This window comes from Cryptomeria japonica, chromosome 10 (assembly GCF_030272615.1).
Source record: "Cryptomeria japonica chromosome 10, Sugi_1.0, whole genome shotgun sequence".
Taxonomy (NCBI): domain Eukaryota; kingdom Viridiplantae; phylum Streptophyta; class Pinopsida; order Cupressales; family Cupressaceae; genus Cryptomeria; species Cryptomeria japonica.
This window is the reverse complement of record NC_081414.1, coordinates 35,204,484-35,330,574: the sequence shown is the minus strand read 5'-3', so window position 1 is coordinate 35,330,574 and position 126,091 is coordinate 35,204,484. Positions and strand designations below refer to the sequence as shown.

The 126,091-nt window shown below is 36.9% G+C and overlaps 1 protein-coding gene across 1 annotated transcript; it reads left to right on the top strand.

Moving 5' to 3' along the window:
- The first annotated feature begins 4,704 nt into the window (after window positions 1-4,704).
- Window positions 4,705-92,742, top strand: LOC131038232 (annexin Gh1). Its single transcript, XM_057970603.2, has 6 exons — window positions 4,705-4,871; window positions 33,962-34,107; window positions 34,302-34,520; window positions 35,869-36,081; window positions 91,998-92,087; window positions 92,351-92,742. Exons 1-6 carry the CDS (start codon window positions 4,796-4,798, stop codon window positions 92,555-92,557), a joined length of 951 nt encoding a protein of 316 aa, XP_057826586.1. The 5' UTR covers window positions 4,705-4,795; the 3' UTR covers window positions 92,558-92,742.
- Window positions 92,743-126,091: the final 33,349 nt, after the last annotated feature.

Below are 126,091 nucleotides of genomic sequence, written 5' to 3'. Positions count from 1 at the left end.
GCGTTATAGGGTCGAGGTTACTAGTAATTCTAATCCCCGTCACCTGACTAACCTCCCTAGCTCTAGAAATTGATCTACCCAAGGATTCAACCATAATGATAAAGATAAAAGGGGATAGGGAATCTCCCTGCCTCAAACCCCTAGAGGAGCTAAAAAATCCTTCATGGGTACCATTAATCAGAACAAAGAATTTAGGCATGGAGATACATTCAAAAATGAAATTGATCCATGAAGCGGGGAAACCAAAAGCTTCTAAGCATCTACATAGAAATCTCCAATTCACCTTGTCATATGCTTTCCTAATATCAAGCTTTAAGAGCATACTAGGGTTACCATTTTTCTGGATAGAGTGGATAGTCTCCTGATCTATAATGACCCCATCGTAAATATATCTTCTAGGGACAAAACCTGTCTGTTTCTCACTAATCAGCAGGGGAAGGAGTTTCTGAAGCCGATTAGCTAGATTTTTAGAGAACAATTTATAAATAGTGTTGCACAGGGCTATAGGTCAGAACTCATCATAATGCTCCGATTTATCCTTTTTGGGAATAAGGGCTAGAAAAGTGTTATTGATTTCTTTAAGGATGTTGCCTGAGTTTCTCATTCCTTCTAAAGCTGTCGTAACTTCCTCACCTAGGAAGGACCAACATTTTTGGAAGAAGTTGGTCGGAAAGCCATCCGACCCAGGGGATTCATCTAGGCTCATCTGCTTAAGAGCTGCTTCTACTTCTGCTAAAGAAAATTTAGCAGTTAGAGTATCAGAATGCTCCTTATTCAGAAGCTTAGGGATGCCCTTGATAAACATGTCCTGGACAGAGCTGTGAGGGCTCCAATCAGAGTTTAGGATAGGAGAAAATAAATCTACAACCTCTTTCGCAATGGTTTTAGGGTTAGCCACCTTCGAGCCATCACTTAGTTTAATTTTGGAAATATGGTTTCTAACTCTTCTCATCCTAACACTATCCTGGAATAATTTGGTATTCTTATCACCCTCCTCCAACCAAGTCTCTCTAGATTTTTGTTTCCAGAAGACTTCTTCTTTGGCAAGGATAGATTCCTAATCTGCCAGGAGTTTCTTTTCTTTGAGAAACAGAGTCTCATCCATCCCATGTCTCATTACTTTCTCATTGAATTCAACCAGCTCAGCTTCCACTTGAGCTTTATTGTTAAAGATATTGCCAAAGTGCTCCTTATTCCATTGTATGAGATTCTGCTTAATAATCTTAAGTTTATTAACAACCTTAAAGATCCCAGATCCAAAGACCTTGGCCCCATTCCACCATTCTTTTGGAAGCACCAGGATGTGATCATCCTTTAGTCACAAATTCTCGAATTTAAAAGGACATCTCTTTGGGCCTACTTCACCCTGAATGTCAAGTAGAATGGGAAAGTGATCCGATCCTGAAAAAGGTAGAATTGAGGCTTCTGGGGTAAAGGGAAAGTTGACGAGACTTCCCAATACAAAGAATCTATCCAGTTTCTCTGCAATGTTGCTAAATCCTAACCTATGGTTATCGTCCTTAACCATATTAATCTCCAACATACCACTCTGATGGATCCAATTTGCGAAGTCTAGAGAAGCACGAGAATTTATACCTAAGCCTCCTCGCTTCTCATGTTGATGCAGAATTGCGTTAAAGTCCCCACCTAAAAAACACAACTGATTGAGGGTGCTCGTGAAATTCTCAATTTTCTCCCAAACTCTTTTTTTATCCCTATTCAGGATTGGACCATACACATTAATAATGACAAAATCTAGTTTGTTTTTGAGACAACTTACCCTCCCACTCATCCAATTATGGTTAGATACCAAAGGAGAAAAGAGGATACTTCGAGGGTCCCAGATAATAGCTAGTCCTCCAGAGGCCCCATTGGCTGGGGCCCCTGCAATCTGTCTAAAGCCTAGTCGCTTGTCGAAGGAAGCTAAGTCTACATCTCCTAATTTAGTCTCTTGAAGAAAAACTAATTCTAGGCTAAAAGAGGATATACAACGTTTGACTAGCCTCTGCTTGTTAGGGGCATTTAAACCCCTAACATTCCATGAAATGAATTTCATGATGCCTTGGGAAGGACCTTCCCCTTCCCTGCATAAAACATGTCTGTGAGTTTCACCTGACCTTCTGGAGAGCCGTCATTAACTCGTAGCTTTGATAGGGATTTCCTGCCTCTCTTTTTGCAGGACTTGGCACAATCCGGGTTGGATTTATCAGCTACCCAAATTTCAATGCCTAAGGTTTCATTTTCCTTATTATCTAAATCTAGAAAAAGGTCCTCCATGTCCGAGATCACAGGGGGAGGGGGGAAAGCCAAATTTTTTTTCTTAGTAGTTTTTTCTGAAGATCAAGTTCTTCCTTGTCAATTATTTCATCCAGTAGTTTATCCATGATTTCCTCAGTAACTGAGTCACAAAGATAGTTGATAATATAGTTAACCTCTTCCTCTTTGCAGGCTAGATCCTCCTCTTGATCTGCCCTTTCCTCATTAATAGAGCCTACCATCCAATGGGGAGAGCCTTTGGAGTTGCTTTGATCCTCCAATCTGGTGGCCTGATCAGAGGAAAGAGGAAGAGCATCCATTTCCCCATCCTTCCCATCAATAGAAGCAGGGGGAGTTTATCCTTCGTGACAAGAGGAGTCTCCAAATTAGCAACCTCACGGAGGCTTGGAGAGGAGGGGATCAACTGATCTTCCCTACTCTCGTCCTTGATAAATTCCCCTTCTTCTATTTCGACAATTTGAGTAGTCGGCAAAGGGACTTCCCTAATCACAAACCCTCCTTTCTCCAAATTGAAACTAATGTCAACCCCAGGAGTCCTACTGGATCTCAATTGAGAAGGGGGCTGTATTGGGATTGATACAGGGTCTAGATCAAGAATTCCTTTGTAGAATTCAGGATAGATAAGGAAAGACGACACCCCTGACTTAATTTCAATAGGTTTTAAGGTTTTAACATTAATATCCATATTAATTATCATAACACAGTTCACATATTTCCTATACTTATCACTAATCTTTGCGAATTTGCCAATGTGATTACCTATTTTCCTGATAATCTCGATTTCCATTAATTCTACTGGAAGGTTAGGTATCAAAACTGGTCTATCTATCTTTAGAGATTGCAATTTGTTAGGGTTAAAATCTGGAGGCCAATCTAAAAAACTAAAATCAAAACCTTTGAAAGTCGGAGATTTACCTGTTAAGAATTCCTCCAGGTTGTGTCTTGAATTTCCGCAATCAATATACAAAAAAACCTCAGACAAGATAACTATACTTACTATCCAATTGAAGGATGCCATAAACCGATCTGCAATAGCCTCCAATGAAATTCCAAGTCCCTACCATCTCACGAAAACCCCGAAGGCCTTGCAAGATTGTTGAATCCTCTTAACTAGATTCTCATTAATCTCTAGAATGTTAGCCAGGTTTGAGTTAGAGTCCCTAATTGAACCTGGTTCTGCCATTGAGGGTTTAGGAGGCATCGAAGCTATCTTGCCCTTGCCTATAGAAGCCCTAGGTCTGGATTGAGTTCCAGACAACCTTCTGTGATTGTTAATTCTACTTCTTCTTTCATTTTCAGAGTATAGGCTAGCCCGAGGATCTGGTTTTATGAAACCTTCCTCAAGATTCTGCAACTGATTAAACCTATTGGAGATAGCCGACTTAGAATTACCTTGGCAACATTCCTTGCCACTCACAACCCTTGGAGGGTTTTTCATGGCTGCCCTGCGAGACCTCCTAGGTTTCACCACTTGCCATTTCGACTGCTCTTGAGGCAGGGGAACCCTAATCCCTCGGTTACAAGTCCTGAGTGCATATTTAGTCTGCTCGAAAAACCATTTTTTATGGAAAAGGTCCAACGATTTTCTCTGAGGAATTCGGGATGAAAAAATCGCTCGATGCCTTCGCTGTCGATTTTCGCACATTTTCGCTAATTTCTCTTTTATTTTCAATTTTTCCTACAAACTTTATTTTTTAAGAATATTACTAATAATTTCACTTACAAAAATGATTTAAGAGCATTGCATAAAATTAAACAGTTATTTTACTTTCCATGGGGCCACCTGCTCCACAAATCACTCAAAAAGTTGAGCAGTTGCTCCTAGCCAAAATAAGCTAAGCAGCAGCATGAGGACATGCCCTCAGTTTTATTATAATTGAAAGCATATTTATTGTATAATTATATATATAACTAATATAAATATCTTGATTACATTTATCTTTCAAAATATTAAAAAACATAGATTTTAACTATATTTATTATTGATAAATATTTTATTTTATTTATATTAGAATTATTAATTTTAAAAATATTTTAAAATTTTAAATTCTAAAATTATATTTTAATATTATATATATAAAGTCAAGAATACCTCTTGATTGATTTTTCAGAATTCAAAACAAATGCTACTACCTATTACAATATTTTAAAGACTAGACTCCACCTGTTCATTAATAAATCCAAACATTAAAATGAAAAAATAAAACTGATCATTAATTATTGAAAAATATTTATTAATTATAGTTAACGGCCTCAAACGCGACAATCACTCGTGACATACGGATGGCCCCGCACCATATTCTTTGAATTAGTATGATTGCCACGTGTAAAATATTTCCACATCGTTCTCATCCCGCCAACGACTCTCTCTGTCTTCTAGTCTTAGCGGGAATTACTAAACATGTTTCTCGCTTTCTATATAAACTAAGGTACCAACAAGAAGAAAGGAAATACAACCGCTCCTACAAATTTCCCTCAACAATACAAATCGCACAGCATTATCAGTTATCCAGATATCATGTCAACGATAACAGTGCCAGTGCCAACACCATCCCCAACCGAGGACTCTGAACAGCTCAGAAAAGCAGTCGAAGGTATTCATAACTTTCTTAGTGCCATTTTCCACAGATCTTCTTATCCCTCATGAACGGCAATATTTATGATCTGCATTTTATTTCAAATTTGTCTTCGTTCTTGATAACATTCATCAGGCCCAAATGGTATGTAGGATGTATCAAAATGTATAATAGAATAGAAGTTTCTTAAGGTCCATACGGTCGAAGACAGTATAAGTGATAGCAGACTCAAACATTTTATCTTTCTGCATGGTTGATATTCTGCTACTTATTTTGAGAATCCTTTTTGAACAGATCCTTTTAAGAAACTGCTGCTAAAGCACCACATAATTGGTCTGAATGCCATTTAAAGTTTCGTATTCTAAAATAAAGTGTTTCTCAGTATTCTGTTTTAGTTGTACAAAAGAAATATGCGCACTCTTTCCATTCCTGTTTTAGTCTTTTTTATTTATCTGTTTCACACATAAGATGATGTTAGTTAATCTTCAATCAGACCATGGACGTCTTTGCTTTCTAAGTGATATTTATCCTTATATAGGCATTTTGGTGAATGACTATATGTTGACTTAAATTCATCAAGATCTCTTCTTTCTTTATAACACTTTACAACACTTTTTCTTATATGGACATGTTATCCACAATAGATCTCTTCATTTCTTTGTTATTATCTAGACATGCACACAATTTGATGATTCATTTGTTAATCCATTTGATATTTTGTTTCAATCAAGTCTTCTCTTTCTCATTGAAAACTTCTTTGGTGACAACCCTAGGCTATCTATTTGCCTCCATCTCATCAGTTTTTTCAGGCGTTTTAAAAGATGAACCGTAGCAATTGCATCAATCATGAAGGAACCTGCATATTGTTGTTTTGATAATTAAAACTTGATCTACAAGTTTTCTTTGTTTGTCTTGATCTAGAACTTCGTGTACTAAGTCGTCGGTTATAAGATTGTATGTATCAATATGGGTGAACAGAGTCGGCCATGGTTATCCATTTTGTGGAGACGTAGGTTACCTTGAGTGGCATTTATATGGTTTAAATCTAGGTCACTGGAGATGTGGATTATTTTGAGAAGCGTTCATTTGATTTATATATAGGTCCCTAGAGATGTTGGTTGCCTTTATAAGCATTCATATGGGGTGCCTTATCTAATCTAGAATCCCTTGAATGTATTCATTGCCTGCCTTACGGGTCACTATGAGAGATAGGAAAAGGAGCTGCATATGCCATATGAAAGCAGACTACAAGAGCATGCTTAAGGGCACTTCTATATTACTTTTAAAAATAATCTTGGAGATGTTGTACAGAGATGGTGCCCTGGTCCCTGAAGTTGAGTTTTTTGGTGAGATGAGGTTGCCTTGTTTTTCTCATTAAAAAGGCTTTTAAGAAACAGCAAGTACTATCTATGGTGATGTGTGAAGGAAATTTTTGATGAGCAGTATTAAGCTAATATGGTATTCTTGGTACAATTAAGGATGAAGGAGTTATGTGTAAACCTGAAGAAATGCACTTTCATGCAAAAGGAGTTGATTTATTTGGGGTTTCTAATGACTCAAGATAGATTGAGAGTGGAACTTGAGAGACCTTAAGCAATTTTTGAGTGGCCAATACCACAGTGCTACAAAGGTCCAAAGTTTAAATGGGTTGGTAAGTTTCTATAGGAAGTTCATCATAAACTTTAGTGGAATATGTGCACCTTTGACACGTTGCAGGAGGAAAGGAAGGTTTGATTGGATGATTAATGCCGATAACAAAAGAGTCAATGTTGGCACTTCCAGATTTTCAATAGATTATTTCAGGTTTTTTTTGATGCAAGAAGTAAAGCCATTGGTGTTGTGTTGAGTCAAAAATGTAAACATATTGCTTAATTTAGTGAAAAGTTGAATGAAGCCAAGCAAAGTATTTAGTCTATTATCAAGAGTTTTATGCAATTGTTCAAGCTTTGCACAAGTGGAGGCAATATTTGTTGCCAAAGGAATTTGTGCTATATACTAATCATCAAGCATTGTGGAGGCATTATTTGTTGCCAAAGGAATTTGTGCTATATACTAATCATCAAGCATTGTGGCTCATTAATAGCGAGGCAAAGTTGAATCAAAGGCACATGAGATGGGTGGAGTATCCACAAAATTATTCTTTTGTTCTTAAACATAGAGCTAGCACAACAAACAAAGTAGTGGATTCCTTAGAGTAGAAGGCAAGCCTTATTGTCTACCACGATCATGGAATTGATAGGAATGTATATGATGAAGGAACTATATGTTGTAGATTTGGATTTTGCAAATGCATGAAACCTTGGATTGGACATAAGGATTCATTCGAGGATTATTTTGTCCAGGAAAAGATAGTTGTGTATATTGTAGAGGTCAATGAGAAAAAATCTCATCAAGGAACTACATGGTGAAGGATTGGGAGTACACTTGTTGTGGATAAGAGATTGGCTATGTTGGAGGAAAGGTATTACTAGCCATGGTGTCATGTCCCTATAAGATTATTGTCATTGCTGTCAAAGAGATTTTTGTGGCCGAGATGTCATTGAGCAAGGAGAAGGTAAACTGCAGATTTAATGTTAAGTTAAAAATTGCAAAATAATTTTTTTATTGATGTGGCTGACCCCCTTCTTGGAGCCGATCCATTCTTGGGTTGCAATTAAAAATAAAATAAAAATATTTTTTGCTTGCCTGACCTCCCTTGGTTTGGGAACCCACTTTGGGCTTGCAAATAAAAATTAAATAATATATTTAAATACTGCCTTAGCGGACCAGCATGGAGAGTTGCATCCATTGGGTGAAGGGGTGGATTTACTTGTATAAAAGGAAGATCATTTGGAGTTTATTCTATCAGACATTCATTGAATATTATTGCCACTTAGAGTAGATCTAAGGTGAATGTATGAGCAGACTTTGAAGGTGACTTATTGCAGACCTATGGGCAGAAACTAGTGAAGATTATAAGCAGTTTTTAATGTGAATCATTGCAGACCTAAGAGCAGAAAATTATTGAAGATTATAAGCAGATTTCAAGAGGCATTTTGAGCAGATTTGTGGAGGAGGATTAGATCTGATTCAAGAAGAAGATATAGCAGTTATCACTTTATTCTTTTGGAGTTTGGTGCCTCGTATTCAAAGAGATTGGTGTCTCTTGTTGAGTTGGTGCTCAATTGTGGGAATTGGTGTCTCTAGTGGGTTGGTGCCTACGAAGATTGTAAGAAGTTTCTAATATAAGCAATATTTTGCTGTGGTTTTCTCCTGCAAGGATTTCCATGTAAATCATGTGTTCTTGTTCTTAATTGCTTGATCTTGCATTTGTGTTACCGCTATGGATGATTAAGTTTTGAAGTATTGCAGTTGTGATTCATTAAGTTTTGAAAAGTAAAAGTTTGTTGTTATACTAATTCACCCTCCCTCTCAGTATAATTGAGTGCTCTTTAGTCCCCTTTTTTGGATTAAAATAATTAATAATATTTTAAAGTTGGGCCTGACAATTTTTAATTAAAGGGTCAACATAAATAATATTTTTAAAATAAAAAGTGTTTTTAAACACATTAAAATAAAAAGCATTTTTTAAATACTAAATATAAAATAAAACATTTAATCAAGGGCCCAAATTGGGAAGTATAAAAAGCGGGCACCTAGTGTCATTCAGGAGGAAGATTTCATTTGACATTTTTTCATTGTGAGCTTTGCTTTGAGTTTGGCATCCAAGGACAAAAATACTTGGTTTGTTTGGGTTTTGAGAGGACAAAAGGTTGAAAAGTGTATTGGATTCCACAATTGGGATAAAGGAGTCGAGGACGAAAATTCTTGTTTTTGTGTTTGAAGACATTATTTTAGTTTGCATGTTGCTGTTACAATGTCGCTACAGTGATTTGTTGAAGATTTTATCCTTCAGAAGATTATATGCTATAGTTAGAGTGTTGCTACGGTGTTGTCTTTCATATTTGAGGGTCTCAACATTGGTTTCAGGACTTTGTAGAGTTACTGTGTATCAAAAGTGTTGGATCTGAATTTTTTATGATATTTCCATCAACCCTAGCTGAGCACTAAAATCAGTAAATCACAGACCTGAGATTAGTTAAAAATTTACTGGTTTACATCATTTACAGCCACCAACAATCATCCTCAGTGTTACATTAGTCATATAAGGTGCCGTTCCAGCATTTTGGAAGGTTCCATCCATCATATAAGGTGTTGTACAGTGTACTAGTCATCAGAAGGTTATACCAGTCATATAAGGTGTTGTTCCAGTATTTGGAAGGTTACATCAGTCATATAAGGTACTGTACTAGTCATCAGAAAATCATACCAATCATATAAGGCGCTGTTCCAGCATTTTGGAAGGTTACATCAGTCATACAAGGTGCTGTTCCAGCATTCCGAAAAGTTACATCAGTCATATAAGGCGCTGTTCCAGCATTCCGAAAAGTTACATCAGTCATATAAGGCGCTGGCCCAATTAACAAAAGGTTATATCAGACATTAGTAGTGTTGTACCTGGTTTTGAGAGCATTAGTGAATTATGTGGAGTGCCTTATCAGTGGCCATATTGCACAACATCCATCATTGTTCACTTGTGAGTTGGTTTGGGAAAGTGATAATTCTGAAAATTCATTTTCCAGCTTGCATATCAGTGTTGTTCATCATTTTTCCTATCTTGCAATTAAATAAGATCAATGTTGTTGTTGCTGTCATATTGATTTCTTATCAGATCTGAGTGTGATTTAAAGTTATTTAATGACTTCTTGTGAAGTTCCCACCTTCATAGTTGCAATCAGTATTTGTATTACAAGTTTTAGTTGCTGTTCCAGTGGTGTCTGTTCAATAAAAATATAGAAAAAACAGAAAATAACAAAAATTATAAAAAAGGGCACATTACACATGTTTGCATCGAGATATCAAGAAATTTCAGATTTGTGAAGAGATGCAAATTTTTTCAAGTGGCTAAAGGTGTTGCCGAAAACACAAGATTGTATAGGCCATTGCCAATACCAAAGAAGCCTTGAGATGAGCTTTCCATGGATTTTGTTCTTTGACTATTGCAAACTCAAATAGGTAATGATTCTATCTTTGTAATTGTAGATAGAATTTAAAAAATGTTGCACTTTGTTCCTTGTCAAAAGTCAAATGATGCATCTGAGATTGTAGATTTGTTCTTTAAAGAAGTGGTCAAGTTACATGGGTTGCTGTCGAGTATCACCTCAGACAGGGATACCATGTTCTTAAGTCATTTTTGGCATACATTATGGAAGAATCTGGGTACACAGTTATATCACAGTTTTGCATACCATCCATAGACAAATGGTCAATCTGAAATTGTCAATAGGAGTTCTTATAATCTGATGCGGACACTAAGCTGATCCCCAAACACACATTCAACACACAGGAAATAATGATAGGAAGTTCAGGAAAGTAACCAGTGTCTATAGGCTTCCTGTCAGAACTGTGACAGGAATAGAATAGAGAGTAACTGAATTCTATAACAGAAATATATTGGAAAAAGAAACTATACTGAACTGATCAAATAGCACTATGTTTGCATAAAGCCCAGGAGACAACATTATCAATCAACAATACAGATATTGAACACCAAAGCTTGAACTTTATTATCACACATCTTATGATGATGATTACATTCAATAATAGATGTCTCCATTCAAACATTTGGCCATACACTTGTTCGGTCGACTTCCTCTATGCATTCTACTATGCCTCTACAACTCACCGACAATTTGTACTTCTTTTATGTCTCTACACACCTCCTCTTCTACTCTTCACTCTTACGGCTCTGACTGCTATCTTTTTACCAGCGTATTTACTTCTTACATTGCATGTCATTTTTCTACCTTTTATGAGCCTGAGTATTCTCTTTTATTCCCATCAATACACCCCTCTGCGTTTATCCTTCTCCTTGCTTATCGTTGGCTCATGGCTAGCCTGTATTTGCCCACCGACTTCCTCTTTTCCATACGGCCTACCACCTTTCTATTCCCCTCGAACTTGGCTTCCTTCTCTTTCCTTCAACTTCTTCCCATTCAGCCCATCCTGGCCTCTTCCGTCCTCTCGGAGTATCCTCCTAACTGTGCCTTTTGCTTTTGGTTTTTCCCCTCTATCCCACAATTCGTTCTCCTTCCAAACCGCTCGACCACTCCTGACCGTTTCATTACCATTCGTAACTAATTCTTGAAAAATGCTCATTAATCGTCCATCTCCATTTTGCCAAAGGCAACTAACTCATTTTTTCCAACTTCTTGCCGTCGTGGCAACAAGATTTGTGACTACCTAAACTGAATCTTGGCTACACAAAGCCAACCAAGCATAATGATGCAAGTTGAATTTGTGTTCAATAACTCAGTAAATAGATCTATAGATAAGACTATTGTTTGTAACTAGGAAAGGGGGTTCAGATTGCCTAAGGCAACATCTGAGCCCCTAAAGGGCTGGGCCTCCCCTTTCCCAAGGTTAACATGTAGGGCTGGACCCTTCACGCCAAAGAGGGTAGCGTGCCCCTAAACAGGGCCAGCCCTATAATGACTCGCCACACCAAAACCCATTTTGGCACGAAACTTAATTATCTAATTAAGGCCGACTTGAAGGTTTTCTGCCCATATAAATAAAGATCATTTGCCAAGATCAAACCAACTATTCATTCATGCAATCAGCGAAATTCTTTTGCTCCTTGGTGTGCGAAATTAAGAAGTGAACTGGGCGAACTTATTCAAGGAAGACAAAGCTATTTTGGTGTTCCTAATTTCTGTTAGAGAGTCCATTAAAGAGCAGACTTGGTGAATTTAGAAGTGCAGATCTGATATAACAATAAGGGCAGATCTGATAAGAGGTTGAAGATTCCAGCTAAGTATTGTATTGTTACAATTCAAGATTGAATACATAATCTGACCTGTGGGTCTTTAGTGCTGGGTTTTACCTCCTTGGAGGTTTTCCCAGGGTAATTGTGTTGGTCTCTTGTGCACTTGCTTTCTCTCTTTCATTTACTTGTTTATGATTTACTTAATGTTAACAAATAATTAAATACTGAAAGTCTTATTGCTGGTCTGAGTCGCAAAATTAACATGGTATTAGAGCTAAGGTTTTACTAACTTCAGATTTTAGTAAATTATTTGTTGCATCTAGTTGCTATTTGTTTTCAGATTAAAATGTTAGGTTTGAGGATTGAAGATAGACTTGATGGAGCCCTTGACTTTGCTGCTTGGAAAGTCCGTATTTTATTGATTCTTGAAGAGAATGAATTGCTTAAATTTGTAGAAGAAGAAAGGCTGTCCCCTCCTAAAGATGCTGAAGAACTGAAGCAGTTCAAGAAAGACTCTCTCAAGGCTAGGAAGATCATAATTGAATTAGTCAAGAATCACCTTCTCACCATCATATCAAAATTTGCTTCTGTCAGGGAAATGATCAAACACTTGGAAGGGATGTATGAAGTCAACAACCTCAGCAGGGCTCTTGCTCTAAGGCAGCAACTACTTCACATCAAAATGAAAGAAGAAAAATCAATCATGGCCTACTTCATGAAGATCAATGAACTGAAGGACAAGCTAAGTACTCTTGATTGCCAAATTTCAGATAAAGATCTTGTCATGATTACATTAAATGGTCTACCTGATGAATGGGAACCATTCATTTGTAGCATTGGTGGAAGAGCTGAACGTCCCAACTTTGAGCGTCTTCAATCTGATTGCATTGAAGAGGAATATCGAATTGAGGTAAGAGGAAAAATCAAGAACTCTCACAAAGATGATAATCATGTTCTCACAGCTAAGTCTAAGAAAGGTGGGCATTGGAAGAAAGAAAAGAGAAGCAAAGATTTTAGATCCTCTTCCTACGATCCAAGGAAGAAGTCAAGAGATTCCTCCCATATTCGTTGTTTCAGATGTGATAAGTATGGTCACTATGCTAGAGATTGTCAGAATGATCCTAAGGAAAGGGAAGCCAATTTAAATGAAGTCGCTGAACAAAATGAGGACTATCTTCTTATCTCTGTTCTATCAAGCAACGTTCCTACGGATAGTGATACTTGGATAATTAACAATGGAGCCTCTAGACACATCTCAGGTTACCGTGAGTATCTTTCAGATCTAATAGAAAAGGATACCAACCTTCATGTGGTAATCGGTGATGATGCTCGATACTCAGTAAAAGGTTTTGGTACTACCTCCGTAAAATTAGATTCTAGTATTCTTTTTGTACCTGGAATTAAAAGAAATCTTATTTCCATTTTTGCTTTAGAAGATAAGGGTTTGCAAATAGCATTTTCTGAAGGGAAAGTACTTGCTTGGTCTAAGAAATCTAGTTTCAAATCTGCTCGTGTTATTGGAAATAGATGTGATAGTTTGTATAAGCTTGCAACTAACCCAATTCAAGCTCTCATTCATGAGGCTCCTGAATCATGCGAGCTATGACATAGAAGACTTGGACATCTTCATTTTCAAGCTCTTCCCACTCTTGGTAAAATGGTTAAAGGTATGCCTAAACTTAGTTTATCTCATGATGATGCTTGTAAAGGTTGTGCAATGGGTAAGAATGTGAAGAGCCCATTTCATAAAAGTGATAGTAGGGCTAAAGAAAATGAAAGGAAATACAAGAGCAAGGAAAGAATAACAAAATCTACGTAAGTTTATTGATGAAGTAAATGTTACCAAGAGAAATGCACAAACCTTGGAGCAATCACCCAAATGTGAAGGAGGCACAATAACTTTTGAAAGGGGAAAAGCAAAGAAAAACCCCTTGTGATATTATGAATGAGGCAATGCCTAAAATGAGAGAGAGAGAGCAAGAAGCTCTTTACAATAATATCATTAAGAAGAAATGATAGAAAAGACATCTCTTAAATAGAGATGAGGAGAGGAGTTACAAAGTAACTCCCAAATCTATGAATGCCACCATTCATAAAATGTGTGTGCCATGTGTCCACATCCTCTTATGGAGGAAATCTAATATTCCTTAATAAAGGAAAATAAAAGAAATGACTTGTCCTCACACATGTACTAGAGGACAAATTACATGTAGGAATTCCAAAGGAATATCCTAAACTAAATACAAATAAACTTAAGCCAAGTAAAGATTAAATATTCTAACACCCCCCCTTAAGCTTTACTTGGATTTGGGGAGTTTACATCAAACCCTTCAATGGGTTGCAATCCAAGATTTATACAATGAAATTGGAACTTTTCTTTACAAAGTTTCTTGGTCAAAATATCTGCAACTTGGTCTTCCCCCTTGCAATAGAGGAGTGAAACTTGCTTGGAGAGAAATGTGTTTTGTCCTTGTATGAAAAACTGGATTTTTAGCCAAGGCAATGGCACTTTGGTTGTCACAATACAATTGAGTTGGTTTGTGTTGAGGTAGACCCAAATCTTCAAGTAGTCTTCTAAGCCACAAGGCTTCTTTGGAAGCATTAGTGCATCCTTTGTACTCAGCTTCAGTGGATCTAAGAGAGGTAGATTGTTGCTTTTTACTATTCCAAGAAATTGCTCCTGAACCAACAAAAAAACAATAACCACAAGTAGATTTCCCATCATTGGGATCTCCACTTAGATCGGAATCAGTAAAACCGTTTAAAGTAAAATCAGAATTTGCATCATAAAACAAACCTACATTAATAGTTCCTTTAATATATCTTAAATTTTTTTTAACAACTTTAAAGTGTGTTTGTTGAGGTTTAGACATGAATCTTGAAACCAAACCAACATTATAAGCAATATCCAGCCTATTAAGAGTTAAATAATTCAAACTTCCAACTAATTGTCTATACAAAGTACGATCAACAAGAGGAGTTTGCATATCAAGCATTAACTTAGTGCCTAATTCAATAGGAATTGAAACATGGTGAGCATCATTCATTTTAAACTTATCTATGAGATCTTGAGCATATTTACTTTGAGATAAGAAAATTCCTTTAGAGGTTTGCCAAATTTGCATTCCTAAGAAATAATGTAAAAGACTTAAATCAGTCATTTGAAATTTTTGATTAAGTTGAAACTTAATATCAGAAATCAAAGTATTGGAACTTGAAGTAAGAATCAAATCATCTACATACAAGATAATAATGATAATATCATCTTCACTATGTTTAATAAACAAGTTAGGATCATTTTTACTTCTAATAAAGCCTTGAGAAAGAAAGAATGCATTAATCTTTGAATACCACTCCCTAGGAGATTGCTTTAATCCATAAACTGATTTCTTTAATTTACAAACTAAGTGTGCATTACCTTCTTTAATAAAACCAGGAGGTTGAGACATATAAATTTCCTCATGTAAATCACCTTTAAGAAAAACACTTTTAACATCCATTTGGTGAATAGGCCAATTCATTCTAGAAGCTAAAGCAAGCACAAGTTTAATTGTAGGCATTTTAGCAACAGGAGCAAAAGTTTTAGTATAATCTAAGCCTTCAATTTGAGAAAAACCTCTAGCAACTAATCTAGCTTTAAATTTACTAACTTGATTATTAGCATTCAATTTAGTTTTATAAAGCCACTTGCAAGAAACAAGATTTTTACCGTGAGGCAAGGGAACTAAATCCCAAGTTTGGTTAGAAATTAAAGTATCATATTCTTCCTTCATTGCTTTTTGCCAATGTGGTTGATTTTTAGCTTGATCAAATGTTTTAGGATCATTAGAATTCATAATAGTAGTCATTAAAGCATAATTACAATAATTAACTCTTCTAGCTTGAATTCTGTCCATTCTAGCTAAGTATTCATCACTATCTTGAATTAAATATTTAAACCATTTAGGTCTTCTTTTAGAAGTAATGGATTCATCACTAGAAGAAGAGTCATGAGGAGTAGAGTTATTATTATCATCATCACTATCACTAGAAGGAATAGAAAGAGATGCATTAGGAGTAAGGTTAAGAGAAGGAGGTCGGTCCTCCACAAGCACAACTTTGCTTTGAGCAAGTTCATCATCCTCCACTTTAGAACAATCATGAATGCCTTTTTCTGCAATACAAACATCTCTTGCAACTTTTACCTTGTTAGTAATAGGATTGTAAACTCTATAACCTTTAGTATTTTCATCATAACCAACAAAAATAAAAGGAGAAGATTTAGCATCTAATTTTTTTCTTTTCTCCTTAGGTTTGTGAAGCTGTGGAACCAAAAATTCTTAAATTCTGCACATTGGGCTTTCTACCAGACCAAGCTTCTTCAGGAGTTTTATCCTTTAAGGCTTTGGTAGGTGTTCTATTAATTAAATAAGTTGCACAAGCCATAGCTTCAGCCCAAAACTTGTAATCCATATTTTTTGCATGTAATAAACATCTAGCCATTTCAACAATGGTCCCATGTTTCCGTTCTGCCACACCATTTTGTTGTGGTGTATAAGGAATGGTAAGCTCATGTTTAATTCCAAAAGATTTCAAATAAGCATCAAATGCATTATTGACATATTCTTTTCCATTGTCAGTACGAAGAATCTTAATTTTAGAACCAGATTGTCTTTCTACAAACATATGAAATTCAGTAAACACATCAAGCACTTGATCCTTACAATTAAGGAAATATATCCATGTTCTCCTTGAAAAATCATCAACAAAGGTAAGAGCATACCTTGAACCTTGGATGGAGGGATTCTCCATGGGACCCAAGAGATCACTATGAACTAGATGCAATTTAGTATATGCCCTCCAAGATTAACCATGAGGAAAGGGTTCCCTATGCATCTTGCCACTCATGCAACCATGGCAAACAATTTGAGAAGGAACAATAGTAGGCAACCCATCAACCATATTTGCTTTTTGCATCAATGAAATATAATCAGAATTGATATGGCCAAGTCTTTCATGCCATATAGTAAAATCAACAGTAGTAAGCAAAGAATACTTTGTAGGAGCAAATTCATAGAACTTGAATAAGTTATCAGTATCCATTTTAGCGGTAGCAATAACATGATTAGTTTTTGGATCAATAATACAACACATGCCCCTATAAAAGTTACTCTTATAATCTTGACAAAGTTTAGGAACTGAAATCAAAGTTGATTTTAATTCAGGAACATAAAGAACATCATGTAATTTCCCATTAGGAACATTCACATCACCAAAAGCTTCAACTTTGCAACTATGATTATTAGCTAATTGAACAAGAATATTGGAAGTATTAGGATGCAAAGATTCAAAACATTCTTTATGAGAAGTAACATGCTGAGATGCACCAGAATCAATAATCCACTCAAGTGGTTGAGAAACATTATAAGTACATGTAAATGCATGACGAGATGAATTACCATTTTTATTACCTTTCTTATAATGAGGTTTATGTTGTTGATTATTTTGATTATTTTGGTTCATGGGCTTTTTACCATTTTGCTTCTTAAAACAATTATTAGTAATATGTCCATCTTTCCCACAATATGTGCAATGGGGTCTTGTTTGAGAATTATTCCTTTGATTATTGTACGTATTATTATGATTATTATTATGAGAATTGTTATGATAGGATTTAGAATGAGATTGATAATTAGAAGATTTGTGATTATTATTATGATTATGATTATTATGATTGGATCTAAAATTATTATTATGATTTTAGTTTTTAGACATAAAAGCATGTTCACTACTTTTAAGAGTACCAAATTGAATTAATTTAGCTTCCTCTTGACGTAATAAATTAAAATAAATTACGAAAAATATCATAAGTTAATTGAGTAGCTAAACTAGGAATAGCAAGTTGAGCATGAATATTCGTAATAAATTACTGAAATTGACGAGGAAGACATTTTTAAGAATAAGATGAATTAAACGTAAATCAGCTAGCGTAACTCCTAAACCAGTTAATTGACTATTAACAGAATCAAACTTTAATAAGAATTCATCCATGGTTTTAAAATCTGTATACCTGAGATCTTCAAGTTGATCTTGAAGCTGAATTTTTCGGGATTCATTTGAGCTATCATAAGTTGTTTTTAAAATTTCCCAAGCTTCATGCGCTTTTGTACAATTTCCAACTAGAACATACAAATCAGGAACCATTGAAATACCAATTAAACCAAGTGCTTCCTCATTTTGAGCCTTCCATCTGTCTTGGTCGGCTTGAGGAGTAGTTGAAGCGGGCGACATCCAAAAGGAGGAAAATAAAGGAAATATGTGTTTTCCAGGAATGATAATTAGTGCTATTTAATTTAATTTCAAGAATTAAAGTAGACATATTTACAAAATAATCTTAAACAATAATAGTTAGTATTTAAAAAATAAAAATAAAAATTGTACCCCTTTTGGATTAAAAGACGAAAAATAAATAACCTCCTTGATTAAAAAATGAATCAAATTTCAATCTTTTTTTTTTTAAATAAAAAATATTTATCAAAAAATATTATTTTCCAATTTTTAATAACAAATTTAAGTTTAAAATTTAGTTAAACAAGCTTTATATTAAAGAAAAACTTTAAATATTTATTAATAGAATAAAACAATTTATATGTAAACTTTTTTTTAAAAAAGCTATATCTTTAAACACTTTATTTTAAAAAAATGCATAAACTTTTAAAACTTTAAAACTTTTTAAATTCTTAATATAAACTTTTTGTTTAATATATTAATATCTTTATAAAATCTTTAACTTTTTAACTTTATAAGCTTTATACGTGAAAGATTCTTGAAATAAACTAAAGGAAATTTACTTATTTACTTTTAAAATATACGTGAACTCCCCTCGAGTTATAGAGTAGGGCTAAAATTAGAATTCTATGTGTCGATGATATATGTTAGAAAAAGTAAGAAATAAAAAATAAGGAATGAAGGAATAAAACGTGACCTATCTAGCAATCAATGTAAATCAAAATAAAGCTTAAGCAATGAAATTATGTTGATACGTGGTGTGTGAAATGCTAATAATTTTAAAACCGTCAAACCTAAAATTAGAGATGCAGAAATGTATTATGAACCGCAAAAGAAATGTATTATAATTACCTTGCACACAAACAAATCAGTACAAGAGACAAAGCATACAATGATATTTTTTTTTAGCCAAACAAGATATGTAATGAATGAAGTTGGAGAAAACTGCAGATGTTACCAATAAATTATCACCCAAACAACGATAAAGCTCTTGCAACCGCAACAAGCAAACGTACATACAGTGATAAAAAAACAGTCTTCACTACGGGAGCAGCAACAAGTAGTAAGAAAAAGAGTATGAACACTTAAACAGAAAAAGAGTAGGTTGATATTAATTTGAAATTAATATAGATTAATGAAAAACAAATATAGTTAGAATTTGTAAATGAGACCAGAAAACTTGTTAAGAAAATCCTGTAGTAATAATAAGAATTTTTTTTTATCAAAAATACTTGCAAATAAATGAAATAATAGAACCTGCAAGTGAATCAGAGATGCAACTTAATAATGAACCAGTTTTGGCGGCAAGCCTTCCAAAACGAAAATAAATCAAAGAATGCAGGAAAAGAGGTTAGAAATGGAGTTTTGGTGGCAAGCCTTCCAAAACCACAAGTTTAAACTATAAAGAAGAAACTTTGGCGGCAAGCCTTCCAAAGCCACAACTTAAAACCATAAATAAGATTAAACATGCATGAAAAAAAAAATTAAAAATCTGAAATAAAAACCTGCACAGTAGAAAATTTTAGAGAAAGAACTTCTTCTCCTCTCAAGAATGCCTCCAAGAAGGTGAACTCCACAAAATGGTAACCTTCATCAATCTCAACTTGAAACAAGGATTAGAACCTTCTCCGATACCATGAAAGGAAATACAAGAGCAAGGAAAGAATGACAAAATCCAAGTAAGTTTATTGATGAAGTAAATGTTACCAAGAGAAATGCAGAAACCTTGGAGCGATCACCCAAATGTGAAGGAGGCACAAGAACTTTTGAAAGGGGAAAAGCAATGAAAAACCCCTTGTGATATTATGAATGAGGCAATGCCTAAAATGAGAGAGAGAGAGAGAGCAAGAAGCTCTTTACAATAATATCATTAAGAAGAAATGAGAGAGGAGACATCTCTTAAATAGAGATGCGGAGAGGAGTTACAAAGTAATTCCCAAATCTATGAATGCCACCATTCATTAAATGTGTGTGCCATGTGGCCACATCCTCTTATGGAGGAAATCTAATATTCCTTAATAAAGAAAAATAAAAGAAATGACTTGTCCTCACACATGTACTAGAGGACAAATTACATGTAGGAATTCCAAAGGAATATCCTAAACTAAATACAAATAAACCTAAGCCAAGTAAAGATTAAATATTCTAACAGAAAAGTTAGAGTTTATTCATTCAGATTTATGTGGTCCTATGTCTGTAGCATCTCCTAGCGGTTTCCTTTATTATGTTATCTTCATAGATGATTTTTCTAGGAAAACATGGATTTACTTTCTTAAATCTAAAGAGTCTGAAGAAGTCTTAAATAGATTTAAAGAATTCAAAGCCTTGGTTGAAAATACTATTCGAAAACGAATTAAATGTTTAAGGTCTGATAATGGAGGTGAGTACACCTCAGGTAGTTTTCATGGTGTATTGAGACATGAATTAAGAGGGAGTTCTGTGTTCCCTACAATCCTCAGCAAAATGGAGTTGCTGAAAGAAAGAATAGGACCACTGTTGAAGTTGCAAGAGCCATGATTCATGATCAAGACCTGCAACCCTTCCTATGGGCGGAGGCATCCAAAACAACAACTTACATTTAGAACAGATGTCCTCATCGTGCTCTAAAGAATGTAACCCTTGAAGAAGCCTTTACAGGAATCAAACCTGACATCAGTCACTTAAGGATCTTCGGGAGCCCTGTGTATGTTCATGTGCCTAAAGATAAACGAACCAAGTTGGATCCCTCTGGAAAGAAAGGCATCTTAGTAGGATACAATGAATCTTCCAAAGCCTTCAGGATCTACATTTCCAGTCAAAGGTATGTCGAGGTAAGTAGAGATGTAACTTTTGAAGAAGATATTGCATTCAAAAGATCTAAAGGTTTATTATTTGATAATGATGATATTGTGATTGAAAATCAAGAATCAAAATGTTGATACTAACCCTAAGATACAGAAGGAGTTCATTGACCTCCCGGATTAGGAAGTTCGGGATGATCCAACAGAACCCATGGACTCTACAAATATACCTAAGGATATTGTGGTCAGCAAGAAGAGGCCACTTTGGGTTAGAAACACCATTCAAGATGCTGAAGGATTTGCTGCTCCCAGAGGAACCTTCAGAGATAGCAAGAGACCTCAAAATCATGCCAACTACATTTCTGTAATGTGTAACATCATTGAGTCTGAACCTCACGATGTCGAAGAAGCTATGACTCATCATGCTTGGAAATTAACCATGGATGAAGAGTATGAGTCTATCATCAAGAATGATGTTTGGGACATTGTACCCAGACCCAAAGGTAAGTCTGTTGTTTCTTCTAAATGGTTATTTAAAATTAAGCATAATGCTGATGGTAGTATTGAAAAATATAAAGCTAGATTTGTAGCTCGTGGTTTTTCTCAAAAGGAAGGAATAGATTATGAGGAAACATTCGCTCCTGTTGCTAGATATACTTCTATTAGATCTATAATAGCTATTGCTGCAACTAAAGGTTGGGAGCTGCATCAAATGGACGTTAAGACAACCTTCCTCAATGGTGTTATTGAGGAAGAAGTCTATATTGAGCAACCAAAAGGTTATGTAATCCATAAAAGAGATTGTCATGTTTGCAGGTTGAAGAAAGCCTTATATGGGCTCAAACATGCTCCTCGTGCTTGGTATGAAAGAATTGATAAGTACTTACTAAGCTTAGGATTTCGTAAGAATGATGTTGATGCTAACCTTTACTTGAAGATATGTAATGATGATATGCTAATTCTGGTTTTGTATGTGGATGATTTATTTCTCACTGGTGAAAATAAACTGATCATGAGATGTAAGAAAGAATTAGCCTTAGAATTTGAAATGAAGGATTTAGGTCTAATGCATTACTTCCTAGGGTTAGGAGTATGGCAAAAATCTTATGAAATTTTTCTAAGTCAAGGAAAGTACACTATTGATATTCTGAAAAGATTTAGAATGATGGACTGTAAACCCATGTCTACTCCTATGGAATCTAACTTAAAGAAGTTGAGTGTTTCTGCAGCTAACTCTAATTTTGCAGATCCATCTGAGTACAGGCAGTTGATTGGATCCTTGATGTATCTAGTCAATACTAGACCAGATATCTGTTATGCTGTGAATGCCTTTAGTCAATTCATGAGCTTGCCTAAACTTGTTCACTTGGTTGCAGCCAAGCACATTCTGAGATACCTGCGAGGCACTATTGGTTATGGGCTGAAGTATTCACTTAATACCTCAATCTTCTTGGAAGGCTATTCAGATTCAGATTGGGCAAGAGGTGTCAAGGACAGGAAAAGTACTTCAGGTATCTACTTCAACTTGGGTTTTGCAGTAATCTCTTGGGCATTGTTGACGTGTATTTTGTACACTGCCTAACACAGAATAAAATACCCAAGGGTAACTTATCCTCTCTTGAATAAAGCCTCTGATTGCTGAAGATATCGCGAAAAAGGATCAATCAGGATGACTCCAAGGTTCTTTGATGTAGGGTCTCTACGTGTGGATAAGCTCGCCGTGGTATGATGTGATTTGCTGGAATCACAAGGGGACTTACATTTAATGATTGAACTTCCGATCTGCTTTGCTGGAACACAGGCTCTGACTAACTTGGATTTGAAAAAATGGAAAAAGGATAAGGGCGAAGAGAGGATCTAATCTTAATACTAAGAATGTAGGAGCAATGATTGATCTTTGACAAAACTCTAACTAGGTCTTGTTTTGACATCAATGGAACATCTACACAAGACTAGTGCGATCTTCTAAGGGGAGCTTTATGATGTTCAAATTATCACCGCAGGCATAGACACCATCCAAGTTGATGCATATCAATGAAGAAGCGACAAATTGAAATTGAGCTTAAGCTAAATGATTCCAGTTGACTACACAAGGCAAGTCTGCAATCAACAAATTGCTAGTAGTATGGATATACAAATTCCACTATCAATCAATAACATTTCCTCCATTCATCTAATCATCTACCATCTAAGATTGAAGACTCAACAAGAAACCATGCAAATTGCAAGAAAACGACATATTTCACCATTACTTCAATGAAAATGGAGTTTGTTTACAATCAATGGCAACAATTTCTTGCCTTGTCCTCCTATTCTACTCTAATTACTATTCTATCAACTATATTATTAACTCTTCCAACTATTTACATGCTATCTCTAACTTATTGCTAATTAGCCTTTACAAAATGAAATGCCAGGGCTTATATAGTGCCCATAATACAATTCGATGGCTTAGATCAATTCAAGATCAATGGCCAAGATTCAACAATGAAAACCCTAATTAGGGTTTGTTACAACCATTACATAACATTTAATGCTTGACCAATGATAAAATTGTATTGCTTGGACACATGTCCCTTCTAGAAAAATCGACCAATGGATAGCCGGGGTAGGTACATCGGAGTTTGTGCCACCTTCCATGAGTTAAGTACATTGAATCTGGACATGCTGAGATGGACCTCATTGATTGGAGACGTGATGACTAGGATGCCACCTCATCTGACACTTGTAACTTTGGTAAATATTCAACTTGATGTTGATGAGAAGCTTGCTTTAATTAATTCATCTGGAATTATTTGCTTCTTCAACGAGCCCTTGTTCTAACTCCTTGTGTCCTTGATGTGCAGGATGATGATGTACCTCGCCCTGGAACGCTGGATTGAAAGAGGTCGCCCTTGTCCTGGCTTGATCGTCCTGGCGAAGACCGTCCTGGCGAAGACCGTCCTTGATCCGGCTTGATTTTCCTTGAAGAGATCTCCATTTGATGCCTTACTTGAGAGCTAACTCTAGAATGCAAAACAAGGAATTTGCCTAGGCAAAATTTGAAATAAGATGGTCTTCAACGTGATCTCCCTTCAAAATAGCAATTTCGCCACCTTTCAAGTTTTGACGTGATCTTCAATGTCCTTGGCAAGTTCGCTCAAGTGGAAACTCGAACTCCTTTGAATATAATTCACACCTCTTTGTCTTCCTTAAATCGCACTTGAGATGATAAAATAACAATGTGAAAATAATGATCTTCACCACCCTCCTTTATAAGTGCTTACCTCTCATCATTATTTAGGCCGACTTTTGTAAAAATAAAGCAATTATAAACGATTTTTTAATAAATAAGAAAGGCCGACCTTCATAAAACAATAAAATACCAAGCGCTCTATAATAATTAATTAATTTGCCATCATTTTTAATTAATAAACTTCGATTTTTTTTACAAGGCAAAAATTAATTAATATTTAAATGCAATATTTAAATGCAATATTTAAATGCTATTTTTAATTAAATTTTCAATCTTATCGAATTTTCTAGCATTTAAATAAATTCAAAAAATGTGTTTGAGCGCCAAAATATTTTGAAGATGGAAAGATACGTACCTCATCGCCCTGGTCCCTGACTGAGGGACAGGAGCGATCTACCTTCTTGGTCTTGATATCAACTTCTCTTTTATTACCTTTCAAACAACGCTTTGAACCCTTTGCAAGTTTGTTTTGTCATGATCTTCGAAGGAAAATGAGTGCTTTGGCAAATATCGCCCTGGTCTCTTCCTGAGGGACAGGAGCGATCTTAGTGTCCTGGCTCAAATTTGCAAACTTTTGATCTTCGTTCTTCGTTCATTGCCTTCCAAAGGACGTCCTTGACCTTGGCTATCCTTGCCTTGTCTTGGTTTTGAAGGAGCATGAGTGTTTTAATAAAAATCGCTTTGGTCCTTGTCCAAAGGACAGGAGCGATATAGACTCCTTGGCTCAATTGATAACATTTTGACGTTCAAAACTCTTGCATATCATCTTCAAATGACACCTTATACCTTGTGTGACCCCGAAAAACCCTGACTTGGCATGAACTTGAAGGAAAATGAAGAATCCCATACAAATCGCCCTGGTCCCTTGGAGAGGGACAGGAGCGATATAGCCTCTGTGTTCAATTTAAGGATTTTTAACGTTTGAAGTCTTTGTATATCACCTTCTAATCATGCCTTGGACCTCATACGACCTTGCAAAACCTTGACCTTACGTGATTTTTGAGGGATTTGGCTAATATAATAAACATCGCTCTGGTCCCTTGGAGAGGGACAGGAGCGAACTTCAAGTCTTTGGGTTCATGCTTGCGTTCTCCAACTTGCAATTGTCCTCATCGTGTAAAACATAGTCTTTTTGATCCCCTTGGTCGCTTGACACTTGCTTAACTTTTGAAATCTATGCCTTTATGGAAATATCGCTCTGGTCCCTTCTTGAGGGACAGGAGCGAATTAGATGTCTTGGTGCAAATCCTTCATCTTTGGCAATTTTTGATGCTTTGCGCTTGATGGAGATGTCTTAAAACATCTTCACCACCTTGTTCTTCGTCTTGGAGTGCCTTGAATTTGGAGGAACGACAATATAACCATTATATCGCCCTGGTCCCTTGGAGAGGGACAGGAGCGATCCTGCTCTTGTGGGCTTCATTTTACTTTATCACCTTCAAAATTTATCTTCAATGGTCTCGCCATACTTCATTTCATTCATTCATGCCTTGAGATCGGTTGTAACTTGGCAAGAAAATCATCTATAACAAAAATCGCTCTGGTCCCTTCCTGAGGGATAGGAGCGAACTAAGCATTTTGGTCCTTTGATGGCATTTGGTAATCTTCAATTTATCTTCAATGAGTTCATTTCACCTCCTTCCTTGCCTTCAAACATAAACTTGACTTGATCTTTGCCCAGATCGTACCTTATGAAGAATTTCGCTCTGGTCCTTCAGTGAGGGACAGGAGCGAATTTGACCCTCTAGGCAAAAACTTCATCATTTCATTGTTTTTGATCAAGTCAGGATGCTCTATCATGCTTATTTCGTCCTTCACCATGCCTTTGATGTCTCGATTCGTCCAAACAAGATTAGGAATGGCTCAACTAAGCATTTTCACTCTGGACCCTTGGTGAGGGACACGAGCGATTCGCCTTGGTCCCTTGGAGAGGGACAGGAGCGCTTTTCGCTCTGGACCCTTGGAGAAGGACACGAGCGAAATTTGACTTTTCGAACTCTCTATCAGGATAAATTTCCTTCTATGTTTCTTCTTTCTTATACTTTAAGTTATATTCCATATATACTTTCAGGATGTTTGAGAGTGGTTTCAGACCTCCAAGAGTTATATTGCAAAATCTAGTTTTTGGAGGTTTTTCAGTTTCCAGACTTAGTCAAATTCAGGATCAGGACATTCCAGACTTAGCCAAATTTCAGGATCAGGACCTTACTCAAGCCGGACTTGCTATCCTATGTGATCACCCCGACAGCACTCAAAATGCAAAGGCTAGCTAACAAAACCCTAAAAGACCTAGAAAACAAACCCTAAAAATCAAAAAACATGGGTCCCCATTTGCAATGGGGCGATGTGTGAAAACGTCACAACAGGCATGTAGAAAGTAATCTTCGGTAGCATTGAGTATTGCAGAAGCTGAGTACATTGCAGCATCTGTTGCATCTAGAGAAGCAGTGTGGCTTCACAAACTTCTTGTTGGATTATTTGGTCAACCTAGTGGTCCTACCACTATTCATTGTGATAATCAAAGCTGTATAAAGATGTCGGTAAATCCTGTGTTCCATGACAGGTCCAAACATGTGGAAACTCATTATCATTTCATTCGAGATATGGTGCAAAGAGACACCATTCAATTGAAGTATATTAGCACAGATGAACAGGTTGTAGATATTCTTACCAAACCCTTATCCAGAGTGAAGTTTGAATACTTCAGAGACAAACTTGGTATTGTGGAAAATGAAACCCTGGTTGAGAGGGAGTTTCAATCTCAGTAATTCTCTTCTGCGAAGTTTTGGTCCATTCTTCGCTTGTGTGCAAGAATGAAAGGATCCATTCTATGCTTGTGTGCTAGATGGAAAATTGTAATTATGTAAAGACCCACTTGTGTATTACACTTTCTATGCTTGTGTGCTAGAACCATCCTATGCTCGTGTGCTAGGTGGAAGATGTAATTCGATGCTTGTGTGCTAGATGGAACTTTAAAGGTTCAGATTATGTATTCTCTTCTTCCGTAGTTAAGAGGGAGTATTGTTTGTAACTAGGAAAGGGGGTTCGTATTGCCTAAGGCAACATCCGACCCCCTAAAGGGCTGGGCCTCCCCTTTCCCAAGGTTAACGTGTAGGGCTGGACCCTTCACGCCAAAGAGGGTAGCATGCCCCTAAACAGGGCCATCCCTATAATGACACGCCACACCAAAACCCATTTTGGCGCCAAACTCAATTATCTAATTAAGGCCGACTTGAAGGTTACATGCCCATATAAATAAAGATCATTTGCCAAGATCAAATCAACTATTCATTCATGCAATCAGCGAAATTCTTCTGCTCCTTGGTGTGCGAAATTAAGAAGTGAACTGGGCGAACTTATTCAAGGAAGACAAAGCTATTTTGGTGTTCCTAATTTTTGTTAGAGAGTGCATTAAAGAGCAGACTTGGTGAATTTAGAAGTGCAGATCTGATATGACAATAAAGGCAGATCTGATAAGAGGTTGAAGATTCCAGTTAAGTATTGTATTGTTACAATTAAAGATTGAATACATAATTTGACTTGTAGGTCTTTAGTGCTGGGTTTTTCCTCCTTGGAGGTTTTCCTAGGGTAGTTGTGTTGGTCTCTTGTGCACTTGCTTTCTCTCTTTCATTTACTTGTTTATAATTTACTTAATGTTAACAAATAATTAAATACTGAAAGTCTGATTGCTGGTCTGAGTCACAAAATTAACAAAGACACCATTCTAGATTGTTTATGGAATGCCATTAAGGATGTCATAGATTTGTTGAAGGTAGTTGATGGTAAGTGTTAGCAGAGAAGTAGAAGATTTTGTGCAACATTGAAGTGCAAACATAGGTCAGGACATGGTTGCAAATGAACAACATTGAATATAAGGCTAGTGTAGATAAGCATAGAAGGGAGAAGACATACTTAGAGAGGGGAAGTTAGTCATGGCATATTTGAGAAAGGAAATAAATTAAATAATCCCCAGAGGAGCTTATACTAAGTTGAAGCCCAAGAAGGTTGGTTCTTGGCAAAATTTCGCCCTATGAAATCGAGTTGTTTAAACACTTTAACGCTCTGGATATCTCACTAATATTCAATGTTGCTGATTTATCTTTTATGGTAGAGTTGAAGATGTTTCTATCAACACACCATTATTGTAATAGGTTGATTGGAGGCAACAAGTGCTTGAGAAGTAGTAAGAGGAAATGTTGCATATTTTGGATATGCATCTAGGGAAAAGAACCAGAAGAAAAGAGCACAAAGAATATCTAGTCAAATGGAAAAGGAAAGGACTTGAAGAAGTGTTGACGTGTATTTTGTACACTATCAAACACAGAATAAAATACCCAAGGGTACCTTATCCTCTCTTGAATAAAGCCTCCGAATGCTGAAGATGTCGCGAAAAGGATCAATCGGGATGACTTCAAGGTTCTTGTATGTAGGGTCTCTACGTGTGGATAAGCTCTCTGTGGTATGATGTGATTTGCTGGAATCACAAGGGGACTTACATTTGATGATTGAATGTCTGATCTACCTTGAATATTGCTGGAACACAGGCTCTTACTAGCTTTGATTTGAAAAAAAGGAAAAAAGATGAGGGCGAGGAAAGGATCTAATCCTAACACTAAGAATGTAAGAGCAATGAATGATCTTTGATGAAATTCTAACTAAGTCTTGTTTTGACATCACAGGAACATCTCCACAAGGTTAGTGCGATCTTCGAAGAAAAGCTTTATGATGTTCAAATCATCACTGCAGGCATAGACACCATCAGGCTGATGCATATCAATGAAGAAGCGATAATTGAAGTTAAGCTTAAGCTGAATGATTCCAGTTGACTACACAAGGCAAGTCTGCAATCAACAAACTGCTAGTAGTATGGATATACGAATTCCACCATCAATCAAGCACATTTCTTCCACTCATCTAATAACATGAAATCAAATATGAGAAGTATAAAGACCATGCAAATTGTCGAATCGACCCATAAATTTCACCATTTCTTCAATGAAGTTACAAGTCTTTTACAACAACATCTTGGCAACAATCTTTGCCTTCTCTCTCTACTCTACTTTAATTGCTATTCTATCAACTAGCTTCTAACTGCTTCCAACTATTCCTAACTAACTATTGCCTTTACAAAATGAAATGCCTGGGCTTATATAGTGCCCTCAATACAATTTGATGGCTTAGATCAATTCGAGATCAATGGCCAAGATTCAACAATGAAAACCCTAATTAGGGTTTGTTACAACTATTACATAACATTTAATGCTTGACCAATGATAAAATTGTATTGCTTGGACACATGTCCTCTCTAGAAAATTCCACCAATGGATAGCTGGGGTAGGTACATCGGAGTTTGTGCCACCTTCCATGAGTTAGGTACATTGAATCTGGAAATGCTGAGGTGGACCACACTGATTGGAGAAGTGATGACTAGGATGCCACCTCGTCTGACACTTGTAACTTGGTAGATATTCAACTTGATGTTGTTGAGAAGCTATCTTTAATTAACTCTTCTGAAATTATCTGCTTCTTCAACGAACCCTTTGCTCTGACTTCCTGTGTCCTTGATTTGCAGGATGATGATGTACCTCGCCTTGGAATGCTGGATTGGAAGAGGTCGCCCTTGATGACGTTAGTCCAAAGAAGGCCGTCCTTGTTGATGCTAGGCTGGAGGAGGTCGCCCTTTTCCTTGCTTGATCGTCCTTGGAGGAGACCGTCCTTGATCTGGCTTGATTTTCCAACTCCGGGATCTCCATTTGATGCCTACAAAACATTTCAAAATTAGTAATATATCTTGAAATCTAAAAATTAAACTTTAAAAGGAAGATTCAAGATTTTAATTAGGAAATTTCATGATAAATCTTGAGTTATCATTTCCTAATTTAGGATTTTCAAAGCAAAATTTAAATCTTCAAAAAATGGTGCCAAGGTGATTACGCCATACCTCCACTTGGGAATTAATTCTAAAAAAAATGATGCAAAAATAGGAGAATTTTGCTAGGCAAAGTGTAGATCAAAGCTCTCCCTTGGATAAAATGCACCTCCTTTAGCTTGGAAAAGAACTCCACCTTCCTCTTCAAAAATCTGGAAATTATCCTCCAAACTAGCAAGAAATACGCCTCTCCAATAGCCTTCAAGATGAATTTCGCCCTCCACTAGCTTCTCCACACTTAGTAGAAATTCGCTCCACACAAGCTAGATTTCACACCTCCTTCCTTGCTTCTCCAAATCGCACTTGAAACAATGAGTGAATGATTTGAATAATGAAAACATGCCCCAAATATATAGAGCGCTCACCATTTCACCTCCCCATAGGCCGACTTGATTAAAATAGGCCAAAAAAATAAATAAAATTAACAAGGAAAAGGCCGACTTAATAAAATAATAAAAATGATACCTCAAGCGCTCTTCTTTTTAAATTTTAATTTAATAAAAAAGTTAATTTTAAATGCCTTTATAATTGAAAATTTCGATTTTTTAAGGCTTCAATAATTAATTATTGAATGATATGCGCTTTTATTAAATGTCAATTTGATTTTAAAATATCTTGGAGTTTTAGCGAAATTGGCATTTAATGTGTCCTAGAGGACATTGGCGCCTAGGCATGGTAAAATATTGATTTGTAAGAACCTCGCCTTGGTCCCTGGGAGAGGGACAGGAGCGCCCCTTCATTTTTGGCCTTGTATTTCTTGCTTTTCACGTTCAAAGTCTCTTCCTGGACGTCCAAAATAGCATTTTTATTGGGAACCTTGAGTTTAATTCATTCCTTCTTTGCAAGGAGTGTGCCTTAAAGCACTTTCGCCCTGGTCCCTTGGTGAGGGACAAGAGCGATCTTACCTTTTGTCCTTGGTCCTTGTCTTCCAAATCGCCAATTCATGTTTGGGGGTAAACAATGATCTTCATTTGTCCCTTCAATGCACGTTTCACTCGCTTTCTTAAGGCAAAATTGACCCTCTCAAGATTTTCGCCCTGGTCCTCCAGTGAAGGACAGGAGCGATTTTTACATTTGAGCCTAGGATCGTTGATTTTTAGGGTCAATTCTTTGTCCATCATCTTTCGAAGGACATTTCCCATCTTGTATCACCTTGTCTTGGCGTGGCTTTTGGAGGAAAATGGTGGATTCTATAGAAATCGCCCTGGTCCCTTGGTGAGGGACAGGAGCGCCTTGGCCATCATGAGCTCACTTGTGTTTTGCAATCTTTCAAAATTATCTTCAATGGAGTGATTATGCCTTCCTTTACTCATCTCAAATGAAAAACTTGCTTTTCCTTGGCCAGAAACTTGTCTTGAGGGAAAATCGCTCTGGTCCCTTGGAGAGGGACAGGAGCTTCCTTTGAAAATAGCTCTGGTCCCTGGGTGAGGGACAGGAGCGCCTATTGCAATTCGAGTTGATTTTCTCCATTGTGACTCATTCAAGTTATATTCAACGGGCAAAACATACTACCCTTGTCCTCCTCAAATCGCGAAATCACTTAAATCTTGTGAGGATAATGCAAATTTGGAGTTCAAGCTTCGGTCCTTCAGTGAGGGACAGGACCGATTTTGTCTTCTAGGCCAAAATGCCTCACTTTTCACCATGAAATGTCTTGGCTAAGGAAGATATCATCTTGCTTCATGCTGTGAATAAAAGTTAATGTCCAAAAAAGATCTAAAATTGTGCATATAAAGAAAAGCGCTCTGGTCCTTCAGTGAGGGACAGGAGCGAAGTTGACCTTCTAGGCAAAAAACTTCATCATTTCATTGTCAAGTCTGGATGCTCTATCATGCTCATTTCGTCCTTCACCATGCCTTTGATGTTCCAATTTGACCAAACAAGGTCAGGAATGACTCAAATAAGCCTTTTCGCCTTGGACCCTTGGTGAGGGACAGGAGCGCTTTGCCTTGGTCCCTTGGAGAGGGATAGGAGCGAAATTCGCTCTGGATCCTCAATGAAGGACAGGAGCGAAATTTGACTTTTCGAACTCTCTATCAGGATAATTTTTATGGAATATAACATTTAAGTATAAGAAAGAAGAACTTATACTTTAAGTTATATTCCATATATACTTTCAGGATGTTTGAGAGTGGTTTCAGACCTCCAGGAGTTATATTGCAAAATCTAGTTTTTTGAGGTTTTTCAGTTTTTTAGACTTAGTCAAATTTCAGGATCAGGACATTCCAGACTTAGCCAAATTTCAGGATCAGGACTTCACTCCAGCAGGACCTGCTATCCTATTGATTTCCCCAACAGCACTCAAAATGCAAAGGCTAACTAACAAAACCCTAAAAGACCTAAAAAAACAAACCCTAAAAAGCAAAAAACATGGGTCCCCATTTGCAAATGGGGCGATGTGTGAAAACGTCACAACAAGAAGATACATAGATCATTGAAAAAGAAACAGGTCGATTTGGTTGGCCAAAACAGTCTTAAATTGATCACTCAATTCAAAATATTGTTACTTGTGGCATTTGATGTAGAAGCATCTTAGGAGTCTTGCAATTTTGCATTAACCAAAAATATTTTTCGTCTTTTTCAAATTTTATTCCTTGTTGTAGGTGTTTTATTGTAAAGGTAGATCCATTTTCTTATTACAAACCTCTAGGTACTCACATAGAGCTACGAGCAATAATGACCTTATGCAGTACTACATATCAAACTTGAAGCGTCTAGATTGAAATCAAACTATTGTAAATGGACCTTGAACATGTCTCCGTGTCCAAAATTGTATCTTATAAGCTATGGTATGTTTTATAAAAGGGGGACTTGTTTAGATTGTGTACTAATGTATATAAATTTTGAACTAATTTGTATAATTGGTCCCGGGGAGGATCATTTGGTTGGCTTTATCCTGTCACATAAAGAAGCCCTATAAAAGAATAATTCATTTCATAAAAACTAGCAAGGAGGATGGATAGAACAAATCGAGGAGTAGACATCCAAAAAAAGTGTGAATATTGCACATATTTTTGAACATTCTATTGTACACAGATCTGTTGTGATTATGGTCAGATGAAATTTATACACATGATATCTTGTGTCAAATCTTCTAAGTTTAACTTCTATTATGTTCCATTGAGTTTTCAATTTCTGTGGTTGTACTGCATGAATAGATTGTCTTTCATCAGACCCTCTATCCGTGACTGCATTATCAGTATAGTTGGAAACTGCCACCAAATGCTCTGCTCTTGATATTATAAATTCAACTACCAAGACCATATGTGAAACAATGCGACATTATGTGCATCTCCAAAAGAGTGTCATACAGCCCATAAAATAGGGGACAGTTATACTGCAGGTCTGAAAGCTGTTGAGTGGTGTAGAGGAGTGTTAATATCTGCAATTAGGAATGATGTACAATCTACATCTAACCTAGTAAAAGTATGATTCCTAATTTAGTTGTATGTTTTGTGGACAATGAGGAGTTGACTATTTTGGTTCCTAGCATAAAATCACTTTGTAATGTTTTGTTAGTTGTGGAGCTGACTATTTTGTTTGTTATTTTGTTGGCTGTCAGTTAGTTGTAGGGGTTCCCAATGGCTTTGTTCTAACTGAAAACTGTTGACTCCCTTTTTATTGAATAATCATAGACAAGAAAAGTGTTTGATTTTGGGTCGGGCTTCCTTGATCTATATGCATGCATGCAAACTCTATTGAATAAATTTCCTATTGTGTTATATTCTGTTACTCCTATTTGCTACACGCTGTTTGTTTCTATTATTGTATGCAATTGATAACTTAACCAGATGAGCACTGGCCACCGCCTACACTATGGTCATGGTTCTACGAGGAAAATGTATAATCACCAAAGATATGATAATATAATAACTTTTAGAAACAGACTAATGTATGTGTCTTGCTGGGAATAGAGCAATGGAATGCACACGTTTTCTATAGGGAATCTACCTATAATAGAGTTGAATTAACAAGAAGAGTGATGTTATTATTCAGATACTCACTTCTGTAGTGATTTTTTTTAATGATTATATTGTTCATCACATTTGAAAGGATTGATGGTAATAATGATGCTGTCTGTTTTCATAGGGTGGGGCACAAATGAGGACTTAATTATACAAATATTAGGTCATAGAACTGCAGCACAACGAAATCTAATAAGACAAACATATTTTCAATTGTATGGAGAGGACCTCCTGAAACGATTAGAATCAGAGCTTTCAAGTGACTTTGAGGTATGCACAATCAGCTATATATGTCTGGTTTCCTATTAAATGATATACATATACAGTTGTTCTTGGTAATGAGACATTTTCTCTCTGATGATTCCACTTGACTGACTTTCTATTAGCCTTTTAGATGAAGGAAATCATGTTCAGAATCTGTGGATGTGAATTGTCTTGTAACCTTGAAATTGTGTGTGGAAAAGAGAGCTGTGTTCCTTTGGACTCTTGATCCAGCTGATCGTGATGCTGTCTTAGCCCATGAGGCAATAAGGAGGTGGAACCCAAAGAATAAATCACTCCTAGAAATTTCCTGTGCTCGAACTTCAGCTGAGCTGTTGATGGTAAGACAAGCTTATCATATACGATACAAGAAGTCTCTCGAAGAAGACATTGCTGCACATACAACAGGAGACTTTCGAAAGGTGAATATTCTCAATTGATTTTCTTTTTCTTTGATTTTCAATGGCTCAATAAGCAGTCTATGTTGAGCATCCACGCCGCAAATATCATTTATAGGAAAAATGGAGAACACAAAGTTGGTGAAAATTGAATGTGGGTAATACTCTACTTTTTTCTTGCATCGGTTCAATAAAAAAAGAGTTGGTGAAAAAAAAAGCTACAAAGACTATAATCATTTATCTAAATAAAATATTGTCATCCCTTTTGTAAACATGAGCACTGTCTTTAAATTTTTTTGTTATTTTTAATCCTTAAAAATGTAACTACAGTAGAAGATTTTTGGACAACTTTAATCACTCAAACTTGTTCTTCTGTTGTAAATGCACTTGTATATCCCTTTTCTTTTTTGCTTCAACTTATGTTCCTCTTTAATGTCAACATTGTTTTCTTACCACAATCATTGGTCTATCATGTATCAGACTCTAGCAGAATCATCTTGATTCTTTTATCTTAAGATCAGTGCACACACACACACGTGTGTGTGTATGTTTTGATTCAGTTGATGATTTTGTGAATTAAGTGTGTAATGAAATTTAAACTCTGTATGGATGCCTCTCTTGACATGCTGTCAGTCTTATAGCTGATTCTCTTTCACTTGTATATCATCTGCTTGCCATTTGACCAACTCATTTTCTTTTTATCTTCATCTTGTACAGAATAATGTTTTTATCCACTTACTTTTGATCCTTATCTTGCACATAAACATGGTTCTATATTTCTGATTTTTCTCCGATGGTTTGAGATGGTTCCAAAATAGGAAGGTCATCTTCTGCTCACTCAAATTGAGAGACCCTTTAGGTAGAGACGTAGAAATGGTTTTGAAGACAAATATATGGACATTACAAACATATTTTTTGTGGAATTGTAACCTTGTTGATATTTATAATATTGGAAGAGTTTATGACCTTTTGAATAACTACTCTACAAGACAACAATATTCAGGGGGTCTCACTAGTTTAATTAGCAATCAATCAACAAAGCAATTTGAAGAATATTTTTCTTTGAAGTCTCTGTACAGGTTTTAAAAAATGCCTTGGAACCTACTCCAATTTTAGCGTTATAGATGATATATCTTGCAAAATATTTTTCTTTGATACTTAAACATGAATCTGTAGGAATTATGGCAAGTAAAAAGTGACTGAAAGGGAGATTGTCAAGAAAAGTAACATGTGATTATAAAAGTAACATGTGATTATAATATAATATGTACGTGTATATTTATTCAATAATTTTTATCACCAGTCTTGGAAATGATTATATGGAATAAATATATATGCTGCTGATTTCTATTTATTTATGTTCTTCTACCAGCTCTTGGTAGCACTTGTAAGTTCATATCGATATGAAGGTCCAGAAGTGGATATGCATCTAGCAAGAGCTGAAGCAAAGCAGCTACATGAAGCTATAACAGAAAAGGCAGTCAATCATGAAGAAGTAATTCGAATCATAAGTACAAGGAGCAAACCCCATCTGAATGCTACATTCAATCACTATAGAGATGAATATGGTCATCATATCAACAAGGTTTGATCTTGCAAACTAAGTTATAATTATTCTTGTACTATTGGTTTCTTTCCTTTTACCTATTTATTTTGTCACTCTATGGTAAATTACTGAATTTATAATAGATATTCAAGACGACTTTATTTGCTTTTGTTGGAATTGGTTTGAAAACATCAGTTCATACTTCGTTACACTCTGCTTGGTGAAATGTATGCTTCTCAAGCACACAATAATGGCATTTAGCATTGCATGTGTTCTTGAATATATTGATTTCATTATTTTTTCAACATTGTATGTTTTTAAACATGTCTCTTTTTCCCAAATTTCCTTATTCAATATAGTTATTTGTTGCACATTGTTTGGAAGAATCGAGAGGTTACCAACATTTAAGTTGCTTCTCTCTGTATGTTGAATTTTTATTTTTTTCTTGTTTAAATTATCACTTTGATGACTGCTATGCCAGAGGGGATAACATTGAATTGTTGATTATTATTTTCTTTCATTTGCAGGAGTCTTTCCTTATTTTGTTACGCATCTGATGGTTCATCCATTAGAAAAACAATACTGTATAAACTATAATTCTTCTTTTATAAACTGAAATCAATGTCATCCTTTCCAAATATAAAAATCAAGGCTACTGTGAACCATTGAACCATAGCATAGCATCCATGTGCACCTCATCTCACTGGAAGAGGAAGTTCTAGAGAGTTATACATGGATTAGTTGAAGGCAAACATGAAAGAAATGGAGAATGATAAGTCACCGGGTCTGGATTATCTAGCAGAATTCTTCAAAAGAATTGTGGAATGAGATTAGACAGTGTTATTAAAAAATGTTTCAGAAAGTTCTCAAATCTGAGAGAATAAACTGAAAACAATCTTATCTATTTCAAATATAAAATCAAACCTATTGTGCTTTATTAGACCACAATATCCACATGCACTTATCCTATGTCATTGGAAGGGGAAGTCTTAGAGAGTCATACTTGGATTAATGGGAATCAAATATGAAGGAAATGAAAAATGAGTAAGTTGTGATGGCTGGATTAACTAGTGGAATTCTATTAAAATTGTCAATCAAGTTTGTATTTTTTCAGAGATAAACCAGAGCCACTTGAAACAAAAAACAATGGAAAATTTGGTTGAAGCAGACCAAATTGAATCCATTCTTGTTTCCTGAATGGTCAAAAGAGAGCTTTTCACCTTTCAAAAAGGCATATCTGTTCTTGATAATCTTATCATTACATGGGAGACCTTTTCACCTTTCAAAAGGTATGAGCATTATTGAGTATAAACTTCGGTATGGCTTACTAGGGAATTGAATGAGGATTCATTATGAATATGTTGGATTGGCTTGGCTGAGTTTCCTCCTTTTACACGTTGTAAGGAATCTCTTCATATATTCTTCCACAAGGGTTTGTGGGAACACAATCACTTGCAGAGATCTATCCAACTGTTGCCTGCCATAATTGCAAAAATATGAATGATGGCACAATGCTAAGAAGATGGGACAAAGAGCACAAGAAAATGATGCCATAATTGCAAAAATATGAATGATGGCACAATGCTAAGAAGACGGGACAAAGAGCACAAGAAAATGATTAAGTCAAGGCCTTTTCTTACATGGTAAAGGAATATTGTGTGATGGATGGGCCCTAAGGAAAAAAAGTCAAGGAAAACAACTAGAAAACAATGAACATTAATTGAGGTACATTTCAGAGTTCACAAGGTTTTAATAGATGTAGGGTTTCAACTAATCAAGCATTTGCAATGAGTCAATCTAATGTAGGAACAATAACATAGCTAATATTTCCTTTCTTACAAAAGTAAAAATAGGAGGGTTAGAGTATGAATCTTTTCATGCTTTATTATTCCCAATTGATCACACAATGAATATAGGTTGAGAATTTGAAAGAAATCGTCAATGTAATCTAATAGTAGACACAATGAATGATCAAACCTTCAATAGTGTATCTCAAATTTTATAAGGTTTAATAGATGTAGGGTTTCAACCAATCAAGCATTTGCGATGAGTCAATCTAATGTAGAAACAATAGCATAGCTAATATTTCCTTTTTTACAAAAATAAAAATAGGAGGGTTAGAGTATGAATGCTTTATGATTCCCAACTAATCACACAATGAATGTAGACTGAGAATTTGAAAGAAATCGTCGATGTAATCTAATAGTAGACACAATGAATGATCAAACCTCCAATAGTGTATCTCAAAGTTTATAAGGTTTTAATAGATGTAGGTTTTCAACCAATCAAGCATTTGCAATGAGGCAATCTAATGTAGAAACAATAAAATAGCTAATATTTCCTTTTTTACAAAAATAAAAATAGGAGGGTTAGAGTATGAATCTTTTCGTACTTTATGATTCCCAACTGATCACACAATGAATGTAGATTGAGAATTTAAAATAAATTCTCGATGTAATCTAATAGTAGACACAATGAATGAACAAAACTCCAATAGTGTAACATTATGACAATAAAGTAAGATTTGCAATATGCTAAGCATTGAGAACCTTCAATAAGTTCCAATGGGGTAATCACCACCTCTAATTTGAATCTTGGAGTATGAAGGTCATGTCATGGTGTGAGGTTAAGGTGCCAATGATTTTATGGAAGGATGACTTGCTACTCCTTGATCGAACCTTAACTTTTGTAGCCAAGTGGATAGACATAGGACACTAGGAAATAATGACCAAAAGGAAAGAGGCATTAGCTAAATGCATCTCTTGTACCTCATAGATAAGATTGTTGAAAGCGTGAGCAATGAGAGTAATCTTGTTATTTGAAAATAAATAAAAAATTATTTTATGATGATAATTATGTATTATCATTAATGATCTAGTAATATTGAATCATCAATGATATGATCAAAATAAAAAAAAATGATCATATTATAATTACAATTCTATTTCATAATTATCAAATATGAAGTAGTTCAATATATATATTTAACAAACTTATGCTCAACATCTTCTAGTTCTAGTTTCGTAGCTTGTGATAATAACAAAGATCAGTTACTTCATGTTGTATCAGGGCCAATTTGTTAGCATAATTGGAAGCACTACCAAAAAGATGAAAGAATTTAAATACTTCCTTACATAAGAGTCTAGAATCTAGGTAGTGGGTTGAGACACATGAAGAGCAATGTAGAATCATCACTTGGTGCTTTAGCCCATAGTTACAAGACTTGGACTCGGCAAGCTTATTTTTGACTCGGACTCGGACTTGGCGCCCAGACTCAGCAAAAACTCAGCAAATTGAAAAACCCATGAAATTCAAATATTTTTAACGATTTTAAACTTGTTTCATGTATTAGGCTCGACGTCCCTTTTCTCCTATCTCTACTTTCCCTTGCTCTTTTTAGGTTGTCAGATTTCATCCCACCTGCATGCTCTCTCCCAAACCTTGCTCTTTCCCCTTGCTTTGTTAGAGATTCAAACTCGTCCCTATTGGCATGCCTCTTGCCTAAAATTCAATTCCCAACAAGTAATAAGAGTTATGAGGTATCTCCAACCCTTGAGCTTTGACATTCCCGCTTTTTATCATTCCTACCTACATCTTACGTGACTAAGAGAGCCATTAGTGGCCAATTTGATGCCACAACTACCACTAAAAGGATTTTACCACTCAGAAACAATTCAACTCTCAATGGTGTAGATTTACATGCAATTTCAAGTGAGAGATGATAAGGCAAATGTAAATCTCATGCAAGAAAAATAAGAGTTGCTTTTCTTGCACACCTCAACCGGTCACCTACTCCTTGGGCATAATTAATGTGGGGGTTGCAATTGTGGCCACCCATGGTCTTGGCATAGGTCTTGCTCATTTTGACGCAACCACATATCAGTGGTGGATCTCTTCCCCAAGTCATTCAAATGCATTGAAGGATATATTTTGCCAAATTTTTATTATGGAGATTATGAATGATTATTCTACACAAAAGACCCTAGCAGATATAGATTTGAGGTCAAAAGCCCTTCGATTTGTAGGGAACTAGAGGACAAAAACCTTGTAGCTTCATTAGTTAGAGGATGAAAAACCCTTTGACTTAGAGATCGATCTCATATAGACGTCGTAATAGTGCTCTTGTGGTTGTGTATTGCAATCGTACCCAATACACATCATATCTAGCTGGTTAAGGATTCAGGATTCAAAAAGTTTCATCTTAGGTTGGTCTTGTTATTTTAGGTATTATTTGGTAAATGTAAGAAAATTACTTTCTCTATGCTTAGATCTAGAAGCAAGAAGGAGAAAGGATTGTCGTGATTTTCCTTAATCAGTATTTTGTACCAATGTTCCATGGGGACCCCCCCCCTTTTGGCCGCGTCTCGAAGACAGGGACGTCTCCGGGACGGGGGGACGGGGACGCGACATCCCCCGCCACTGCCACCTAAGAGCCGCTGGAGACGGGGAGACGTGGAGACGTCTCCGCGTCTCCTTGGGTGACGCTTGGACATCTCCTGTCACCCCTGGTGCAAAGGCACCTAAGCACACAAGCATAGCAGGAGGTCAAAAGTCATTATATGAACAATTTATTGTATTTGAGTCATTCATAACATATTAAGGTTATTTGAGTCAATTGAATCATAATATGTAAGGCTAAATGAGCCATTTTGTCCAAAGATATCATATTTGGTCCATATTGAAGTTTTAAAAGTATCCATGTAAGAGTTAGAGTCATTTATGTCAAAAATTGTAAAAATTGCAAAGTTGCAATATTGCCAAAAGTGCAACAAAAGTGTAAAAATGAAATCCATTGGTTATGAGGTGGTTGGAGAAGTTAGAAAAGAGTTGGAAATGGTTTATAAAACCATGTTTGGTCGAAATCAAGAAGGGAGATCAGTTTGGAGGGGATTTGACAAAGATTATCCATCAAACCCTCAAACTGTCATGAGGTTTTAAGGAATCTATGGCTGTCATAGATCCATGGAGGATCACATTTGATGTAATTTTTATATGTATATGTTATTTAATGATAGATTGATGAAATATCTTTCAGATGAATCCTTTCTTGTGCATTTTTGTGGAGTATTTGGCAAGATATGTTTGTTTTTTCAATGATTGTCAAAACCCTGCCAAGGGTTACCCAGTTTTGGGAAAATGATCATATCTTTTTATTTAACCGTTGGATCTGGCTGAAATTTTGAGAGAACTTGTTTAACTCAGTGATATAAAGTCTGACCGAAGCGATTGTCTTTATAAGAAATATGTAAAATGTTATTGATGACTGTTTGTTACAGTTCACGGTGAAAAGCAGATTGGTGAAGGCAGCAACAACCCGGTTGTAGCATTTGGTGTGGTCACATGAGGGATAATATTGAAGAAAGGATATATGTGTTGGAAAGGTCTCTGAATCTTCTTTCCAATGCTTTTGGTCTTACTTTATTTGGTTAAGAATTGAATATTTTGTGATTATTTTGGTGAAAACAGTTGTTAAGGGATGAAACCCTAAAGTAGGGTATTCCATGGCAATAAAGAATTTGTTCTCTCATGTTATGGTGAATTTTATGATCTGAAATATTGAATGAAGGGTTTTAAGGATGTAATATAACCTTTGAAATTGTTTTGAAGTTGAGAAGAGTGATTTATCTTTTTATATGTCTCTTGATTCAAGTTTAAAGTTTACCCTTGAATGAAGGTTTTATGGATTTTCATGATGCTCTGCATCAACCCCCACGTATATGCAATGTTTAAAATTAATTTTTTTTTAAAAAGTGACTTTTTTGGGGGTTAAGAGGTAACCCTAATTGTATTTAGCAATTAGCAATTAGCATTGAAGAAATCTTGGTATTTAGATTTAGTATTTCAAATTTCCTATAGTTTCATTTGAAATGTAATTCTTATATTATTATACTGTCATACATCTTTTCAAAACTAGTTTTTCAAGTACTATGTGTATATGTATAACTATATCAGCACCACCAACCCGCCACCCTGTTGATGTGTATTTTGTACACAACCAAACACAGAATAAAATACCCAAAGGTATCTTACCCTCTCTTGAATAAAGCCTCCGAATGCTGAAGATGTCGCGAAAAGGATCAATCGGGATGACTTCAAGGTTCTTCGTTGCAGGATCTCTACGTGTGGATAAGCACCAGTGGTCGTTGTATATGCTGTTTCTTCAAGGGGCCTTACGTACTTTCAGAGAAAGCTTGTCCGTGTTACTCTTTTTTTGACTGCAGGAACAGGATTTTCCTAACACTAACAGATTTTCAAAAAAATGTCAAAAGGATAAGGGTTTCAAGGAAGGAATGCCAATCTAATCCTAAGAATGACTCAATGAAGGCTAGACTTGGTAAGATTCTACCAATTTCAGTATCGCCAAGAAATTACAACTCTACTGGAATTGATGCGATCTTCTAAGGTGATTCAGTAACTTTCAAATCATCAAGGATATAGATACTATCATAGAGATACATATCAACTCTTCCAAAAATGATTGAATTTTTAAGCAATCTCAATATTTCTAGTTGACCACACAAGGCGTCCTTACAATTAGTAAGAAGCTAGTGGTTTGGAACGTGAATCTTACCAAAGATCAAGCACAACACTTAGTCCTTCAAACTTAAACTTAAATACTACTTCAACTGAGAGTGATTCAAGAAAGTAAACAATCATGAAGATAGCCACAAGTATTGCAATAAAACACCATAACTTCAATATTTTATTGATCTCAAAGCCAAATAGACAACAATTGTTCAAAATTCTTTCTTCACTACTCAAGCTTGCTACTCAATTACTTTTTCTCTCTAAGCTCTCTCTCCTTTTTTCTAACTTCTAACTCCCTAAATAAAAATGAGTGAGGGTATATATAACATCCTCAAATACAATGAATGGCCCAAATCGAAAGAAGATCAACGACTGAGATTTTGACACCTAAACCCTAATTAGGGTTTGTTACAAAAAGGTCCCCATTTAGATAAACATCATTAAATGCATAGCCAATAATTAATTGGCACAAATATTGAGGAAACATAGACCAATAGGAATTAAGCTGCCACATCATCCTATAACAACTTTTCATCTAGAATTTTGTTCCCTTTCCTATGCTCTTTCGTAGCATATTCAATGAATCTGGACACAGCTCTCTCGATCTCAGCAATGGGAATCTCAGGAAGATTCTTCATTCGTTCTTCCAAGTGAAGGACTTGATCAAAAGCAGTGAGAAGAGCTGTCTCCCATCCCGGTTCAAGTTCTTTGGTCTTCTCAATCAGGAACATAGTAGTGTACATCTGATCTCGTTGCTTATCTGTGATGATATTCTCCTCCTTGCAAAAGATAACCTTGACTCTCTCCTCCAACTCTTGGATGTCCACATCTGTCTCAATCTCGATCCGCCTGCCAAGAATGGTACATAACACCTCAAACACCTTATCTTGAATTGGATGAATGATACCTTCAACTTGACTACATCTGGTGTTGATGTCCTCAAAAATGACCTCTTTCATCTGGAGCAGAGCTGACCACTGTAGGAGATTATGGGTTCCTCCATCCATTATCTTTTCTTGTGCTAGAATCCGTCTTGGTGTTTGTCTTATCACTTGTAAGACAGGAATGATAACATCTCTAGTGTGAGTGAATGCAGCTACAGTTATCATTAGATTATGAATAATCTCAAGGACCTGGATAGCTCGATGAACCGTCTTCATCATTCTCGTTGCAAATTCAACGGCTACCGTGTGGGATTTATCAATCCAAGAGCTCATAAGCTGAACCAAGCTCTTTACCCTTTCTGCCTCGCCTACTGATTCAAGAGGGAGTGCCTGTAAAGGGGATACTGTTGGATCTTGACGTCTCAAGGGCTGATTGAGATGACTAAAATAGCTTCTCCAAGCACTGACCTCTCTCTCAAGCGTCTTATTTTTTTCCATTTCTTCTTTAAGTTTGTCTTTAAGTGCTTCAAATGAATCGGTTGCTTCTTCCATTGCTTGTTCGGAGGTAAGTGGACCAAGCTCAAATGTTTCTAAGTCATACTCATCTGCAAGAATCTCACCCTCATATTTGTCCACTATTGGTGTAGCTACTTGCAATTTCCTGGATCCTGTCTCATCTCTAATTATCTTGGACATCCTTGTGGCCTTCTTCTTTTCCATTACCTCTTGAGAGTTTCCTATAAGGCTTTCCAAATCAAATACATCTTCTTCCTCTTCAATCACAACTACCCTTGTCAGTCTCTCTTTTAACCAATCTGGAATGGCGGATCTTGTTTCCCTTACTTGTATTTCTTTAAGCAGTGGTCTATCCTCTCGGAAAGGAGATGTCGCTTCATCATCATTCTTCTCTTCATGTAGCTCATTAGCATCAACTTGGGGAGATTGGCTCGTCGACTGCTGAGGTGTCTGTCCCTTTTCTTGCTTGTCATTTTGTACCATGGATTTCATAGATTCATCAATTTCATATACCATCTTCCCCTGATCTTCTCCTTGATTTGCCTTCTTTTCATGTCGAGAAGATGTGCTTGGTGGGTGATCAGGGTTTGTTTTCTGCTTCTTCCTGGTGGATTCCCTTTTCTCAGGTCTTTCTTTCCTCTTTGAGCCTTTGGAATGAGAAGTATTCTCACTCACGCTTGCTTCTCCTTCCTCTGGTCTTGCCTCCAAAGTGAATGTCATTGATACATTCTGCTCTTTCAACTTCTGATGCTGTACATCCACCCATCTGCGAGTGCATGATAAAACGGGGGCCATCAAGGCTCTCAAGTCTAAAACCTTAGGCTCATTCCAATCTATTTTTACTTCCTTGTCCTCTTTCTCATAGGATGACTAGAGGTATCTACCATTGTCTTGGGCCTAATCGACTACTCTATAAACTTTGCATTTCTTGATGAGATCTAAGGGTAGCCGTGAATGCATTTTTCTTTTAACCTCTAAATCACCTGGGAGATTCATCCAAAAGTCCTCCACCTGAAACTCATGCTTGTACTTCCTGCCGACTGTCTCTTCCATATAACCATGAGGATCAAAATTCTCCCGCGAGGCAAAGAATGAGAATGAGTATAAAGATAATTCCTTCTCTGCATCCTCCAAGGCTTGAGTGTTAGGAGACACCTCAATTGAATTCTCTAATATGATGGGCATGGGAATTCCATTTCCATGCTTGTGTCTGGATGCCTTCGCATAAGCTGCCAACTGTCTGGTCACCTCAAGTAGTATTATTCTGTCTGCTGGATATCTTGGCAACATGTAAGGTGGTGAAGGACGCCCATGAACTCTGATATATGTGAACTTTTGAAACTGGATGAACCATGCACCATATTTCTTTACAAGTTCCTGCGCATCCGGAGATAGCCGATTGTGAATCCCACCTTGCAATATCTTGGTAATGTTCATCGTGAAGGTGTCATTGACTAACTTGTAGTCACTTCTAGGCAGATGATGCAGATGAACATAAGAATCACAAACCCTCATTTCTCTGGGTCCTCTTCCGATCACTCCTCTGTGAGGTAGCCCTGCATACTCGAAACTCCTGATTAAGGCATATATAACATATGAGCTCATGTGGAATGATTTGGTGGGTCTTAGCCTTCTTAACTGCACGTCCAGACAATTGCTAATAATTTTGGCCCAATGAAGCATTCCTTTTCCTTGGACTATCATTTGAATGAAGAAGAACATCCATTTTTCGAAGAAGAAGGCTTGAGGAGCCCCTGTAACTCGATTGAGCAAAGTTATCAGATCCGTGTATTCCTCCTGGAAGTCGATCCTATGTGGTGTATTGGGAATCTTGTTCAGGCGAGGCCGACTCTTGAGCAACCAATTCTTATTGATGAGATTCAGACAAGTCTCAGGATCATCTTCATAGATCGACCTGGCTCCTTCTAAGCTTTTGTAAATCATATCCTTATGGTCTGGAAGTGTTGACGTGTATTTTGTACACAATCATACACAGAATAAAATACCCAAAGGCATCTTATCCTCTCTTGAATAAAGTCGCTAACTGCTGAAGATTTCACAAGAAGGATCAGTTAGGATGACTCCAATGTTCTTTTTAGTAGGGTCTCTACGTGTGGATAAGCACCAGTGGTCGTTGTGATTGCTGTGTCATCAAGGGGCCTTACGTTGCCGAAAATTTTGCTAAACTAAACAAGCTTTTCAAAAAAAATATCAAAAGGATAGGGTTTGCAAGAGGTCTAATCTAGTTTAACCCTAAGAATGACTCAATGTGGACAAGACTTGGTGAGATTCTACCAATTTCAATATTGCCATAAATTAACAACTCAATTGAAATTAATGCGATCTTCTAAGGTAACAAATGATTTTTCAATACATCAAAGACCAAGGACACTACCACGAAGGTACATATCCAAGATACAACAATGATTGAAGGTTTAAGCGATTCAAATATCTCCAGTCGACCATGCAAGGCGTTCCTACAATCAGCAAGAAGCTAGTGGTTTGGAAAACGAATACTACCAAAGATCAAGTCCAACACTTTGTCCTTCGAATTAACACACTACTTCGATTGAGAATGATTCAAGGAAAATGAACAACCATGAAGATAACCAAAAGAATTGCAACAAAACACCATAACTTCAATATTTCATTGATCTCAAAGCCATCATGTACAACAATTGCTTGAATTCCTTTCTCAAAACTCAATCTTGCTACAAAAGTAAATTGCTTCTAAACTCTAATCTCTCAATAATTTCTAACTTCTCTCTAACTTCTAGTTTTCCTTCTTTTTCTAATAAAATGACAAAATGAAATGAAATGAGGGTATAAATAGCATCCTCAATTACAATGAACGGTCCAGATCAAAAAGCAGATCAATGGCCAAGATTATGACACCTAAACCCTAATTAGGGTTTTATTACAAAAGTTCCCCTTTTATTGCACAACATTAAATGCATAGCCAATTATTAAATTTGGCACGAAAATCTAGGAGACATAAACCAATGACAACTAAGGTGCCATGTCATCTATAATAACCTCTCATCTAGAATCTTATTCCCTTTCCAATGCTCCTTTTTAGCATATGCAATGAATCTAGACATGATTCCTTCGATTTCAGCAATTGGAATCTCGAGAAGATTCTTCATTCTTTCTTCCAAGTGGATGACCTGATCAAATGCCTCGAGAAGAGTAGCGTTCCATTCAGGTTCAAGTTCCTTAGTTTTCTCAATCAGGAGCATGGTAGCAAACATCTGGTCCTGTTGCTCATCTATGATATTAGTGTCCTTGCAAAAGATAACCTTGATTCTATCCTCCAATTCCTGCAAATCCACATCTGTCTCAACTTCGATCCTCCTGCCAAGAATAGTACGTAGTACCTCAAATATTCTGTCCTGGATCGGGTTGATAACCTCCTCAACATGGCTACATCTAGTACTGATGTCCTCGAAGAGAACTTCCTTCATCTGGAGTAAGGTTGACCACTGAAGTAAACTGTGAGGTCCTCCATCCATGATCTTTTCCTGTGCTAAGACCTTCCTCGATGTTTGTCTGATTACTCGCAAGACAGGAATGATAACCTCTTTGGTATGAGCAAAAGCAGCTACTGTTATCATCAAGTTGTGGATAATCTCAAGAACCTGGATAGCCCTATGAATAGTCTTCATCATCCTTGTTGTAAATTCTACGACAACTGTATGAGATTTGTCCATCCAAGTACTCATACGCTGGACCATACTCCTGAATCTCTCTGCCTCACCAATTGATTGAAGGGGAAGTGCCTGTATGGGTGATCTTGCTGGATCCTGACGTCCTAAAGGTTGATTGATATGACTGAAATATGTTCTCCATGCACCAACCTCTCTCTCAAGCTTCCTATTCTTCTCCATTTCTTCCCTAAGCTTGTCTTTCAAGGCCTCAAATGAATCGGTGGCATCATCAAGTGTCTGCTCGGCTGTGGATGGACCTAGCTCAAATGTCTCTATATCATATTCCTCTGCTAAGATCTCACCTTCATACGTGTCCACTGCCGACGTAGCTATCTGCAACTTTCTGGATCCAGTTTCATCTCTAATCATCTTGGACATCTTGGTAGCCTTCCTCTTTTCTGTCACTTCCTAGGAATGTCCGACAAGGCTCTCCAAATCAATTACATTGTCTTCGTCCTCAATCACGATCACCCAAGTTAATCTTTCCTTCAACCAATCTGGGATGGCAGATCTTGTCTCTTTAACCTGTATTTCCTTGAGCAATTCTTCTTCTCTGGGAGGAGATGTTACTTCATTATCTTCCCCATCTTCATGCAACTCATTGTCTTGAAGAGATCCACCTGGTGCCTGTCCTTCTTTATCATTCTGTACCATTGACTCCATAGAATCTTCCACTTCAAGTGTCCTCTTCTCTTGTCGAGAAGATGTGCCGGATGAACGATCTCGGTTGGCCCCTTGCTTCTTCTTGGAAGATTCTTTCTTCTCAGGTCTCTCTTTTCTCTTCGAGCCTCTTGGATGGAGATCGCCTTCACTTGCACTTCGAAGGTTGCCTTTATTTGCATTTCTGGGATTAGGATTACCTTCGCTTACACTAGCTCCACCTTCGGCTGGTTTCTCTTCCAAAGTGAAAGTCATAGCTATGCCTTGCTCTCTCAACTTCTGATGCTGCACATCAACCCATCTGCGAGTACAAGACAAGACTGGAGCCATCAAAGCATCTAGATCCACGACCTCGGGCTCATTCCAATCTAACCTTACTGATTTGCTTTCTCGGTCATAGGATGACTGGAGATGTCTGCCATTGTCTTGAGCTTGGTCGGCCACTCTGTAAATCTTGCATTTCTTGATGAAATCCAAAGGTAATCTAGAATGCATCTTTCTTTTCACTTCAAGATCGTCTAGGAGATTCATCATAAAATCTTCTATCTGAAATTCATGCTTAAACTTCCTACCGACTGTCTCCTCTATATATCCATGTGGATCAAAGCTTTCTCTCAAAGCAAAGAATGAAAAAGAATACAAAGCTAACTCCTTCTCTGCGTCATCCATGGCTAAAGCATTAGGACATATCTCAACTGAATTGCCTAAGATGATAGGTACAGGAACTCCATTTCCATGTTTGTGTCTGAATGCCTTCGCATAAGCTGCCAACTGTCTTGTTACTTCAAGTAACACTATTCTGTCTGTCGGATATCTCGGCAACATGTATGGAGGTGAAGGACATCCATGAACTCTGATATAAGTAAACTTCGGAAATTGGATAAACCAAGCACCATACCTCTTTACTAGTTCCTGTGCATCCTGAGATAATCTGTTGTGAATCCCGCCTTGCAATGTCCTTGTAATGTTCATTGTGAAGGTATCATTAACTAACTTGTAGTTACTTCCTAGCGGATGATGCAAATGGACATAGGAATCACAAACTCTGACCTCGCCGGGTCCTCTTCCAATCACTCCTCTGTGAGGTAGTCCTGCGTACTCAAAGCTCCTGATTAAGGCATATATGACGTATGAACTCATGTGGAAGGATTTGGTAGCCTTGAGCCGCCTTAATGATGCCACTTTCGATTATCCTCCTGGCGACAGGTGATGGCTTGCCAATGTAAGGGACCTCTCGAAACTTCTTCGTACTGAAGTTACCCAAGTTGGTATCTCCAATGTTGCTCCACTTAGACACGATCTTGGTCTCCACTTCTTCGGTCTTTTGATCTTCCTTCATGAGAGTTGGACGACTGGTGGATGCTCCCGCCTTCGGGGTCGCCATACCTACACAACATTTCATAATAAGAAACTAGATTTTGCGATGTATAACATAGATTAGATTAATTTTAGGAAACTTCATGATAAGTCCTTGAGTTATCATTTCCTACAAAACGATTGAGCTATTGGAATTCAAAATTTCAAAATTCAAAATTTGAAGCAATGACGATCAAAATTCAAAATTCAAGGGATCCTCGCCATACCTCACTTGAGAGTTTAACTCTAAAATGCAAAACAAGAAATTCGCCTAGGCAACAATCGAAATTTGGTGACTTCAACGTGATCTCTCTCAAGCTAGCAACTTCGCCACCTTTGGGATGCCTTTGATGTAGTCTTTGGCAAGTTCGCCTCACTTGAAACTAAGCTCGCACTCCCCTTTGAAGATGATGTTCGCACCTTCCTTTAATGAAATTCGCACTTCTCCTTTATGAAATTCGCTCCTTGTAAATACAAATCACACACCTCTTTGTCTTCTCCAAATCGCATATGAATGAAGGTGAAATGATGATTTGAAAATGAAATTATCACCTTCCCTTTATAGGCGCTTACCTTATGTATTACCTTAGGCCGACTTTGCAAAATAAGGTAATTTAAAACAATTTTTTAATAAAAATCAAGGCCGACTTTGCAAAAATAAAAGAATTTTAAATCAAGCGCCCCATTTTATTATTTAAAATAATAATTAATTAATTAAATGCCATCGTTTTTTAATTAATTCGATTTTTAAATAGGCAAAAATTAATTAATTAATGCTTATGCGCAATTTTTAAATGCTATCAATTGATTTATCGATTTTTCTAGCATTTAATAAAAATTCAAAAAATGTTTAGTGCCAAAATTTGGAGGAGGGAAAGACACAAACATATCGCCCTGGTCCCTGACTGAGGGACAGGAGCGAATTATGTTTTTGACCTTGATTCTTGTGCTTTTGACGTTCGAAACCTCCATCTTCATGTTGAAACTGGCATTTTTGCTAAGAATTTCAAACTTGATTAACTTGGTTTTGTGGATGAGTGCCTTTTATGACCATTATCGCCCTGGTCCCTTGGTGAGGGACAGGAGCGAATTATGTGTTTTCTCCTTGACCTTCGTTTCTATGATCACCAAATTTCATTATGAGGGAGAAACAACGTTAGATTTTCGTTCCATGCTTGCTTCACTTGTCTTTAACAAGGCATTTTGATGCTTGAAGGATTATCGCCCTGGTCCTTTGGTGAGGGACAGGAGCGAACCTTGTGCTCTAGCCTCAATTCTTCGTTCTTAACCTTAACTTCTCGTTTGTCGCCTTCAAAATGATATCTTTGATCTTGTGTACCTTGGCTTTGACGTGATCTTGAAGGATAATGAGTGATTATGTGAAAATCGCCCTGGTCCTTGCCTGAAGGACAGGAGCGATATAGCTTCTTGGTTCAATTTGATCACCTTTTGACGTTTGATTTTCTCGCATATCATCTTCTTAAGACACCTTAGACCCTGTGGAACCCTGTACAACCTTGACTTGGCGTGATTTTTGAAAGAATTGGCTAGTATGATGATTATCGCCCTGGTCCCTGACTGAGGGACAGGAGCGAATTTGGGCATCCTGGGCTCAACCTTGTTTGTATCAACTTGCAATCACCTTCACAACGTAGAATGAGGTCCTTTGATCCTTATTGAGCACTCGAAACGTGATCAACATCCAAAACTTAAGCCTCCATAGAATTTTCGCTCTGGTCCTTGACTGAGGGACAGGAGCGAACTAGGGCATTTAGTGCAAAATCTTCATCATATTGACTTGCAATTGTCTTCAAGGCGCAAAATGATGTTCCTTACTTCCTTTCAAACACCTGAAATGTGATTAATTAACATAAATTTGGACACATTTGAACATTTCGCTCTGGTCCCTTGGAGAGGGACAGGAGCGAACTTGGGTATTTGAGTGTAGATCCTTCATCTTTGGCGGTCTTTGATACATTGTTCTTCGTCGAGACACCTCAAAATGTCCTTGCCACCTTATACTTTGACTTGGAGTGATTTAAACTAGAGTGGAAGGCAAGATAACTACCATTTCGCCCTGGTCCTTGACTGAGGGACAGGAGCGAATTTGGACTTGTAGGCTCCATCACACTTTGCTAACTTCAAAAATTATATTCAATGGACTCATTGTGTCCCCTTCCCTTCATCTTTGGCCGGGAGTTTGTTCAAACTTGGCGAGAAATTGTCCTAAGGCAAAAATCGCTCTGGTCCCTGACTGAGGGACAGGAGCGCCTAGGCCAATTTGAGTCTCCTATTGATGTCTTGTAATCTTCAATTTGTCTTCAACGGGTTCATTTCATCCTCCTTTCTTGCTTCAAACTCAAAACTCGCTTGCTTTTTGCCCAAAACATGCCTCATGAGGAATTTCGCTCTGGTCCCTGGGAGAGGGACGAGAGCTACCATTGAATTTCGCCCTGGTCCTTGGCTGAGGGACAGGAGCGATCTTGCTTCAAAGTCATGTTTTCCTCATGTTTGCGCTTTCAACTTATATTCAACTGATGAAACATATCTCCTTGGTTCTCCTCAAATCGTCAAATTGTTTAAATCCTGCAAGGACAAGGCAATGTTTGATTTTGAGCTCCGGTCCTCCACTGAGGGACAGGAGCGATTTTTGCTCCTGGCACATTTCCATGCTTGTGAAATTCTTCAAATTATATTCAACGGAAAGATCGTGCCTCCCTTTACCACTTCCACTTTGAAATTCGTTTGGATCCTGCAAGGACAGTAAGATTTTGAGAAACGAGCTCCGGTCCTTCACTGAGGGACAGGAGCGATTTTGCTCCTACAGGCCAAAATATCAAGATTTTGGGAGTTCAATCACTTCACAAGGCAAAAACAAGTCATTTCTAATGCCCGGGATCAATTATCAAAATTTTCAAAATTTGGTCAAAATTACTCAATCGGACGAAAATCAAACACTCATCATCAACACTTAGACAAATCTTCAGAGTTGCACTCAAAATTCCAATTGAAACTAGACCAACTTACTTAGCCTCTGGCGAATTCACTTTATTCAAAATTGCATCCCTCGGGAGGAAGCTCTCAAATTCAAAATTGGACTGGACTCTAGCTTGAAAACACAGTAACAGAAACCCTAAGGCTTGACCCTGGTCTAGACAACTAACAAACTAAACCAAAACCCTAAAAAGCAAAGCGAAAGGCGAGCAAAAACGAGCAAAAAGAGGGGGTCCCCATTAAATGGGGCGATGTGTGAAATGGTCACAACAGGAAGATGAAGAGCTTCACTTATAGCTTCCTTTGAAAGGTAAGCTAAGATGTTCCCATCTTTGGTTACGATCGTCCTTGATTGTGAGTCATAGTGGCGGGCACACTCTATCATCAGCTCATGACACTTGACTGCGGGAGGGAAACCTGCCGCCTTGATGATACCACTCTCGATTATCTTCCTTGCAATAGGTGATGGCTTGCCAATGTAGGGGACCTCTCGAAACTTCTTCACATGGAAGTTTCCCAAGTTGGTGTCTTCGATATTACTCCACTTGGACACGGTCTTGGTCTCCAATTCGTCACTCTTCTGATCCTCTTTGATGAGAGCTTGACGACTTGTAGATCCTCCGGCCTTGGGAGTCGCCATTTGATGCCTACACAAAAATTTCAAAATTAATCCTTAAGCATTATATCTTAAAGTATAGAAATTAAGACTCTTCAAAGGGAAGATTCAAGATATTAATTAAGAAATTTCGTGATAGATCTAGAATTCTTCATTTCCTAATTAATTAATCAACAAAAATAAGACTTAGACACTTTCCAAAAAATTGCTATGAAAACAAGTCTTGAATAAGGGCATCAAGATGATTCCCCATACCTTCTCTTGAGCACTCAACTAAAAAAAACTTTGAAAATGATGAAAGAAGACTGGATTTTGATGGACAAGGTTTAGATTATAGTCCTCCCTTGGATGAATTACGCCTCCATTAGCCTTCAAAAGAGCTTCACCCTCTTTAGCCTCCACACTTAGCAAAATTTCGCCTCCAATCTGCTGGATTTCGCTCCTCAATTTGCTCCTTAATTTCGCACTTTAGAAGGGATGAATGAATGATTTGAAACTTGAAGCAATACTCCCCTATTATATAGAGCGCTCACCCTCTTTCCTCCAAGGCCGACTTGGCAAATAGGGGTAAAATAAATAAAATTTCCTTGAAAAGGTGGCCGACTTGCCTATAAAGGCAAAATAATGATTTTGAGCGCTCATTTTGCATTTTTTAATTTTTAAAATTAATTTTAATGCCTCCAAGGTAAAAATTTTTAATTATTTCAAGGCCTAAAAATTAATTTATTAAATTAAAAATGCCTTAATTAATGCGAATTTAATTCAACCCTCCCAAATATTTTGAATTTAGGTAATTTAGGTGATTTAGTACAAACTGGAGAATATCAACGTTTGATCAAGGCCTAATGAAGCTTGCTAATGATTTCACCCTGGACCCTTTGGAAGGGTTAGGAGCGATTTTCTCAATTTAGTCCATAATCCACCTTAGCTTGATCGTTGAACTCCTCCAAGGCAATCTCCAGGGTCCATTTCCTTGTATCACTGAGTTGGCTCATCCAAATTTTGAAGGAAATAGTGTATTTAGGGGAATTTCGCTCTAGATCCTCTGGAAGGGTTAGGAGCGAAATTCACAATTAGGATCAAAATTTTCATTTTCAAAGTTAAAAAACTTTTTCACGACACTCCAAATAAACTCTTTCATTGCATTCCAGACTTAGTTTTATTCAACTTAGGAGGAAAAGTGTGATTTTAGGGTTTTTCGTCCTGGACCCTCTGGAAGGGTCAGGAGCGATTTTTCCTCCTTAGGCTAATTCCTTCATAATCTTTTGTTAAATCCTTCACTCATCGCTAGGCAACATTCTTCTTTATTCACTCCACCCAAGTTTGTCTTGTTTCTGCAAGGTAAAATAGGGGTTTTTTAAATTTTCGCCCTGGACCCTCTGGAAGGGTCAGGAGCGAATTCCCCTCTTGGCATTAAAACTTGCATTTTTGGCAACTCAATTTTACTCTAAGGCAATTCAAAAAGTCCTCCCACACCCATGTCTAAGCTTGGTTTAGCTCAAAATTCGGAAGAAAGGATGACTTTGAGGATTTTCGCTCTGGACCCTCTGGAAGGGTCAGGAGCAAATATCTCTTCTAGGCTTAATTGCTTCATCTTTGACAATCTCAATTATCTTCCAGGGGTAATCCCTTCCATTTTTCACCTTATCCCATACTTGCCTTAGCAAAAACTTGATAGCAAAGAGTGATTTTGAGAAAATTCGCTCTGGACCCTTCGGAAAGGTCAGGAGCGAATTTCATGATATGGGCTTTGATTCTTCCTTTTTCCAACTCAAAATCACCTCAAGAGGCAACTAAACATCATCTTTCACCCAAGGCATAAGGTCCTAAGCCAAAACAAGGTCAAAAGAATAGGCTTGCAAGGAATTTTGCTCTGGACCCTCTAGAAGGGTCAGGAGCGAAATTCACCTTCTTGGCTAAAATCCTTCATTTTCATCACTTCCAAACATGCCCAAGGGTTACAATATGCTCTTTCTTCCTTTCATCATGTTTTAAACATCTCAATTTGACCAAACAAGACAAGAAATGACTCCAATAGAGATTTTCGCCCTGGACCCTCTGGAAGGGTCAGGAGCGAATTTCTCAATTCATGCTTGTTCCATCATCATTTCAAGTTGACTTCACCTCTCCAAGGAAGAAAACACTATTCCTCTCTCATCCAAACCCAAGCTTGACTTGATTTTGCAAGGAAAACATGTGATTGAAGAAATTTTGTCTTGGACCCTCTGGAAGGGTCAGGAGCGAAAATTTGGTTTTAGGCAAAATCCTTCATTTCTCCAAGTCAAAACAACCTCAAGAGGCAAAAGGGAGTTGTCCTTGTTTCAATCATACCACAGACTTGACCTCCTTCACTGCAAAATAGGAGCATTTGGGAATTTCGCCCTGGACCCTCTGGAAGGGTCAGGAGCGAAATTACCCCTCTTGGCCAAAATTCCTCATTTACTCATGCTTTCAAATCTTCAAATGTATCAAATGACGTCCAATCTTTCCTCCAAGATGCCCTGCACATCACAATTTAGCCCGAGTCAGTGAAAAATAAGGTCAAATAAAATTTTCGCCCTGGACCCTCTGGAAGGGTTAGGAGTGAATTTCCTTTTCTAAGCCAAATTGCTCAATCTTTAAGTTTCAAACCATTTCTCAAGGCAAGGTTAGATCATTTTCTAGGCCAGGAACAGGTTTGCAATTTCATCTAAGGCAAGAAATAGTGTTTAGGATGCAATTCGCTCTGGACCCTTTGGGAGGGTCAGGAGCGAAATTCCTCTTTTAGGCATCATCTGGCTCTCCAAAATCGGTCAAACTCATCTTTAGGCAAGAACACATAAAAACATGTCAAAAACTCAGCCAAAATCGTGAAGGAAATCTAGTCTACTAAAGATTTTCACTCTGGGCCCCCTGGAAGGGTCAGGAGCGAATTTAGGTTTTTAGGCCCTTAATCCATCTCATTCTCTATTTAACTTGGTCGACTGGACTCCCTTTCTTCATTGACCATGCTTAGCTGACTCAGACTCAGAAATAAATAGGACCTTACCCAGAAAAAAAAACCCTCCTGGAAGCCTAGACTTGACCTGAGACCTGTCCTATCCCTGACCTAACCAATTTGACTCTCCTGAAAGGTATACTTCATTCCGACAATCTTGAATCTTCAGGTAGACTATTAACAATTCCAAAATTTGGTTAGACTTAACTTGAATGAAACCCTAAAAATGAGCTTCCAAGGTTTAGCCCTAATCCAGCTAGCTCAGACAGACCACTCACTCACTTCAAAATCCTAAAAGCAGAGAGAAAAACAAGCCAAGAGAAAGCAAAACCAAAAAACAGAAAAGGGGGTCCCCATTCTAATGGGGCGATGTGTGAAATGGTCACAACACACCCCCCCATTGTCGTCCCCAAACTTAGGCCCTTGGTCCCCCGTCCCGTCCCCCTGTCCCCAACGCCGATGGAACACTGTTTTGTACTATCATTTTCCTTAATAATACTGATTAAGACAAATCACAATAATACTTAAGTCCAACCCACACCTCCAGGAAGTTCTAGATCCTCCCTTGACAAAAGAGGTTGGTCTTTACAAGGAGAACAAACCTTATTACAAATTGAAGGGTTCTATACGAGGCTTATTGGTTGCCACCACCATAGTCAAGGGGAGCGAAGGAAGAAATTCATTAAACTTTGGAGCACTGGAATTTAGCTTTTTAGAAAACATTGCAAGGATTTTCATGGATGATGCTACATTTATTGAAGTATTCTCCACCATAAGAGCCTTTTGTTGAAGGCCCTTAGACAACAAACAAGCCTCCATATGAGCACCTAAAATGGTAAAGTGGTGGAAGAGAACTTCCTTCCACCATGAAGCTTGGCTATAGTAGATTTTTCAGTGAGGGCTCAAATAGTCAATAACAGCATGTCCCGTAGCAAATAACTCTAGTAGTAGAAGCAAGACCCTCATAGTCCAATAGCTGCTTCCAATAGTAATTTGTAACTTTCAAAGCAATATTTGCTTGAAGATCTTTTGAAATATCCATCTCAACCAAAATGTGAGAAAAAGTTGTGTGAGAGAAAGCTGAAGTGGCCACATCTATTTGAATGGATCTGCTCAAAGAATTTTTGATTGCAACAAAACAAGAGTCAATCTGAAATTGAAGAAGGAGATTAGGAAGCCTAACCCAAATTGGCATGACATTAGAAGATCCTATAAAAGAATTGAAATTTGGGAACCATGGTTTTAAAAGGAGTGGATGCTTCCTCCATTCCCAAATTCGAATAATTAATAAGATCCCAGTCTTTGACGGATTCAAACACTACAATGAAAAATCCTTTTGCATAGGGGTAGATTTCAAGTAAAATCTCCATGTGAGGCCGCTAGCAACTAGACATTCATATATGAATCTGAAGAACACTTTGCTATGATCAATTAAAATGGAATCACACCATATTCAAAGAAGTATTGTTCACATTCCAAAACTTCCTCCCCAAAAGTTAAAATTGGGACGCCTTAGAGCAATAAATGGGCTTTAACACTATCCTAACTTTTGGTGGTAGATCCTAAATTTTCAATGCAACATCCTCTAACCTAGTACTCTCCATGTGCTAACTCACAATAGATGCAAACAATATTTTGGACGAAATGCCAATAACAACCCCTCTTATTGTGCCAAAAGAGGCAAGCTTTGACCTATCTTGTGCATCCAAAGAAGAATTGTGAGCAACATTAATCGCCCCAAACCTGCAACAAGAATCATATCACCTATCATTGTGAAAGGCACAATAGATCTGGTTTGTTTGAACCTATTTAACCTCATTTTGACAACACATAATTTGAACTTTTTTGCCTCAATATGACAAGTGTTGGAGTTCGTAAAAAATCTTTGTTGAGTTGATTTTAATCACAAAATGATAGCAGCACTTGTTTTCCCATGACAGTCGTCATAATTTCCCATCTTAGGAATGTCGCATTTGATCAATTTTGTTTAAGTTAATAATATTAAACTTATGAGTTGCATACTAGTTCAATTAAATTAAATTAGGAGTTACACAGAAGCTAGAGTGGAATGATTTGACAAGGAATTTTATGATGTTATAATTGTTGATGTGGGAAGTTTTGAATAGAAGTTGTTATTGCAGTCAAAAGTTCTGGTATTATTCTCCTTCATTGTGTTTGCAGATTTGTTGGGAAAATTTTATAAGGTTTTTGCAAAGTGAAGTCAGGCATTTTTCAAATCCATTGGCAGGTTCACAAGTTCACAATTCGTCGAAATCCTAACATCGAACTTTGCAAGTGCTTGTGCAAATTTAAAAATTCAAAGGATAGTCTACAATCGCATTGATTCTCAAAGGTTTTAAAAAGTTTGTCGAATTTTAATATTCAAAATCTCATTATTATTGAAGCTCCCTTTATAAAGGTTTAAAGATTCTGGATTTTCCTTTTCCTTTTGGTGTTCTCATGCATCTTATCAAATTTTGTTTAAACTTTTTGGAGTTCTAGGAACCCCTAGAAACCTGATAGTTCCTAGTTCCCCCTAAATCCCCGACCTTTCTCAAAGGTGCCCACCAAAGTTTTGACAATTCCTAAAGACACTAAATGTTCTAACACTTCACTTATCAGACAGTTTTAAGAGAATTTGCAATGTGTCAAAGGTTCCTAAGTTATTAAGAACTTTTGAACTCCCAATTTGTTTAAAGCTCCTTTAAATGCTCCAGCACACCATTATAGATTCATTGGTCAAGGTAAGTGTGATCTATACAGGTGAAATAAAATGTTGTAATTGTTGGTTATGCACTATCTGGAGTTGTTGAAAAGGCTTCACGAACTTGCAAGAAAATGCAATTGGCCTATGTAATGCCAAATTCCACAACCTTTTACTAGCATCCTCTCAGTCTATGCCCAAATGGAAGCTTTGGAACAGCAATGGTGCCCTTCAAAGCGTAATGGAAAAGGAATTTTTGCCAAATATTGTGGTTGTAGCACCTTGGTAAACATGTTTGCAAAATATTAAAGCATAAACAATGCATGCGAACCATTGGGCAGAGTATTTCAAAGAGATGTCATCTCATGAGTCACCACTCACCATGATTGTAGAGTATGCACAAAATGGATTTGTTGAGGAGGTGCTAGAAGCTTTCATGCAAAGGAAAATGGCAGGTACATAACCAAATCTCATGCCCTCTCCACCATACACTTAACTTGGCCGTAGTTCCCCAAAATAGGTAAGAACAAGTTATGAACATCCATTGAAGGATGATGAAATGGGAGATTTTTGTTAGTTATTATAGTTGGAAAATGCTTGTGGCAAACAAGCATGCAAAATGTGGAAGCATATGTAAGGCATGGGAAATGTTTGACAAAGTGCCACAAAGATATGATCATGGGAAAAGGCAAGCAAACTTATGACAAAATGCCTCAAAGATATTGGGAAAGCATAGACAAAGCACTTGAATGGTTGAACATTAGACTGCAAAGAAGATATAAACAAGTCAAAGAAATGCACACAGTCCTACTGGTAAGGCGTATGTTGCTACTAAATGGAGGAGATGAAGAAGAACTAATACAATGGGAATGACTTTTTATTTAGAATTTTAGGATGCAAGTCATTCCCCCTCCATGACATCTCAATCCACATTGAACAAGATTTGGGAAATTGTCTTACTGAAGTAAGACTTCACAATTTCCCCTTCATTGCAACAGTTCACAACTCTGCAGCAGATCGTATAGAATAAGGATCATTGTATAATAAATCACTTCGCTCCCTTATTGGCAGCGATCTCATCTAAGTTATGATAGGAAATTAATTAGAATTAAGAATCGTGATTAGAGTTGAGCGGTTTAATGTAATAGAACAAGATGTCTCAAACTAAGGGTTAGTTATGAAGGGACAATAGTGAACAACGAGGCACTTCTTCTACAACAGTCACCACCGTAGGAAGGGGCACAACTTTCTACCATCAAGGAGGAGTATAAAGGAACAAACTCCAACACCCAAGAAGGGGGCATGGAATGAAACTGGATTGAATATTATTAAATATACAGCAGTTCGAATATACTTTGTGGGTTTGGGTATGAGTTCTTTATGCACATCATGATGAATAGTATCTGCTCATTGATGATTAATAATATATTGTCTTTTATAACTGTTTATAATATATATGACTCTTTGTGATATATATGTGATTATTTATGACTGTTTATATGTCATGTCACCAAATAGACTGCATCCAGTATTGTTAACATTAAGAAAGCTCCTTGTATTATCTTTATAAATTATAATAGCCAATACAAGGAAGAACAAATGATTAAGTTCTAGTATAGAGACATTATGTTCTCATCATTAAAATATGATCGCTGCATTGGTGATTAGTATTGAAAGGGTTATTAATGATATCATAGAAGAAATCGAAAAGTGGAAAAGAACCATTGAAGGGATTCATTCATGGAATTTATAATGCAAAAGGAACGAACCTATGGAGCATTGGGGCATCCAACTCAATGTGGAGCTGACTTCAAAATTTTAGATAAGCTCGGTCGAATACCACAAAACATCACGCAAAGGTTGAAGTTCAATATGAGCAAAGTGTAATCAATAGAGCAAATGACATCACTAAGGATAAACAATCCCCGAAGATATGAAGAATAACTACGTAAGACATAAGGTGTAGTGATTAGTATTGTAGCCGACTCTAGACATCATAAGAAGAGCAGTGAATTACATAATAGAATGATTTAAATAAAGAATGATGTGGTGTAAGGAGCAATCATACAGCACTCAGCAATAAGAAATAGCAATTACCAATCAGGGAACCATATTATATACGCGGTGATTCTAGAGTTGTAGAAGCGACAATTAGCCAACGACAGTAATTATGGGGACAATGATTAATATGTGAAGAAGATAGCCAACGCCCATTAAGAAGACAACGATGAAATGAAGCATCCTTACCGTAATATATTTATGGGACTCATGGATTACGCCGTCGAATATCTTGGATTGATGTTTGAAAAGTATCGCTGCTTTCACGAGAATCAACGATCGCCTATGCTAATATCAATTGATAATAGCGATTAATTTGAGTAAAACTTATCATCGAAGGTTCAGTTGAGACTACAGAGTATTGATGATACCGGTGATATTCACGCCATGATACATTAACAATGGCTAATAGAAGATATTAATATTGGAAGGTCTGAATTACATATTGTGTCACGGGAGCTTATGTTGTTCACCACATACGCATCTCATAAGCAATTTAGAATAGTTAATGTTGAGCGATGATTATCATAAAGTGGAAAAGCACATTGATGAAGGGACATAACTATTAGGAGACAACCGTTTCCCATCGTATATAATAAAAATCAAACTCATGCAATAGGGGGATTTTGGGGAGAGAAGAAGGAAGAGATTGTAGACACCTAAAATTGTCTTGTCAAATTAAATAAATATCTTTATTTATTTAATTACTTTAGCCCAATTCTTCTATTAATTAAATAAATCTTTATTTATTTAATTAATTCATTTATCCTCTTCTAGCCTTATTTCTCATTAAAATAAGTACCTTTATTTATTTAAATTGTCTTTTTCCTAAATTAAATAAATATCTTATTTATTTAATTGATCCCACTTCTTCTATTAATTAAATAAATCTTTATTTATTTAATTAATTCATTAGCCTTTTCTATCTATGACACATGTCATTCATCTCTTAATTCATACACTACCTACCCTCTCATTATTTTCTTATTTTCTTTACCTACCCTCTAATCATAGCCGACCTCTTTTACACCTCTCAATCTTATCCCTCCATTTCTTATGGTGTCTTCTATATAAGGAGATACTTCATTATCAACCTTGACTACTTGATCAATTGACTACATTATGCTTGGCGCTTTCATATGCGATCCTACTTGCAACCACATTTCCGTTCTTTGTTGAGCTCTTGTGCACATATAAAATTTGAGAGCAGATATATCAAGCAAGATCAATGGAGATAGGAAGAATGAAGATTCAAACCCTATTGGACATGTGATGGTATAATCTTTGTGATTTCATTTGATTTGCATTGTCTTAGGTAATCTTCATATGTTATGGTGGATCTTTGTTGTTGTTAGGCTAGGGTTTTGTGGTTGAATTCATTTAGTCTTTCAATATTATTGTTAATCCATTTTCACCATATACAAATATGTCACCCTTTAAAGATATATATATATAGGGAACAATACATCCATTTCGGGAATATTACAAGCGGGGAGGAAGAAATCATCTATTATTCTCATCAGCGGAACTATTTTTTGGAAGAGTCTCTACCGATAAGATATCAATTGTATTAAGAGTATGACATTATATCAGAAGGAGCACGTATTTCTGCGTATATAATTCGCAGATTTAAATATTATCACTTGTACACTTCTGGGGTGTATATCCGATTTGGAATTTTTACGCCGAAGGCGTATCCTTTAGTTGATATGTTGTAATGTCCCCACCTTTTTAGCATCTCAGTGGAGTTCTTAGCCTTTACATTCTCCGAAGGCTAAGTGGAGAAATAAGGAGAAATTGATTAAATTAATTTCTTATTAAGTCATTAAATAAAATAAAATAAAAAAAGGTGACTTTATATTTAATTAATTTAATTAAAAGTGACTTAAGTGATTTATTTAAATATTTTAATGTTATTATAAAGTTATAAAGTAACTTTATAATAATAAAGTCACTTTAATATTATAATGTGTGAATATGTCTTTAATCCCACATTGGCCAAGAAAGTGTTCGAGCTCTCATAAAAAAGAATAAAAAGGGACTTAAGAGCTCATTTTATATCATCCATCCAAAGAATTGATATTTGTTTGTTATGAACTTGGGAGAAGAAGCCAAGGGTTTCTAATTCAGTCAGCCATTGGAGAGCGACAATTCTTCAGTGTTGCAACCATTTGAGGTGGTGAAATATCCACTGAATTTGGCATTTCAGGAGAGCTTCATTCTGGAGTTCTATTTGGGCTTTAAAAAGAAGGGAAGACATCTAGGGTATGCAGATTTTCGAATATATATCAATTGCAGACCTACAGTTTCATTTGGCAGCTATTAAAAATCAGAATTGAAGCAATCATTTCAAGATACAATTGCTGCTATAGTACCCGCGCTACAGTAGACGCTACAGTAATCGCGCTACAGTAATCCGTGAATAGTGAAACGCTACAGTGGCGTGAATAGTGACGTGCTACAGTACTAAGAAATCGGGCATTTAATTGGCAAATTATTCGTAGCTACAGCAGGAACGTGTTTAATTGGCAGTCCATTGAAGAGTGGAGACCATCATTTGCAGCAAGCATTTTACATATCAGGTTCTCTAATTTTGCTGTCATAAGTTTTGGAAATTACATGTTATACCTTTGTAACTATTTGGTGTGAGAATAACTAATAAAAACTTCATTATGCTGCTGCCACATAATTTCTAGTTTGCATGCCAAGTGTTTGATGATTTGTCAAGCAGCTGTAGTTGTTATTTTTAGTTACTTATATGCATCAAAATCAATTGGCATATCATTTCTATGACATTGTTAGTCAATCTTTCATGGTTAGAGGCATTCAAAACATTAATTGCAGTGTACAAGACCCAAACAATACAAACAGAAAACTCATAACAGCAAGTACAGACTTTGCAAGACAAGTGTTTGACAAAATTCCCAAGGGTAGAAATCAATGATTTAAGGGCAAAGTTAGTAAGGGTTCTTACATTGGTATCAGAGCTAAATCCTGCCATCTTCAGGGTTTAGCAATCACATGCAGCCGCCTGAGGTTGGCTCTCACAGATATTACACTCGCAGGCTGTTGACGTGTATTTTGTACACTGCCTAACACAGAATAAAATACCCAAGGGTACCTTATCCTCTCTTGAATAAAACCTCCGAATGCTGAAGATGTCGCGAAAAGGATCAATCGGGATGACTTCAAGGTTCATGTATGTAGGGTCTCTACGTGTGGATAAGCTCTCTGTGGTATGATGTGATTTGCTGGAATCACAAGGGGACTTACATTTGATGATTGAACGTCTAATCTGCTTTGAATATTGCTGGAACACAGGCTCTTACTAACTTTGATTTGAAAAAAAGGAAAAAAAGATGAGGGCGAGGAAAGGATCTAATCCTAACACTAAGAATGTGAGAGCAATGAATGATCTTTGATGAAATTCTAACTAAGTCTTGTTTTGACATCCCAGGACCATCTCCACAAGGTTAGTGCGATCTTCGAAGGAAAGCTTTATGATATTCAAATCATCACTGCAGGCATAGACACCATCAGGTTGATGCATATCAATGAAGAAGCGACAATTGAAGTTAAGCTTAAGCTGAATGATTCCAGTTGACTACACAAGGCAAGTCTGCAATCAACAAATTGCTAGTAGTATGGATATACGAATTTCACCATCAATCAAGCACATTTCTTCCACTCATCTAATAACACGAAATCAAATATGAGAAGTATAAAGACCATGCAAATTGTCAAATCGACCCATAAATTTCACCATTTCTTCAATGAAGTTACAAGTCTCTTACAACAACATCTTGGCAACAATCTTTGCCTTCTCTCTCTACTCTACTCTAATTGCTATCAACTATTCCTAACTATTCTAACTCCTTCTAATTACTCTCTATCTGTCTTCTAACTGCTTCCTATATCCTTGTAACTGCCTTTACAAATGAAATGCCAGGGCTTATATAGTGCCCTCAATACAATTCAATGACTAAGATCAATTCGAGATCAATGGCCAAGATTCAACAATGAAAACCCTAATTAGGGTTTGTTACAACCATTACATAACATTTAATGCTTGACCAATGATAAAATTGTATTGCTTGGACACATGTCCTCTATGGAAAAATCGACCAATGGATAGCCGGGGTAGGTACATAGAAGTTTGTGCCACCTTCCATGAGTTAGGTACATTGAATCTGGACATGCTGAGGTGGACCACACTGACTGGAGAAGTGATGACTGGGATGCCACCTCATTTGACACTTGTAACTTGGTAAATATTCAACTTGATATTGTTGAGAAGCTAGCTTTAATTAATTCATCTGGAACTATCTACTTCTTCAACGAACCCTTGTTCTAACTTCTTGTGTCTTTGATGTGCAGGATGATTGATGTACCTCGCCTTGGAATACTGGATTGGAGAAGTCGCCCTTGATGACGTTAGTCCAAAGAATGCCATCCTTGTCGATGCTAGGTTGGATCGAAGAAGGTCGTCCTTGTCCTTGCTTGATCGTCTTGGAGGAGACCGTCCTTGATCTGGCTTGATTTTCCTTGATGAGAGCCTTCCGACTTGTAGATCCTTCGAGTTTGGGAGTCGCCATCTTGATACCTACACAACATTTCAAAATTAGTAATATATCTTGAAATCTAAAAATTAAACTTTAAAAGGAAGATTCAAGATTTTAATTAGGAAACTTCATGATAAATCTTGAGTTTATCATTTCCTAATTTAGGATTTTCAAAGCAAAATTTAAATCTTCAAAAATGGTGCCAAGGTGATTACGCCATACCTCCACTTGGGAATTAACTCTAAGAAATGATGTAAAAATAGATGAATTTCACTAGGCAAAATGTGGATCGAAGTCTTCAAAATGTGCTTCTTCTATCAACTTCACCACCTCTAGCCTTCAACGCCTTGAGGAAAATTCGCTCCACCTCTGGCCTTCAACAAAAATCGCTCCTTCCTGGACCAAATTTCGCACCTTGTTGCTCTTCTCCAAATCGCACTTGAGACAATGAGTGAATGATTTGAATAATGAAAAAAAAACACACCCCAAATATATAGAGCGCTCACCATTTCATTTCCCATGGGCCGACTTGGTGAAATAGGCCTTAAAATAGATAAAATTAATAAAAAGAAAGAGGCCGACTTTGCAAAAAATAATAGATAATACCCCAAGCGCCCTCTTTTTTGATTTTAAATTAATAATAATTAATTTCAAATGCCTTTATAATTAAAAATTTCGATTTTAAGGCTCAAAATTAATTATTAAATGCCATGCGCCATCATTAAATGTCAATTTTAATTTCAAAATATTTCAAGGTTTTATTGAATTTGGCATTTAATGCAATTTGAAGGATATTGGCGCCCAAGCATGGGAAAATCATAGATATCAACAAGATCGCTCTGGTCCCTTGGAGAGGGACAGGAGCGCCTATACCTTTTGGACCTCACACTTCTTGTTTTTTACATCCAAGACCTCATTTTTGACGTCCAAGATGGCATTTTTACTTAGAATTTCGAGTTCAATTTATTCGATCTTTGAAATGAGTGCACTTTAAAGCATTTTCGCCCTGGTCCCTTGGTGAGGGACAGGAGCGATTTCATCTTTTGTCCTTGGTCTTTGTCCTTTAGATCACCAAATCAAGTTTTGGAGGTAAGCAATGACCTTCGTTCATCTCTTCTATGCATGTAAACGTGCTTTCCCAAGATTTTCGCCCTGGTCCTTGAGTGAAGGACAGGAGCGCCATTTAGTTGTTTGTGCAAATTCTTGATCTCATCGTCCTTGAATTACCTTTAAGGCACAAAACATGCTTTCTCCATTTTATCTTAAGTCGTGAAAATGAGAAATGGTATTTCAATCGTTAGGCTATTAGGCATGTTGAACATTTCGCTCTGGTCCCTTGGAGAGGGACAGGAGCGCCCTAGCCATTTTTCATCAACTTGATGGCCTTTGTTACTTCATTCCTCCGTGAAACCTTTTAATCATCATTTTGACCTTGCGTCTTGACTTGGATTCGTCCGAATTTGGAGAGGAAGGTTAGCTAATGTGTTTTTCGCCCTGGTCCCTGGGAGAGGGACAGGAGCGATTTTGCATTTATAAGCTCACTTGTGTTTTGCTAGCTTCGAAAATTATCTTCAACGGATCGATTGCGTCTTCCTTCACCCACCTCAAACGCGAAACTTGCCTTCCTTTTGCCAAAAACTTGTCTTGAGGGAAAATCGCTCTGGTCCCTTGGAGAGGGACAGGAGCGCCCTGGCCTCTATGAGCTCATTTATGCCTTGTTAACTTTCAAAACTATCTTCAATGGGTTGATTACATCCTCCTTCATGCCTTTGATGTCTCAATTTGTCCAAACAAGGTCAGGAATGACTCCACTAAGCTTTTTCACTCTGGACCCTTGGTGAGGGACATGAGCGATTCGCCTTGGACCCTTGGAGAGGGACAGGAGCGCTTTTCGCTCTGGATCCTCAGTGAAGGACAGGAGCGAAATTTGACTTTTTGAACTCTCCATCAGGATAATTTTATGGAATATAACATTTAAGTATAAGAAAGAAATGTCACTTATACTTTAAGTTATATTCCATATATACTTTCAGGATGTTTGAGAGTGGTTTCAAACCTCCAGGAGTTATATTGCAAAATCTAGTTTTTTGAGGTTTTTCAGTTTCCAGACTTAGTCAAATTCAGGATCAGGACATTCCAGACTTAGCCAAATTTCAGGATCAGGACTTTCAGACTAAGCCAAATTTCAGGATCAGGACTTTCAAACTTAGCCCAAATTTCAGGACATTCCAGACATCACTCAAGCCGGACTTGCTTATCCATGTGATCACCTGGGCGACACTCAAAATGCAAAGGCTAGCTAACAAAACCCTAAAAGACCAAAAAAAAAAAAAAAACCCAAAAAAGCAAAAAAGCAAGGGTCCCCATTTGCAATGGGGCGATGTGTGAAAACGTCACAACACAGGCGAGCTTTGTTTGACAGGGAACAAGAATTTGACAGGCAGCCGGGCACCATGGTTGACAGGCAAGGGGGTAGCCCACCCAGAGGCGATAGGAATGAGGAGCAAGAAACAAGGGAATTTTTCAGAGTAATGGCTACAGGACAGCAGCAGATGGCTTAGGCCTTGCAGGCACTCACCACCATGATTGAGCGCATGAACCCACAAGACAGACAGAATCAGGAGCAAGGGGATAACAGGAGTGCAGTGGGGTCACCTAGAGCTCATAGGACTCATTCCAGGACAGCAGACAGGCCTACACGTCCTACCTTCATTAGAGATGAGCCTGAGGTAGCACCTACAGGAGAACCAAGAGAGGAGATGTTCGCAGATATCCTCATGGCTGCGAATGACGAATGGGATTTATTAACTCCACAGGTGCGAGAGAGGATGACATTCGAGAGATTTGTTAATCAGAGAGGAGAGCATTACAGGTCACTCAGACAGGATAGGAGGCCTAGAGGTCAAAATAGTGAGCTAAATAGAGTTACAGGCAAGCTTACTATGCCTACATTTGATGGGAGTGGTAAGATGACAGCTCAAGCTTGGATTCATAAGCTTGACACATTTTTGGCAATGAGGCCAATGACAGAGATTGAAGCTATCAAATACGCCACTTTGCATTTGGAGGGAGTAGCACATGATTGGTGGTACCATAGTATGGTAACACTTCAGCATAATCAGGTGACAAAGTACCAGGACTTCGTGGAAAGGTTGGTTGAAAGATTTGACAAGAAAGATCCAGAGGTTTACTTCCGGGACTTAGTACAACTGAAACAAACAGGCAACTTGGAGTATTTCATTGGTGAATTTCAGTGGTTGGCAGTCATGGTGCCAAACATTTCAGAGCATAGATTGATAGTTCTTTTCATTGAGGGCCTATCCGAACCACTGAGAGGTTGGATAAAGGCATTTGATCCTATTTCTTTACAGGAAGCTATGAAAAAGGCAAGAAGTATGGAACATGCAGTCCCAACAAACAAATTTCAGTCCAAAGGAGCATCTTCTAGTAAGGATAACAAACCATTTTATAAAAAACCAGAGAGGACTGATTTTAAAAATGATTCTAAAGATAAAACTCCAGCACCTTTTGACAGGGAAACATTAAATGATTTGAGGAAGAAAAAATTATGTTTCTACTGTAAAGGACCCTATGATGCAAACCATGATTGTCCTCTTAGACCAAAGGGCAAAGCTAACAGAGTTATGTGGGCATACTATGAGGAATCAGAATCAGATAATTCAGACCAGCAGTCTGATATAGAGGAAATAGATGGTGAAAAAGAGGAAGACAAGGCTGAAAACTTGTCTAAAATGGAGTCCAAGGATGGGGAAGGAGATGGGCAACTTAGGGAAGCTCGTCTCACAAGTATTAGGCAGGAAGGGTCATTCCGGATGAGAGGAGTGCTTGCTGGACAGCGAGTCATAACTTTGGTTGATACAGGTGCCACTCATAATTTCATTGATGCTAGGATGGTGGAGAAGCGTGGCATACAAACAGAGGAGTTTGGGGGAATTAGAGTGAGGGTAGCTGATGGCTATGTCCTCAAATGTGATCGTAAGATCACTGGACTCCCATTGAAAGTTAATAATTATGACTTTAAGGCAGATTTCTATGTTGTGCCTATGGGAGATACAGATATAGTCCTTGGGATGAGTTGGTTGCATGATATTGGGGAGTTCACTCTTAACCTCAAGGAGATGGAGATGAGGTTTAAAGTGAATGGGAAGACACATATTCTTAAGGCAATTAGGGACAGTGATCTCAGGATGGTTTCTTTCCGGAGGATGGCTAGATTGATTCGACATGATCAGGTAGAGTGGGCAGCAGAGTGCATGTTGATGCCATCACAGGAGGGACAGCAGAAGATTGAATATCCTCCTGATATTCAGGAGCTTAGAGTTAAACACTCTAAGGTGTTCAGTGACATTCCACCAGGTAGACCACCAGACAGGGGTATTGAGCACATCATTGAGTTAGAGGAGGGGGCTAAACCCATCATGATTACACCTTACAGGCATCCGAAGAGGTTGAAGGATGAAATTGAGAAAACCGTAAAGGAGTTACTTGCTATGGGCCACATTAGACCAAGTAAGTCTCCTTTCGCTTCTTCAGTGGTCTTAGTGAAGAAGAAGGATGGGACATTGAGGATGTGCATTGATTACAGGGTGCTTAATAGGAAGACAATTAAAAACAGGTACCCCATTCCTAGGATCGATGAGTTGATAGATGAGCTTCATGGAGCTTGCTTCTTCTCGAAGATAGATTTGAGATCAGGTTATCACCAGATTAGAGTTAGAGAGCAGGACATTGAGAAGACAGCCTTTAGATGTCATTGTGGCCATTTTGAGTTTGTAGTTATGCCATTTGGGCTAACTAACGCACCTACTACTTTTCAAGCAACAATGAATCGAGTTTTCCATCCTCAGTTGAGGAAATTTGTTCTTGTCTTCTTTGATGATATCTTGGTGTACAGTAGATCTTGGGAGGAGCACTTGGTTCACCTTGACACGGTGTTGGATATATTGGGCAGAGAGTCCTTGTATGCAAAGGAGTCGAAGTGTGATTTGGGCATGACAGAGTTGTTGTACTTGGGTCACATCATCAGTGCAGAGGGCGTACGCATGGATCCTGAAAAGATTCGTGCCATTGTGGAGTGGCCTTCACCGGTGAACCTTACACAGTTGAGGGGCTTTCTGGGATTATGTGGTTTCTACAGGAGGTTTGTGGATGGATATTCTAGGCATGCAACACCCTTGACAGATTTGATGAGAAAGGGAGCTTTCTTGTGGACTCCTGAGGCACAGGAGTGTTTTGAGAAATTTAAGGAGTTGATGACTTCTTGTCCAGTGTTAGCATTACCAGATTTCAGCAAACCTTTTGAGCTACACTGTGATGCTTCCGGGGAGGGCATTGGAGCGGTGCTTATGCAGGAGAAGCACCCTATTGCTTATGAGAGTAGGAAATTGAGAGGGCCAGAGCAGAGCTTCAGCATTTATGATAAGGAGATGTTAGCTATTATGCATGCTTTGGCTAAATTCAGGCAATATTTGGTAGGTAGCAAATTTTCTATCAAAACCGACCATAATAGCCTAAAATACTTTTTGGGGCAGCGAGATCTCAATGATAGGCAGCAGAAGTGGGTGAGCAAGTTACAGTCCTATGACTTTGACATTACATATTTTAAGGGGACACAGAATGTAGTTGCTGATGCCTTATCACGTCGGCCCCATTTGAGCTTATTGACAGACATATCGGAGGATTGGAGACACTTGATCCTTGCAGAGTATGCAAAGGATACTTGAGCAGCTGGATTCATAGATGGGACTATTCAGGACAGCAGATACACCCTTGTGAATGAGCTCATCATTTACAAAGGGCGAATATTTTTGGTTCCAGGATCAGCAGTGAGGAGGATGGTTCTGAAATCTTTTCATGATTCACCTATGGCAGGACATCCTGGTTTCTACAAGACATACCGGCAGATTAGAGAGCGCTTCACATGGAAAGGGCTCAAAGCAGAGGTACTTCAGTATGTTAGGGAGTGTCCCACCTGCCAACAGAATAAGCAAGAACACTCCTATCCAGCCGGTTTACTTCAGGCACTTCCGATTCCTAATAGGAAGTGGGAGTGTTTGTCTATGGACTTCATCACAGGATTGCCTAGAGCCCAAGGCAGGGACTGCATATATGTGGTTGTGGATCGCCTTACGAAGTTTGCACACTTTTTTCCAATCACTGCTACATACACTGCTACGCAGGTGGCAGAGTTGTTCTTCAAGGAGATATTCAGATTACATGGCTTACCTCGGAGCATTGTGAGTGACAGGGACAGCAGGTTTACGAGTCACTTTTGGCAGGAGCTATTCAGGTTGTGTGCAACAGAGCTCACTCCGAGTACTAGCTACCACCCTCAGACAAATGGTCAGACGGAGATAGTGAACAAATGGGTGGAGGGATATCTCAGAAATTATATAGCAGGGCAACAAAAGGCATGGGTAAAGTGGATTTATCTCTATGAGTATTGCTACAATACCACTTATCACATGTCTATTCAGATGTCACCCTTTATGGCCCTGTATGGGTATGAGGCACCCAATTTTATGGATCTGCTTTTGAGTGACAGTAGAGTGCCCAGTGCAGGTGATTTGTTACAGGAGAGTCAAGACATTGTTAAGACTCTCAAGGATAATATAACTAAGGCACAGAATCAGCAGAAGCAGTATGCAAATCAGAAGAGGACTGAGCGGACTTTTGAGGTTGGAGATATGGTGTATCTTATGTTGCAGCCTTACCGTCAATCCACTCTCAAGAAGAGTGGTGCCGAGAAACTTAAGCCACGATACTATGGTCCATTTAGGATTATCAGGAAAGTGGGAGAGGTGGCTTATGAGTTAGATTTACCGGCAGAGAGCAAGGTACACAACGTTTTTCATGTGTCACGCCTCAAGAAGGCACTAGGGCATCATATTGTGCCTTCTACAGTACTACCACCCCTGGATGATGAGGGAAAACTTGTTTTGATACCAGAGGCAATCATTGATTTCAGAGAAAGGAACTTGAGGAGACGTACCATCCGGGAATATTTGGTGAAGTGGAAGGATTTGCCAGTAGAGGATGCTACTTAGGAGAATGAGGAGATTTTGCAGCATCCGGAGTTGAAGTTGCTTGAGGACAAGCAATTTCAGGAAGGGCGGACTATAATGTCCCCACCTTTTTAGCATCTCAGTGGAGTTCTTAGCCTTTACATTCTCCGAAGGCTAAGTGGAGAAATAAGGAGAAATTGATTAAATTAATTTCTTATTAAGTCATTAAATAAAATAAAATAAAAAAAAGGTGACTTTATATTTAATTAATTTAATTAAAAGTGACTTAAGTGATTTATTTAAATATTTTAATGTTATTATAAAGTTATAAAGTAACTTTATAATAATAAAGTCACTTTAATATTATAATGTGTGAATATGTCTTTAATCCCACATTGGCCAAGAAAGTGTTCGAGCTCTCATAAGAAAGAATAAAAAGGGACTTAAGAGCTCATTTTATATCATCCATCCAGAGAATTGATATTTGTTTGTTATGAACTTGGGAGAAGAAGCCAAGGGTTTCTGATTCAGTCAGCCATTGGAGAGCGACAATTCTTCAGTGTTGCAACCATTTGAGGTGGTGAAATATCCACTGAATTTGGCATTTCAGGAGAGCTTCATTCTGGAGTTCTATTTGGGCTTTAAAAAGAAGGGAAGACATCTAGGGTATGCAGATTTTCGAATATATATCAATTGCAGACCTACAGTTTCATTTGGCAGCTATTAAAAATCAGAATTGAAGCAATCATTTTAAGATACAATTGCTGCTACAGTACCCGCGCTACAGTAGACGCTACAGTAACCGCGCTACAGTAGACGCTACAGTACTCGCGCTATAGTAATCCGTGAATAGTGAAATGCTACAGTGGCGTGAATAGTGACGTGCTACAGTACTAAGAAATCAGGCATTTAATTGGCAAATTATTCGTAGCTACAGCACGAACGTGTTTAATTGGCAGTCCATTGAAGAGTGGAGACCATCATTTGCAGCAAACATTTTACATATCAGGTTCTCTAATTTTGCTGTCATAAGTTTTGGAAATTACATGTTATACCTTTGTAACCATTTGGTGTGAGAATAACTAATAAAAACTTCATTATGCTGCTGCCACATAATTTCTAGTTTGCATGCCAAGTGTTTGATGATTTGTCAAGCAGCTGTAGTTGTTATTTTTAGTTACTTATATGCATCAAAATCAATTGGCATATCATTTCTATGACATTGTTAGTCAATCTTTCATGGTTAGAGGCATTCAAAACATTAATTGCAGTGTACAAGACCCAAACAATACAAACAGAAAACTCATAACAGCAAGTACAGACTTTGCAAGACAAGTGTTTGACAAAATTCCCAAGGGTAGAAATCAATGATTTAAGGGCAAAGTTAGTAAGGGTTCTTACATATGTACAGGCTGATTTCCATCTGTTGTGACCATTTCACACATCGCCCCATTAAAATGGGGGCCCCCTCTTTTTGCTCGTTTTGCCTGTTCTTTTTCTCTGCTTTTTAGGGTTTTGGTAGTTTGTCAGTTGTCTGGATTAAGGGTCAAGCCTTAGGGTTCCCGTTTTGACGATTTTGGGCCAGAATCCAGTCAGTCTTGAGAGTTTTTCGAGCTTCCTTTCGTAGGATGCAATTTTGAATAAAGTGAATTTGCCAGAGGCTAAGTGAGTTGGTCTATTTTCAATTGGAATTTTGAATGAAGAGTCTAAATTTGTCTAAGTGTGAATGATGAAATTGTGAATTTTGTCCAATTGAGTGATTTTGACCAAATTTTGAAAATTTTGATATTTGATCCCGGGCATTGGAAAGGTCTTGTTTTTGCCTTGTGAAGTGATTAAAATCCCAAAATCTTGATATTTTGGCCTGTAGGAGCAAAATCGCTCCTGTCCCTTAGTGAAGGACCGGAGCTCGTTTTCAAAAATCTTACTGTCCCTGCAGGATCAAGATGATCTTTCGAGTGGAAGTGATAAAGGGAGGGATGATCTTTCCGTTGAATATAATTTGAAGAATTTCACGAGCATGGAAATGTGCCAGGAGTAAAAATCGCTCCTGTCCCTCAGTGGAGGACCGGAGCTCAAAATCAAACATTGCCTTGTCCTTGCAGGATTTGAACAATTTGACGATTTAAGGAGAACAAAGGAGATATGTTTCATCAGTTGAATATAATTTGGAAGTGCCTTCGTGAAGAAGATTGGACCTAGAAGCTAAATCGCTCCTGTCCCTCAGCCAGGGACCAGGGCGAAATTCAGTGTAGCTCCTGTCCCTCTCCCAGGGACCAGAGCGAAATTCCTCATAGGGCAAAATTTGGGTGAAGATTGAGCAAGTTTTGAGTTTGAAACAAGAAAGGAGGATGAAATGAACCCGTTGAAGACAAATTGAAGATTACAAGACATCAACAGGAGACTCAAATTGACCTAGGCGCTCCTGTCCCTCAGTCAGGGACCAGAGCAATTTTGCCTTAGGTCAATTCCTCGCCAAGTTTGAATGAATTCCAAGCCATGGATGAATGAAGGGATGCACAACAAGATCATTGAAGATAAATTTTGGGGTTGGCAAAGTGTAATTGAGCTTGCACATGAAAATTCGCTCCTGTCCCTCAGCCAGGGACCAGGGCGAAATGATGATTATCTTGCCTTCCACTCAAGTTCAAACCACTCCAAGTCAGGATACATGGAGGCAAGGACGTTTTGAAGCGTCTTGACGAAGAACAAAGTTACAAGGACCGCTAAAGTTGAAAGAATTGCACCAAATGCCCAAATTCGCTCCTGTCCCTCAGTCAGGGACCAGAGCAAAATTTCTATGAAGGCTTGGGTTTTGAAGGTTTATCAAGTTTCAGGTGTCCAAGAGGGATCAAAGGACCTCATTCTACATGGTGAAAGTGATTGCAGGTTGATACAAACAAGGTTGAGCCCAGGATGCCCAAATTCGCTCCTATCCCTCAGTCAGGGACCAGGGCGATATTTACCATATTGGCCAAATCCTTCAAAAATCACACCAAGTCAAGGTTGTACAAGGTTGCACAGGGTCTAAGGTGTCTTAAGAAGATGATATGCAAAGAAATCAAACGTCAAAAGGTGATCAATTGAGCCAAGGAGACAACATCGCTCCCGTCCCTCAGTCAGGGACCAGGGCGATTTTCACAAGATCATTCATTTTCCTTCAAAATCATGACAAGGCAAGGATACACAAGATCAAGGATATCGTTTGGAAGGCAATGAACAAGAAACAAAGGTTACAAAACGACAAATTTAGGCTAAGATACAAGGTTCGCTCCTGTCCCTCACCAAGGGACCAGGGCGATAATCCTCCAAGCATCAAAATGCCTTGTTAAAGACAAGTAGAACAAGCATGGAACAAAAGGATAACGTTGTTTCTTCCTCATGATGAAATTTGGTGATCATAGAAGCTAAGATCAAGGAGAAAACACCAAGATCGCTCCTGTCCCTCACCAAGGGACCAGGGCGATGATGGTCACAAGAGACATTCAGTTATGAAATCAAGTCACTCAAGTTCGAAATTCCTTGCAAATATGCCAGTTTCAACGTGAAGATGATAGTTTTGAACGTCGAAAGCACAAGAATCAAGGTCAAAAGGATAATTCGCTCCTGTCCCTCTCCCAGGGACCAGAGCAATGGGGTTTGTATCTTTCCCTTCTCCCAATTTTTGGCACTAAAACAATTTTTTAAATTTTATTAAATGCTAGAAAAAATCGATAAATCAATTGATAGCATTTAAAAATTGCGCTTGGATATTTAATTAATTAATTTTGCCTATTTTAAAAATCGAATTAATTAATTGCAAAGGCATTAAATGAATTAATTATTATTTTAAATAAAAATCAAATTGGAGCGCTTGGATTTAAATATTTTACAAAAGTCGGCCCTTGTTATTTATTTAAAAAATTGTTTTAAATTACCTCATTTTGCAAAAGTTGGCCTAGAGGTAAATGAGAGGTGAGCGCTTATAAAAGGAGGGTGAAAATTTTCATTTTATCATCTTCCATATGCGATTTTGGAGAAGTGTGATTGGTATTCAAGTGGAGCGAATTTCCATTCCAAGGAAGGCGCAAAACATCATCAAGGGAGTGCGAACTTGAAGTTAAAGTAAGGCGAACTTGCCAAAGACATTAAAGATCACATCAAAGACCCCAAGGGTGGCAAATTGATAAGGAGGACGTTCATTTGAAGAGAGATCACGTTGAAGTCACCAAATTTCGATTGTTGCCTAGGCGAATTTCTTGTTTTGCATTCTAGAGTTTAGCTCTCAAGTGAGGTATGGCGAGGATCCCTTGAATTTTGAATTTTGATCATCATTGCTTCAAATTTTGAATTTTGAAATTTTGAATTCCAGTAGCTCAAATCGTTTTTAGGAAATGATAACTCAAGGACTTATCATGAAGTTTCCTAATCTTTAATCTAATCTAGTTATTCATTGCAAAGTCTAGTTACTTATTATGAAATGTTGTGTAGGTATGGCGACCCCGAAGGCGGGAGCATCCACCAGTCGTCCAGCTCTCATGAAGGAAGATCAAAAGACCGAAGAAGTGGAGACCAAGATCGTGTCTAAATGGAGCAACATTGGAGATACCAACTTGGGCAACTTCAGCACGAAGAAGTTTCGAGAGGTCCCCTACATTGGTAAGCCATCACCTGTCGCCCGGAGAATAATTGAAAGTGGCATCATTAAGGCGGCCGGCTTCCCTCCAGCAGTTCAGTGTCATGAGTTGATGATCGAGTGTGCTCGTCATTATGATCCTCAGTCCAGAACGATCGTGTCCAAGGAAGGAAACACTTTAGCATATCTTTCAGAGGAAGCTATAAGTGAGGCTTTCCATCTTCCAGAGCACAGGGATATGATATACAAGAGCAGAGAAGGAGCTAGGTCCATGTACGAAGATGATCCAGATGCTTGCCTAAGCATCATCAACAAGAACTGGTTACTCAAGAGTCGTCCTCGCCTGAGCAAGATCCCGAACACACTACATAGGATTGATTTCCAGGAGGAGTACAGAGATTTGATTACAATGCTCAACCGAGTTACAGGAGCCCCTCAGGCCTTCTACTTTGAGAGGTGGATGTTCTACTTTATCCAGGTGATAGTTCAGGGAAAAGGAACGATTCATTGGGCTAGGATGATTAGCCATTGCTTGGACGTACAGTTGAGGAGACTCAAGGCTACCAAATCCTTCCACATGAGTTCATACGTCATATATGTCTTAATCAGGAGCTTTGAGTACGCAAGACTACCTCACAGAGGAGTGATTGGAAGAGGACCCGGCGAGGTCAGAGTTTGTGATTCCTATGTCCACTTGCATCATCCGCCAGGAAGCAACTACAAGCTAGTTAATAATACCTTCACGATGAACATCACGAGGACGTTGCAAGGTGGGATTCACAACAGATTATCTCAAGATGCACAGGAACTAGTAAAGAGGTACGGTGCTTGGTTTATCCAATTTCCGAAGTTTACTTATATCAGAGTCCATGGATGTCCTTCACCTCCATACATGTTGCCGAGATATCCGACAGACAGAATAGTGTTACTTGAGGTAACAAGACAGTTGGCAGCTTATGCGAAGGCATTCAGACACAGACATGGAAATGGAGTTCCTGTACCTATCATCTTAGGCAATTCAGTTGAGGTATGTCCTAATGCTTTAGCCATGGATGACGCAGAGAAGGAGTTAGCTTTGTATTCTTTTTCATCCTTTGCCTTGAGAGAAAACTTTGATCCACATGGATATATAGAGGAGACAGTCGGTAGGAAGTTTAAGAATGAGTTTCAGATAGAAGATTTTATGATGAATCTCTTAGACGATCTTGAAGTGAAAAGAAAGATGCATTCTAGATTGCCTTTGGATTTCATCATGAAATGCAAGATTTACAGAGTGGCCGACCAAGCACAGGACAGTGGCAGATATCTCCAGTCATCCTATGATCGAGAAAGCAAATCAGTAAGGTTAGATTGGAATGAGCCTGAGGTCGTGGATCTAGATGCTTTGATGGCTCCAGTCCTGTCTTGTACTCGCAGATGGGTTGATGTGCAGCATCAGAAGTTGAGAGAGCAAGGCATAGCTATGACTTTCACTTTGGAAGAAAAACCAGCCGAAGGTGGAGCTAGTGTAAGCGAAGGTAATCCTAATCCCAGGAATGCAAATGAAGGCAACCTTCAAAGTGCAAGTGAAGGCGATCTCCATCCAAGAGGCTCGAAGAGGAAAGAGAGACCTGGAAAGAGAGAATCTTCCAAGAAGAAGCAAGGGGCCAACCGAGATCGTTCATCCGGCACATCTTCTCGACCTGAGAAGAGGACACTTGAAGTGGAAGAGTCTATGGAGTCAATGGTACAGAATGATAAAGAAGGACAGGTACCTCAAAAGTCACCAAGTGCATCTCTCCAAGATTATGAGCTACATGAAGACAAGAATAATGAAGAAGAAATATTGCATAAGGAAATACAGGTCAAAGAGACAAGATCAGCCATCCCAGATTGGTTGAAGGAAAGATTAACTAAGGTGATCGTGATTGAGGACGAAGACAATATAATTGACTTGGAGAGCCTTGTCGGACATTCCCAGGAAGTGACAGAAAAGAGGAAGGCTACCAAGATGTCCAAGATGATTAGAGATGAGACTGGATCCAGAAAATTACAGATAGCTACACCGGCAGTGGACAAGTATGAAGGTGAGATCTTAGCAGAGGAATATGATATAGAGACATTTGAGCTAGGTCCATCCACAGCCGAGCAGACACTTGATGATGCCACCGATTCATTTGAGGCCTTGAAAGACAAGCTTAGGGAAGAAATGGAGAAGAATAGGAAGCTTGAGAGAGAGGTTGGTGCATGGAGAGCATATTTCAGCCATCTCAATCAACCTTTAGGACGTCAGGATCCAGCAAGATCACCCATACAGGCACTTCCCCTTCAATCAATTGGTGAGGCAGAGAGATTCAGGAGTATGGTCCAGCGTATGAGTACTTGGATGGACAAATCTCATACAGTTGCCGTAGAATTTACAACAAGGATGATGAAGACTATTCATAGGGCTATCCAGGTTCTTGAGATTATCCACAACTTGATGATAACAGTAGCTGCTTTTGCTCATACCAAAGAGGTTATCATCCTGTCTTGAAAGTAATCAGACAAACATCGAGGAAGGTCTTAGCGCAGGAAAAGATCATGGATGGAGGACCTCATAGTTTGCTTCAGTGGTCAACCTTACTCTAGATGAAGAGTGTTCTCTTTGAGGACATCAGTACTAGATGTAGCCATGTTGAGGAGGTGATCAATCCGATCCAGGACAGAGTATTTGAGGTACTACATACCATTCTTGGCAGGAGGATCGAGGTCGAGACGGATGTGGATTTGCAAGAATTGGAGGATAGGATCAAGGTCATCTTTTGCAAGGACGCCAATATCACAGATGAGCAACAGGACCAGATGTTTGCTACCATGCTCCTGATCGAAAAGACTAAGGAACTTGAACTTACATGGGACGCAGCTCTTCTAGATGCATTTGATCAGGTCATCCACTTGGAAGAAAGAATGAAGAATCTTCCCGAGATTCCAATTGCTGAGATCGAAGGAATCATATCAAGATTCATTGCATATGCTAAAAAGGAGCATTGGAAAGGGAATAAGATTCTAGATGAGAGGTTGCTATAGATGACATGGCACCTTAGTTGTCATTGGTTTATGTCTCCTAGATTTTCGTGCCAAATTTAATAATTGGCTATGCATTTAATGTTGTGCAATAAAAGGGGAACTTTTGTAATAAAACCCTAATTAGGGTTTAGGTGTCATGATCTTGGCCATTGATCTGCTTTTTGATCTGGACCGTTCATTGTAATTGAGGATGCTATTTATACCCTCATTTCATTTCATTTTCATAATTAGATGTGAGAAGAAGATTAGATTATTGATGTATTAGAGAGATTAGAGTTTAGAAGCAATTTACTTTTGTAGCAAGATTGAGTTTTGAGGAAAGAATTCAAACAATTGTTGTACATGATGACTTTGAAATCAATGAAATATTGAAGTTATGGTGTTTTATTGCAATTCTCTTGGTTATCTTCATGGTTGTTCAATTTTCTTGAATCATTCTCAATCAAAGTAGTGTGTTAATTCGAAGGACAAAGTGTTGGACTTGATCTTTGGTAGGATTCGCTTTCCAAACAACTAGCTTCTTGCTGATTGTAGGAACGCCTCGCATGGTCAACTGGAGAATACTTGAATCACTTAACCTTCAATCATTGTTGTATCTTGGATATGTACCTTCGTGGTAGTGTCTTTGATCTTTGATGTATTGAAAAATCATTTGTTACCTTAGAAGATCGCATCAATTTCAATTGAGTTGTTATTTTATGGCAAAATTGAAGTTGGTAGAATCTTGCCAAGTCTTGTCCACATTGAGTCATTCTTAGGGTTAGACTAGATTAGATCTCTCGCAAACCCTATCCTTTTGATATTTTTTTGAAAAGCTTCTTTAGTTTAGCAAAATCTTCGGCAACGTAAGGCCCCTTGAGGACACAGCAAATCACAACGACCACCGGTGCTTATCCACACGTAGAGACCCTACTTACAAGAACATTGGAGTCATCCTAACTGATCCTTCTTGCGAAATCTTCAGCAGTTAGCGACTTTATTCAAGAGAGGATAAGATGCCTTTGGGTATTTTATTCTGTGTATGATTGTGTACAAAATACACGTCAACACCATCATCAACGATCAACAATTCTTTTAAAGGGTGCAAGACGACTCCACCATTCATCCTAGCTCGTCATTCATTGATTTTCGTCGTCGGCCTTTTCCATGTGTGATTGTCAGCAAACCTAGGTAGTAATGTGACTGCAGGGACACGTTCGCGAAAGACACATGACATTTGGTTAATAGCTAAATATCGATTTGCAGAACGACGGTGGGAACATACATTGACTAATCCTACGGTAAGTAAACAACTTGCAATACATTTGAAGGTTAGCAGAATTTAGATATTTAGAAGGGCATTTTCCCCATACCAACTTCCTCTATATCGCTGGATTTTATTGCAAGTGGTCAAATGTTCTAACTTTGTTATCATGGGTTTAACTTACTTTATTATCATGTCTTTTAATGGGAGCTTAGTTTTCAAAACTATATTCATGTTTTGTATAATATATTTATTAAATCTATTTTTTATTAATTTTTTTTAAATGTTGCGCATATATTATATGTTTAACTTTTAATTGTGCTTTTGGTATATACAATTATATATTATTATTATACATTATGTTTTATATAATATATTTAAATAAAAATATATTAAAATATATAATTAATATATTTAATATTAATTAAAATATCAAATATATTATGTGTAAATTTATATTTATATTTATTATTTAATTTGGCTAGAAGTGAGTCATTTAATGGAATGTTGAGATTTTATTACTTTTTCACTTCTTTTTTTTCACTATTTTGGTTGTTTGTTTCCTTTTTTTCCCATCACGGCTAATTTATTTTCTCACTTTTTTCCTTCATGTATTATGGGAGATTATTTTATTAGGCTTTGGTAGGGTTTTGTCATATCTTTCTGCCAAACTCTTTTCATTTTTTTTCTCATCAACATCATTGACAATATGCAACAATATGTGTAGATATGGCACATAGATTTTTATGAATGGTGCATAGCTCAAACCATTGAATGACCCTCATCATAGAAGCCCTCATGTCTCCATCCAACAACCATGATCTCTCCCTTTGTTCTAGCTGGCAAGATGTGGTCACTTTTAATCAACGTGCTAGCCCGGTAAGATGTGGTCCACATGATGATGTAGGTTATTGGTAACACTTTATTATTTTTTAATCTCTTTAATATGCTTCATTTTAACTTAGATTTAAGTTTGAAATTTATTTTAATTATTTATATCCTTTTATGAAATTACAAATAATAATCAAAAGTAATTAGAATAAATTTAATTTATAACTATTTGTCTCATATCTCTACCCCTCTCTCTCTCTCTAATTCTTCTATACCTCTATTTCTCTATCTCTCTCTCTATCTCTTTCTCTATCTCTCTATATCACCCTCTATCTATATCTCTCCCTCTCTATATATTGAGCTACCCTCTCTATATATTGAGCTATCTCTCCCTCTTCTTATCTCCCTCTCTCATCCTCTTCTCTCTCTTGCTCCTTTACCTATCTCTCTCCCTTTCTCTCCCTCCCTTTATCTTTACCCATCTCGCCCTCCCTTTAACCCTATTGTTCATTCTATTTCTACCTCTCTCCCTTTTTATTTTTTATATATCCATATCTATCCCTTTTTCTTCCCATATATCTCCATCTCTTCCACTTTATTTCTCCCTCTCTCTCTTTATTTCTCCATCTCTATATCCCCTTATTTCTTTCTCTCCATCTCTATTTGACTATCTCTTTGTCCTTGTCTCCCCTCCCCTCTCTCTACACACACACACACATCTCTCTCTCTCTCTCTCTCTCTCTCTCTCTCTCTCTCTCTCTCTCTCTCCACCTATCTCTATTTTTAGATATCTATTTGTCTCTCTCTTCCTCTCTTGCTCTATCTTCAGCTCTACTTCTATCTTCCTCTCTCCCCCTATTCTTAGGCCTCTCTCTCTCTCTCCATCTCCATTCATATTTATATCTTCCTCTTTATCTCTATTTCTCTCCCTCACTCTTCCTCCCTCTCTCTCCCTATTTCTATCCCTATCTTTTCCTCTCTCCCTATTACAAACATAACATGAGTCTACTGGTAATGGAACCTAATTATCTTCATATAGAGGTTTTATTTCAATCATGTTTGTATTCATATCTCTCACGTATCCATTGAGACCTTTGTTGCACAAACAACATTTTTATATGATCTACCAATTGACCTTGCGTATTTTTTATATTGAATCAAGAAATTCACTTCATGCATTACACAAATGTATGCAAAAAATAGACCAAATTTTCTCCTGTTTATACTTTTTCGGCGTACCCATTGCACACCAAGGTGCAATTGCTAGTATTTATTCTTTGATATTTACGGGACTACTTTTCATCGATGATTGCCTTTGACACATCAGGTTCTATGCATACGTAGTCATATCTGAGTCAGCCCCATTACTCATCGTTGCAAGCATAATTCTCCAGATCGGAGGGAGTAACGTACCACCATCCTTGAAATTAGCGTATTAAGCATTACTTATATATCGACACATCAGCTATAACAAGTATGGTTACCAGTAATAAAGGGAAAAGATCTTAGATATAGGTTCTTATTTCATTGGAAAGCACTCAATAAGAGCAGCAGATCACATCAGAACTGTTATTAAGTTACTGGCAGTAACATCTTTGTTATTGATTTGGATCTCTTTTAGTAGAGCAGATGATTATAATATAGAAGAACTACTTTCAAGTATATAAATCGGGGAAGCTATAAAGATAAGTCCTATTCTTCTAAATTATTCTTTAAAATTTTAATTAAATATCATAATGAAATGTCTTCATCACTTTAATTCGGAATGATTGTCTCGGGATTAAATTAAGGGAATCCCCAAGTGGGGACATTACAGGTCATGACTGCTTAGGATTCATTATATATCTTGCTTGATTGTTCTATCCAGCCATGGTAGGAGAAATGGGGGATTACAAGGAGGGGAACGACAATGGGGTACTCTTCCAAGTATGCCACCTCATCATTGTGACCAAATGGTCCCCTGAGGCCAAGGGGGTACAGGGGTACTAACTTTGGGCTTAGAAGAGATGGGCTTTCGGAGCACACCCCATTGTGAATACGCCTCATCCCTCTATCATGGTAAATTAATACACCAAGAACTTCAATCATAGTAAGTGGAATTGGATGACATGATGACGGGGAACGGTTATAGGACACCTCACTAGGTACACTACTCATGTGGATGGAACGGGCCACATGAAGCCAAGAGGGATGGTATATCTGCTCTTGGGCCCAGGGTAGAGGATCTCTAAGACACCTTATCGAGTCACCTTATTCTAGCTTCCCTATGGTTGAATTTCTCCAATAAATCAGATATGTCTTATGACTAAGTTAATTTTCTTAACCCTAGTAGGATTTAAGGGCAAAATCTAGGGCATTTAAAAAAGGGGACATTACAAATGGTATCAGAGCATGATCTTGCGAGCTTGTAGGGAAAGGATAAATCAATGGATGCATTGTAGTCAATAAGAAGAGTCTAACAATGCATATATTCATGTATGCTTTGTCTCTTCATACATTCATGTGTATATTCCATGTTTTCAAGTGTATGCTCCTTGTTTGGCTCTATATTTTTAGCTAATCTAGAATATGAGAATAACAAGAGTGAACCAAAAGGGATATGAAGGTATAGATGCGTGTCGTGCTTCTAATCCTCTTCTCAATGTATGACAAATTTTCCCTTCGTTTGTCTCGAAGAAATATCCATAGGACCAACTAAAACAGTTCTTACGATTACAATTGATGAGAGAAAACTTGTCTTAAGATTACAAACCTTGCAAATTTCCAATCATTAGTCGAGATAACCCACAATGAATTAAGGACATTGATATATGCATTGAGGATCTAAGGGTTAGTTTAGGGATCCTCCCATTAAAAGGACTTGTTTAAAACTATGATTGCTTGAAGACAAGCAAATTTGGGAAGGGCGGACTATCATGCCCCTGCCATGAACGAGAATTGGGAAATTGTCTCACTGAAAGTAAAACTTCACAATTTCCCCTTCATCACAACAGTTCACAACTCTGCAGCAGATCGTATATAATAAGGATCATTGTATAATAAATCACTCTGCCCCCTTATTGGCAGCGATCTCATCTAAGTTATGATAGGCGATGAATTAGAATTAAGACTTGTGTTTAGAGTGGAGCGGTTTAATGAAATAGAACAAGATCTCTCAAACTAAGGGTTAGTTATGAAGGGACAGTAGTTAACAACAAGGAGGCACTTCTCCTACAACAGTCACCACCGTAGGCCTTCCACCATCAAGGAGTATCAAGGAACAAACTCCAACAACACCCAAGAAGGGGGCATGGGATGAAATCAGATTGAATATTATTAAATATACAACAGTTCAAATATACTCATGAGTTTGGGTATGAGTTCTTTATGCACAGCATGATGAAGATTATCTGCTCATTAATGATTAATAACGTGATGTTGTTTATAACTGTTTATAATATTTGTCTGTTTGTGATATATATGACTGTTTATGACTGTTTATAATATGTTGTATGTTTATGAATGTTTATGATATGTTTGTATGTTTATGACTGCTTAGGATTCATTATATATCTTGCTTTATTGCTATATCTAGCCATGGTAGGGGGAATGAGGGATTACAAGGAGGGGAACGGCGATGGGGTAATCTTCTAAGTATGCCACCTCATGGTCCCATGATGCCAAGGGGGTACAAGGGTACTGCCTTTGGGCTTAGAAGAGACGGGATTTTGGGGCATCCTATGTGAATATGCTTCATCTCTCTATCATGGTGAATTAATACACCAAGAAGTCCAATCATAGGAATTGGAATTGGATGACATGATGAAGGGGAATGGTTATAGGACACCTCACTAGGTACACCACTTCATATGGATGGCATAGGCCACATGAGGCCAAGAGGGATGCTATATCCGCTCTTGAGCCTAGGGTAGAGTATCTCGAAGACACCTTATTGAGTCACCTTATTCTAGCTTCCCTATGGTTGAATTTCTTCAATACATTTGAGATATCTTATGATTATGTTAATGTTCCCAACCCTAGTAGGATTTTAGGGAAAGAACTAGGGCCTTTATAAAAAGGGACATTACAGAAAGTGTCGAAGGCTCTTTCTATTGCCAATTTTTAGTTTTGTATTAAAAGACTGTAGACTTATAGCTAAAGAAACAAAATTTGTAAGAAAAGACATATTGGGGTTTGAACAACACAAGACAAAATTCACAAAATGTATAAGCATTTAAATACAGCTCATTGTGAGGATAACTTATGGCACATAGAGTGACAGAAAGATGATCACAAAGTATCAAAGAAGAAGGTGAAGTGTTTTGTTTGCTTCAAACGAATTGGAGATGGGTATTTTGAAGAGCCCGATGCCTGCTTGTCTTGTTAACAAAGACTGCCTAAAATGGGCACAAGTGTACTTGAGGGATTGTGTGTGTAGTTTTCAAGATGAGATTTCTTTTTCACTTGGTTTGATCAATGTTCTTAGTTGGCGAATTATAGAGTTGCCTTAGATTATCACAAATTGTAACGAGAAGTCTATGGAGGGTGGTATGTCCCATACATTTCTCATGACTTGGGTTATTGGAGACTTACTCAATCTCTTTGGATGTTGGCTTGAACCAACAACTCTTCCTACGAAATTCTATATGGCCATGTTATTCACTATAACAACCATGGCACTACTTTCAAAAAAATTATATTATGGTCACATATATAACAGAGTGGAAGCAAAGATTAAGAGCTTGCTTTTGTGGCTTGAAACCAAACGAGAGGTATTTCATTTGAAAGAAGAACCAAAAGAGGATTCTGTTAGAATCAATGACAGTCCCAAAGACACTGAGGGGAGGGGGGGGGTGAATCAGTGTCTAACTGGTTAGCAGAATATTTGACCTTATTAATAACTTTGTATCCCAAAACAATGTACTGGTAAATAAGAATTAATGCAACAAATAAGAATAACAGAGACAACATAGAGAATACACCATAACACAAGATATTTAACGAGGAAACCCGGTGTGGGAAAAACCTCGATGGGATTTGTGACCCACAATATTCACTCACTGGCCAATGAATAAATATTACTTACAATGAGGGGCCTGCACATGCAGGAAGGCTAGCAGCCTAGAGCTCACTGCTCAATTACAAAATAGAAGTATCACTGACATACAAAATGGATTATCAAAATCCAATACAATGTACTGCTTTAGATCAGCATCAACTATGCCAAGTTCAGTAACGGTTTAAGCTCAGTCTATTACCAAAAACCTTCGCTGTCAACTATATCACCTTATACAAAATATCATCTATATTCTCTCATATATCTCCTATCATCCATCTACAAAATGACCTATAAGATCTCATACATATATACGAGTCTTTTACAATATGCCATGTCGGCTTTTACAAAAGATAATTACAATATAAAACAATAAACAAAGTTTATTTCATGTCGGCTTGAGTGCCGGTATGCATTATTGCCGCTGTTGGTGAAGTGCATGCCGGTGTATGTAGAAGTCTATTGCCGGTGCTGGTAACTACCGGTGGGTTGTCAGGTGATTGCCAGTTGATTGCCATCAATGACAACATCAACTATTCTCATAAGAGTGTAGAATGCCAACAGATTCTAGAAATGAATGTAAGACAAAATCTTCAACACAAATTTTAAATGGTACATTAGAGCTTTGGAGAAAAATGCATCTAAACTCAATATGGATGAGAAATCAACTGGTTTAGGTGTGTTGAAACCTGCATCAACTTTACTACTACCTATTGTGTCCTCACAATTAGTTGAGTATATATATAATAGAAGAGACTTATATTACATGTCAGCAAGATCTTTATCATGAAGTCATACACCTACAATAGGTTCATATATAGCGCTAATCCTTGGATCTTGGCCAAATACAAGTATAGTTTTGATTGTGGGTGAAAAAAGTTTAGTTGACAAGGACCTGTTGACCAATCTTTTGCCTACTAACTCCTCTACTCGTCCAAAATCAAAGTCATTGTTTCTGCAATAGGGGTAATATTCTTTCTTGATGCTCTGAACTTGTATTTACTAGTGTTCATTACATTGTTCCATGAGGATGTGTCTCCCCCAAAAAACCATGCATCCCTAAGATGGGGATGTTTTTGAGACATGGGGACTTGGGGGAAATGTCCTCCCGTGGCACCACCACCTTGGCCACCTCTGTTGAGGACACCACCGGGTTGCTTACCATATGACACACACCATTACATATTGATTGCAACCTTTAACTCTGTGAAAACTAGTTTACCTTTCATGGGGCACTTGTAGAGATGTTATATTGGAGATTTTGCCTTAAAGATTTTAATTCACCTCAATCCGTATATCAGTGACGTCTCCCCCCCACCACTACTCTGCTGCCGCTGCCCTGCCATCCCTCCCATGCTATCCCCAAATTTAGACCCTTGGTCCCCGTCCTTGAAACCCATCCCTGCATCCCATGTCAGGAAACTATGTGTAACTATGGACTGTTCAAGAAATAACTGCTCTTTCTAGTGAAATAAAGGTGTTTGTTTTACCCTCTTGGGCAGAAATTGTAGGAAGAAACAATTGGCTTTAAGCAAAGTCCAATGTAACAAGGAAATGCAACATACGTAGGAAGTATTCTCTTAAGAGGCACTAAATGGGCTAAGCTAAAGCCAAACATGCAATAGCTATTGTGGAACTAATTTGGCCTCTATGTTTTAAAAAGCAAAAGCCACATTTAGTTTATTCACAAATGGACAATATGGTGTTATCAGATGAAGTGTATGCCTAGTAGTGGCAAATTCTTAACTAGAAAGGTGAAAAAACATACAAAGAGTTCTTTTCAAAACTCATTGAGTTTATGCCGGTGGAAATGAGCATAAAATTTATTCAATCAAATTACTAGTCTCTCCTAGCTTGGAAAGTACTAAACAAAATATTCTAGAAACGTAAATCTATAGCCATCATGTGCAAACTATTTGACATAATGCCTTTACAACCATTAGCTCGTCAAAATCTCACAAAGATTCATCTTTTTATTACAAAAACAGTTTTATTACTGTTTATAATTTTTTTCTTTTAATGAGTTGAAAATATGTACTCATTAAAAGGACTTCGTAATATTATATCAAAATGCTCCATAAGATCTGAAAAGTAGTTACAAATCGGTTAGGAGTTGATTATAGGCTGGCAAACTATAAATGAAATTGTTTCCAATGTTAAGGAGTTCAGTTCTGGTTCTTTCTATAGTTTAGTTGACAGCTGGGGGAAAGCTAAGGGGATTCTTGCAGAGTGTACAGGAAAGAAAGAATTGTAGAGCTCTTTTGCATGAATTTGAATGATGAATAATATAATTGATTACAGAGTCAGGGTATTATTCTTTCATGTTGTTTGTTATCTTTATGTTTAATTTGTAGCATCTTCTTGAATATTTCCTGTTGTGTGTGGAGTTCATAGGTTTTCTTTACATAATTGGGATGCGATTATAGGTAGTTATCTCATCATAGCATCATGAAACTCATTGTATATGTATCTCTTGTATGTTAGATTGCTTTTCTTCTAAAAAATCCTTGTGGCATACCTTATTTCCAAGTACTCTTTCTCAGAAATGGATCTTGGTATTAGTTTTCTCCCATGAAGTTTTTAATTATCTTTTCATTTCAGTTTTGGTTTAGTTTCCTTTCTTGATTTCTGGTCAAAAGCATACCCCAAACCTTAAATTTTATATACAAGGGAGCTGCCCCTCTCAAATGCAGAAGAAGATAGCTAATCTAATAGCGATCTCTGCAATTGTTGGTATATTTGTTGCCGCCTCTTGGGCAAATCAGAGTTATTTTCAAGGCAATGACTTCAGTAATGAATCTCTTTACCAACCAACCCTATATCCAGTAGCTGGTTAGGGTTTGAAGGAGAGCGACAGCAGGGAGAAGCAATTGTTGATGCTATTTTGACCTCCTAAATGCAAAAAACAAAATAGCCAATCTTATTATTTTTGGGGGTGGTGCAGTTAATTTTTTTTCTGTTTTGCTGGTTGAAGCAATTTTCACACTTGAAATGTGATTTATTTTCAATAGTTAGTAAAAAGACAAGGGACCCTACACCCTCAATTTATATAGCAAAAAAAGTGAAGTTTACTATCCATCTGAGCTAGATGAATACACTAAGGTGTAAACTTACACCACCACCAACAATAATATAAACTTAATAATAATGTATTTTTAAATAGTAAGATGTATTCCACAAGAATTCATTCTTTGAAACAAGAATTTCCTAAGATTAAATGGGTGAAGTTAAGGCAGGCCTACTACTCGCTTTCAGGGTTTAAACAAACATACATTTTTAGAAGTAAAGACATTTTCATGAAATGTTTTTGAGGAACCATATAATTTTGGAAGTTACAGAAGTGTAATATTTTCTTCTTCCGAATTCTCTATTCTATTAGGTGGCAAAAAGTTAAATATTTTCAATTTGATTAACCTCTTATATGATTTCGTATAAAAAGGACAACTTTTTAAAGAAAACAGTCAATTAATAGACATTGAGGCAATCTTATTTTCACTTGTTATGGCTTTTTTGAAAAAGCAGCCAAACGGTGAATGCTAGACGTTACAATGTACCAGCTGCCATTTGCGGTCATTGTCATGCCTGTATTTTGTGGGACAGAAAATTCTTAGGGGAAGGAGTAGCTTCTCGTCTGATAATTTTTCCAGGAAGTAGGAATTTTGGTACTTGGGATTTAGAAAAAAAGTTGAAATCCTTGTGAGTCCTTAAATAAAGATGCATGTGGCTCATCCTGTGAATTCCATCGCAATCACTTTATAGTATTGTTAATGATGAAGTATCATTAGATTTTAACATTTGATTTTATGTAGACATTTCTTCCTATAAGAAATGGCATGAATGCTATTCTTCAATCTTTATTGTTCCATTCAAGGAACACTCTTACATTGATGTTTTGTATAATTTCTTTTTATATGTTTTTCATTATTGACATAACATTCACCTGTGTAAGTTTTTCATTAAACTTTTAAGGAAAAAATTGCTTTACGACTGAAACTAATGAAGTCTCATTATAGTTAACAACTAGGATGTCTGCTTTTTTCTGTATTTCACTATTTTGTTGCCATAAAATTTCATTTTGAGCATGTAAACACCTATTTTGATTCAGTTGTCTTAAGATCCTAGTTATATTAGTGATTCATTTTTTGATGAAGTTATTTTTTACAAGAGATGTGACAATCCTGGTGTATGACATTTTGATCCAATTCCATTTTGTCTTGAATTTTTTTCATTACAATACGTGGTAAATATCTGAAGTTGCAGGTGGAGCATCACAATCACAAAGTTGTCTCGTATATTGATATTCCAATTGCAAATATAATTATAAAAAGCATTAATCAGTCATGTTCTTAGTACTTTCATTAGGAAATTGGTTTGAGAGGGAGAGAAATGAAAGTGAACGGTAGGATGATTATCCCCAGGCACTTGAGAAGGCATTTCATTGCAGTAGCTCATCTTATGCTGATAGTCCAATGCAAGAATCATCATTAGCTTTTTGACCTCTCCAACAGCTCAAGGAGTTTATTTCTGATACCAATTTGAACATTTTAAGAAAATTATTATAGAATCTAAATGGCATGTTGTTCATTGTATCCACAGGCCTTGAAAAGTGAAAGTCCTGATGACTTCCAGGATGCATTGCGAATTGTTATCAGATGCATTTGTTGTCCTGAAATGCACTTCACGAAGGTAAGAACCATAAATGGTATGGTTTCCAAACTTGTACACAACCAACCAAGCTGGTTGAAGCAACCATAATGTCTCAACTTTCTAGATCCAATATGTCAGCAAGAAATAATTTAAACACAGGGAAGTGCCATCTTGTCTGTTCATACTAGTGATTCTCAGATGCTATGTCTACCAAAAAGCTTGTAAGAAAATTCGTCTTAAGACCATTGCCATTGATTGTCTTCTATGCGGTTTAATCTAATTTTATTATATTCTATATGCAGGTTCTGCGTTTGTCAATGGAAAAAATTGGGACAGATGAATTTGCACTTACAAGAGTGGTCGTAACACGTGCTGAGATTGACATGAAGCACATCAAAGAAAACTACTTCAAACGAACGAGCAAGAAACTGGAACACGCAATAGCAGCTGATACCTCTGGAGACTACCAAGATTTACTGCTTACATTGATAGGCAAAGATGATGCTTGAGCATTTTCGTTTCCATAGGAGATTCAAAAACTACGTATATGATTGATATAAATAACTTAACAACATTGGATGCTTAGATTTACTGAACCTACAGACAATTTTATGTTGGTTATATTTGTTATATTGAGATCTCAACCTGATGCTTAGATTATAATTACGTATGATAAATATATCTTTGCGTGGAATTATGTATTTCAAGTTCCCATTCATTTTGAAGTGGATCATATATGAATAGATATAGGAATCCTCTAAGATAAAGCTTCTGCATTATTTCTATGAATACAGTATCAATAAATAAAATGGATAAATGCAAATTGGGTTTCATCTTAGTTCTTTAACAACTTGCTTACAAACTTTTAAATCCAGTTTGCGTTAAATAAGTTAAGCATTAATTGTTGGCTTATCAACAGCGCTCCTCTCAAGCTACTAAAGTAGTGGTAGAAGGGGACTTAATGGATGTTATTAAAGCATTAAGCAAAGGTTAAAAAAATTGTCTTGCTTTTTGTCTTTTGTGACTTTGACCCATGAGAGTATTATTTTTGGTTTGACTTTTAAGATTTTAATAATTATTAATAATAATTAATATTATAAAAAGCAATTAATTTTTTCAATTTTAAATTTTAAAATATTTATTAATAATAAATTATTTATAATTGATATTCATTAAGAATTAATTTTAATCTTCCCTTTTGAGAGCTCTATTTTTCATGATTTAGGGATTCCTTTGTTTCATAGATATAGCTTATTATGATTTTTATTGACAACAATTATGTTTGAAAGTTCCTATAGTTGTTCCTAGTAATTTGTTGGTGCATATAATGAAAATTATACAACCAATGAGATCATTAGACTTTCGTACATTCAGACCATAACCTATCAAAAGTTATATTTTATGCTTAAATTGCATATAATACTATACAATTGACCATCGCTAAGCTTGTACACCCTATCATAGAAGGTCAAAAAACTTCAATGTTGAACTCATACCTTGCATGGCATGAATCTGAGGAGCTCGTGAGCGCTATGTATATGATTTTTATTTTTGTGAATGCATTTCTTTTGAATCTTCATCAATGTTGCATATCTTACCAAACATGTTGCTTATCCTTTTAGTGTGCTTTGATGAGTGGCTTAAGAGACCCTTTGCGTAGTAGATTTAAGGTCTATTTCATTCTTTGGCTTTGTGCTTTTGCATTTAGAAGATTCTTAAAGAATTTATCTAATCTACCTAGACGAGACTTTATTCTATGTTTCACAATTGCTCGTGTGGGGGTTCATTTATTTTTCAGTATGAATGTCTGCCTCTATTCTAATCGAGCAAATGTCTAAAGGGTAATACATTTAGTATGATGTTTATTATTGTAGGAGTAGATAGGTGACTCTTGAACATCCCTACAAACTCTGTAAGACCAAAATAACTTCCATGTAAGAGAATGACGAGAATAATTGGCTTCAACAATGTAAGATTGATTGCATGTTACAAATGGACATGAAATTGTACATGAGAGGCCTTGCTTATAAAGGCAAGGTGAGAGGGAGGATTAGGCAAGATGTTGACATGTGTCATGGCCCTGTATAATGAGACAACTAACGTGTTAACCCGAGTAACTAAGAGTAGTTATCATCAAATAAGATAAGTTCATGTGACATCTAACTAATCTTCTACAGGATATCTAGGACCTAAGTAAACTTTAGTCGTGTAAACAAGTCCCCTACTAGGAACTAGTGAATACACTTAGGTATAACACCAACACCCATCCTTAAGTGCAACTTAGGGAGTAGATTATTATGCAAAGATGCAAAATTATTATGATGATTATGGGTCTTGGCTACTAGGCCATGCTAGGTACCCATGTAAATTCCAAATGCAATCTCTCACAAAAGGAGAAAATGAGAAAACCCATTAGGACATGTTGATGTGTGTTTTAAGCACAATTGAACACATAATAAAATACCAAAGTATTTTACTCTTGAACAAAATCACCTCAGATGCTAAATATCTTATCAACTAAAATGATTTCAAGAATTCTACGACCAGTTCTTGACATGTGGGTAATGTTGATATGTGGTGACTGATCAGCAAAGTATTGTACACTCAACACATTCTCACACAAATTATTTTTTTTGCTGTTTTTTTGTTGATGAAAACCGACATTGTAATAAAACCCTAAAAAGACCGACTTTGTTTGTTGCCCTAAAAATGCATGTTATAAGCGGCTGGGATGCTTAAGGCATTATATGTTGATGTACTATTTTTGCTGGATAATAAGAAAGATTGGATGGTTGTGTATGGTGGACGTAACCCATTTTGAGTGAACCACGTTAAATCTTTGTGTTATCTGTGTCCTGTTTTATTTCTTCATCTTTTGTATTTAAACCTACATCTAATTGTTAGTGTAATCACATAAATCTGTCCACTTAATTAAATGAATATTTAATATTTATTTGATTATTTAACCATCAATTAATAATTAATTAAATTAATATTTAATTAATTCATCTTAACCCTCTTCTCCTATTAATTAAATAAATTATTCAATTTATTTGATTTAATTCACTTAACCAAATTCAGACTATTAATTAAATAAATAAATCATATTTATTTAATTAAATTTTCTCTCACATTTAAATAAATTAATATTTATTTAAATTCCCCCAAAATCCCACCTCTCACATTTAAATAAATTAACATTTATTTAAATCACTTTTATCCTCTACTCACTTGCATTTTCCTACAAATGCAAGTTGCACAACTATTTTAAATAAATCATTTATTTAAATCACCTTTATCCTCTACCCACTTGCATTTTCCTACAAATGCAAGTTGCACAACTATTTTAAATAAATCATTTATTTAAATCACCTTTATCCTCCACCCACTTGCATTTTCCTACAAATGCAAGTTGCACAACTATTTTAAATAAATTATTTATTTAAAATCCTATTTATCCTCACCCACTCGAAACCTTTAATGGTTTCCCTTAAAGTCTTCAGAACTTAATGGCTTTAAAGTCTTCAAACTTGATGGCTTCCTTCTATAGTCTTCTTAAGCCTTTAATGGTTTCCCTTAAAGTCTTCAAACTTAATGGCTTCCCTTAAAGTCTTCTTAAGACTTTAATTGCTTCCCTCAAAGTCTTCAAGCATTTTAATGCTTTATCTTCCTTTTTCTCATTTAAATAAATTAATATTTATTTGAATATTTATCCAAATGCAAATTACACCATTTAATTGAAATAAATGATTTTATTTTAATTGAAAATACCAAAATTCCTCCCACTTGCATTTTCCTACAAAATCCACTTGCATGCCTAAACCCCTTCTAGATTCTTTTAAACCCTTCCTAATTAACCTAACCCATCCCTTAAATATTGTCACATTCCTAAGCAAACTGGAGTCACTTCTCAAAGACTCCAAAGTCTTTGAAAATCAATTAATGCTTTGTGTGTTCAACAAATTAACCTCTAAAGTCTTCCAAACCACTTATGGCTCTTACATGACCATTAATGGTTAATTCCACTTGCACCCATGGTTAAGGACTTTGACCCCTAACTTAACCCTCATGTAACCCATGTGTCTCTTCAAAGCATTTATTTCTTTGACTAGGGTAACCATCATGTCCCCTCAAGCATTTAATGCTCCTTATCTCTTCTCTCAAGCCTCTTCATGGTGACATTTGTCAACATGGGATTGGGTTGAAAGTCTCACATGGATTAAATATCTTTCAATCCTAACCCTTGTTAAGATTACTCAATCTTAACCCTTCATTTCTCCATTTCTTCTATAAATAGAGCCCTTCTCCTCAAGCAAAGAAAAGAAGCATTAGAGTATTGTTGTTATACTGGTATTAGCATAGAGCTTTTTCATAGCATCACTATCTACACTTGCATAGCATTTGCTTATCATATTCAACCATCTTGAATCTCCATATGGCATCCATGGCTAGTGCTAAAAGCTGAGAGCTACACTCATTTGGGACTTGGAGAGGGGAGAAACAAGGGAGAAGCATCGAAAGACATCATGGAAGCATCTTAGGGAGGCTCTTCTCCTTTCTTTTATTTTGTTAAACTTCTTTCATGCTTTTTGAAATCTCTTTTGATATGTTTGGAATGGTTTTTAGTTCTTTGTTTTGTTTTTATGGTTGAAACTAACTTATTAACATTAAACTTTGTTGCTGCCTTGTCCCCATTTTCATGACATCAATTAGTTCATATTTGCTTCGGATCTGCTTGAAACCCTAACAATTGGTATCAGAGCGAGGTTTTCTGTAAATTGGCAGGACTTTCAGATTTGAGTGGGAGCAATGGAGGATTCCAAATTCAAAGTCGAAAAGTTTAACGACCAGAATTATCAGTTATGGAAAATGCAGATGGAGGATTACCTGTATCAAAAGGGTTTGTGGTGGCCGTTGGAAGGAAAGGTAAAGAAAGCGACCACAATGTCAGATGAAAAGTGGGACATTTTAGATAAAAAGGCATTGGGATCCATTCGATTGTGCCTTGCACCGTTTGTAGCATTCAATATAACAAAAGAAAAAACGATTGTAGATTTGATGGCGACATTGGCTAAGTTGTATGAGAAACCCTCGGCTTCGAATAAGGTATTTCTTATGAAGCGTTTGTTTAATTTGAAAATGAGTGAGGGAGGATCTGTAGCGGAGCACTTAAATGAATTTAATACAATTACCAGTCAATTGTCTTCGGTAAAAATTACTTTTGCAGAAGAGGTTAGGGCTCTCTTGATTTTATGTTCTTTGCCAGAAAGCTGGAATAGCTTGGTTATGGCTGTGAGTAACTCTGTCTCTGGTAAAAATACTTTGGTATTTGATTATATTGTTGGTGTAATCCTAAGCGAGGAAAGGCAAAGGAAAAACACAGGTGAGACTCCAACATCATCAAGTAGTGTTTTGAATGTGGAGAATAGAGGAAGATCAAAGGAAAGAGGAAAAGGCCCTTGGAATGAGAAGTCACGAGGGAAGTCAAAGAAAGGACGCTCTCAATCTAGAGGAAAGAAAAATTGCTGGTACTGCGGAAAGCCTAGTCATCTAAAGAAAGACTGTTGGTCTCAGAAAAACAAAGGAGACAAAAATGAAAATGACAATAAGGAAGCTAATATTGCAAGTAATACTTTACAAGATGCTTTAATCTTATGTTTGGATAATGTTAATGATTCCTGGGTAATAGATTCTGGGGCTTCATTTCATGCTACACCCCATAGAAAATATTTTCTAGATTATATTCAAGGTGATTTTGGATAGGTATATTTGGGTGATGATGAGCCCTGTCAAATTGTTGGAAAAGGAAAGATAAAGATCAAGTTGCAGAATGGAAATGACTGGTTTCTGTAGGAGGTAAGACATGTTCCTAACTTAAGAAGAAATTTAATTTCTGCAGGGCAACTAGGTAATGAAGGTTGCATAGTAACCTTCTCAGACAATATCTGGAAGGTCACTAAAGGATCATTAGTAGTAGCTAAAGGTGCGAAGGTAGGCACATTATATCTGTGTACTGGTAACACTTACTCTACCTTAGCTGCTACAGATAAAGTTACTGCAGGGACATCAACAATAGATGTTGCAAGAACAATTTCGATAATGTGGCACCATAGGCTTGGGCACATGAGTGAGAAAGGGATGAAAATCCTTTACTCCAAAAATCTATTGCCAGGACTAAAGAAGATTGATTTAGAGTTTTGTGAAAACTGTGTTTATGGCAAACAGAAAAGAGTCAAATTTCTCAAGGTTGGGAAAGAGAAGAAGAGTGAGAAGTTAGAGCTTGTGCATTCAGATGTATGGGGACCGACTTAGGTATCATCTCTTGGTGGCTCTTGTTATTATGTTATTTTTATTGATGACTCAACCAGAAAAACATGGGTATATTTCCTAAAACAAAAATCAGATGTTTTTGAAACTTTTAAGAAATGGAAAGCTTTGGTTGAGAACGAGACAGGAAAAAAGTTGAAGTGTCTCAGATCGGATAATGGTGAGTATTGCAGCAAAGCATTTGAAGATTACTGCTCCTTAAATGGGATTCGAAAGCAGAAGACAGTTCCAGGAACTCCACAGGAAAATGGTGTGTCGGAAATAATGAATAGGACTATCATGGAACGCACGAGGAGCATGAGATTGCATGTTGGATTGCCCTTACATTTTTGGGCAGATGTTGTACATACTGCTGTCTATTTGATAAATAGAGGACCTTCAACCCCTTTGCATGGTGGTATTCCAGAGGAGGCATGGACTGGTAAAAAGGTAAATTATTCTTTTTTGAAAACCTTTGGTTGTGAAGCTTTTGTCCATATTGATAAAGAAAACAGAACCAAGCTTGATGCTAAATCTCAGAAATGTACCTTCATTGGATATGGGATAGATGAATATGGCTATCGGTTATAGGATTTTGAAAAATAAGAAAATAATTAGAAGTAGAGATGTTATATTCAATGAGAAGGTTATGTATAAAGAACAGATGCAGGAAAAGAAGCACGAACAGGACAAACAAGAATATGTGGTGTTGGATGAGATTTTTGAAAATGAAATGCCACAGGTACCTGATGCTCAGCAACAACAGATTGTCCCACAAACTCCTACAAGTGTTAGACGTTCTACGAGGTCAAGTAGACCCCCTGAAAGATTTTCTCCTTCTTTGTGTTCTATTTTATTAACTGATTCTAGTGAACTAGAAGAATATGAAGAAGCAATGCAGGTGGATGCCAAACAACAGTGGGAGCTAGGCATGAAAGAGGAGATGGACTCCTTGATGAAAAATAAGACTTGGGACTTAGTCCCTTTACCTGTAGAAAAAAGAGCCTTGCCTAACAAATGGGTTTATCGGCTAAAGGAGGAGGAAGGAGGTCAGAAAAGATATAAGGCCAGACTTGTGGTAAAAGGTTTTGCACAGAAAAAAGGTATAGATTATGATGAAATATTTTCTCCAGTTGTAAAAATGACTTCAATTAGAACTGTACTTAGTCTTGTGGCTGCAGATGATTTACATCTTGAACAATTAGATGTCAAGACAACTTTTCTCCATGGAGATTTGGAGGAAGAAATTTACATGTTGCAACCAGAAGGATATGAGGTCAAAGGTAAGGAGAACTTGGTGTGCAGGTTGAAGAAAAGTTTGTATGGCCTAAAGCAAGCACCCTGACAATGGTATTTAAAATTTGATAGTTTCATGGTTGAACATAGTTATCATAGATGTCATTCTGATCATTGTGTATATTTTAAGAGATTGGATAATGGCAGTTATATTATCCTATTGCTTTATGTTGATGACATGCTTGTTGTTGGGTCTAACATGCAACATATAAATTATCTTAAACAGAAATTAGCCAGGTCATTTGCTATGAAGGATTTGGGTGCAGCTAAGCAAATTCTCGGTATGAGGATTACACGGGACAGGAAAAATAGAACCTTGAATTTGTCCCAAAGCGAGTATATAAAGAAGGTGTTGAAAAGATTTAACATGCAGGATGCAAAAGCAGTTAGTACACCTTTGGCTAGTCATTTCAAATTGACTAAGGAGATGTGCCCAAAGGCACAGGAAGAGGTAAAAAAAATGTCTAACGTCCTGTATTCATCAGTTGTTGGCAGTCTGATGTATGCAATGGTTTGCACAAGGCCAGATATTGCACATGCAGTGGGAGTTGTGAGCAGGTTTATGAGTAATCCGAGTATGGAACATTGGAATGCTATGAAATGGATTCTTTGGTATTTGAAAGGAACTATTACGAAGGCATTATGTTTCAAAGGATCTAATGTTGCTCTGAGTGGATTTGTTGACTCTGATCTAGTAGGTGATATTGATTCATGGAGGAGTACTACAGGGTATGTTTTTACCATAGGGGGAACTGCAGTCAGTTCAATTTCTAGGCTGCAAAAGGTTGTTGCACTTTCAACCATTGAAGCTGAGTATGTTGTTGCTACAGAAGCCAGCAAGGAGATGATTTGGTTATAATATTTTCTGGAGGAATTGGGTCAGACACAGGAGGATCGCCCATTGTATAGTGATAGCCAAAGTGCCATTCATCTTGCAAAGAACTCTTCTTTTCATTCAAGGACAAAGCACATTCAGCTTAGGTACCAATTCATCCGGACTGTTTTGGAGGAGGGTCAGTTACGGCTTGAGAAGATTCACACAAGTGAGAATCCTGTCGATATGTTCACGAAGGCAGTTCCATACGAGAAGCGGATTTCTTCATCAGTTTGTGTTCATCTTCTTGATTGATAATTGTGGAATTTATACCAGTCGAGTCCCAGTGTTTTATCCAGCGGATGCTGCAAGTATAGTGGTGTTGTCTAGTATCAATCTCCAAGTGGGAGATTGTTTGGTGTGGAGCCTGATCAATCTCCAAGTGGGAGATTGTTGATATGTGGTGACTGATCAGCAAAGTACTGTACACTCAGCACGTATTCTTGCACGAAATTTTTTTTTGCCATTTTTTTGTTGATGAAAACCGACATTGTAATAAAACCCTAAAAAGGCCGACTTTTTTTTTGCCCTAAAAATGCATGTTATAAGCGGCTGAGATGCTTAAGGCATTATATGTTGATGTACTATTTTTGTTGGATAATAAGAAAGATTGGACGACTGTGTATGGTGGATGTAACCCATTCTGGGTGAACCACGTTAAATCTCTATGTTATTTGTGTCCTGTTTTATTTCTTCATCTTTTGTATTTAAATCTGCATCTAATTGTTAGTTCATATTTGCTTCGGATCTGCTTGAAACCCTAATAGGTAACTCAATGGTCGATGTGAATTATTGTTTTCACTTGGAGACTTATGCAATTGTTCGGATTTGTTGAGCTTATCGTGAATGGGGATAGGTTGCCAATGAATTCAAAAGATTTTGCAATATAGCTCTTGATCTAAACTAACAAGGATTTTTAAATAAAATGCAAAAGGAATAAGGGTTTAGGAGCTCTAATCTAAAACCTAGAATGCAATAGGCAATGAATGATTTAATGAAATCCTACTGGGCAAGGTTTCACCATCAATGAACAATTTGACACAAGCTTAGTGCAATCATCTAAGGTAAATTTATAGATGTTCAAATTATCACCATCAACATCAATACCATCAAGACAATGCATACTAATGGACGTGCAATAATTGAAGTTAAGTTCAATTCCAAATTCCAGTTGACCACACAAGGTGATTCTACAATCAGCTAGAAAGCTAGTGGTATGGATTAAATGGATTCCACACAAATGCATTCAATAACTCTTTCATTCAATCTAAGAAATGTGAAACAAATTCTAATCTAAATTCTACTCTAAATTTTCGAGGCAATGAGAATCACAAATGCATACAAAATTTAAACAAAATCACCACACTTCAATGATTTATATTCAAATCTGCAGCATATAGACGACAATTCTCAAAAATCTCTCTTATAAATGAGAGACAATGGGGTATATATAGAGTATCAAATAGAATGAAGGGCCAAGATTCATTTAGAATCAAGGGTCGAGATCATGCCAACACTGCCCTAAATTTTTCCTAATCAGGGTTTGCATAAAAAAGAAAACACAAAAAGTTGACCCAATGAGATGACACCTAGTCATCAAGTAGGGAATCTTCTAGAAGATTTTGATCTATGTCCCCCTCTCTAGTTGCATATTCCAAGAATGTGGCCAAGACTGAGCTAAGCTCCTCCATGGTAATGTTGGGCAAAGCCTCATGTTGTGCATCAATCACATCCAATGCATCTGAGATAGAATCAAGTGCATTCTCCCAATCTAGCATAAGCTTTTGCAAATTGTTGGCGTGAACCACAAGAGAAACCAAATCATCTATTTGACTCTTCTTCAAAGGTTCTAACCGATTGAAGTAAATAAACTTCATATTTTCTTTCAATTCTTCTAAGTGTAAAGTGTTGAAATCATGGACATCCATCCCCAACAATTCATCAATAGATGTAAGGATCTTAGATTGAATCTCTTGGATCGATCCTTCCATCTCTGCACAATCTTGCCTTGCATGATCATAGGTACACTTACTCATAGCCAAGGAACAATACCATCCTTGAAATTCATATACATCACCTGCATGTACAACTCCCTTCTGGATCAATGTGTGCATCGAGATTCGCTTCAACACCCTAAGATGAGGAATTGTCTTATCCTGCACTGGTTGGAAATCATCTGCTTGTTTTGCAACATCCTCAATCCACTTTTGAACCTCCAAATGTGTATTCCTCATTGCCTCATCATCAAAGGGAAATCCACAATCAACTACAATAGGCGAGACAAAAGTAGGATCCTCATGCCTTTGGGAATTCATCCCTTCAACGTACTCCTTGAGTCTCTTGTTTTCATTTTCAAGTTTCTCCATATCCAATTGTGCCCAGATTGCCTTGATCATATCATCAAGTTCTTGGAACTCTTGCTTCTTCATAGTAGGTCAAAGGTCAATTGTAGTGATCTGATAATCCATGGGAGTGGCAACATCTTTGGTCTTATCACCCATCGAGACAACCACTTGTGCAATATGTACACTTATCATCTCTAGCAATTCTAGAAGATATCTTAACCTTCTTCTGCTCCTTTCCTTTGTTTGGCCTAGCTAAGAAATCATGAATATCTTTTATGGTTTGTGCCCCTATCATCCTCTTCTTTTTCATGCTCTGCAACAACCAATCAAAAATGGTGGAAATTTCCATCCCATCTTCAAGGCTCATGTCTTGATCAAGTCCTTTCAAAGCTGAGATGACATCATCATCTGTCTCTTTGTCCTTGGTCAAGTCAACCACATTGTTACCCAAGCTAACCTCCAACTGGACAGTGGGAGATCCTAGGTGCTCTTCATCTTCATTTGATGGTGTTGATTGTGCTATAGCATGCAACTCTTGACTATTTTCCGGTAGGATTACCGTATCAAAACCCTGTTCTGTCTCTCTATTCTTCTCTGACATATCATTCTCTTTCACTGATGAGGAACTCATGGTGGATTGAAAATTACTAGATTTATGTTTCTTCTTCTTTGATTTTTGGCTAACAGTCTCCCTACCTTTTTCTTGTGACTCTCCAGGCATACCCTTCCTTCTCTTGGGAGCTTGACTCTCCACATAATCATGTGTCCTTACATTATTGATTGTCCTTTCATCATCGTTGAGGGAAGGCTCCTCATGTTTCATCTTTTCATAGGTAAAGGCAACATTCATCTCTCTCAGCTTATTGACGTACTCATCCACCCATTCCCTAAAGTAATCGTTCACTTCTCTCATAAGAACACTCAAATCCACCACCTACAGTTGTGTCCAACTAGGCAATAGGATAGGCCTATCCTTTTCATTCACATATTGCAGATGAGTGTGATCGTTGTCATCAAGCACCTAATCTAGAATGGAGAAGAGTTCGCACTTCCTCATGAAATCAACTGACATTCGAGATCACATTCTCTTTCTCACTGTGTGCTTATCCATGAGATTAGCCCAATAATCCTCAATGTCAATCTTATGTATAAACATTTCTCCCTTAATTTTCACAATATTTCTGAATGGATCAAATTGATCCCTACTCTTATAAGTTCCAAGGTGATAGAATTCAAGTTTCTGAATAACTAAACTCGTTGCAGCTGCGGTGTGGCATTCTTCCAAAGTCTTCCCAAGTGCAATTGGGAGAGTTATCCCTATTTTGTGCTTCACCTTTTGGATAAAATCAAACTCCAAAAGTTGTCTCACTACCTCAAGTATGATCATCTTGTCTGTTAGATACCTAGGAAGTTTGTATGGTTTGGATCTAAATTCCTGAATATGTCGGTATGTGAAGGTAGGAAACTGGATAGACCACGATCCATATTTCTCAATAAGCCTTGTTACCGCCTTGGACAACTGTTTGTGGATCCTGCCCTACAGTAGCCTTGAGATGTACATGGTGAAAGCATCATTCACCCTTCTATGGTGTTCAATATTATGTATATGAAGTTGTGGATAACATTCATAAACTTTGTATTGTCTTGGTCCTTCCCGACTTTTCCCTTGCATATTAGTCCTTTGTATACAACAAATCTGGCAAGCAAGTACACAAGGTAGGAGGCCATGCAGAATGTCCTTGTCTTTTCCACATTCCTCAACTGGAAGTCGAGTTGTCACTTATAATATTGGCCCAATTAATCATTGTTCCTCTTGATATGTTCTGAATAAAATAGAACATCCATCTCTCAAACAACACCACTTGAGGTGTTCCCATCACTCTATTGAGTAGAAATATCATATCATTGTATTCATCTTTGAAGTCTGATGATAGAAGCCTCTTGGGTAGCTTAGAGTGGTGACACCTAGGCTCAATGATCCACTCCTTGTTGACAACTGTCATGCATGCAACCACCTTCTTAAAAAATTGAGCTTCATATTCATCCTTAGCTTCCTCTCGCATGTCCACACTCCCAAGGATTCCAAACAACTTTACAATTGCATCCTCGACTAAGTATGCAAGTGTTGTCCCTTTAGGTGACTCGATCATTCTGGTTATCGGATCATAGTGCTTCACACACTCAATAATAAGCTCATTGCATTGTACAAATGGAGGAAAGCCAACTGCATGATATATTCCACTCTTCATGATGTTGGCTGATAGGGTGGAGGAAAGATGATTCTTCAATCCAAACATCCTTTGATGCATTTGTTCCATGTCTAGTAATTCCAAGTTCGTGTCCATGATCTTCCTCCATAGGGACGCCAGTAGTGACTCCAGATAGAAGCCCTCTTGTACTATTTTCAATTGTCTGCACCTCACAACGATTCCCGCCTTAGACATGGTCCATGTATGAAGCACGAAGTCAATATCATGGAGAAAATAACTTAAATAACTTGTTTTTTAGAATTTATTAAGTTTTGATTTTTTATGATTTTGTCTAATTTAAGGTCCTAAAATCAAAAATATCACAAATTTGCAACATAAATTCAGAAAACAATATAAGTTTTGATCAAAATGGGGTCTAAAACCCCCATAAAACCTCCATTTTCAGACTTATTTAAGGTCTAGTTATAAAAGATAAGTCTAAAGACACCTTGGTATACCTAAGAAAATGACAAATTTGAGGTCTAAAATGGTATACTAGGTTTGAATACACTCAGAAAATGGTGTATTTAAGTTTGATTTTTTGATTCCTAAGTTTGAATACACCTTCCAAGGTTTGAAAATGGCCTCCAAAAGTTTGAAGACATGCTGGAAATGATTGATATTAATAGCTAGAAGTGGTTATAACCATGTCATGCACTTTGAATTATTTCACCCTTCCAAGCTCAAAAATGGCCACGCTTAGGCACAATTATGTGGCTGGAAATGTTGTTTCGGTCTGAAGACAATGTTGGTAAATGATGTTTCAGACTTGCACCAACAATGGTGTCCTTAAAATACCCCCCAAATTCACCACAAATGGTACCCAAACAAAATCGCCCTTCACTAACGATGACTACAAATGAAATTTCAAATATGAGAATGGAAAGTTCCAAGCAATGACCAACAATGGTACCCAACAATGGTGTTCAAACTCTCAAACAATGGTGGTCAACCAACACTTTGGTAAAATCACAGTTACTCCCAGCCATGGTGCCAAATGAAATGTGCACAAATCACCCCCAATATACAAGGCAATCAGCCACATAAAGAAAATTTTAGCCCAAGCAATAATGGCGCCAAACATAAAAAATCACCACAGTCGCCAATGGCACCCTCCAATCTGAAAAAAATCTAGAAATTCCCCTTCAACAATGGTGTCTAAATGATACTTGGAAAAAAATTGCCCTGCTGTAGTCTTCAATCTTCCTCCAATAAACACCTTCAATCAATCAGATCAAGGTATTATAATAATATTATATGTTGGCTAGGCCTTCTTATTCATGTTTTCTCCTTGATATTTCATCACACAAGCAATGCGGGATAAAAACTTTCCATTTATAATAGCCTGGGGGAAAATCGACTTACCTTCGGATCACATATTTGCCATTAAATAATTGTTATTGGTCATTAAATGGTTGTAACAAGGCAAAAATAATTAAATGTAAACACACTTGTCATTAAATACTTTCACTTGTATTAATTTGGGCCAACTAGGAAAATTGATCTATTTTGGGACAACACTTTGCATTGAATTTTACCATAACTCATCACAAATGGCCATTGGGAAAAAAGGTGGCCCATCAAGAGACACAAAATCTCTTCATTTCACTTGCCTTGTCCAAAATCTCACTTGGGGAAAAACGACCCCCATTAGGACAATTAAAATCCATTCATTTGTTCACCTTGTCCACATATTTAGCCTTTGGGGAAAAATGACCCCTATCTGGAAACATAAAACTTGTAGAAACTTCACCAATTTTTCCAAGGGAAAAATGCACCTCATTGGGACAAGGTTATTTTGTCCATATTTAACTTTGCATCCTTCATTTTCATCCTTGGGAAAATTCACACCCCATTAGGATACATTGTGTTACCATACTTAGTCAATTTTCTCTTCCAATGGAAAAACATGGTCCATTAGGACACATTATGGGGAAAACCATGCCCCATCGGGACAATGTCCTTTTATGCCTTCAAAACTTTGTGGAAAAATGTCCTCCATCGGGACAACTCATTTTTCAGTCGTAATTTTATGTTTTCCATCCGAACAAAGGTGTTTTTCACAATGAAAATGCCCAAACATCAAATTTCATCATTCCGCATCAGGAGTGGGACCATTTTAACTAGGGGAAAATAAGGGTTCATCGAGATTGTAGTGTCATAAAATTCTGACCCTAGCAATTTACGACTGCATTAGGGTCCTCACGCATGCGAACTCAAATCCTCTAGCCTGATCGAAGACCGGAGAGTGCTCGGCTTGTGAAAATTGCTTCTTCCTTGGCCTCCGCATCACTCTGTCTGCACTCTGCCCTAGAGAAAGGGGTCGGACAGGGGTGTGGTTCCCCTATCCCCCCTTGGATAGGGGCATGGCACCCTTTTCCTCCCAGGACAGGGGCGTGGTGCCCTTGTCCCTGCCCTATTTTGGGGCAGGACCTTTCTAGAGCAAGCATTGTGGGTTGTGCAGTGAGCGGGAAATCTCCCCGATGTCGACCCGTGATGAAATTCAAATCCTTCAAACATGTATTTAAGGGGCATTTGTCCTCTCATTTGCATAAGTTGGATAGGTCGAAGTTGGATATTTTCAAGCGATCAAGCATTCAAGCAATCAAGCATTCTTTTCCAGCATTGAGCATTCTCAAGTCTCCATTCAAGGCTAGGTGTTGTATTCAAGTCAAGGATTCAACCATTGAAGAGGAGATCTCTCTTTCAACATTCAATTCCACACAAGCATTTCTATCAACATTGCTACTACAACCTCCCTTGACGTGATTTACAATTCAGTCTTTCATTTATATCTACTTGCAAGTACTTTCTTTCATTACTTGGTTAATTCCAAAACTGGGTTTGACCTAAAAGCAAACCCCCAATCCCAACCCATTTTCCTCTCTTTTATGTGTGTAGGTTGCATGTGCACAGTTGTACTTTCGGATTCAGGCTTCATTTGCAGAGGCGAAAAAACCCTATTCGTTTCGCGGATTTTTAGGAGGATCGTGTACATTCCTACCACAGTCCGGACAAATTTTTGTCAAATTTGCAAGGCGACTTCGTCTCCACATTTCATTGCAAATCCAAGTGCACAGCGTCATCCCATGTTCATATCTCAAGTTATAATCGATTCTTTGTCACTTTTACACTACATAATTCAATCAATTTCCTTTCTAAATCAAACAAAGGAATAAGGGGATCATCATAACATTCTTGATTCATTTAGAATTCAATCTATCATCTTTGTGTGGAGATTGAATCTAGTGAATTACCCCTTATCTTCCTAATGTAATGGTGAAAGGTGCTTGAAGGATAATCAATAGTGAAACTCTCATCTCTCTTTGAGGGAAAGGGTTAGTTTTCCTCTTGATCTATCACTCATCATTTTCCCACCATTACAGGGACAATATGCAAATCAACCAAATTTTACCCCCTAGGAGCAATAAAATAACTCCTATAGGGTCCCTAGACACTCTAGCACAAACATAACCCTAATTTGCAACACTTAGAGATATTTACACTCAATTTAAATATGTTGCAACCCCTAGACTTAGGCAAAATAAGTTTAGGATCGTACTGACAATTTTGACATTTTTAGAAACATTTGATCCTATTCAAAATTTAAAACCCTAATTGCACCTTAGGCACGATCACTTCAAAACTGAGACTTGAGCACTGAGAGCTCAAAATTGTCGGAAACTACCAAAACCCTAAACTCACAAAGCATGAAAAACGGGAAAGAGGGGGTCCTCGTTTGCAATGGGGCGATGTGTGAAAAATGTCACAATGGGACAAAACACATGATGATGCATGGAAGAATCGATGATATTCATGAAAGATTACATCCATCATGAATATACAATCAATTATCCACTCGTATGAAGGAAAGAGAAAGCCTACATATCCCCCCCCCCCAAGAATGTCCAATATTTTATAAATATGGTGATTGCTTGAAGACAAAACAATCTAATGCCTACAAATACCATTTCTCCCCTTAGGAAGAAGATAAACCAAGTACAAATGTAGGAATGCTTCTCATTTTGGTTATGAATTAGAAGGAAGTGGAATCCGAATGTATGAAGATGTCTCTAAAAACTACTCATGTGTTTCCAAGTCCTTGGATGATGAAGATGCCACAAACCAACTAGGTACATGCCCAATCACAATAGAAGGTGGTAAACAAGGAACAAATGGAAATTTATTTTGAACAAGCTCTAAAGATAAAGATGAAGTGACGATAATTGTGTCATGACTACTGTCATCAAATAAGAGAGATAACCACTCAAATTGGTCTTCCAAATATGAAATGTGAGATTCCACAAAAAATGAAGCAATATCTATCAAATAGGAATTCGAAGCAAGAAGACTATCATATTCTTGTTACAATAGAGCACTATTAATACTCAATGGAGCACTAGAAAAAGATGAATGTGCGATCTTAATAGGAGAATTAGGAGTTGCAAGAGAAGTCTCAGGATCAAGACGCTCGAGTTCTCATCATATTTAAGCTCCTCTAAGGTATTATCATCAAACAAAAGATTGTCAACATTATCATGTGGGATGAGGAAATCTGAAGAAGCATCACTTGGGAATGGAGGAATGCATGGATCTCCAAATATCTCCCAAATATTGGTCCAAATTGTGCATGGTCTCCTAATTTCTAAGATCTTACGATACGTTTCTTTAAAGATGATCAATTGCACTAAAACTATAACCAATTAATCTTATGATATGATCATTCTTAATACCCCAAACTCATTTCTCCCATTGCATCTTTGGCTCGGGAATGAGTCCATAAAGTTGAGGCAAAATATTAAGCCATCTACAATGTGTTACAATACCTTTTTTCCATAACTCATAATTGTCCTTGGTCAAAGGGATTACAGAAGGATGAGTTGAATAACCCATGATTACAATAATGATACACTTCTCAAATGATAATTCAAAGATCAATTCATGAAATACAAATGAAGTGAAGTGATTAGATCAAGACAACACCTCTCCAATTGTAAAAATTTCCAATTAATCCTTACGGATGTAAAAATAGCAAAGTTGAATCAAACATATACTTGGTACACAAACTAGAAAAAGTGAATGGATGGTTGTAAAGATCTCCTCAATGCCTTTCCAATGCTATAAGAATCCCAAAAATCAGAGACCGTGGCAAAAAGTTATGAGCACAAGAGCCAAAAATAAAGATTTGACTTGAAATAGATAAAACAGTGCCCAAACAATATTTTTTTAAACAATCACCTACACTAATGGAAAATTGGTGGAACCAGCTATCCGATAATATCTCATTTTCAAAAAACTGACTCCTATAGCAAAAGTTATGCATGATTGAAAAAAGTTATATTTTAAGCACTTTAGGGCACAAATGGCCCCCAAGGGACTAGGCAAGGGTTGGCCCTTGGTTCCCAATATGACCTCGACTATTTTAGGTGCAAAAATAAATGCGCCACCTTAGGTGAGGTGGTGCAATCGGTGTAGGAGAGTGGTAGAGTTTAGGATGGTTGAGACGGGAGGTAAAGTGCAATGCGCTTAAGCATTAACTTCAAAGGTGCTAAGCTCCCACTCATAAACCATTGATCCCATGATCTTTGCACAACTGATCATAAAGTACACCTATCCAAGCCTGGTAAAATTTACATGCTACAGAAGGTACACATTGACAAGACATTTAAGTGGGTTGACAGAGATTTTGATTCCGCCTACATACAAGGTACATGTTGACTTTAGCACATGAGTTGACCAATGGATTAAAGCACATGAGTTGACTTTAGCACATGAGTTGACCAATGGATTAAAGCGCTTGCCAGAGTATACCTGCAAAGTTGACCACAACTATGAAAGTATAGTCGACCTTTATGTGTCATACATACACTTGAACCTACTAACCATGAGTACGACACCCAACCAAGGACGATGTGGGAATAGGTACGCAAACCCAAAATACTTTGATTTGATTTTTGAAATATTTTGGCCTTTATACATTAAAAAATACTAACTATAATCAATATTTTTCCCAAATAAATATTTTTTATGATATCAATTTTCCACAATCCATTATGTTACATGTTGCAATTTTTGGATTTGATTATGTTTCTATTTTTTGCATCAACGTTTTGAATCACACTTTATGATTCATCATCAGGATGATAAAGAGATCAAGGAGTAGAAAGATGGATCGTTACAAACCAAAGGTGATTAAAAAATGTGGAGTAGGGAGAGGGGAGGGAAGAGGTTACACATGGCAAGAAGTGATTGAAAGAAAAAAGTAGGTATATAAAATAATAAAATAATAACAATAACCAAATATTAAAAGGCATGGACTAAGAGAAAGGAAAGAGAGACACACATAGGAGACTAAAAGATAAACTAAATAAATAACCAAGAAAATAGAAATAATAAAAAACCCAAGAACTTAATGTTGGTTAACAGATTTATCGCCTAACTCTATATTCTCATGCCCACAGAGGTGACAAATGTAACCACAGTTGAACCAGTCTGAACAAACTATCTACTGACCGATTCTCTGCTTATTTTACAAGGTGGCAGCTACCTTCGGATGATATTCAATCAATAGAAATAACTGAAATGCTTTTAACCAAAAAGCAAATAAGGAAAGAGCTTTTAACCAGAAAACTTTGAAAAGGCATGCATAAAATGCACACATTTTTTTTAGATTTTTCAAGATTTTGAATCAACTAGATCGCTACAAAATACCATTCAAAGATAATATTTTTGCAACAACAGAATACTGAAACCATTCACCATCTCAAATATAAGTTATTCACTGATAACCATTCAAAAGATCAGAAAGCATCCACACATCATAATTCAAAGACTACGAATATTTGAAGCTACCAGCAAATTTTCTATATTCAAAACAATAAACAAAAATATGCTTAAAGAAGTTTTTGTTCTTAAGAGTAAAACAAAGTTTACCCAAAAGATCCGCAAATGAAAATAATTCCATCCATTTAAAACATTTAGAAAAATGGTTTCTCGAAGACAACCTTTATTTTAAAATAAGTCTTTTAGGTTTCCAAGCCAATAATCAAGAAAATCAATAAAACAGTAAAATTATGAAATTGCCCCGCCTATTCAACTTCTGATTCATTATCACCAACGATCTCCACCTCCTGATCAGCACGTGCCACCTCTTGGGCCTTAAGCCTTTGTCTGTACTCACGGTACCTATTCATAATCGACTCCAAGTTCGGGTGCTTTGTGTCATGCCCAAACTTTTGGGCAAAAACACACACAACAATTTTTTTTGAAACACTTAATTGTATGCAACATATGCTTAATTAGACGTGACAACTTAACAGGTTGTTCCAAGCGGAAACTTAAATTATAATGAAATGGTTTTCTAACGTGAGCGATGAATAGTACAAATTCATCTAGAAGCCTTAGGTTTCTATAAAACTCCTAGACGACAAAGTTAGGATATTCCTAACATATCAAATTACGATAACTTCTATAATCAAACGATACAAAATTATTTTTATAAGGACAATAATAAATTCACATTGATTGTCCCTTTTATCACAGTTGCAAATTATAATTCTTAATTAGATCGACTTCTACTAAATAGGCATTATATAATTAGTTGCTTTAATAATAATTATTTATCTCCTAACACGTTTCCTCCATCCGTGATAATACATCCTTCCTTTATAACTTGTTTAAATCTTGCGTCTATAAATTAATTATTAATATGATTTTAGCATAATAATACTAATTAATCGAGCAATTAAAAATTGAAGTGTCAAATGTTAAAATGTTAAGTGTGTTATTTAGTGTAAGATTCCATCTAGGCTAAATGAGTTCGCAAGATCAAGGTCTTGGACTTATTTTCAAGTATATATATAAATCCCCCATGATATCCTCTACCAAAGAAATTATTATCTCACCATTTTATAAATAAATAAATTCATTTATGCAAAAACCTCTAAATTAATTGACAAGGGATATTATTAATCTCAATTAATCTTTCAATCGCTATAGGAATTAATTAAATTAACTCTAGCACTTAGATTTTTAAAACACCTATATTTCAATTTAACAATAATTATAATGTGTATTAAAATTTGACTAAAAGGCTTATTAACTCCATAATAAAAAAAAATTGCCCTATAAAGCTTATTCTCGTCAAGCCTAAATTTAGGTGGACTGAATAATCCCCTAAAGCCAAAATAACTTATAAAGCCATTAAAATTCTCTAAAAGATTAAACTCCAAGATAATTTAAAATTTAGAGCATCATATTCACATGTTTATAAAAACGCATATAAAATATGAATGTTAAAATAAAAATAACTAAATTAAAGTTGAACTTATACATTTATACTTTTAAATACACACACACACACACACACACACACACACACATATATACATATATATTGATATATTTATTTATTAAACACATATATATTTTTATATGTGGATATTTATTTTCTAAACAAACTTTATAACCACAATACCCCATGTGCCCTAGCTATAACATTATTAAAATTTCCCCACCCATTACCCTAGTTTTCTTCTATTTTATTGTCTTGCCCTAACCCTATTTTTGGGCTAGGGCTTTAGCTATTATATTTTTTGGGGGGGGGAGGGTGGTGTGTGTGTGTGTGTGTTGATGCAGGTTACGGGAGGCGACGGCCATGGAGGAACTCGGGGGAGGAACGGAGGAGGGTTGGAGGTGCGTCGGGCGGGGCATCCCCGAGCGCCACTGTGTTTCCCCACAGTGGTAGTCAGGCGCCGCCCACTATGGGTAAACATAGTGGCGGTCGAGGCCCACAGTGGCGGCCTGAGCCGCATCGACCCACTATGTTTACACACAGTGGGTTCAGCCCCCCCAAAACCCTCTATAATTTTTTATTTTTTTTAATTTAAAAAAATGCTTTTTTCTTCTTTTTCTTTTTGGTTTAAAATATAAAAAAAATAATATATATATATATATATAATCTATCCATGGTTAATTCAAGGGTAGGTTAATAAGAATTTTGCATAGATGAATATTGCTATTTTTAACTTGCAGGAATAAAATAAAATAAATGGCAGCATAGCAATAGTCATTTTTTTTTTTATTCCTTCATTTAAATCTAGGCATAAATCTATTGTGCATATAATAGATTTTATCGTTATATTATTTATATAATATGGGACATTAGGTCTAGCCATTTTTATTTTTTTCTTTAAGCCTAATCATGGTAGTATGAAGGCAAGGTATTCTCTTAGGCCTGAGGCGTGTATATATATATATATATATATATATATATATATATTTTAAATCACATAACAACAAGCTCTCTAAACTAACAGACTTAAATAATGTATATCTTTTTCTTTGGACAATCTAGTTGCTAACTTTTAGAGGTGGATTACTAATGCTAGATTCATTTACTGAAAATAAATAAAGTGACAGAATTTAGTGACTTTTAACAGCAACTATATTAGACTAGAAATCATTTAAAATAAACCTTAGAGATTAACAATTTAAATCTATTTAACCATGATATGTAAATGGGAATAAAAAGATGCTTACTTTTCTTTTCTAACATGCAAGCTTACTCCTCTCTTTTTTTCCCATTACTTCAATATGCATAAGGGGATTTAATGAACTTTTATTTTCAAAAATAACATGAATACAATAGATATTATTTCAATAACTATAGGAGCTTAAACCAAAAATAAACATTTCTTTTCTTTTGCAATAACAACTTGAAAGAATAATGCATTTCTTTAAAACATATTTAGAATACATTATAGTCAACATTACAACTGGGTGAGATACCCAACTAGCCTCTCATATCTATTGAATGAGAACTTTAAATAAAATGGATACATTTCTTTTCAAAATATATACAACATATATCTTTTCCTTTACATTGCTGCAACTAAAATATGATATCCCCTTCCCTAATCTTTTTCTGCAAATCAAGTAAAAACCAGCAACTCCTAGCTTGTCTTTTTCTTTCCTTTCCAAGCAACCTACAAATAAATCATAAGGTTTTGACCATGGAGTGCTCACCTCCCAGTCTAGGCTTACTAGAAGCCACCCCCGAGCTTGGAGAACCAAGCCCTAGACAGGTTACAAACATGCAAACACAACAAGCAAGGGAAAAACATATAGCAAACACTTTCCCAACCAAGGCTACACTTCATCACAAAATGTGATGTTCTTACACGGGTGGTAGTGGACCAAATACCCTGAGGAGACTGCAAGAATAGTAGATCACAAAGCCACCTCATGGCAAACAAAAATATATCATAAGTTCATTAACCTCACATTCCTTATGCCCCCCAAGGCATTCATGCCATACTTTCTCCCCTTATGACCCCCAAATGCACAAACCAGACCATGCAACAAGGGTCACATATACACCCCTTGAGTTCACTCTCATAATGAGAGTCTCTCACTCGAGGGCTGTCAAACTCCTACCACCCACAAGACCATCCTACTCTCCCAAGAGTAGAAGGCCTTGGTTACTCCCAAATCACAGGAAATGCATAAAAGAATAAAAGAAGGGTCGCATAATAATTTTTTACAAAAGAAAATACAAGACAACAACTTTTTCATTCAAACAATCTTTCCAACATAAACATGCAACTTAAAAGAAAACAAAAGAAGTGGATGAACTAACCTTCAATCTGCCCAAAGGTGTGCTAGAATTTAGTTTGAGGATGAGCAGCCCAAATCCACAATCCTCCCTTCTACATTTAGCCACATTTCGAATCTAAAAATTAACTTTTCAAAATGCAAGATCTCCAAAAATGGAGAGTGGGTGATTACCCACAAAGTTTCTCATTCTTGCCTAAAAAGACCTCAGTGAGAGTTCTCACAGGTTTCTAAAACTAAAAAAAGAAAAAGTAAGAGAAAGTGGGAAAAAAGATCTCACATCAAAAGGGAAGGTTATCTAACCTAGATGGCACCTTCTAATTTTGAATTTTCGCTCATCTTAGGAAACCCACTTTTTGAGGTGACTAAACAGTCATATGGGAGTAGACACATGCCTAAAAATACTCCTAACCCATAGGTATACCTTATGGACTTTAGGAAACACCTTTAAACTACTCCTAGGAATCTATTTGACCCCTTATAAACCCATCTGAAGTTAAATTTCGGGTCAAACCTGTGTTGACCACTCCAAAGACTCTCTACCCAAGGAAAATTTTAGAACCACATTCCAATGTTTGAAAAAGCTATAGTTGAACAACTCCCTCCAAGAGACAAGTCCAAAATCAAGACATAAATCAACACATGTGTCAAGTGACACAATAAAATACATTACAAAATTACACATGAAATTTGTCTCTTGTTGGATTTACACAAATAAATAAATTCAATTTAACACACATGCATCATTTACTTTCACAAATAAAATACGATACATACGGGGTGTTGTCTCTCCAAATAGACAACCCCTAGTTTTACGAACGTACATAGGTCTAGGTTTGGTTCTCCATAATGTTTCCATGGTCACATGGATAATTTTCCTGCACATCTCAATTACACATTAGTAATTCCAAATAACCTCATATTATATTAAACACATGAATAAGAATACACATCAAACACTCTACATACAATTTACATTTAAACAAATCGATATATCTTATATCCAAATAAATCCACATAAGCAATTATCATAATCCTCATAATTTTGATCCATACATAAGACATGCATCCTATTTCTATCATCATAGTAAAGTCCTGCAAATCCAATAATGACATACATCATCTCAAAGTTATCCTATTCTAGAATCATATAAAGTTATGTATTCATAACACATCAAAATGTACACCTCAAGGTGAAATGATTCTGTAACCTAGTTCAATTACTTTTCTCACCAATCTATTCGTCTAACCTAGCCCATCCTATTGAATTATAGCATTTATTAGTGAGGTCAACCATGGTCAACTGAGTTAACTGGAGCTTGATCGAGGAGGGGCTCTACACTCTGGTACTACTATGATGCACAGTCTTGTTCTCCATTTTGAATTCAACCCTTTAGTAGTGGCAATGTTTTTGTGTATTTCATCCATCTCAATCTCAAAGGCAGTAGTATGCATCTGCAAGTGACACAATCCCTTAAAGGATTCCAAAAAAATATTTTTAGGATCTCTGATGTTCTTCTGATAATTCCCCTTGAACTGGCCCTTCATTTCACCAAGTTCTCGTACATTCTCTTCAAAGGTATCCATAAGGTCAACATCCAAAGCACAAAGATTATTCTTTATCTTCAACATATCATTCAAATAGCATTTTAGGGCATCATCAATGCCATTGATATAATCACAATAGATCCTTTCTTTCCATTCCAAGGCTTCTCGCCAAGTAGTATCAACTTCCTTAGGACGTTCTACCAACTTTTTGATCACTAGAATGGCAGGGTTCAATGTCATGAGCTCTGTAACCTCCTTTGAAATCACAAATATGCTCCCATGTTCTTTCCTAACCTGTTGCAGCTCAGTTAACAATTCCTTTCTTTTTTTCCAAATATTCACATACAACACCCTAAACTTAGTAATATAACTGACACCAATTCTAGATACGTTTCTTCTATCCATTCAGTGACTACTTTAGCATACCCTAAATTTCCTTTGATCTTTTTCACAGTATCTAGATCAAGTCCCTACACATGTGAACTTGAAGCCTCCCTTGTTGTAGGATTTATAATAGATGAAATGAAATCCTTCAATGACTACACCTGGGACTTGTTGGTGTACATCTCAATCCGGGAAAGTCTCAATCCAGGAAAGAAAAGAAGAAATTTGATCATATGCTGATGTGATCCCTTCTATGAACTTTGTTGCTTCTTCTTTTATATTCTCTATCCAATCTCAAGTTTCTCTGGCTATTACTCCATCTTCCTTAGACCCCTTGATCACTTTTTGTGAATCCAAAAGTAGGAGAGTCTCTGGATTTTCTTGATTGAGTGGCTTGGTAGTCAAGTGTTGAATATAATATCTTATATGTTCCACTTCTTTCTTGTATTCTTGCTTCTTCTTTGTTTCTTCATCCAGTTGCGCCTTTATGAATGCAACTGAATTGTCCAGAACTTCCTTTACTTGGGCCTTTGTAGTTGTTCCCAGGTCAAAAGTAGTGATTTCATTCTCATGTGAACCAATGTTCCCTTTTTCCTCAGCTACTTTAAGTACTGCAATCTGTACTGTACGATTTCATGTCTCATCTCTTTGGATGGTATAAAATCTTTTAGCTAGATTTTTCACAGCAGTTTGGTTTAAGCTGGCTAAGAAATCAGCCATGTCGTCCTCTTCTGGCTCTTCCATTACTTGTGTGTTCATTTTTAATCTTTCCCTCAACCATGCAGGAAACAGTTAGCTGCTCAACGCCTTCTACTTCTTGGTCATCTTTTGTTTCTTGGTCACGGGCAATTCCTCAGAGAGTGGAAATTATTTCTTCTTGAAACCCTCCTTCTTCTACTTTAATATCTATATCATGCTTAAATTCTAGGATTTTCATGCCAGTAGGTGATGGAGGTTGTTCATCTTCTTGATGGACTAGTTCTACATTTTATGTATAGACCAGAGAATTAATTTCTATTTCAATCAATGATTCATCAATATTTAATATGTATTTCTCATTCCTTGATGTGGCATAATGAGATGGTTCTATTCTCTACCTTTTGTGAATAGGTTCTTCAATTTCAATTGCCTTTCCCTTCCTTTTGACATTCTCGCTTAGTCTGGCATTATGTGTTGCTTCTTCATTTTAATAATATCCTTCTGCTACTCCCATCAAATTATAAGTCAAAGTTACATTTTTCCTATTCAACCTTTGACATTGTTGACCAAACCCACCACCTGGAATTTTTCATGACTGGTTTCTTTAGGATGGTTAAGTCTGCATGATTTGGCTCTAACCACTTGGTATGAGAAATGGGTGCATGCTCATCAAAGTCGGGTTGAATATGTTCTCCATCATCTTCCAGCTGATCGGGCACAATGAAAGGCTCACTTATCCTCATGAAATTTATTGACAACTTGGAATACATTCTTTTTTTGATATCAAATTCATTTTCCACATTTGCCCAATAGTCTTCTATATCCACTATATGTCTGAATCTTTCTTCCTTTGTTGATCTGATGTTATGGTGAGGATCAAAATTAGCTCTAGATTGGTAGAAGGTAAAAGGGTACCATTGCATCTCTAGCCTGGCACTTTCAGTTGCCTGTGCTGAACAAGATTCTTCCATATTTCCAATAAAGAATGGAAATGATACAATTTCCTTATGCCTTATTCTTTTAAAACTCTGATATGTCTCCAATTGTCTGAGAACTTCTAGCAGGACCATCTTGTTGGTTGGGTAGATTGGCAATTGGTAAGGACGACCAGTGAAACCTTGGATTCTGATATAGGTGAACTTCAGAAACTGGATAAACCAGGATCCATAGTTGTTGATCAAACTTTTAGATTCATGAGAAAGTCGGTTGTGAGTGCCTCCCTGCAACGTTCTAGTGATGTACATCAGGAATACGTCATGGGTTCGGAAACTTTTATTCTTAAGCTACAGCTAAGGATAACAATCATATGACTTAGTCCAAGGGGTTGAGCTTAACTGGTTAAAACACTGGGTTCTCACTGTGGAGACCCAAGTTCAATTCCCAATAGGTACATCTGAAGTGGAATTCTAAGTTGTGACTCTTGGCCTTCCATAGGATGGGGAAGGTCTTGGGGTCAATCTAATCAAACATAATAATAATAATAATAATAATTCAAAGATATGTAATGGGGATGGGGCCCCTTACTGTGTCCCCACTAGTTCATAGCTCCAGTCAAAAGCTATTCAGGCTTCGGCCAATTACTGATTTAAAAAAAAACAATCATATGACTTAAATTCATTCTCACTGTTCCCTACTATGCCCTTATAGATAAATCTTGAATATCGGTAAGTTGCAGCCAATAGATAGATTATGTATGAACTCATGTGGAATGCCTTCATCCTATCCAAGTTGATCAACTGCTCATGCAGATTGTCACTAATTATGCGTGACCAGTTGAACAACTTGATTCCTGCAGTGATCTCATCCATGAAATAATACATCCATGTTTGGAACAATTAACCTTTAGAGATGCCCATTATTTGATTCAGCAATAGGATGAGATCTCCATATTCTTCTTTGAAGAATAGACGCAGCAAATATTTTGATACTTTTCCTTGAGGTCTCTTCTTTTCCAGCCAAAACTTATTCACATTCGTAGCACGGAGTTCAGACTGACTATCATAATCCCTCTGAGCTTGCTCCTTAGTCTTATAGGTATTTTTACTATGTTTTGGTATGCCAAAGGTCTCTTGGATGGATAGTTATGAAAGATTAGCCAAGACTCTCCCATCGGGTGCAATAATTTCTCTTGATTGTACTTTATAGTGCAAAGCACATTCAACTATCAATTTAGTACATTCCTTGGCTTGTGGAAATCCAGATGCTTGGACAATTCCATTTTGCATCATCTTGCAAGCAATCGATGTAGGAAAGTGTCCATCCTTCTCTTGAATTCCTCCATATCAACACGCCCAAGATCTGTGTCAGTGATATTCTTCCATTTTGACTTGATTTTAGATTCCTGTTGCACTCCCTTGCTGGCGAACTTCATTGCTATCTGCAGAAGACATGAAACTTAACATTATTTCCAGAATTTAATTTTGATTTTTAATTCTCCTTCCTAAAATTTTCACTTTCAGCCTGAAAAAGGGTTAAATTTTTTGAAAAAGCATATTGAAAGTGAAGGGTTTGGCCAAGGAATTGATAGAATTAAGACATAAGGGTGTGGAAATTCAGTCAAATTGAGGTTTTGAATCCTCTTTATGACTAAAATTTACCTCTGATTCTGAAAATTTGTCCTACAATCTAAGAAAGTTCTTGATTTCTTGACATCTAACACTTAAAAATTTCCACTTTTGGACAATTCTTCTTCAAAAATCCAAAATTTATTAAATTTGAGAGAAGAGCTCTCCCAGATTTGATAGTCTTTTGGATAAGGTGAAGTGCAGATTTGAAGGATTATCTTTCATTCCCAAGGTGGATTCAAGGATAACTAATCGTTGACTCATAATTTTATCAGTAAACCTTGTTAATGGCAAGCTTGAGCTTTTTGATTGCCCTCTCCAAACCCTGGGACCTGCCTTATTCCTCCTTTTGGAGATGATCAAGGCAAAATTTACACCTTCAAACTGTTATCAATGGTGAATTTAAGGAGAATATCGAACTTATTTTCTCCAAACCTTTGATTTTGCTTTATTTCTCATCCAAATTCTTCTAAAAATTGGATTTTGGAGTTGCTTCCTTTGAAGAATTTGAATTTTTTTTTTTTCAAACCGTTGAATTTATTTTACTTCTGCAAAGGTAATCTAATAATATGATCATATTTTGGCATGAATATGATAATCTTTATGCTTGAAAACTGCTTACTTTGATCTCCCTTGGAGAAATTCAAACTTGCTTAGCAAAGAGGGGTGATAATAGGATGAATTTTTCTTTTATAACCTCCTAAATGACTTCTAGAAGCTTTATTCCTCCTTTTATAAATTCGAATTCTATTACTTGGCACACAAGAAAGTCGTTTTAATCAAACTCTTCATTGCTTTCTTCTAGAAGGGAATTTGCAATTTTAGAAAGCTTTAATGTTTTATTCTATCCTGAAAGAAGTTTGAACTCTTCTTTGGAAGCTTCTATTATTTTTTAGAAAGTTTTATTTGTTTTTAAATCTTCTTCTAGAAGCTCAAATTTGAGGAGGACGTGTCACATTGTTTTATTGCTTTATTTGCCAAGTCATCATCTTCAATCCCTTTTGCAATGCCATGTCATCTTCAACTTCATCCAAGTGGGCCCTTCATTCTTTCTTAAACTTTGGCGAACTTTGCACATCCTTTTTTTAATTTTATGCCAAGTCTAACTTTGAATAATCTTAGACATGTTATCTTGAGCCAAATTTTATTCCTTGTGCCATGGTCAAACTTACCTAGGCATATTTTGAAGGTATGATGGATAAGACTTTAAAAATTCTTTGACATGTTTGTTTATGCCTTGGACGAATCTTTGCCATCTTTTTTTCATGCCATAATTTTAAGGCGGACTTTGAAAGTGTTGGACATGGTAAAAATTGCACATACTTAGCCATTTTTACGCCTTGGTTTTTTGTTTGCTAAACCTTGAGTAGGGGTTTGTTAACCTTTTCCATGAGTTAGTTAACCTTTTCCATGAGTTTTCCATCTGTCAGACAATTCCAACTTGGACATGAGGTGCACTTTGAAAATTGTCAGACATTTTTGGTGCATGAATAAGCTTAACCTTAGGCAAGAGTTAAGTAACCCTTTCCATGAGTTAGTTAACCATTGGTACGAGTTTAACACTTATTGGACAATTTTTCTTGGACAAGTTTTTAATTGATCCTGCTCAAACTTCTTCCACATTTGACATCCTTAGACAATTTTAACTAATCGTCTGCCATTCTACCCTTGAGCCTTATTGAACTTGTTTGGACATATACCATTTTACTTCTTCAACTTAGGTGAAATTTTCAATTTTCCATATTCGAACCCTTCAACAGTATTCATGTCATGCTGATATCTTGTTGGTTCATGTGAACAAAAACCCTAATTAGGGTTTCTAACCTTCTTTTTGAACTTGGAGACCTCATTTCTGAAATCTGAGAAGATGGGTACTGATATTATAGCTGATCTTTTGGAACAAAACCCTAATTAGGGTTTGCATTCTGCTTTTTACCCTTAAAGACAATTTTTAAAATATAAGAACATGGGTAGGAATAATTTGGCATGAGGATCAAAACCCTAATCTCGAAAAAAGCAAAAAAATTCAAACCCTTGCGTTTTACACTAAGAAGCAAAAAAATTTGAATCTGAAGACATGGGCAGAATCATAATGACCTAAAGAACAAAACCCTGATCTCAAAAAATAAAAAATAAAAATTCAAAGCTCTGCATTTTATATCTAGAGGCGAGATTTTCAAATTCTGACAAAATGGGTAGTAATAAAATAACTCAAAGAACAAAACCCAAATGCCAATTTGAAAAAAGCAGAAAAAAGCAAAAATTTCTAAAAATAGCAGGTTGTCAGAAATGACTCAAAGCAATTGCAATTTTCGTCCTTCAGACCTTTTGAACACTTTCGCAGCTTTCAAATCCAGAATCTTAAATTAATCAAAACTAACTTACCCACTGGTTAAGAAGAGTACTCAAAAAGTAACAGGATTCCTAAACTGTATCAATATATTTCTCCTTCAATTATAAGTGTGTGCATATGCATTTATTCTCATCCCTTAAGACCAATATGACTCTTTGGTTCCATCATGGAAAACTATGCATTTGTGTGAGTATTTTATCTTAACTCCAAAATCATCATTGGATAGAGCCTTGCTGCTAGCGAGTGTCTATAGCCCCATCAAGGTTATCTCTATAATCTCACGGTGATTGCTCTACTTTCGACTATTTATCTTCTTTCTTTGCTATTGAGGGTACACCTGTAGAGATTCCCGCACACCCAAAGCCAAGTGTTTTTTATTTTTTTATTTTTTAAAATTTTTTTGACATATTTCCACACTTGGGCTCACAAGCAATCAAGCTCGCATGGGCTTTAGTATTATAGTGGTGCTAAACTAAGATTTTTAGTGATTTTTCTTTTTGTAACTTGGGAGACCATATTGACTCGGAGAATTCATTTAAGTGTAAAAGATATAATAATTAAAAGACTCAGTGTCAAGATACAATAGGTGATTCCCTTTCTAGTCAAGTACTAATCTTAACTTTAATATACTTTAAAAACAATAAATCTAGGATTCTTAAGATTCTCCATAAATGTTTATCAAAGAAATACTAGGACATATTGTAGTAGTGTATGTCAGAAGTGTGTTCGTATACAACATCACCTTTATTACAAATGAGAATCCCACTTATTGAAAACTAAACTAAGCAAACGAAAGCAAAACAACCAAGAAAATTAACCTAAGAAAATGAAAATGAACTAAACAACTAAACTAAAACTCAAAAAAAAGTATTCTAACTATGTACAAATGAGTCCTATCAGGGAACTCAAGGTTTGAATTAATGTTTCAGATATTGCCCCTTGACGGGCAACGGGATGTTTTCTCCTGTCAAGGTTTTCAGTTTGAATGCATTTTCCCCAAGTATCTCATAAACTTGGTAAGGTCTTGTCCACAAGCTGTCGAATTTGTCATGATCTCCTCTCTCCTCGTGAGCTTTATCCCAATAGAGAACCAAATCAGAAAGGCTTTTACTATGGCACGCCTATCGAACCATCGTTTGACAACCCCTTTTTGTTTTGCAAAGTTCTCAAGAGCTTGATCTCTGAATTCTCCTAATAATAGTAGGTGTGATAGGCAAATCTAGACTCTCTCTTCTGGGTCTAGGTATTCTTGCATGAATTTAAATGTTATATTCTTCAACTGGATCGGAGAACAGGATCTTGTCCATAAACTAGGTGATAAGGAGAAGTTCCCAAACACTTATTTGCTCTCATTTTGTCTCCCATAGAGAAAACCTCAGCTGAGTATCCGAATCTCTTGGATTTTTCTCTAGTAATATTTTTATGTTATTGAGCAATTTTTTGTTTGTGGACTCTGCCAACCCATTACCTTGGGGATAATAATTCAATGAAAACTTTAGGGTGATCCCATAATCAAACGCTCAGTTAGAAAATTTCAAGGAAGTGAATGTGAAACCATTGTCGCATACTAGAGCATTGTGGCATCCAAATCTTGTGATAATATGTTCTTCTAAAATTTTGATAACTGCATCTGTCATGCAATTCTTTAACGCTTGGGATTCACACCATCTGGTACAATAATCGATTGTAGTCAAAATATACTTATGTTGCACTAATGAGGGTGGATTTATATTGCCAATAAAGTCAAGACCCCACATTGCGAATGGTTTGATCTCTATGATAGGTTGCAATGGCATTGCAGTATTCTTTTCTCGATTTGTAGTAACCTGGAAGGTATGACAAGTATTGACATGCTCATATGCACCCTTGAAACATAGGGTCAATAGTATCCTTCCCTCAAGATTTGGTATGTTGTCGCCTAACTTCCTCCATGGCCTATGCTGAATTTAGAACGGAAATGTTCTATGATTTTCCAAGCTTCATCATTTCCTACACATCTCAGATAAATTCCCTCATGATTCCTTCTATAAAGTACTAATCCCTGAAGCATGTAGCGCCGACATTTAAGTTTGAAAGATCACTTCTGTGCAAGGTTCATCTATTTAGGATAAGTGTAATTTAACAAGTAAGAAATGATATCACGATACCACTCTTCTAGAGATGTGTCAGTGAGAATATATGTTTCTTGCACAAGGCCAGGTCCTTCAATAGCCATAGTTTGAGCTAAAGCTTGTCCGCGAACTATCTTCATAGGTTGTAGTTCAATGTTGTATTCTTGGATAATGGTGACCCACTTTCCTCTTCTTTCTCCAAGCTCATTTTGCATTAGGAGTGTTTTGACAGTGGCATCGGGGATGATGGCATAAATTTTACTTCTCAAAATATAATGTCTAAAAATTTTAATAGCTTTGACCAAGGCATAGGCTTGTTTTTCAATACTAGGGTACCTCAGTTCTGTACCTTTCAGGAGTGAACTCATGAAAGTTGTCAGATGTTCATCTTTTTCTTCTATTCGTTGAGTGAGCATTGCAGCACATGAATGTTCTGATGCAAAATAATACAAGTAAAGGGGCTTCGTATAGTCTGGGCTAACTAAGACAAGAGCATCAACTATATCCTGCTTGATTTCTTCAAAGGCTTTCCTTGTTGGTGGCATCCATTCCATCTTAGCATTTTTCTTCGGTGTCTCCTTCAATGGTTTTACTATTTCAGCAAATCCTGTGATAAACTTTCTAACAAAATTGATCTTCCTGAAGAAAGATCTCAACTCTTTCTGACTAGCTGGCAAACTGATTCTTGAAATAGCTTCTA

Coding starts and splice junctions, on each gene's coding strand:
- LOC131038232 (XM_057970603.2), top strand. CDS start 4,796: ATGTCAACGATAACAGTGCCAGTGCCAACACCATCCCCAACCGAGGAC. Junction 4,872..33,961: donor GCTCAGAAAAGCAGTCGAAG/GTATTCATAACT, acceptor CTGTTTTCATAG/GGTGGGGCACAAATGAGGAC. Junction 34,521..35,868: donor CAACAGGAGACTTTCGAAAG/GTGAATATTCTC, acceptor TTCTTCTACCAG/CTCTTGGTAGCACTTGTAAG.